The 116961-nt window shown below is 41.1% G+C and overlaps 1 protein-coding gene across 2 annotated transcripts; it reads left to right on the top strand.

Moving 5' to 3' along the window:
- Positions 1–56737: 56737 nt before the first annotated feature.
- On the top strand, positions 56738–113679 carry Ipcef1 (interaction protein for cytohesin exchange factors 1). Of its 2 annotated transcripts, none has more exons than XM_035440417.1 (8): positions 56738–56896; positions 73194–73267; positions 74630–74701; positions 78303–78361; positions 79655–79743; positions 88832–89204; positions 105407–105600; positions 112705–113679. In XM_035440417.1, exons 1-8 carry the CDS (start codon positions 56738–56740, stop codon positions 112906–112908), a joined length of 1224 nt encoding a protein of 407 aa, XP_035296308.1. In that variant the 3' UTR covers positions 112909–113679. The 2 variants fall into 2 exon arrangements, with proteins under 2 accessions (XP_035296308.1, XP_035296307.1); XM_035440416.1 differs by having other exon boundaries at positions 79655–79755.
- Positions 113680–116961: the final 3282 nt, after the last annotated feature.

Below are 116961 nucleotides of genomic sequence, written 5' to 3'. Positions count from 1 at the left end.
TCTGTGGCTTTGGAGGCTGTCCTGGAACTAGCTCGCTCTTGTAGACCAGGCTGGTCTCAAACTCACAGAGATCCACCTGCCGCTGCCTCCCGAGTGCTGGGATTAAAGGCGTGCGCCGTCACTGCCCGGCCAAACCAGACCCTCTGAGTGGGTGACAGTTATGTGGCTTGATCTGTTGTGGGGTGGGGAAGCTGGAGTGGCACCAGGACCTACCCCAGGTGTATGAACTGGCTTTTTTTGGAGCCCATTCCCTGTGGTGTGATGCCTTGCTCAGCCTTGATACATGGGGGAGGGGCTTGGTCCTGCCTCAACTTGGTATGCCAGACTTTGTTGGCTCTCCAAGGAAGGTCTTCCCCTTCTGAGGAGTGGATGGGGGGAGGGGAGGGTGGAAATGAAGGCAGGAGAAGGGGAGGGAGGGGGAACTGGGGCTGGTATGTAAAATGAAAAATACATTTTTTTAAATAATAGAAAAAAAAAGAAAAGGAGAAAGATGAATGCTGGTGCTCAGGTGTCTAGAACTCTACCCCATGGAATAGTACCACCCACTTCTAGGGTGGGTCTTTCTACCTGGATTTACCTAATCTACATAATTGCTCAGGACACACTCAGGTTTGTCTTTGGTATTCTAGGTCCTGTCAAGTTGAGAACCACTGTCAACTATCACAACCCATAACTTTTTTTCTGTATAAATAAAGGCAATATTAGTTTGCTTAGTGTTGTTTCTTCCTTTCTCCTCCCTCCTTCCCTCCCTCCCTCTGTCTCCTTCCTTTTCCTTTTCCCTGCTTTGTTGGGGGAGTCTGAACCCAGGATGTTGTGTATGCTAGGCAAGTGCTCTACTATGAGCTACATTGCCCCAACCCTTATTGACATATTTTATGTACTTTAGTTTTACTTTTGCGCTGGCCATGTCTCCAGAACAATTCTGAATGGAGGAGTTCAGTGGTCAGGCTGCATACCCGGGTATTGTGGCTGATTCTGTGGGTGAATGGTCAGTCTTGTGCCATTCGGTATGAAGTGGATGGAGGTTTAGTGATGTCATTTGTCAGGTTGTAGGGAGTTTCCCAGTTCATGATTTTCTCTGAGCCCATTACATTTTTTAAAAATCACAAATGAGTATTGAGCTTTATCAAATGCATCTTTTAAATCTACTGATCCTAAGATTGTTTTCTTTCTTTTTTCATCATTGGTTAAAATTGTGCTGATTGGTTTTTCTATAAGTTAAACCTGCATTCTGGAATATATTATCTTTTAAACATATCACAGGATTTTAGTTGATGATATTATAAGAAAAGTTTTGTGTTAGCATCTATTAGGATTATTTTCTCATAATTTCTCTCCTGGTTTTGGTAACAGGGTCTCCTATTAACTTGACAGCACTCAGAGTTATCCCAGGAGTCTCATTTAGGGACTGCCTTAACCATCCTTATTAGCCTGTGAGCAACTCTAGGGGACATGCTAATTGCTGTAAGAGGCCCAGCCCGCAGTGGGTGGTCCCATCCTTAGACAGGCATCCTGGACTGTGTAAGGAATCTAGCTGAGCAGACGCTAAGGAGCAAACTAGTAAGTAAGCAGCATTCCTTCCTGGTTTCTGCACCAAACTTCTGCCCTGCTTGAGCTTCTGCTGAACATCACTTGCATATCCACGAGACTGCACCGGGTTCTTTCCTAATATCTATTTTTACATGAGCCTTTAAAGTTGATCCAAACACTTCCATGTAGACTTTCCCAACGGCAAGTTGTGAGGGTTACACTCAGGTCTGTAGCAGGAGACGGGACCGGATATCAGAGTGGGCTCCTCCTCCAACCTAAAGGAAAGCACGGAGACTGCAGGGGCCCTCCCCAGTCTTCAAGAATGTCTCTCAGTTGGAGGAGACCAGGCAGCTCAAAGCCAGACTGGGTCACTGGAGCCTGAGGTGATGGGTGGCCACGGCAGGTGAGAGATACTCCAAGTTGCTTTTTTTTTTTTTTTCTTTTGGTTTTTCAAGACAGGGTTTCTCTAAGGCTTTGGAGGCTGTCCTGGAACTAGCTCTTGTAGACCAGGCTAGTCTTGAACTCACAGAGATCCGCCTGCCTCTGCCTCCTGAGTGCTGGGATTAAAGGCATGCACCACCACAGCTCGACTTCCAAGTTGCTTTTGATCACAGTGTTTATCACAGCAGAAGAAAGCTAACTATAGGACACAGGGTTGTGCTAGCCCCATAAGAATTTCTTCTTCCCTCACTGGAACACAGAACCTAACTCATGAGGTATTTTAGGAGTCAGTTGAACAGAACATAGAATTAATTTCCCTGTATATTTCTGAGGGTACTTTGGGAAGAAGCTGTATGAGTATATATTCTTAAATTATTATGTATTATACTTAAGGTTATCTGTATATGTTTCAAAGTATTAACATTTTATCATTTTTATTTGTGTTAGCATGATATGCAAGTATTATGTTAAATAAAATACTATATTCAGGCATTTCTAAACTGTGGTAACACAATCTTTTCATCATGGATATGACATACTTAATTAGAAGGTAATATATTTGACTTGGTGGTAATATAAAACAATTTAATGGACTTTCCCCATAATTATGGGTATATACATGAATGTAAAAATTCCATCTGAAATATCAAGTATATTGTATGAATATATTGTTATTTTAAAACTTTCATTTCTTCAAATTGATGGTCTATGTTTGGGGAACTTACAGTAGTCACCTTCTAGCACATTATGGTAACCCCTCATGTACCTTCCCTTTCTCAGCCTGGTATTTATGGATACAATATATGTTTTTGATTATGTGATTAGGGGAGTCATTTGAATTCTTATAGAAAAACAATACTTAAAATAGAAGTTTACTTGAAGACTGACGTGAGCACGAGGCATGACATGCCACCCATCCTGATTTCTGTAAAACAAAGCGTTGTTCTGGGGGCTCCTGGAGCGATGGCTCAGCTGGTGAAGTGCTTGCTTGCTTCATAAGCATGTAGATCTGAGTTCAATCATCCATGTCAAAAGCTAGACTGGGGCTGAGTGGTGGTGGCAGCGCACACCTTTAATCCCAGCACTGGGGAGGCAGAGGCAGGTGGATCTCTGTGAGTTCAAGGCCAGCCTGGTCTTCAAAGAGAGTTCCAGGATAGGCTCCAAAGCCACAGAGAAACCCCGTCTCAAAAAACAAAACAAAACAAAAGAAATGCTAGACTCAGTGGTGTGTACATGCATGCTTATGCTTATGGGCTTTGCAAGTATTCTATTAAATACTCAGGGCTGGAGAGGCAAAGACAGGGGACTTCCTGGAGCTTGCTGGCCAGCAGCCTAGCTAATCAGTGAATCATAGGTCCTGGTAAGACTGTCTCAGAAAACAAGATGGGTGCCTCTTGAGGAATGGTGGAGGCTAAGGTCTAGTCTCTACAAGCATGCCCAAACACACCTCCATTTGAAAATACAGAGATTCCCAACTCTGGAGGTGAAAAGTAGAAAGGGAACATCTTGTTTGAAGCTAAACTCTAAAACTCAAATGTGAGACTATTAATTTGAAACCATTTCTTTATTTATCTAATTACATTTTAATCATCTCACAATTTCTTTTCTCACCTAATGAAGGGTATAATTCTTGTCCAAGAGTAGAGGCACCAAAAGGAGAGGGACTGTCCCATCCCAGCTAGAGGCAAGGGTGCTTACTTTTTCTAAAGGGAGGTTATTATCCTTAGCATTTGGCTAAGTCTACCTAAAGCAGGAGTTGGGACTTTGGACATGTTGGGAGTCTATATTCTGGCGTTTCTAAGCTATGATAGCTTAGTCCTTTCACTTAACATGAGACAATTGGAAGACAGTGTGTTTGCCTTCTTCAAGTTGGTGGTCTTTGTTTGGGGAATTTATGGTAATCACCTACTGGCACACTATTGCAATTCCTCATGAACCTCCCCTTTCTTGGTCTTGGAAAGTAAATTTGAAGGTCTTAAAGCTGGAGTAGTTTCCTCATGAAGCTTGATCAATGGGAAAGTTGAAGTAGTAACTAAAGAGGCTTTAGTGGGGAGGACTTTTTAACTGTGTGGTGATATATCATTTATGACTTAATAAAGGTTGCCTGAAGATCAGAAAAGCAAAGCAGTCGGCCACTAGCTCTTACCTCTATCTTAGGTTTAAAGGGTTGTCCTGTCCTCATCGTGGCTGGAGAGTAAATCTCTGAGATTGACTTTGCTTCTTTCTTATATACCTCTTCCTGTCTAGCCATATCACTCCTGTCTGAGACAAACTTCCCAAATGGCAGTGACCTCGAAAGAGATTCCCAAAGACTCAGCTGTTTCTAAGAGAAAAGATCAGTGACCCTCAGTTGGGTCTGACCCAATAGTTAATAACCTGTGTGTCTTTAGCTATACTACTCTGCAAATCAAGATGTTCTAGAATTGTAGAAACAATAATAGAGCCTTAGAGCATATGGCATAGGACACATCCAGGAGCTGAAGAATCTTTGCTGAGTTCAAAGAAGACATAAGGAGCATTTGTTCACCTTTATTTATAAGCCATGACTTGACAATTAAGGTTAAAATGAAAAAACAAAACAAAACAAAAAAACAAAACAAAAATGGTACATGAATTGAACGGAGTTTGTTTAACTTGGGTTAAATTTATTTCATCTAATTATGCTTACAAAAAGACACAAGGCAGAGAACAGACAATACATCCCTATTCCAAGTAATTAGGGTTGGGATAGCTCCCAAATGCAGTGGAGGGGTTGGTGAAGGGAAGAGGGGCAGGCAAATAAGGACAGCCTCTGGCTCCCTGTGATAAAAACATGAGATGTTTCAAGGCGAAACATGAGGAAGGATGGACTGACAGGAAGGTTGGAGTAAGGGGTAATTTCTCCATTGGTCAAGCTCCTGTTGCCTTTCAGACACTGGGTTAGAGAATGCATTGTGAGCTCTGTTACCAAAGAGCAGGAGAACAGACATAGTCCTTACTCTGCAGATATACCCACATTCATGACATTGATAAAGTCTATTACTGAGGGGCTCCAGGTGGCTGCAAGGATGTACGATGTAGTCAGACTTTAGCACCAAGCTCGGGTGAAGCTGCCCTCAAGAGGTGAAGAGGCACTAGGTACATAATAAATATTAGTTTTTCTTTATTTTTATTAATTACATCATTTAGAGGAGACTTTTTTCTTCCTCTTCCGTGACACAAGAAGACCCTTCATATAAGATGACTAGGAGCTTTATAAGGAGTTCCTTTTTTTCTCCCCTTTGGTTTTCTCTGTGTAGCTCTAGCTGTTCTGGAACTCCCACTGTAGACCAGGCTGGCTTTGAACTCACAGAGATCGCCTCTGTCTATTGAGTGCTGGGATTAAAGACATGCACCACCACTGTTTGTGTTAGTATTCAGGCTTCTGTTCTGGCCTGTCCTTGTGGATCTGACAGGATACGCCCTCAGTTGCAGCCACTAAGAGCACCACCTGTGCCTATTCACTATGTTCCCTTTTAAAAGGGCCCTGCCCGCCTCCCATCCTTTTCTCTCTCTCTTTTTCTCCCTTTCTCTGTCTGTTCCCCCTCTCCCTCTCTCCCTCTCTTTCTTCTCTCTCTCCCTCTCTTTCTTCTCTCTCTCCTCTCTTTCTTCTCTCTCTTCTCTCTCTCCCCTCTTTCCTTTCTCTTCTCTCCTGCTGTTCCTGTCTCTGGAGGCCAGTCTTCCCCCCTTCCCTTTCCCCTTTTTATGATCCCTTTCCCTAAAAAAAAAAAAACCAAAACCAAAACCAAAAAAACTCTCTGCTTGAACCCTGTTGTATGGCATCTTTCTCTCGAGTGCTGCTTTTCTTAAATTACAACAGCCTGGCTCCTTTTCCATTTTTTTTTTTTTTTTTAGCAAATGAACACACTTAAATTTTAAAGATGAGAACTATGTCCACAGAAGGCCACATAACCAATTTTAATAGGGTGTCTCTTTGTAGCTCAATCATCCATATGAAAGCATTCACAGAAGTAAACTAGACAACACATTAGGCCATTTATATACTAATCCCCTATGAACAAAAGGTATGGGAAGGTACCTTCTCTTGCTGTCTCTAACAGGGCTGCAGTGTTTATGAATTCTCTGTAGCTTCCACCTGCAAACTGCTGACCAGCTCATCCCGGTGTTCAGATGAAATTTGTCCCAAAGACAGAAAGGCACAGAGTTTTATTAGTTCATATAACTTTTTGAATGAAACAGCAAATAATACCTGGTCTTAAGTCTCCATTAAACCCTTTTCTTAATCAACTCTAAGACAAACAACAAAGAAAAACAAAGGCAGACTTTGCTGAAGGCCTAGCATATTCTTTCAGACATCTGAAGTGGGGACGAAGCACACATGGTCCTTTGTTCTCCATGGCATTTCTGCCAGTGGAGGGGGAAAGAAGGTTGGCTTTTGGATAAGTTTGTAAATACAAATGTGGATTAAGTAGTAAACATTTAAAATTGAGCCTCTGTTAAAGTATCTTGGGAAGGATTTAAGCAAGTCCATTTTACTCTTCTGGTCCTTGTCCTTTCTAATTTCTTCCCACAGCCCACTACTTTCCCCTGACACGCTTCCCCCATAAGATATGCCAGACAAATATTTGCACGTATGAATGACAGTCTGCAAGTGCCTCTTGTCTTTTCAGTGGTGGAACCCTTGTGGGAAGTATGTATTTGCTTGCTTGTTGCTATTTGTTAATGAGTAGTGGAGAATGCTGTCTGGGAAGGTAACACATATGCATTATCTCACAGTGTCTCAACAAGAAAACATGCTCTCACTCTAAAGAGAATCCGTGTTGGTGTGCTCTAAGTCAAGTAAAGTGATTGTGGTCCGAGAAGACAGATTCAGGTCACCCAGGATGACATATTCATAATGGCAGACATAAATCAATGCATTTAACAAACGCCTTGGTGTGGATGGAACTTTCTATCCAGCCCTGTCCTGCTGGTTTTCAGCCCAAATAAACATCAGAGGCTTATATTAGTTGTAAACTGTTTTGCTTGGTGGTGGTGGTGGTGCACGCCTTTAATCTCAGCACTTGGGAGGCAGAAGCACGTGGATCTCTGTTCAAGGCCAGCCTGGTCTACAGAGCGAGTTCCAGGACAGGCTCCAAAAGCAATACAGAGAAACCCTGTCTCGAAAAAACCCAAAATATTATATATCAACTGTTTGGCCTATTGCTCAGGCTTCTTATTGGCTAGTTCTCTCTTAATTATTAACCCATTTCTATTAATCTATGTATCTCCATGTGGTTTTGACTTACTGGAGAATGCCCTGTGTCCTACCTTCCCAGTAGCTACATGGTGACTCACCCTCCACATTCTTCTTCCCAGCATTCTCCTAGTCTAGTAGCCCCACCTATATTTTCTGCCTGGCTACATCCTGCCTGTCCATTGGTTGAAATAGCTTTATTCATCAACCAATAAGAGAAGTATATATTCACAGCATACAGATGGACATCCCCCATCAGGTGGGTTACAGTAGAGCGGGGGGGGGGGTGCCGGGGGAGGGGTCTTCAATAGTTTTCAGGTGATATCTGGTGAAAGCCTTAGCTTTTGGGTTGTCAGGAGTTAACATATTCCAAAGGTTTTACCCAACGGTAGGAAGGATGTTAGGTTGGATACAAATGTTAATACAAATATCAATAGCTATTAACACTTTTTGGCTCAAGATCATTTTGGCTAAGGTATACAATATTACAGCTGTATAAGGTCATAGAACGAAGTTTGAATCAGCCAATCAGCAGGCAGAATATTCAATGTAAGTTGAACCTAGGTTTTGGGGCTGTCAGTTCATAGCACAGAACTTAGCACTTCGAAGAAAAACAGCTTCACGTAGTCAGATGTGCTTTCTAGTCTGTTTTTGATGAGAGTTTTCAGCAAGGAGTGTGGTACAGGCTTCAGAGGGGGTGGGGTGCATCGAGAGACTTGTCTCACATAAGAGAGATCTGCATTAGAAGCAAACCCCGACAGTGCAGTGTTTGTGACTATCCTTGTAATTTGATGAAAGAAAATCATGTTGCTTGGTTGAGGGAGGACATGAAAGTAAAGATGCAGAAGTAGACTGGCTCTGAAGCCCTGCAATGAGCTGCATTGTGTCCCCTCAAACCCACGGCTAGTACCTTGGAATGTGACTGTATTTAGAGACTCGTTTTCAAATGTAGGGTAGTGTGGGCCTTGACCCAAACCTGCCAGACCTTAGGGCCTAACCTACAGATTTGGCGAAATATATTTGTATTGGCTAAACTATTAAGTCTTCAGTATTCTACTATGACAGGCTTCACATGCCAATACAGCCTTCCGTGTGAAACAGTACACACAGAGGAGGGACGGGGCATAAATGAGATTTTTTAAAAAAGATTTATTTATTTATTTATCATGTATACAGTGCTTGCCAGAAGAGGGCACCAGATCACATTACAGATGTGTTTGCTGGGAATTGAACTCAGAACCTCTGGAAGAACAGTAAGTGCTCTTAATCCCTGAGCCATCTCTCCAGCCCCCATAGATGAGATTTTATATAATGTATGTTAATATATGTAGGAGGGGGAATTGAGATACAGGAAAGGAGATTTTCAGAGTTAAGCCCAATTTTGAGAATGGAGTCTGGCATTGATTTTGAGAAAGGAAAATGGCTCATCTGCTTGACTTTCAGAATTTTATCATGGGTTCATTACCACGGAGAACACGAATACACATGGAAGCATTTGCAGCCATCTCACTGGCCCTATTTTTAGTTCCCTTTAAGGTAAATGATGGGTAAAAGGGACAGTAAATGAGCCACCTCAGTGTCCTTTCTCCTAATGTTATGTCATCAAAACTGGAGTGAGTTAGTAGAAAAAAGAAACTCTCAGTGCCAGGAACACCAAACACATCTACCTGTGACCATGTGACAGCATGAGATGCGTGATCAGGCTGCTTTCAGGCTCTGAACAGGAATTAGATTTGCTAGTGCTGCTGAATTGCTAATCCACAATGACTCAGAGACAATGATAACAGTCTTGAAGGTGGTCCAGGCATTTGGGTGCTGTAGAGTAATAAATAGGCAAAGGAAAGATAAACAAAATTAAGTGTCTGCTAAGGATCTAATGCCAATTGGGTAAACTCATGGAAATTATGAAGTCTTTAGAAATACCCTGTTTCATATTGTATATATTAATGTGTTGTATTATATTGATTAATTTGACTGTATAGATGGAGAAGCTGAGATTGTGAGTGACAGTTGTCCCAAAGTCCCTCAGATAGCTGGAGGCAAGGTCCACAGTATCCACAGTCCATATTTCGTGGTTACAACCGAATGAGACAGATAGAGTACAGACAAAAGAGGAAGTGGGAAGTGTGGTTTTGTCTCTTCTTGAAAATGACAGCATGACCCATATTTCTGATGGCAATATATAATGGTTGTAGACTGGAGGTCGTCTGTGAACACTTTAGTTACTGGATTCAGGAGGTCTTAACTCAGTAGAGGTTTTCCTTCAGCCAAAACCTGGGATAAACTGAAGTCAGTGGCTAGACACAGGTGTGCCTGGATGATTTGCACAGAGAACCAAATGTCATGGAGTCTCATTTATTGGAACATTATCTTTGTTACACATGCACACACCTAGCACACAGCAAAGAACCAGCAATTCAGCAAAACTGAGGACACACAAATAGATGTATAAACAACAGTGCTTACAAACCATGTTTATTCTGTTCAATGTACCCTGAAGCCCTTGCTTGGAACTTGTTATTATGCTTGTCTCATTTGCATATTGATGGGAGCGTAAAAGGAAGTCTTCAGTGGGATTGCTGAAATCAGTGAACAGTGAAAGGAAAGGATTAGAAAAAAAGGAAGGGAAAAGAAAAGAAGAATGATTTCAGAGATCTCAATATTAATTTTGATCAGGGTCAAAGATCCCTGGTATTACTCTTTTTATTATTTATTTACTTATTTTATTTATTTATTATGTATACAGTGTTCTGCCCAGTCCAGAAGAGGGCATCAGGTTGCATTACAGATGGTTGTGAGCTACCATGTGGTTGCTGGGAATTGAACTCAGGACCTCTGGAAGAGCAGCCAGTGCTCTTAACCTCTGAGCCATTTCTCCAGCCTCCTAGGTATTACTCTTATAATATGTTCAAGCAAGTAAGTGGAGTTTTTATTGTTGAAACACAGTTAAGTATAAAAATAATTTCAGTCTGATTATCCTACTATGTAGAAGGTAAATAGTATAACAACTTCCATTGTTCAGCACTAACATGAAAATGTCATTGCTCACAGTGATTGGAGCCCAGCTGTCTAGCAGCCTCAGTGGTGTGTACTCAGAGAGTCTCCAACAGCCTGGTGCATTGTTATTTAGCTATGAACCCATTTCACAACCACAGCTCTACTGGTATAGGGCAGGCAGTTTGGGATGAAGAAGAGAGAAAAGCTGACTTCTCCAGACATCATCCATGCTCCAAGCCAGGGGAGAGAGTTTGGGAGAAATTATTTTCTCTAGATCTTAGCATTGTATCTGAAAATTAATTACAATCCAAGACCGAGAGACTTAAGTAAGATCTTTCTGGTGAGTCAATCCCTTTGGAGTCTCTACCTGCATTTTTCTTTTACCACTGGTGACAATCAGTTCTTACTTCTTTTTCTAATCTCAGATGAGATATTCTTAGAGAAGGTGGGCCCAGACCACACCCTCACTGGATGGTCTCATTATGCATACACCGCCTTTCTAACTGTTCACCAACACATGCACAAAGCATACAGTCTCTGGACCCTGTCCAAGCAGAGACCATTGTAATAGCATCTAAAAAAAATACTATTCCAGTGTGTGCAGGTAACACACTAACAGCCTTTTGTTTCAGTTCCTGGTATTTCTGCCCCATGCCAATTGTTCGAAAATGTCAGAATGCCTGATGAAAATGCAGAAGCAGCCTGACACACGGAGGAGAAAAGAACAGAAAGGGACGTAGATAACTTGCAAAACACAAAAAGGGCTTTTGAATGGTGTCTTCTCAGGGACATTTTGAGTGTTAACCAAATAGGATTGCTTTTCTTTGAAGAACAGAAATAATGAACAAAGTTTTGCAGAGCCCTTCCATGGCTTTTCAGAAGCTGCAAATGAAAATTTAAGCCATAGAAGTTGAATTGCCTATGTGCTGGACATAACCTTCTATTATCAAAGGGACCAGCACACTGCTGCAGCTACTACATTCTGTTTTATTTAAGGGGCCCTCAGTGATTTGTAAGCAGGAGAGGCTGCCATCCCCTAGTCAGTCAGGTACAGATTTCATCTGTTATGATGCCATTTACATGACTTCATGTGTCAGAACCTAACTTCTTTTATGCTCTTTACAATTTGAAGCCTCTTCAGAATAATGTTTTTCAATGCATTAGGCAAAACACAAAATTATTTCAAGGAAAACAGATTCTGAAATATAATGATCAAAATATAAAAGAACTCATGGAAGAGTAGTATATGTGACGGTCAGTGCCACTTGTCAACTCGACACAACCTAGACTCACCCGGGGAGAGTCTCAATGAGGGATTGTATAGATAAATTCGACACACTGGTGTGTCTGTGGCAGATTGACTTGATAGCCTCAATAGATATGGTAAGACCCAGCCTAAAAGTGGGTGGCACCATCCCCTTGTTTTGGACTATATACAAGTAGAGCTAGTTGAGTGCCAAGCATGAACACATTTGTTTCTCTCCACTGTTGTCGTGGATATGACATGACTAGTTGTTTTACGTTCCTGCTGCTGTGGGTTCCCTGCAGTGATTATCAGTAACTTGGAATTGTGAGCGTAAACAAATCCCATCTTCCCTGAGTTACTTTTTGCCAGGTGTTTTATATCAGAGCAACAGAAATGGAATCAGAAACATATGCTTATTTATTAACATATCTGGTAGCATAATCTAGTAACAAGCTTAATATCTTAAGATAGCTGCAGATAACCAAAGTGGGGATGGAGGTTCCAGGAATTGCAGTGGGAAATAAATACGTATTACAATGCATGGCTTGTGACTGATATATCCAAGTGAAGATGTTAAATTTCTGTTAGAGATAAGCAAGTGACAATTGAAGATATATTCATTCAAATGTACAGATTTCCTGAATTCTGTTCATAGGCACTTTGGGAATACCCAGGAACCCAATATTAAGGACCTCTGGAGTATAATTATGTATGCAAGCTTATGAGTGTGGTTGATGTAATGTTTACATATAACCCTAAATGTAATTATGCATATTTGTTTATGCATTTTTGGAATCAGCTCTCTCCTTCCACATTCATACAGGCTTTAGGGATTGATCTTAGTTCGTCAGGTTTCACAAAAATCAAATTTATCAGCTGAGCCATCTCAACTGTCCTTATTTATATTATTGCTTATAACCTGGCTTGCTTATGAAAGGGCTTGAGACATTTTCTGTAAATGCATAAAGTCAATATAATAAAATTACAAGCAAGCAGAGAAAAAGAAATCCAGAGTAATAGAAAAACTAAGAGGCATCCTGGAATGAAATTAATATGTGAAATAATATTGTACTAAAATGGGATGGAATTCTGATTCTAGCTGGGCACGGTGGTGCACACCTTTAATCTCAGAACTTGGGAACTCAAAGCAGGAGGATCAGGGGTTCGAGGTCACTCTTGTCTACATAGGGAGTTAGAGGCCAGCCTGACCTATCTCAGCACTAAATCTTTCCTTCCTCCATTTTTAAAATTCTGATTTCTAAGACTTTAATGTCAAAGGTAAGGAATAATTAGCTATAGACTCATGATCACATCAAGTAAGAAAATGCTTGTTTCACAGTTGAAAACTAGAGGGAACTTTAGTCCATGTGTCTCAGTCAGCTTGGGCTGAAATATCAAAACACCATAGAGAACGCTTTGGGTGGTATGTCTACCTCTCACTGTGAGGCTGAGGAAGAGGAACCAGCAAAGTTGGGTTCTGGTGAGGGTTCTCTTCCAGGCTTGTGAATATCTTTCTTGCTATGTTGTCACGTGCATTTGGGGGACCCAGTCTGGTTCACAATGCTACTCTGCACAATGAAATTCAGTGCTTTATTGAGCTCACTATCATGGGGCTTCTTATGATTTCTCAGTACCAAGCATAGATGTATTTCTGTGGGCCATGACAGGAATGGGCATTATGATGTCTTTTGGGACTTTAAGACACTTATTTGCTTACTTTTTTTAGTGTCACCCACCTGGAAACACTTAACTCTTGAAATACATATTAGCGACTCTTATTTGCTATAGATTAATATGAGCCCACAATGAGAACCCCGAATATGTACTACATTGGATTCTGCACAGGGCTACAGTACTCCACAGGGCCAGGGTCTAGGATACAGAGCAATAATATACCTTTAAACATATTTCATGACTGAGCATTTGTGTTGAGAACCGTTGGTTGGATTTAACATTCCTGGCAAGGACTGGAATGTGGCTAATTCTACACTGCAGATTAAACACTCCAAAAGTCTGGAGAACAGGAAACTCGCAGGCACATTTAACAAAACACCTCACTCACGTTGCAGGGTTGAAGGAGTGCCTGGATCATGTAGTCTCTTATGCTGGAGACTCTCACACTCCTTGGAGTACAGCTCAGGTTTCTGGTTGCTGCTCCTGTCTGGCCCCAGGAGATGATCCCCTCCATGTAGACATCACAGCTACTTTTGTGATTTCCTGCATCCTCATCAGTTCTTATAGTCCATGTTGACGAAGGCAAGGCCCAGACTGAGGGAGGAACAACATGTTACTTACTATGCTGCAGAGGGGTTTCCAAGTTTGTAGACAGCAGGGGTATATACTCTTCTAGAAAGATCCCAATCTCAATTGCAGGGATGTGGTCTTACCATAGGTCCCCAATAGAACAAATGTCTCAAGAATGTAGTGCATGTAAAAGCACTACTTGGAACTCTTTGGGACCCGTGGCTGCTCATCGGTGAACTGCATAAGTCCTTAGGCATGTACTGCTATGATGTAAATGTCGTTTTCATGTTTGTCGTGTCAGTGTTAGGAGGTGGACCTTTAGAAGGTGGGTGAGTCATGAAGGTCTACCCTCATGAATGTGTTAATGCTGTTCTGTGGGATGGATTTGATGTCCCAGATATGGGATTATGAGTCTGGCTTCATTATTCCTGTCCTGAGTTTTCCTTCACGATTTTCTGTCATGTGATGACAAAAATCTCATGTTATGACAAAAATCTCATGCCACTTCTGATCCTTTCCAGCTTCCAAAGCCATGAGCCAGACAAACTTCTATCATTAAAAAATTTCCCAATCTGTGGTATTTTGTTACAGTGTCAGCAAACAGACTGAGGAGCTTGAATGATTCACACTTGGCACAGTGATTTTTAGCCTGGAAGATTGATATAGCTGAAATAATGCTAGCTTCAATTATAAACCATTCAACACAGTGGACTGTTTTAATCTGTAATTGATAGACGTTTTTGTGCCAGCCCAAAGACAATTAAGTGTAAAATATATGCTTCAGTAAGTGGCTGAGTTAACTTGCTTCATTTGTCGGTTATGAGCCAGTTATGTGTGGAGCAGAGTCTAATATAGATGATGGCTTTGGACTTGAGGTGGATGGTCTCTGCTTTTCCTTCATGGTCATTAAAGCAATTCCTTGCTCATAACAATAAAAACAATTTTATCCAAATAGCCAACTGCAGCCTCTCATCCATAGTATGTTCTTGCTAAAAAAGGAACGTTTATTGATTGTCTGAGAGAAGAATAAGTTATTAAAGAGTGTGAAAGGACTGTCTCTTCAAAGCCCATGGAAAATGTAAGATTTCTCTCTCTCTCTCTTTCTTTCTCTCTCTCTCTCTCTTTCTCTCTCTCTCTTTCACACACAGAGTAGTACACACATGTATATATGCTGACATATATATATATATATATATATATATATATATATATATATATATAGTTTTTGTGTTTCAGACAAGATCTCACTGTGTTGCATCACCTGGCCTTGGCCTCACTCATATTCTGGGCTTCTCTCCAACACAGCAATCCTGGTATTACAGGCACGAACTACCATTCTTGACTGTGCTTATATTTCTTAGGGGGTATATTTTGTTTGCTTAGTAAAGGAGAGCATATTTCTCAGTGACTAAGTTTGCATGTGTGTGTGTGTGTGTGTGTGTTTCTGAAGATCAAAAATTGGACCTTACAAATACATGCAAGGCAAACATTCTTCCACTGAGCTACAGTCCAGACTTAATGTTTATATTTGAATTAGTTGATGAATATTTCTTGAGGCTTAGCGTAGTATTTTAACTAGTAATACTTTATGTTTAACTTCATCTTTCTGCTTTGGACTTTGTCGTGAACAATACTTGTTCTTTCCTTGGAAGGAACACAGCACCGCCCATGGCTCTGTTACTTACGTTCCTTGCTGCTGTGATAAAAATGCCCGACAAAAGCAAGGAAGGAAAGGTTGAGTTGGGCTCCTGGTTTGTGGGTCCAGTCCACCATGGCGAGGAAGGCACAGCGACAGGAACCTGAGGCAGCTGGTTGTATTGTGCCCACAGCCAGGAAACGGAGAAGTAAGTGTGCCTTTTTATGGGGCCTGGGATCTCAGCCTGTGAAGGGCGCTGTCCACACAGTGTGGGTCTACTCTCTTTAGGTGAGCCTGTGTGGAGACATCCTCACAGATGCCCTGTGACATTTGTTTCCAACTGAGTCTAAATCAACCTGCCAGTCACAATTATCAATTATGGGTGAAATGCCCTCCACCCTGCAGTAGGGGTTTGGAAAGCCAACGGATGCTAATGAGTCTACATTGGCAGTAGTTGTCTAAAACACTGAGAGATGGGTCTCTGTGTTTAAAATAATGAGGCAACTGATGAATCTGGCAGACTATAGAGGCACATCATTTGATTTTTGAAAAAATCAAGTAGAATGCTCAGTTTTCAAGAGATGAAACAACCCAGACTGCTTTGTCTGAGCATACTCCACAGTCTAAGGGGCAGCCATAAGTGTGGAGATGCCCACTGCTTGTTGGTTGTTTTGGCAGCTCAGCTGTCTTCAGCTTCATCACCTGCTATGCTGGGGCAGGTGAACAACTTAAAAACCATTCATGGAGGATTGGTGGTGGCTTTAGGAGGCTGACCACTGACAACAGCATTTTGAGGTGGGATGATCCCTTGAGTTGTCTGCAGTGGCATGTCGTATCTCCAACTGATTCTATCCATGCACATACATGTAATGCTGGTATTCGTAAGCTTCCTAGTTTTCTTTCTCTGTTGGATGAATCGGACATGGACAGTTCTTTCTTCATGAAAAAGAAGGTTGCTTTCATTTTCTGTTGCCTTATTTGGATGTGAGCCATTTTAAGCGGGGCACAGTCTGCGCCGTCTATGAATAAATGAAGACACCCCCTAATTTGTGATTATAGAAAGCCACTCTACTGACTCCTGAGCTGCCTGCAAAGTTAAAGTTAAGCTTCCAGCTTCAAGCCATTTGAAAATGTTAAGATGTGCTTTATAAATCGACTGTAAAAGGAATCTTTTTTGGGACAATTTAGGAAACTGTTAGGTCAAAGCGTGTGGATGGGGAAGCTCTTTATAACAGGCAGCAGTGTGTTCTCAACACTTTCATCTGAGATGAACATTTAGTAGTCTTTAAAACTGAGTTGGAAGGCCAGGTGCTTTGATGCATGGTTGCCATCCCAGTTCTCAGGAGGCAGGAGGATTACGAATTGGAGGGCAGCCTTGGCTACTGAATTCATTCAAGGCCAACCTAGGCTACTGAGTAAGACTCTGTCTCTAAAGAAGCGCTCCCCACTCCAAAAGTAAAAATTGAGTCATAGGATCACAAATCATGTATTTTCTTACTAACAGTGATTTCTAGTTCAATCTCTGCCCTCTGGCATTTATGAAGCTCTTTCCTGAAAGAATATGGGACTGTTCGTTAATGGCATTCTTTTATTTATTTTTTAATTTTAATTAGAAAATTATTTTACATGTCAATTCCAGATCCCTCTCCCTTCCCTCCTCCCCTGCTCCCCCAACTAACACCCTACCTATCCCATACCCTTTCTGCTCCCCAGGGAGGGTGAGGCCTTCCATAAGGGGGGTCTTCAAAGTCGGTCATATTCTTTGGGATAGGGCCTAGGCCAAGCCCCTTGTGTCTAGGCTCAGGGAGTATCCCTCCATGTGGGATGAGCTCCCAAAGTCCATTCCTATGCTAGGGATAAGTACTGATCCACTACAAAAGGCTCCGTAGACTTCCAAGGTCTTCTTACTGACACCCACATTCAGGGAGTCTGGCTCAGTCCCATGCTGATTTCCCAGCTATCAGTCTGGGGACCAAGAGCTCTCCCTTGTTCAGGTCACCTGTTTCTGTTGGTCTCACCAGCCTGGTATGGACCTCTTTGCTCATCAGTCCTCCTTCTCTGCAACTGGATTTCAGTTCAGTTCAAGGTTTAGCTGTGGGTGTCTGCTTCTACTTCCACCAGCTGCTGGATGAAGGCTATACTATGGCATATGAATTAGTCATCAATCCATTATCAGGAGAGGGCATTTAAGGTAGCCTCTCCTCTGTTGCTTAGATTGGTGTCATCTTTGTAGCTCTCCAGACATTTCCCTAGTGCCTGATTTCTCTGTAAACATATAATGTCTCCCTCTATTATATTATCTCTTATCTTGCTCTCTTCTGTTCTTCCCCCAACTCAACCTCCCTGCCCCATTATGTCTTCCTCACCCCTCCTCTTCTTTCCTTCTCATTCTCCTAGTCCCCCCCCCCAATGCTCCCAATTAGCTCAGGAGATCTTGTCCCTTTCCCCTTCTCCAGGGGACCATGTATGTCTCTCTTAGGGTCCTCCTTGTTTCCTAGCTTCTCTGGCAGTGTGGATTGTAGGCTGGTAATCCTTTACTCTATGTCTAAAATCCACATATGAGTTTGTACGTATCATGTTTGTCTTTTTTGTGATTGGGTTATCTCGCTCTGAATGGTTTCTTCTAGTTCCATCCATTTTCCTGCAAATTTCAAGATTCCATTGTTTTTTCTGCTGAGTAGTATTTCATTGTGTAAATGTGCCACATTTTCTCTATCCATTCTTCTCTTGAGGGGCATCTAGGCTGCTTCCAGTTTCTGGCTATTACAAATAGTGCTGCTAGCTCAGTCTTAATTATCATAAATCTATATATTTTATAAGAATTATCTTATCGAGGATGTCTTCAGCTGGCGTCCTCTTCCTGGGCTCACGTGGTGGCTCCAAAGCAGGAGGAAGAGCAAGAGAAAAAAGGATGACTTCCTGTTTGTCCCTACTTATAGATGAGTCTGCCTGCTATGTCACTTCCTGCCTGTATCACAAGACTTCTTTTTACTACATTTCCCAGAATCCTCCTCAACTCTTAGTCCTGCCTATCTTGATTTACTATTGGTCAACAGTACTTTATTTATCAACCAATAAGACAAACACATACACAGAAGGACCTCCCCCATCAACAAGCACCTGCAGAGTCAGGGCAAATGGTTAAAGACAAATCCAATAGCACTTGCCTGGTGTGCAACAATTATCATGTGTTTGTATGAATTCTGTGCCTAAGTCCATACCCTGCAATGAGTGGTAAACCAGGAGCTTGCTCCATGAAGGATGAAACATTTAAAAATGTCATGGGGTTGGGACAATGGAAAGAGTAGAAAACAGAATCACTATAGAATATACTCTTAAGAGCCCATCAGACACAATCCCACCCTCTCTTTCATGCTTGATCTAGGGCTTTCTTGGCTTTTTCACATTCCTTCCCAGAGCCACCAAGCTATTGCTAATGCTTTTCACATAGATGGCCTCAAGTGCCACACAAACTTAGGTCAGGATAACTGGAGAAATATTTTTTCCTGGATGTTTGAACATGGTACCCAAGAATCTCTACTCTGGGAGACCCTAGAGATAAGGATGTTCAAATACATGAGAGGGAGCTAAAGACCAGAGGTGCCATACTGTGCAGTGTCTTGTTTGTAGTTCCCCTGTCCTCTTCATGCTTTCATCACTCAGTAACCCCTCTCGCATGTTCCTTCCTTCCATGGCCTGTTGGCTGGTCAGTCTCACAATAATTCACTGAGCTTGAAACCTCAGAGTGCCCCTTTCCTTCATCTTAGTCTCAGTTAGGACTTCTATTGCTTCGGTGAAACACCATGACCAAGAAGAAAGCTGGGGAGGAAAGGATTATTAAGCTACATGTCAGCATTGCTGTTCATCACTGAAGGAAGTCAGGACAGGAACTCAAATAGGGCAGGGTCTTGGGATGCAGGAGCTGATGCAGAGGCCATGTAACGGGTGCAGCTTACTGGCTTCCCTTGGCTCGCTTAATCCACCTTCTTATGGATTCCAGGACCAACAGCTCAGGGAAGGCACCACCCACCATGGGCTGGGCCCTCCCCCATTGGGCCCTAATTGAGAAAATGCCTAACGGTTGGATCTCATGGAGGCATTTTCTCAGCTGAGGCTCCTTCCTCTGATGACTAATTTGTGTCAATTGACATACAAAACCAGCCAGTATGATCTTCCTTGCCTGTCTTTCCTTCCTCCCATATTTTACTTTATCCTTATGCAGTATATATTTAGTAAATATATACTGAAAAGTTACTGCGTCTTAAGGTTGGTGGTGTCTTCGTATAATGAATGTTTAGAAATCTACAATTCTGAGTGGTGGCAAGGAAGAAAATCTCTCTTGACTTACCAAGCTACGGTGAGATCAAGCAATCACTAAGTGAGGTTGCCTCTTGTCTGACACAGAAGATTGGTGAATGCTGGACCATTTTAGAAAATTCAGCGACTCAGAGGCATGGCCAGTTATGGGGGTCTGGGACCTGGGAAAAAGTGTGAAATGTTTCTGCCCCTGTAGTTTAGGCATGCTCACATGTGACTGATGAAATAAAGACCTTTAAGGAAGCTGGTGTTGGAGCCAAAGCCAAAGGAGCCTGGTCAAAGTCAAAGTGAGCAAGAAGTCTGGCAGCCTGGGAAGAGGCAGGGGCTCCTGGTGTAGCTCATATTCTCTGATGCTTTCTTCTCACTCAACTAGAGACAAAGTAAAGTATGAGGCACTGTGCAAAGTTGTCCAAATAATCATCAGAAAGTGTGTGTGTGTGTGTGTGTGTGTGTGTGTGTGTGTGCATGTGAGTGCACGTGCTTATGTATGTATGTATGTGTGTGTATGTGTGTGAGGCGGGTTGGGGACCATGTGGGTAAAATCATTCCCGAGCAGTATAGAGTGGCAGTTGATTCAGCATTTGGCACACACACACATAAGTTATTTGACAAACAGAACAAACACTTGGCTATTATTTTTGTTTTCACTGATATTCTTATTAGATTCCTTTTGTCTAGATGTGTGTTCATGTGTGTGCATGAACATATGTGTGGGGGCCAGAGGTCAAACTTGGGTATCTTCCACCTTGTTTTTTGAGATAGGGTATATCACTGTCCTTGAATTTATAAGTAGTCTAGGCTAGAAGGCCAGAGATCTCCAGAGCTCTAACAAACTCTGCCTCCTGGATCTGGAATTACAAGCACACATCACTAAGCCTGGCCTTGTTCCCTGCTGTGGGTTCCAGGCATCAAATTCTCAGCCTCATGCTTGCTTGCAAAGCATGTACTTTACCAACTGAACCATCTCCCTGCCCTACGGTTTTTCCTATTTATTTTCTACTTAATTTCAATTTGATTTTATATGAGACAATAAAATGAATTTGTTCCCATTTTGTGTTTAGAAGGAAAATCTGATTTTCAAGAATCATTTGGAAAAGGTTAAATGAAACCTGCAGGGGTTTAAACTTGAGCAAAGTTTTAAAGGTAATTGTATCTTAAAGTTGAATTTTTATGGAACAAAAAATTTGGGCATGGATATAATTTTTTTTGATTTAGGAAGGTTATGAGAATAACTGGTACCCCCTGAGGAAGTTAATATATTATTGAAAGTAGTAATTTTAACAGTTTTAGACTCATGTTCAAAGATAAAAATTGAACTAATTTTCAAGAGACGTCAGTCTTCATTTCTTAGCAAATCACAGTGATTAAATTAACTGCAGGCAGCCACTCTTTTTATTTGAAGATAATATGAGTATGTTGGGGGCTGGAGCAGAAAGAAGAATGATGTATATCCTAGCAATGGCTTCAACAGTTGAAGAATCTTCCATCTCTCTCTTTTTTTTCCATCTATCTCTTTTGAAGCAACTTATATATTCAAGACATAACTCCCTACTGCAGCTTCCTTTACTGCATTCAGCTTAAAATCCAATTCAAATGAAGGGCTAGAATATTCTTCTTAGAACTGGGACAAAGAATTTTTTCTTTTAATGGAGTGCATAATATGCCAATTCTAAAGAAAATACTGTTGTATGCAAAGAACTCTGAATATTGAAAAGACAGTTCAGTTCCTGCCTGGGATGTATTTCAGGCCCTGACTTCTCTATGAAATTGGACACTGGACAAGGACAGTAATGTCACACTCATTTATCAGCCCATTTGAGCTACTCTTTTCCCTTTGAAATGAGCTATTGAAATTGCCGAGTGTTAAGGAAATTGCACATGGATGGGAGACTAAATGATCCTTGTCTGTCGTGTCAGCAGAGGCTTCCTGGAGATGAAGCAGTTTCCATCAGCGAAATAGAGCACCTTCTTTTCTTCAAGATCTTTCCAACCTCAGAATGCCGTAGACAGTATGTCTGTGTCTCATCCCACCCAGCTAGCAATCTTAGTCTCTCCTTCCCAGACTGGGTGGGATTACCTTAAATTTTAGTGCCACTGGAAGCTTTGTTTAGCTCTGAGGTGGCCAGGCCACTAGACATGCAGGATGGGAGCCTGCTGGTGTTCTGCCTGGCTGTACTGTCTGACCGTGACTCAAGTTACATGCATGCGTTTTCAAACTTTTCCTGCCTTGATCCTAAACTAAACAGAGGGATCCTAAGGTTCAAAGTAAAAGGAGGAGCAGTAAAATGATCTGGTTTAGTATGCAAAGAAGCTCTTGTAAAAACTCTGATATTTATCCTGAAATGCTGTTTGGGGAAGAAGGAGGAAGTGACATACATACACTCTTTCCCAGGAACAAGTGGGGATGTGAGCTCTTATGTGAATCACCCGAAAAGAAAGAATGTGAAGAAAAGCTGATTACCAATCATTTGATGTAATTAATATGCATCTTAGATCCGCACTCATTGACTTTGATGTTGTTTCTAGTTAAACCATGATAATTTTAAAAAGCAGTTTGAAAGTGTTTAGCTAAAGCATGGTGTCACACTGCTCTGTAATTTAACACGATGAAACAAGAGCTGAGATGCACAGTGTTTGTACCATGGAAAGAGGAGAAAAAATGATTTCAGTTCATTTTACGTGAAAATAGAAGGTGTCTTGCTTTAGGGTGATAGGTATGCCATGTCTGTTTAAATTTTGGCCCCAGAAGCAGTTTTACTGCTTATATGAATGTGCATAGATTTCCATTTTCAAAAGGAAAAGATCATTTAAAAAATACCCACCTCAGTGGAATAGCAATGCAAATTAAGCACATTCATCCATGTCAGAAGGATTTTATTAATTAAAAACTGACACTAAGTTTATTTTATAGGAGGCAATTATTTAATGTAACTGGTACTGAAGTAAAATATTTGTACAATCTATTGTTTAATTTTTTATATTATATATATATATATATATATATATATATATATATGTGTGTGTGTGTGTGTGTGTGTGTGTGTGTGTGTGTGTATAGTAAGCATCCTAACCCATGAGTCAAAAATGTTCAACCCAAGTCTAACTGTGAGGAAACAATTAGATGAACCCAACAGGAGAGATGCAACAACCCAAACCAGAGACACTGTAAATACTTCATATTACAGTTGATTCTACAGTAGCCATGCTTTCTACACCCAAGGATTCAACCAATTTCAGACCATTGATTAGAAAAAAAATTGCACCTGCATAGGATGAGGAACTTGCTTTTTTTTTTTTTTTTCTACACAGAGTAGTAGGAAGCATTCATACTGCATTAGCTATATAGTATCAGGGGTCTAAAGCACAATGGAGGGTGTTATATGCTTCATTCTATGTAAGACATTGGAGCATCCTTGACTGTGGTATCCACAGGCTTCTGGAAATAGCCCCCCGACATATATTAAAGATACACCATGCACAAAGCAGTGACCCTTGAATGAAACCTGGGTTTAAAATGAAATGCAATAACTTCTCTAGACCGGAATGGACATTGTTAAGACAGTTAGGGGATTTGAATTGCTCAGGTTTTTAGAAAGAATAATATATATTTCAAACAAATATGTAGTTTAGACAGTGAGTGGATTATTATTACTAATTTCAAACATGTTGCCACTGGCAAAATTCCAGGAAAATGGATGGAAGTTCTAAGTTGATGAACACATTTTTCTTTTCTTTTCTTTTCTAAATGTGTATGAGTGTTTTGTCTTTCGGATATGTAAGTACACTGTGTGTGTCTGGTACCCTTGGAGTAGTACCTGATAAAATTTGAGACCAGAAAAAGACATTGGGTTCTCTGGAATTAGAGCTACAGACAGTTGTGAGCTACCATGTGTGTGCTGGGAACTGAACCTGGGTCCTCTGCAAGGACAACAAGTGCTCTTAATTGCTGAGTCATCTCTTTAGCCCCATGTACACATTTTCAAAGCAAGTAAAAACATGCGTGGGTATGCATGCAAAGGGTTAGAACATGCTTTTCAGTGTAGCACGGAACATTCATTTTCAGGGACCAGTGATTTCCCCACAGACTCATGTCTTCATTTTAAGGAGATGAAACTATATAGTTCTGTGGGAGAGGCCCCTGGAAGTTCCATATTGACCAACTTTTTTGTTGCCTGTTCTTAGGTTGATATGCAGGATTCTGATTTCCTAACAGGTAACTGAAATTCTAATGCCATCCTTTATTTTTTATTTTATTTTATTTTTTTTTTTGCTTTCTTGTATAGATCGTCGGCAGCAGATCTGGACTGAGACACTTCCTAACATTTTGATATGTAAGTGACAACTCTCTGAATTGACAGTTCTTTGAGTGACATTTATAACCTGAAAATCCCATCCTTCCCTCTGTTATTCTAATTTGTGAGCCAAATCAGAGTAAACTAAATATGCTTGTCCCCAGGCTAACATTATGAAAAGGAAAGATAATAGTATTTGTAAATTACCAACTTCATTTAACTTTAATTTCCCCTGAAAATGGATTCTGGGTGGTGGTTATTTTACAAGGATAGAATTGTTTATTTATTTATGGGTTAATCTCTTTTTATTTTCCCCTCCGTCTGAGAAAAGCTTACTGTAGCACCATGGGATCATATCATGGGAAGATTCTATGTTGTAAACAACCATGGGTTTAGATGTTCTACAAATGGGTATTTATTATTATAAGTTTATTAATAATCAAGATGAAATGAATTATAATACAAAAGCATAACAGCCTTAAGACATTCCTATATTTAAAATTCAACTCTAATGACCTATCCAAGATTCTGTGATTATAGGTATAAATTTTTTTTTTTTTTTGCTATTCCTTTGAATGTCATACAACTCCTTATTGGTTTGGTTACTTTTTAAAAAGATGAACTGTAATTCTAAGCTTGCAGGTGAATGTGAGGGACATACTACTTTCAGAGTTATCTATCAAATGCACCTCCTTTGGTGACTCTGGACAAAGCTAAAGCTGTGGCAATTGCTCAGAATGTGTGAGTCTATTCATGTAATGCTTTTTTCTCTGAGCCAGGAAGTGATACTATTCATGAGTCTCTCTAGTATGAAGTGTCTACGATTTCCAATGATTTGGCTACTATCCTCGAGGCATTGTTACACATGATCTTTTTAAAAGAGAAAGCACCATTCCCTTCTTATTCTGTAGTAGCTAAAGCCTGTGGCACAAGATGTCCAACTCAATGATGTGAAAGTTTTGGTGTGTAGCTCAGGTGTTCAGATGTCTTCAAATGTGTATATACTTATTGTTTTGACAAGTGTATAAGAGGCATTTAAAAACATTTATTTTATATGTATAAGAGTATATGAATGTTTGATTGGGTGTCATGTACATGCAGGTGACTGTGGAGACCAGAAGAGGGTCTCAGATCCCTAGGAACTGAAGTTACAAGTTGTATGTTGCCTAATGTGGGTACCAGGAAACAAACATAGGTCCTCTGCAAGAGCACTAAGTGTTCTTTTACAAACATGAATGCCTTTGTATTTGGGGCATAAATATTCAGAATTGAGACTTCATCCTGATGGATTTCTCCTGTGATGAATAGGAAATGATCTTCTTCATCTCTTTTGACTGATTTTAGTTTAAAGTCCAATGTATTGGATATTAGGATTGCTACCCCCCCCCACTTGTTTCTTGGGTCCATTTGATTGGAAGATCTTTCCCCAACCTTTAGTTCTTAGGTACCGTCCGTCTTTGAAATTAAGATGAGTTTCTTGTATGTAGCAGAAGGAAGGATTGTGTCTTCTTATCCATTCTGCTAATCTGTGTTTTTTTTATAGGGGAGTTGAGACCATTAATGTTGATGGATATTAATGACCATTGATTATTGTTCATTCTTGTTTGTTTTTGATTTGGTGATGGTGGTGAGATTATGTGTGGGATTCTGTCCCTTTTTCCTTTTGGCTGTTGGTAAGTTGGGATTATCTATTGCCTATGTTTTTCTGGTTGTAGTTAACTTCCCTAGGTTGGAGTTTTCCTTCCAATACTTTCTGTAGGGCGGGATTGGTGGATATGTATTGTTTGAATCTGGTTTTATCATGGAATATCTTGTTTTCTCCATCTATAATGATTGAAAGCTTTGCTGAATATAGTAGTCTGGGCTGGCATCCATGGTCTCTTAGTGTAGGTAGAATATCTATCCAGGACCTTTTGGCTTTCAGAGTTTTCATGGAAAAGTCAGGTGTGATTCTGATAGGTTTGCCTTTATAGGTTACCTGACCTTTTCCCTTTGCTGCTCTTAATATTTTCTCTTTGTTGTGTATGTTTGGTGTTTCGATTATTATGTAGCGAGGTGACCTTTTTTTATTTTTGGTCCAGTCTATTTGGTGTTCTGTAGGCTTCTTGTATTTTCACTGGCATGTCTTTCTTTAGGTTGGTAAAGTTTTCTTCTATGATTTTGTTGAATATGTTTTCTGCGCCTTTGAGTTGGATTTCTTCATCTTCTTCTATACCTATTATTCTTACGTTTGGTCTTTTCATGGTATCCCATATTTCCTGATATTTTGTGGTAGGGATTTGTTGGACTTAAGATTTTCTTTGGTTGATCAATCTATTTCTGCTAGTGTGTCTTCAACTCCTGAGATTCTCTCTTCCATCTCTTGTATTCTGTTGGTTATGCTTACATCTGTAGTTCCTGATCATTTACCCAGCTTTTCTATTTCCAGCATTCCCTCAGATTGTGCTTTCTTTATTGTCTCTATTTCAGTTTTTAGGTCTTGAACTGTTTCCTTGAGAGATTTGTTGATATCTTGTATTTTTTGGTTAGTTTTTTCTTCCATTTCTTTAAGGGATTTTCTCATGTCCTCTTTGAGATCCTCTATCATTTTCCTGAAGATGCTTTTAATGTCATTCTCTTCTGGTTCATCTGCATTGTGATGTTCAGGTCTTACTGGTATATGATTCCTAGTCTCCGGTGGTGTCATATTGGGTTTTCTGTTGTTGGATGTGCTTTTACCTTGTCCTCTTCTCATCCTTTCTTCTAGTGAGTGTAACAAGAGTTTCTTGTTCTCCTGGTGGGTGTGGGACCAAGGTTCTCTTCTGGTAGATGCAAACAGATCCAATACTCTGATGTTGGTCCTCTTCTCGTGGATGGAGGTGTCACTGTTACCCGGGTGTCGGCAGTGTTCTGGCATGCCGTGTCCTGCCGGGCCGGCAGTTGGAGGCAGAGCTGTCACCGGGCCTCGGTGTGTCTGATCCTGCCGCTGAACTCGGGCCGGCACGCAGGTTGCTTGTGTCAGATGACTCTGAGCAATGATGACAAACAGGAACCGGAAACAGCTCCTGGCCTACCAACACTAAGTGTTCTTAACTATTGAGCCACCCCTTTAGTCCCATAAGCATTATTTTTTATGAGACACTTAATATGATTTAGATTTTGCCTTCTTTGGTAAAGAATGCTTTATTATAAAATTAGATGCTGTATCAAGTAATTTAAATGATACTTTTTGTATTTATACTTTCACTGATGGCTTACAAAATTGGTTTCCTAAGGCACTGATGAAAACAAGCAATGTAACCATCTTCAAAGGTTAAGTATTTTTTTTTCCTAGTAAAATCTTTAGGCGAGAGACCTCTCCATCATGAAAAACATCTAGTTAGAGGCTGACTCATCAGGGAAAGGAATGTTTCGAGGGAAGCCTTCACTGATCGGTAGCTGGATTAGACGGGTTCTAACATCTTTTGGTATATAAAATCTTGTGTTGATGGAAAGCAACAACTGGCTCTCCCATTAATGACCAAACCAGTTTTTGGTCATTTAATTTAATTTGTAAAAGTATTGTCAAAACATTTTCATTGGAGAACAATCAGATATATTACAAGGCCGAACAGAAGGCTCCAGATGCTGATGGCTAGGATTGAAGCTTGTCTCAGACATAGTATTAGTTGTTCTGTCTTGGCCTTGGCACTTAACCTTTATTATTATTGTTGTGGGGGAGGAGAACATGCCAAGACAAGTATAGGGAGGCCAGACAACTTCTTTCCTTTTTAATGGGGAGGGGTGTAGTGACTCTTAAGTCTGGGACAGGTATTGATGAGTTAGTATGAGCACAGTATTTAGAACATTGCCTGGTACAACCAGAGTGCTTAGACTGCTAATGGTGATGGTTCCTGTATCAGCGGTGGGATGAGTGTCTCTTACAGGCTGTAATACCTCTGGGACTCCTGTTTATGAAAAAGAGGTCTGAATGATTTTGTTTAACCAACTGTTTCCAAGAGAAACAGTCTTGAGGCAGCTGCTAAGCCTATGAAAGGTTCTTTGGCCATTGCAGAAGTATTTTAGCAATTTTCGTCCTTATGGTGGTCATTGAGCAGTGGTGAAGGACACTTGCTGCCATAGGCTTGGTTCCCAGTCTAAGCACGTGTAGTTCATGCTCAGTTCTCACTCACATGTGTCTAAGTTTCTCAGCCCATGCTTAGTGTGAGTCCTTCCCAGGCTTCTTAGTCATAAAATGCCTGTCTAATTATTTTGACATGTTCCTGCTGGGCAGTGAATATTGTGAGTTTTGTGAGAATGTGATTGTGAACACAGGGTTATGGTTTCCTTACTCTTGTCTTTTTTGTTGTGTCTATCAGTGCTGTGTTCTAAGACCTACTTAATTTGATTTATGTTACCAAGTGATTCAGGGCGCCAATGAAAATTTTCCAGAACTTAACGTGTGGGGCCAAGTCTCATTCCAAGGTTTCTGATCTATTTTAAAATAAACTTTTTTGTTAAAATATTGTGTGCTAATGGAGAGGAGTAGATGACCACATATGTTTTGTTTCCTGAAGGTGCCTTTTTTTTTTTTGCACAAAATATGACATTATGAACAGGAATGAGGACAGCTGGGTTATAAGGCAAGAACTGGCAAGCTGAAGACATAGAAACTATTACTCAAAAAACAGAATCCACAAGCTGTTTTGGTTATCTAGAGGACAGATTAACATTTGAGTGGTTAATTTCTTTTTCTAGTGAGCAGAATTTTTCCTTCCTATATTTCCGTTCAAAAATATGAAAATAGCTTTCTAAGGGGCAGAATTCAGTACCAAGAATGATGAGGTGTTAGTTGGAAATCTCAAATCTTTTGAAGTTATTTCTACAAGTGAACGGAGATTTATTTATTTATTTATTTTCTGTGAAAAAGTTCTGTACTACTTTGTAAATAGTGAGAAATTGGGTGAGGGAGGGTAAAGGTCTCCAAGTCCAAAATGTTTCTTCTTGTCTAACATTATTCCATTATTAGTAAGCTTGCCACCCTCTGTGGAGACATCAGCATTGTTCCTAACAAAATCACAAAAAGGGAACTAACTGTCTTGGGTGTCAGTTTACACAGGGAAAATGTAAACAGATCTTGAAGAGATCTCGGGTTTTTTGTTAATAATTTAAAGCCACAGGAGGTCTTGAGGGACTATTGAGATTAACCACTAGATATCAGAAGCTCAATACAGCAAATCTTTACTTCTTATCTACACCGAATGGATAAGAAATCCATGCGGTGTGCTGATTGCTGAGGAAGGGAGGGGTTGTAACGTTGGAGTCCAACAAGGATCTGGGCTGATGGAAACTCTGCCATCTTGTGGCACCATCTTGTTAGTAAGTGACCTCAAGGGTTTGCCACAGTGGAGGAAGACAGTATGGAGCATGGTAGCCTTCTTGAAATTGTGACTGACACACATCACGTCTGCCTAGACTGTTGACTGTTGTTACTCATGCTGTCTTTACTAACACTTTCCTAGGAAACTTAGGGAGGAAAGAGAGAACTAGGTAGAGGCTTCGGGAGTCATTTATTCTTTGATGACATTTACTGTAAAATTTTTGCACCTATATGCAGTAACTTTCTTTCCCAAATCCTTCACACCTATCAGTTCTCATGCTTTCCTAAGTAGTTGAGCTATTTGAATATTTTAATAATAATTTCACATTAAATGTTTGTTTATTTTTTATTATTTATGTGTGTACGGGTGTGAGTTTGCGTGAGTCTATGTGCACCACATGCATGCAGGGGCCAGGGGAGGGTAGAAGAGAGAAGCAGATTATCTGGAGGTAAAGTTGCAGGCAGTTGTAAACCCATGCTCTCTGCAAGAGCAACCCGTACCAACCCTCAATTTCACGTTTTAAACTTACCGACTTCAAGAGGAACAGATTCAAAATAAAGGTTACCGAGAGGGGCAATTTTTGTTTACTTCCACGAAATGTAAAAGAGGCTTTGCCTGTTGTGCCTATCATCGCATCCTGAAGCCCCAAACACTGAGCTTGGCACATGGTTCATCATATTTGACGAATGAATGAATGAGGAACGAGTTCCACCTGAAGCCCTATCCTTGTTCTCGTGCCAGATAGGTGGGCTTATGGTCCACAGCACTTCAGAGATGGAAAGAGGCGCGTCTTGAAGTAAACGGAGACGGTCTCAGTGAAAACTCAGTGTCCAAAACCAAGGTGCTTCTGATGAGCATTAGGAGCTGGAGGTTTGGGCAGGGGTGGCACACGCCTTTAGTTTCAGCGCTCTGGAGGCGGAGGCAGGTGGATCTCTGTGAGTTCGAGGCCAGCCTGGTCTACAGAGTGAGTTCCAGGATAGGGTCTAAAGCTACACAGAGAAACCCTGTGTCAAAAAACAAAACAAAACAAACAAACAAAAGAGATGGAGGTTTGGGTTGAGCAGGTTTGGGGTTGGGAATGGAAGAAGGCTGAGGCTCTGAAACCAGACTGCTTTTCCTGTTTGCTTCATTCTGAGTTTTAAATTCATGCAGTTGTCTTCATATGCTATGATAATTTTAAAATCCCCGGATTCCATTCATATATATTCAATTAGAATTTTGACTTTTACTGACCAGTACATGAAAAACAATAAATGATTTGAAATACACACACACAGACACACACACACACACACACACATATTTCAGGATAGATTCTCAGATGGTAGACTGGTAGGCAATGTGTCTATACTAGGTTAAACAACACATCTATTATTTGGTTTATCTTTACTTTTAATTCACATCCGAATGCACTTTTTGAAATTAATGATTCTAAGTTGAATAACTGACAGATTATAAATTACAACTGGAAGGCTTTTTGTTTATATTTGGTTTTCCCCTCATAAGTCTTGCTAGAGTTCTATTTCATTACATTTTTTTTCAGATCAACAGCCTTTATTTATTTATTTTTTAATTTAATTAATTTATTTATTTTGGTTTTTCAAGACAGGGTTTCTCTGCGGCTTTGGAGGCTCTCCTGGAACTAGCTCTTGTAGACCAGGCTGGTCTCAAACTCACAGAGATCTGCCTGCCTCTGCCTCCTGAGTGCTGGGATTAAAGGCGTGAGCCACCACCTCCCGGCACAACAGCCTTTATTATTATTAATTTTCTCCATAGCTTTTTTCATTGATTTCTGCCTTGATCATACTCTTTTCTTCCTTCCTTCCTTCCTTCCTTCCTTTCTTTCTTTCTTTCTTTCTTTCTTTCTTTCTTTCTTTCTTTCTTTTTTTTGCCTGCTTGACAGTTAACCTCAGATATCTCTGTGGTTAATTTGTCTGGGTAGCTGGAGCTGGGAGGTTGACTTACTAAGATCATGTTTGTAGTTCTGTACCTGGAGCCTGAGATCCCTGGGCAGAAATTCTTCCCTGTCAGGTATTTCAACTGCCTAGATCTATACCCGAAGCTTGGGTCTGTCGGCAGGGCATTTTTAGAATATGTGGACCTTGAAATGAAGTTCAGCTTTCATTAGAGACATGGTCTCTTTCAGGTGTAAAATTTTAGGAATGGTAACATGGGGTGTAGCTTTGTGGTATGTTAGAACCTGAGAATTGTGCACACAAGAAAAGGGAAGAAGGCGATGAGAAAGGGAGAAGGAAAGAAAAAAAAAGCAAGAAAAAATAGGTCTTATGAGCCTAAAGGAAGTCCCCAGAGCTAAGCTGGGTGCAGTGGCCTTTGACTGAAGTCTCAAATATTGGGGAAGCTGACTCAGGAGAATTCCTTGAGGCTATGAGTTCCAGACCAGCCTGAACAACATACAGAGACTTTCAAATGTATAAGTAAGATAAAAAAAATAATCCCATGAGTTTGAACCCATAAGATCCCATAAATGGCAATTAATTTGAGGTTAGAGGAAATTAAGGAGGACAAGGACAAAGAGTGAGTTGTAAGTTAAAGGCTGGGGGCAGGCACAGTGAGAAAGTGATGGTTAGTGAGTGGTGGAGCGAAGGCAGTGGGTGGGACCACAGGAAGCTGCAGGGACCACAGGAAGCCAGGTGGAAAAATAAAACCAGCTTTGGCTTTACCGAATTTTAAACCAGAATACACCAACTCAGAGACAAATGGAAAATCTCACACACAAAGTCTGTGAAAACAAAGGTCAGCACACTCACGCATACAGGAAAGGGAGGGGAGGGTAGGTGTCCATTTGTCCTCTGCTCTACGCTGCCTGCGTTGCAATGTCTGTCTGTATTACTGAGACTTGATTTAGCAAGGTGGTCAAATTCAGAAGATAAAAGAACAGACCCTTTCTTCAGAAATAAAACGCACTTCTGCAAAGTTTTAGTTTTTCTGGTGTATGGTTCTAGCAGTTTGGAAGGTACTGCCTTGAACTCAAATGCACGTGAACTCACAGATTTCAAAGGGAGCGTCCCAACAATACATTTTGCACTTAACAATTGTTCCCACTAGGTGTCTCTTTTCATACATGTTCTGACTGCAGCGAGAACTGTATGGCTCCTGAAGGCTTATGTGGACTGTATTTTTTTTTTTTTTAATCTGAAATTTGGATGATGTGAGGAAAGTCTTTAGTTTATTGGAATAGTTCATCCAGAAGAACAAAGAGCGCTCTTAACTCTTGTTTTAGGGCCTAGGAGACACTAGCACATACTTGGCAGGTCCCTGCGCTGGCAATGTTGACAGAGCAGGAGAATGAAAATGTTAGACTTCATAGCTCCGGTTAGGATTTCAGCCCCACTCTTCTTAAATGAAGTCCCTGAAAGGATATATGATGCCATATAATCCATGTTTGGCTCTCTAGGATCTCCTAGTTTATGTTCTCCTGACAAAATCCCCCATTCCACCCTGTGACAACTTATCTGTGATCCCACATATAGCCCTCTGGATATCTGCATGATAACTGTGGGTCGTGTTGGGTACCTTATCAATAAATCACCTGCCCACCTTTACATATTCCAAATCTGAGGTAAGGCCTACATAAATCCACACATATTTATTAGCTTCCTGCTATTTGTCTGGGCAGGCTCCTTGTTGAAGTCACCCATCTGGAAGACTGACTTAAGATTTACTGCTCTCAGAGAACTCAAGTTTGCAGGCAAGAAGCAGCAAAGGCAGAGAACACTGAAGGAAACATCACAGCTGATGACTGAGGGCTTTGGGCCAGGAGTCGGAAGACCTGAGTGTGAATTCTGGCTTTCTAACCTGTTAACTGGGAAAACAGTTTAGTGTGCCTGTCAGTAAGGCCATGTGTCTTCATGCCCACAAGTGTATGGGATGATGCAGTACAGGTTTGCTGTGAAGTCTGGGTAACGATTGTTAGAGCACTGTTGTATGTCATCCTAAGGGCCTCCCAGACAAGTGGCCCCATTCTTGACAAAGGCAGTCCATCCCCTGACCATGCATAGGCATAGATCTGCATGGGCGCCCCCTATCCCACTAACAGGCTTTGGACAGTGTGTTTGCAAAGCCACAGAGCTCACTCATTAAGGTGAGAAAAGAATCAGACAAAAGAGGAATTTTTGTTCCAACTCCAGAGCAATGTGTGCAAGATACTGGTACATTTCATGTTAGTTTTTCTTCAGTTGCAGATGCCCTAGCTACACAGGGCATATCTATTCACTGTGGCGAAAGACTGTGGAGTCAAAAAGGCTGAACTAAAGTGATTGGCTTTCTCAGAGCATGCACACACTGCTCAGATTTTACCAAAAGAGAAAAACAAACTCTCTTCTATGGAGAGAAAATATGGTGATTACTTCTGTGGAGAAGTTGGGGAGGGGATGTAAAGAGATACAAAGAGAAGGGGTACTAAATGACTTGCTTGGCCACCTTACAGTCCGGCATCTGTTCTTGTCTCCAAGGCTTCAGTGGATGGGAGTCTGTCATGAGCCTAAGAACTGGTCACTTGTCTGTGGACTACCAATGCCTTCTGTGGGCTTTGAACTCTATTTCTTATGTAATGAGGAATATAGGCCAAGTATAAACCTTCGAAGACACTTGTTGAGTTCCCTCCCCTTCATATTGTGCTTAGGTACACAGTGAGTTTGGATCTTGGAGTGCCAAGTTCTGAGTCCCTTGGATTTGGAGCCAGAATAAGAGAGAGAATGAAGCTACTTACAGGTTGTGTGCATTGGTGAACAAGGGCTCCTAGTCGGGTATTGTTGTGTGTACTCTAGTGTTTATGTGCATGTGCTCTAGGACTGGAATATACATAAACTTTTGAGGGATTCTGTCCATGTGAGTAATTGTAGAATTGAATCCTTATGTGCATCAAGGTACCAGTTGACCCCTCAAGTGAAGGGAGTGATTACATTTAAGCTCTGGGGACTAGAAGACGCTTCTTCTAAGGTACAAACTGTGGGCAATACCCTGTTGCTCCAGCCTAAGGGTGTGCTGTGGGGATAGACTTTAATCTTTGGGTTTTGAGTTCCAAAAGCCCAAAGACGAGCAAAGAACTCCTGTAGATAAAGAACTCAGAGGAGCCTCATGCCTCTCGGAAGAGCATGGCCAAGAGTCATAGGTGCTTGGTAGGCCCTTCCAGGGTCCGATGGAGGAGTATTATTGGGGTTCTCTTGTAGCTACTTTGTTGTTACTCTGGTGATATGGTCTTCAGGGAGCAAGGTTTGACACTGAGTGCAAGAAGGGTTTCTTGTCACTCATGTGTGCTTGAGCCTTGATTGTCAAGGCTCACCAAGCTTGTGACAACACGTGGGGAAGGCAGGAAAGAGCCTGTCAATCTCCGAGATGATGTATTCCAGGGTTTTAATGGTGTTGAAAATAAAGTAATTTTAAGCATCACAGTTTTCCCCGTTTTATAAAAAAGCTTGTGATTCTTATAGCCATCTGTCAGTTCCTCACCACAGTGGAGAGAACAGAAAAGATACTCTGCAAACTGAGTGGAGAAAAGAAAACCAAAAAGGAGAATTTCCCGAAGTAAGAAGAGTGGGTTGAAATCAGAGTGATAGAACTGAAATTAAGAGCCAAAAGAGGGAAGTAATCTGTATAAACCCACTTTCTTTTCTATCAATTTCCCACAGAAATAATCCCCATACAAGTTGCACACTCATGTCGCCATTCATCTCAATGGCAGATCACTCTGCATTTCCTTTCTTCACACTTGCTCTGCTGTGACAGGAGAAATTTCACATTAATTGCTAAGACAAATGGATTATTTCATGTCCCATGCTTTTGCACAGGAGCACAGATGAGTGTCCTCTTTGCTTTCTATGGTGCCACTGGGATGGGCCACCAGCATCACATGCCTGCCGAGCAAATGTTCCCGGTGTCAGTCAAGGGGGAGTGTTCTCTGCTCTCTGTACTGCTTAGTTTTTATCCTGGGTCTTAGGCCCTGAGAAGGGTGGCTCACACCCTGTTTCCTCTGGTTCCAAGGTTAACAAGCATTCCCAGTTTACCCATATTCCTGGTCTCTCTATAAGTCTGCCTATCTCTCTTCTGATGCCTCATCAAATGATAACACTGTGATTTCAGAGGGAAAATGACTTATGAGTTACTCTGTGCTTTCAGAAGTATTAGTTTGGCATTCTGGTGTTTTTGCTTAAGGCTCAGGAAATGGAGAATGAACCTATCCCACATTGTATTTAAGTTGGAAAATGATTTCTAAGTCATGGTTATGTTCTTTTTACAATATATTTATTATTATTATTGTTATTGTGTATATATGTATGTGTGTGTATGTGTGTGCATATGATCTGTCTGTATATGTATATGAGTGTATATGTACCTGTGTGCACATGTGTGCATGTGTATATGTTTGTGTATGTGTGTGCTCTCGTGTGCGCATGCCCGAGCGTTTGCATGCGTGTGAGTGTGGGCACTTGAGTACAACAACAACTGTGTGGAGATCAGAGAACAGCTATTAGGTGTCTATTCTCTCTTCCTACTGTGGGATCTAATGGTTGAACTGTCACCAGGTTCATGCAGCAAATGTTATTTTTTACCTGTTGAGTCATGACACCAGCCTTAGTCTCCTCTTTAAGACATTATTTTAAAGTTTTTTTTTAAAAGATTTTATTTATTTATTATGTATACAGTCTTCTGCCTGCACGCCAGCAGAGGGTACCAAATCTCATTCAAGGTGGTTGTGAGCCACCATGTGGTTGCCGGGAATTGAACTCAGGACCTCTGGAAGAGCAACAGTGCTCTTAACTGCTGAGCTGTCTCTCCGGCCCCTCTTTAAGACACTTTAAAATGCTGGGCCTTTACACATTAAACTTCATCATCCTAAAGAGTTTCCTGTCCAGAGGGTACTAATCAGACAACTGTTGCTAGGTCTCATGAGCCTTCAAATCCATGAAATGAAACTTTTATTCTTAGTTCTTAAAACATATTGAATATACCATCCTTCTTTATTAATTGTTTGCTGCACACTCATATTCTTGATCTGTCTTCTGGTTTCAAAATGATGTGGGACCGGAGTGGACATTTCCAACTCAAGTTACCCAACAGTTTCTAAGGCAGCTAGACTGCACTTGGTATATGAGGGATGTTAGTGCTTAAAACAGAATGGGATGATTTTTCATCTGCACATGTAAGTAAAGCCTCTTCAAGCATAACTTCAGGATTCATTGACATTGAACTATGCTACTCTCCAGGGGCAGACCTGTCAGCAATGCAATGTGTTTCATGTCACAAACTTTAAAAAAATGCATATGTCATCATTGGTTTGTCTATGCCATGTGTTGTTGGGTCTGTGATGAAGTTCTCTGATGAAGATTACTGTCATTGGTAGAGCTGAGTAAAGTGTACTCTTGAGATCAGAAACAAGGCTCCCAAAAACGCTGAGGGGAGATCCAGCCAGGGGTTTCAATCAGCCTTGGAGTGTGAGAGCAGTTCCATCTGATGAGAACACCTGTCTAAACCTGCTAAGTGTGTACTCATCCATTTGGAAGAGTAGTTTTGTATAACAAACCTATTCCTAGATAATTGCTCCCATTCGCCGAAATTGCTCCCACCTACTGAGTAGTCACACTGCCTGAGTGATTGCATAAGCTGTTTCATTTTGTTTTTACAAACCTCTCATGAGCTGGTTGTTATTATTTCTGTTTAACTGCTGAAGTATCCTCTAATCAGATGAATTAAGTGATTTTTTCACAAGTTTGTATATTTAGCAAGTGATGGAGTTGAGATTCAGACACAAATCTGTTTCTAATCCACATGCTTTAGTGTAATAGTTTACGATTTAGGTATAGTTTTGTTTTTGTACCTTAAAATAACCTGGAAGCCCTGTGGATACCCTGACACCCCAAAATTGTCACACAAGGTTTGTATCATATATATATGAAAATGTGGTTTTTAGAACACTATAATCTCCATAAATGTTTATATATAATAGATGCCACAAAGATTTGATGAGTTCCATCTTTAAAAAATATCTTCAGGACTTATAAATTTTATTTTTTATTTTCTCCTGAAACCCAAATTTTTATTCTTTTTCTTCCTGAACTTTTATCTTAATACATAATGTATTTAGGCTTTGTCATCTGTTGATAATTCTCACATCTGTGCTATAGCATAAAAGTTTAAATAAATAAAAATTAATCAAAATTTTTGGTGGAATAATTATACAAATTAATTTTGAGGGAGCTTTTGATTGTTCAAATTATATTATGGCATATGATATGACATTTTATTAATATTAGTATTTCATAAATAATTTAGCAAACAACATGAACATATTACATACCTGCTCAATAGGCATAAGTACATGGGTAAATATCTTTATTTTGGCATATGATATGACATTTTATTAATATTAGTATTTCACAAATAATTTAGCAAACAACATGAACATATTACATACTTGCTCAATAGGCATAAGTACATGGGTAAATATCTTTGTTCAGTGCATGCTACTGAATGACAGATTCGGCTTGTCCTCTTTAACTGCAGAACACAACCATGAATGAAGGTTGCTTATTCCTAGGACAAAAGGATTCAAAAGTAATCATAATCTTATTGTTGGTCTTTATATATGTGAAAATTTAAAAAGATTTTCACATGAATAAAATGCACTGGGCACTTAAAAATATTGCATTAGCATATATTAATTCTATAATAATCAATTCCATTATGACATTTTCATACATGTACGTGGTTGATCACATTCACCCCATTTCCCTCTCTGTCTCCATCCCACTCTGACTGCACCTCTTCTTCTTGGCTGGCTCCACTTCTATTTCTTTGTTTGAAACTGGTGAACCAATGAGTTTAATTAGGGCTATTTCCAGGTACACAGAGGAGAGTTAGTTACAGGAGGATAGGCAACCTGCCAGTGTCTACACTGCTGAGAAAATCTCCCAGCAACCATTACCTGCTTATAGCTCTTCATGGAGGTGGGTGGAGCCTCTCTCTAGATATCGGTAAATGGCCATAAAACTTCAAGGAGGAGCTTGACCTTGCGAGCTCCTCCCCTCTCCATGCCGGCTTGTTGACCGGCCCAATCTTGTGGCTTCTGTCTGTCTCATGCCAGGAATCATAGCTATGGGAGCTCTGTCTCTAGAAAGCAGTTTTCTACAGCATTCTCCCCCTTCCTGGAGTGCTCACATTCTTTAAGCCTTCTCTTACATATGTCCTATTTATCACTTTTGAAATGTTGCCAGCCATACGCTGAATACCATATGATGATTGGTCACGATTACTTTTAATGGTCGGCAGACAGCTCAAGTAGACTGATTTTTGTTGAAAGAAAATAATTAAGAATATTTTAAAAATATCTATTCTTTTTAAGTGATGTGTTTGTATGGGTTTGTATGCACACGAGTTGAGGGTTCTGCAGGGGCCAGAAAAGAGTGCCAGGTCCCTTGGAATTGGAGTTACAGATGATTGTGAACTGACTGACATGGCTGCTGGGAACTGAAGTCAGAGGAAACAGTCTGAGATAGTAGAAAGTGCTTTTAATCCCTGAGAGACAGCTCTCTGTACTTAATAATAATAATAATAATAATAATAATAACAACAACAATAATAATAATAATAATCAGAAGTGTCTTATGACATTTTTATTAGGGTCTTAATCATTTAAAAAAATCTGATAATGCAAAAACTATTCATCAAGGCATACCAAATAAATTGCATATCTTCCTTCACTCTTTTATTGGTGGGTCCCTTGCCTAACTTGATATTTTCAGATGGATGGGGGAATAGTCATTAAATAATTATTTCCCACATAATTTTGCTATCATTTTTTCATAAACCATTTTGTGAAGAGTAATATTCTCACCGAAACCTTGGAACTACACTGTCATATTACCAGTATATGTCTGCCCATGCTCCCTTTACTGTGGTTGGGAAGCTTGTTCTCACTGTCAATTAGGAAACACACTGACTCCAGTCTTCCCATTTCTTCCTAATTAAGGCTGAATGTTTTTCATGGAAGAGAAACATGAGTTGAGTTTAGCTTATTTTCGCTATTCTCCAAATTACCTTTGAATCACTTTTGTGAAATTTTAGGTTTTAAAGGCTGTATATTCATTTTGTGTGTATGAGTGTTTACCTACATATAAGTATGTGTACCACATGTGTGCCTGGTGCCCATGCAGACCAGAAGAGGGCACTTGCTCCCCCAGAACTGGAGTTACAGACAGTTGTGAGTCATCATGTCAGTGTTAGGAATTGAACATGGGTTCTCTGCAAGAGTTGCCATTGCTCTTGATTTCTGAGTAATCTCTCCAGGCCCTACAGTTTAGGTTTTGCCTGTGTACTTAAAGAAATAGAGCTCTTGAGCTCCGGGATCATTCACCAAATTCTCACAGATGGATAGCTTAACAAAGGGAATATTCATCCCCACTGACCTTGTTGCCCACTCCACCCATGCCAATCAATGACTTATTTCTCCCATTCACTCTTCAACCAGAGACAGTATGGCAGCAGTACTGTTTCATGCCCATGTACTACAGATTGGAAATAAATTTCTGACCAGTCATTCATTATGGCAGTGGTCCATGAAACAAAAATGAGAACCCACAGGTTTCTTTATGGAAACTCATAATGAAATGATACTATTGTTGGTATATTTGACTCATTTATTCAACAAATATTTATTGAAACACACAGAGGATAAGGATTGGGGATGTATCAAAAGATATGTGAATGAGACTTGACACAGGTAGTCATTGTAATGGGGTGTCATATAATAAAGAAACAACTGCAGAGTTAATTACTAACTACAATGATGAAAACCTCATGAATCAAAGCACAGATTCCTGGATAGCATCTCTACTTTAGATTCTAAAGGGATTGACTTTATCAAGAACTTGGCTGAGAGGTATTTGGTGAGGGGGAGGAAAAAGTAGATGGTATAAACCACCTTGTGAAAGATCAAGTGTGCACAGAAGTCCTGTGATCAGGACAAATATGTTTAAGGAATTTTATTTTTTAAAAAGGCAAGTGATTCAGAGAGATGGAGGAAGAGAGACATGGAAACCATCCAAGAAAATGGCAGAGAAGAATCCTGAGCAAAGAGTATTCAGCTCCCTTGTAAAAGATTTTCAGAATTTTGGTGTTTATCTCAAGATCACTGTGGAGACTTAAGAAAATCAATGATTGGTCACATGGTCTCTTTTCTTAAGTCCTCGGGCCAGGCCCTCTGCTAGAATGGTCTTGCTGCATCAAGGAGAAAGAGTCAGTGTGTTGGGAAGGGTGGGGAAATGATGCTCAGGCATATCCTCAGAGAGGTGGGTTGAGAGGAGTAGAAGTATGCAGAAGCAATACATTCTTCATTATCTAAGGCAGTTCTAATGCTGTGCCTCCCATCAAACCCAGCATTGAGAGGAAGCAGGAGGAGGGAGATATCATCCTTGTCTTCCATGCCCTCCCATCATTTCCAGGCTTGTTTTGTTTCTAGAAATCTGGTTGAAGAACAAACTCAGAATTCTAGTAGAACAATGTCTTCTGAGGGTGTGGCTTTGAACACTGGGAAGCATGGCACAAAGAAGACAGGGTCTTGGCCATTGAATAGGCTCTTTGTCACCTCAGGGTGTAGGAATACCCACAGAATGATGGTCTAACACCTGTGGGGAATGTGGAGTGGCGAAGGTAGAACTTGTGGCAGGGCTCAGTGATGCAATTTTGTAATCCCAGGTACTCAGGAGGCTGAAGCAGGAGGATCAAGGCTAGCATGGAATATAGAGTGAGTTTTAGGACAACCTAGTAACTTAGCAAAATCCTGTGTATTAGGGGAGGGGGAAAGGGAAGGAAGCTGGTGGGAGATTGACTTTGAATGAATACGAAGTCTAGATTCAAATTAAGACACAACTTTTCTCATTAGTTGCCTGACTTTCCTCATCTAAGAAGGGAGTAGCAATAGTATTTTTAAAATAAGGAACTCTGATAATTATGTGGCCTGGCATAGAAAAATTTCCAGTGAGTTTGATACATAGCACATAATTAAGAAACACAAGAAAGCAGGTTGCTGTATTATGATAAGGAAGAGACCAATTAGCTTTCAGGATAAATAAGAACAGCTTTCAAAGGTTTGCATTGTATATTATTAGACTGTTTACATGGTTGACAATGAATACATTCTTCCTTAAGTGATGAATATATTTTACAATATAAGAATTGAGATTTTATTATATGTTAGGTCATGCCTTCAGCCTTATGAAGATGGCCTCAAATCAGCTACTTACTCAAGATTTCATACAGTCAGCAAGTTGCCAAACTACATTTATTTCTATTGTAGCCTAGTCCAAAATATCCATTCTTAACGTCTACGTTATTTCCTCTTTACCTAAAAGTGCTGCTAACTTCAAACTATCTTTAGCTTATGATGCATTTTCTCAATCAATGCATGCTAAAAACACATTGCTTTAGTCAATAAAATATTCATAGGAGTCTCCCTCAACACTATTATTTTACACATAAAACCTTATTATAGAAAGTAAACGAAGGCGGTAAAAATAAATGATTGGCTATTCCAGTTCTCATGGATAATCGCAGGAGGCATATTTTTTCTGGGAATATATTCAGACTTATTTTCTCTCAATATATTAATGGTTGGGTGGCTCTGTACCCCTGAGTTGGTGGAAAATGCTAACTTGGTAGATCAGAGTTTTGAATAAAGATCTATCTATTAACAAACAAATGAACAGCAAGGTATAATGGCATACTTACCTATAATAATGGAACATTTGCATATATAACAATATATTTGCATATACAATAGCACATTCACACACATATATGAATATTTGCACAAACATACCCAAATGAAACCTGTCACCTTGTTAACAACACATTAAAGAATTAAAGATACAAATAGCAAAAAAAAAGTGGTGTCAGTCTTCAAATTTGGGGGACCTGTGTGGAAAGAGATCAAGTTAGTGGTAATGGATCTGAGTCAGTGACACTGGGGGTTAAGAGTGATCTGCTTTCAAATGTTTCATCGGCTTCTGGGACTTCAGAGCTCATGTCCCCTTTATTTTCATTTGTGTTTCTTAAAATCACAGAGTGTCTTGTTTTTCAGGTAATCCACTACAAAGCAGAAACACACAGAGACACACACAGACACACACGCACACGCACACACACACACACACACACACACACACACACACACACACACACACAGAGAGAGAGAGAGAGAGAGAGAGAGAGAGAGAGAGAGACAGAGACAGACACAGAGACAGAGACAGAGACAGAGACAGAGACAGAGGCTTCTCTTGGTATCATAGCTGGGACTTTCTGAGGTGACTGGTTGCATTTATGAGATTTGATTGCAGCAGTGGTCAAATAATCCCACGTTGCCCACATGTCCATATTGTTCTTCACTTTCCTGTCTCAAAAGTCCCCAAGACCCCACAGGTGGCAAGGTGTATAAGTCATATGTGTCCTGTTCGTTACCTTGAAAATACTGACAATGTTTAGATAAAACTGGTTTGTTTTATGAGTTGAATTTTAAGACATTTATTTACTGAAGTAATTAATGAATTGTCCTTACTGTGAAGTTATTCCATCATAATGTCAATACCTTCTCCCTCTACATAAAGAGGGATATGTTTTCATGAGCCACATAAGCCTACACTTAACTGGAACTATTTTCCTTTTCCAGAGTTTGTTTCTGGCAGCCTGACTTCCATTATGGCTACTGAAGGCAATGTAAGTACCTGTATGGGTTCCCCTTAGAACACCCAGGCTTTAGATATTTCCAGTTTGATGAGATTCCTTTGATGATGTGGGGCCTGGAGATTGGTGATTATTCTTGGTGGCAACTGCCTTTAGCTGCAGAGTCATCCTTACAGCCCTCAAAGTTCTAGAAAATTGTAAAAATGCCTGTATTTATAGGCATATGTATATATGTTATGTGAACAGAGAAATGCTCTTCCCGCTGCCTGCCAACCCAGTTGTAGAACTCTCAGCTACCTCTCCAGCACCATGTCTGCCTGCTGCCATGCTTCCTGCCATGATGATAATGGACTAAACCTCTGAACTGTAAACTTAAATATCTTTCTTTATAAGAGTTGCCATGGTCATGGCGTCTCTAACAAGCAAACCCTAATTAAGACAGATAAATTGATGTTCACATCTTTAGAACATAATTCCCAGGGATTAGAAGAAAATGGCTGATGGGATTACCAGAAGTCTGTTGTGTCATCTGTGTGACCTATGACCATCATCACTGTGGCATCTGACCCACTTTCCTTGGTCCTGGGCACGAATAAATTATGTTCTTGAGTGGAGACTGGCGATTTATGGAATTTCTCATTCCTGGAGCCACCCTGCACTGCAGCCTCCCTCAGCCCAGCTCCCTCTGTGGCTCTATTTTCCTCTGTTTTCTCTCACTGCCATAGGCACTGGGCAGGTCTATCAACATTGCTCTCCCAGCAGCTCTTTGGCTTTTACCCTCCTCTATTTTTCCATTCAGAAAATTAGTTCAATTTTCTGCTGCCGTTCATCCCCTAAGTCAGATGTGGCCGAGGAGACTTATTTTTGTCGCACTCATTTCACAAGGCTTATCTGATACATTTGACCTAATCACATCCTGGGTTACACTTCATTTCCCCTAAACTAATGTTTGCTGAGCTTCAGGAGATGAACGCTCTGCCTGGGGCAGGAGTGAGAAGGTGAGAGGCTCACCATCCCACAGAGTAAAAATGATAGGTGCTCCTAGCCAGACGAGTATGATAAATAGTGCCTGCAACTTAAAACTAGATTTAAGTATTTGAAGTTTTGTTATGTGTAAGATTATTCATTTTGGCCTAGCTGGGTTGTTTGTAACCTGACAGTATTTCCTTTTCTCTTCTAAAGAAAAGGGTGGAGTTTTTAAAGCTAATGCTGGGGTTACAACCTGAAATAATGAACTCACCAAGTTCTAAGACTTCCCTCTTGGTGTCACCCCTTCTGTAGAGTGACACTTGCCGTTCCCTCTTCTCTTCAGGCTTTCCCCTGGGCACCTCTTTCTCCCAGTCCACCAGCCACCTAAATACTAGAGTGGGTTTCCTATTCTTCCCCAACATAATCTGTTTTATTGATTCTTTGGGAGTTTCACATAATGCACTCACAGCACACTCACTTGCTAGTCTTCCCAGGTTAACCCTCCCCTGCTTGTGACCTTCCCCAAAGAAAAGCAGGAGAAAAGAAAAATAAATAAAAAATACCAAGTCCAATGTGTTGCCCATATACTCACTGGAGCATGGTCAAACTCTCAGTAGCCAGCCTCTTAATGAAAACTGAGTTCTTCCACATCCCTACCCCCTCCTCCCCACAAGCCATCAACTATACAGAGCTACACTTCAGGAGCCCATCACAGTTTTAAAGAGTTCTCTTCAATGGCTTCCTAGCTAAACTGTTTTTCTGGGGGTGGGGATAGGATAGGGGTATTGGTTATCACCTGAGTCCATGTTGATATCAGGGGCCTGCACTTCTGACAAGGACCTCGATGGTGTCCATGATTCTTGCTGTGGCCAGGGGCTGCATTGATGTCTTTGGTTTGTACTGCCCCCAGAGAACATGCTGAGGTCCATGGCCTATGCTGATACTGGAGGCCATGTGGATGTCTGTGGTCCGTGTGTCACCAGAAACCACGGGAAGTCCATCACCCATGCTGCTGCTGACTGTAAAGGGCAAGGAAGCTTGTTTTGCTCTTGTATCAAAGATTCCAGACTCACAGTAGACAATGAGAGAGAAAGAGTGTATTCTCTTAAATGCAGTTCTCATGGTGAAACCTATTAGCTTACATTAACTTAATGGCTACCCATTGGACTTCTACAAATCTGTTTAAAACACAATTTACAAAGCCCCGTGTGACATGGCTTTGCCACTCAGGGTGGTTGTCTGTCACTCTATGTTGATACTTACTAGATCAGCCATGCCTACACTGTTGTATCACATCCTTTTAGACTTGGGTCTTTCTTTTTTAAGCATTTGATGCAATCAACTCATAGGCTGTCTTCCTTGACTGCACACTTCTGGTGAACTCTCCTCCTTCCTCTGTGATTCGGTTGCACCATCATTATCCTTGATCTATTGCACTCTCTCTGTTCCTTTCCATCTCTTGTCTCTCTGCCCCCTCTCTGTGTGAGTGTATGAGTATGTATGAGTGTGAGTTTGTGAGTGTGTGTGAGTATGTGTGAGTGTGTGAATGTATATGTGTGTGAGTATATGAGTGACTGTGTGTGTGTGTGTGTGTGTGTGTGTGTGTGTGTGTGTGTGTGTGTGTGTGTGTGTGCATGCCTGTGGATGCCAGAGGCCAAGATCAGGTGTCTTCCTCAATTGTACTACCCCTTACTTTTTGAGACAGGGTCTCTCATTGGAAACTTCTGATTTGACTACAGTGGCAAGCAAGCCCCAGAAGACCTCCCTTGCTTATGATTACAGATGTGTGTCACCATGTCTGACTTTTTTTCTTGGATTTTGGGGATCAAACTCAGGTCTCCATGCTTGTGTAGTGAGAACTTTACCAGCTGAGTTATTTTTTTAGCCTCAAACTATCTCTCTTCCATGTTTGCCTGGAAGCTGTCTCAGAGCATGTTTGGCAATGAGTCCTTGGCAATGAATAATTTTCTAATAAGTAATTATTGAATAACCAAGGACCACAGTTTATACATAGTTGTCTAAGAAAAATAATTAAGGATATGGGTTATTGCTTCTTGGGAGATGTTTAACATGACTAAGAATCCAGATATGTATTCTTTGGCTTCCATACAATATCAATCAACCAATCAATCAATACATTAATCTATCATATATTGTTCTTTAAGATTTAATTAGAAATGCTCTGGTTTTGGATAATTTTAGTGGAAATTTTTTAGGTAAAAATGGAGAGCAGTTGCAGTTAGATATATCAGGTTCATAAGCAATGGGGCTGGCCCAGTGCCTTCACTGCTGTTCACTGCTGTTTTACCTAAGACTCCAAAAACAGTCTTGTTTTTGGAGATGCTTCTTATTGAGAAAAAACACTAAAATTAACTCAGTTTAAAGCTGTATGACTGTGTTTTCTAAAGAATTATTTTAAATACCATTCCTTCACAGGATAGTGCCAGAAGATGAAATGTCAGGTAAAAGGTTTCTCCGGAAACAATGTCTACTCAAGCAAGTCATGCCTCCTTTGTTTCCATGACCATTTATGTCTGGCACTCTACTTGTGTCCCTTTGTTTCAGAGGTCATTATGTCTGGCACTGTGGTTGTGTTCCCTGACACTGTCTGGACTGAGCTGTGGGGTGAGTGGGGTGCTCAGCTCTTGTGCTACTTCCTGTGTTGGTTTCACAAAAGGCTCTATATTGACCCACTCCTCATAAAGCAGTTATTGCTGAGTTTTTATGTCATTATGGCAGTCAGTATCTTAGACTGCTGTCTTTAAGAAACCTATGTGACCCATCCTTTCCCTGGGCTTTGATGTGAGTGAGCCCCAGGGATGTGGTAGTAGTTATGGTGAAGTAAGGAGTTCAGTTTCACATGTCAGATCACATGAAAGGATGTGAAACCAGATTGGCAGTTTTTTTTTTTTTTTTTTTTTTTTTTTGTAGGTGACATCAGCATGATCCCACACTGAAGTGACGGAGCCAGTGCTGCTCCGTATGAGTCTGACACACAGATCAGGCCCTGGAGACTAGGTCACACATCTACTCCCACAGAGCCTCAATTAGGAAGGCTCCATGGGCTGCTAGAGATAGGTTAATGGGTAGGGTGGGAGGTGCTTTCTAATTACCATTGGAAAACATTTGGCACCTGTCACAGGAGATTGTCTTGGGTTCCAGATTCTCAGAACTTAAATGGGCACAGTTGAGACATGCTGAAAAAGGCACTGTAATTTTTGATTTTGGTGAAAATAGTGTTAGGTAAAACTAGAGGTGTGCTTAGCACAAGTCTATTGTACTTTCAAGGAAAAATTGAGGTCACTGTCTAGGCAGGCTGGGGTTTACTGCCAGTTAATCTCAGGGGAGTTTTTATTATATAAATGTACCAATTTTAGAGCAATATATGCACTGGGGTAACTTTTAGATTGCCTAGCATCATCAATTTTCTTTTCCAGTGTAAATATTGTGCAGTCCGGAGTAATCCAGCAGCAGGAGGCTTTCCTGATGCTTGTCAACTCACCCTGTGACAGGAACATGGGGATGCATCCTACAACCATCATAGGAAGCAAAAATAGATACAAGAATCGGCATTTTGATTACTTTGTGTCAGACGCAATATGTCTGAGTGTAATATGTCTACAAGAGTATTGGTTTTGTCTTGAAGTCTTGGCCAGAGGCTCAGCCTGACTGCCAAGAGCCAATTATGAGCTGAAGTATTTTTAGTAGGGCCATCCTGGAATGTTACTCAGGCTGTCCAAGGTCTCCACTGTATGTGGTGAGATTGGGTACAATGTACTGCTAGTTTCAGAGAGAATACAATGAAAATTTGACAAAGGCAGCAGTAGTGGAACTTAACAGACTAAACAAACACTGGAAGGCAACCTGGCCAGAGCAGTGATGGAGCATATGTGTAGGATGTGGCAAGGCCACAGAAACGACTCACAATTCTGGGTTGAACTTTGGGTGGGCAGTGTTACTATAACACATGCATCACTTTGAGCCACACAGAGCGATAAACATTTTAACCTTTATACCCATGTCTGAGGCATCAGTAGCACATGCTAACAAGATTGGAGACTGAGGCAAAATAGCACACAGTTGAGCAAAAGGCTTGGTCTGACCCACTAATTATAAGTGATGTCTGTGCTAAGCACAGTGTCAAGGTTCCTCATTGGTGAGAGAGGGCAGAACAGGACACGCCTTGAAGGACCTTGGGAGATCACTTAGAGCAGTCATTCCAACAAATAAAGAACACTGAGAGAAGTTAAGGTCCATACAAGAGCTAATTAACTGCCTTCCAAAGCCAGAGAAGTCTTCATGTCGAAGTGACACTTGACAGGGTCTCAAAGGATTGATTATCTTAACCAGGGGACACACAGGGGAAGGAAAGGCATTGGCAGACTTGACCTGTTAAAGTGCCTGAGACTTCTGCAGGATAGAGGAAAAATGAAGGTTTTAGGAGGGAAAGCAGGTATTTGATGGTATGACCAGAAGAGACACTAGGTTGACATTTCAATTGTAACTTTAAGATAGATTACTGTAAATGAAATATGTGGTTTCCATCCAAGTATGTGTCTGTGAGTTCACATTTAGCAACATTCTAGTCTTCTTCAATGGCAGACAAAGAGAAACAGAAAGACAAGAAGCTATGGTTAGAGTCAAAAGCTTGAGAAACAGCTCTGAACATCAAACCTGGAAGGTCCTTACTGAAGCCAAGGACCTGATGGATATCTGGTTGGTGATCTGAAAAGTGTTTGGATTCTGTGGTAGGTTCAGTAAATGTGGGGGAAATGAGGTTCACTCACTGGTGACAATGGCAATCAGAGGCTCCCTGTGTATGAATAGGGCATGGGTAGAAAAAGAGAACACATCTTGGCCATCTTAGGGAGGAATGAAATACAGGCAGGCTCCAAACCAGGAATTAAAGAGGATTGTCAACTGATGAGTAGCTGGATATGCAGGATTTCAAGTGATTGTAGGGCTAGCTTTCATTAAGGAGAGGTGATCTGAAATCACCAGAGAGGAAGGAGAGAGATGAGGACAGGAAGGAGGAGAAGGGGGAGAGGAGTTTTATAAACATATTTTTTCAAGTGGCCAGTATGTGTGTCTCCTCTCTCTGTCACATTCATATGCAGAAGTCCCAATCCAATTCAAGACGGGATGCTGTTAAGTGATGTGTTGAAAGGTCACAGGTCATGAGGATGGTACCCTCATGAATGGTGTTGTGCCCTTACCTGAAGAAGATTAATTTCTTATTGGCCATGTGAGGAAAATTAAGATCATAGCTGTCTGCAAGTCAAAGGAGGTCATCACCATTGTTAGCAACTTGACCTTACCTATCCCAGCTTCTAGAACCAAAATTATATTTTGTTTTATTTTTTAACTCACCCAGTCTGTGGTTTTCTGTTATAGCAGTCCATATCAACTAAGAAAAATGTCAAAACATTAAAAATAATACCAAGAAATATAGGATAAACAATAAAAAAAGGGAACACCATTTTTAATCAGGAATTCTTTTCTCTCTTTCCTTCTTTCTTTCTTTTTTATTTTTGAGACAGGGTTTCTCTGTGTAGCCCTGGCTGTCCTGGAACTCACTCCATAGACTAGGTTGGCCAGATGTGCCTGCCTCTGCCTCCCAAGTGCTGGGATTAAAGGCAGGCACCACCACCACTCAGTGAGTTAAGAGTTTTAACCTCTAAAGAAAAAAGATCAAGGATGAAGACCTAAGAATCGTTTTAAAAAATATTTTGGTGTATTTAAAAACCTTAATTCAAATGGAAAAGTATAAATGGATCTTGAAATTATTTAGTAATATTAGAAAAGAAGATATAATTCTTGAATTAGAAAGATCATTATATGAGATGAAATCAATATTGAACTCTCTCTCTCTCTCTCTCTCTCTCTCTCTCTCTCTCTCTCTCTCTCTCTCTCTCTGTCTACTTGTGTGCATGTGAGCACAACCTTGTGGGTTATGTTTGTGTGTGCATGTGGAAGTCAACCTGGAGTGTTAGTCCTTAGGAGCTGTCCAGGGTCTCCCACTGGCCTGTAGCTCACTAAGTAGGCCTGCCTCATTATCAACAAGTCTCAGATATCTTTCTGCTTCCCTCTCCACACAACTGAGATTATAGGAACATGCTACCATGCCAGAGTTTCATGTGGGTGGTGGCAATCAAGCTGAGGGCACTATGTTTACGAAGTAAGCATTTCATAACCCGAGTTCTCTCCTCAGCCAAACATCACAGGATTGCTACCAAACCTGACAACTGGAGTTTCTCCCCAGAATCCACATGGTGGAGGAGAAAACAGACATCTGCAAGTTGTCCTCATTTATACACACACACACACACACACACACACACACACACACACACACAAATAAATGTACATAACAAAAAGCTTAAAAATTGTATGCTTCATGAGGGATTGTAAATGGACTCTCTGAAAGCAATTTGAAAATAACTAAATATTAGATGACATACATATCCTATTACCATGTAATTCCAGTTCAGATTAACACCAAACCCAGAGTAACATGCATATATACATACAATGTATATGCACTCATTTAGACAGAGTTGCTAATTGCCAATTTATAGCTAACAGCAAAACTGTAAAAGCATTAAAGCTCATTATTAAACAACTGGATAAAGAAATCATAGAATATCTATTCATTGTCACACTGAAAATGAGCCATAGCTACATGCATCAATATGGAAAAAAACACCAAAAAGAGGTAAGGGGAAACATCCACATTAGGGCTATTGTTTAAATAGGACTTACGGTTATTAAGATGTATGTGGGAATGAAAGCATGCCCGTGTTCGAGTAAGATGGAGCAACTGAGAGGGAAGTGGATGAGGGAAGAGACTTGGTGAGATTGCAGTATTTATATTTAATTTTCTTAAAAATGTCAAAAATAAGAAAAGGAGGAAGAATAATATCACATTCAATAATTCAGGATAAGGTGCAGCTGAAGCACTTCCCACTGACCTGTCAGTTTGCTGTCAAGAGTGCATCATTCAATGGGCACAATAGTTTAAGCAGAAAGCTTGGTTTGAGGGGAAGCACATGGCTTTATCCATCCCAGCCTTGAGCCTGCCTGGTACTGCCATGTCTTCTTTTTCCAGTAGTCATCAACACTGTGCATACTACCTTAGATCCCACCTATCCCAGAAACTGCTGCAATTTGTCTCGTGGCTCCAAAGACTGTGTAGCCAAGATTTCTGTGATGGCCTAAATCTGAAGTGTCCCACACAGACTTGTGCACTTGAACACATGGTCCCCAGCGGGTCACAGTTAGGTGAAGTTGTAGAATCCTTGAGATGTAAGACCTACCCACTCTAAGCAGGCCACTGGGGTGAACCTTGAGAGTGATAGCCAGCTTCCTGTCCTGGACCTTTGTTTCCTGGCCTGAAGAGACAGTCGCAAGCTCCTCCAGCCCAAGGCCTACCTGCTGCACTATAAGTTCTCTACCATGATGTATTTCCTGAAACTGTGTGAGCCCAAACAACCCCTCCCCCTTAAGTCAGAATGATGAGAAAAATAATGATACAGAAAGTCTCTAATAAACTTTTCTCTTTAAAGCACCAGAATTTGGTGGCTTGGACCAACTTTTCTCTGGAGTCTCTTCCTTACTCTTCTCCTGAGTTTGACCATGGGTATTCCTGTTCACTTTTCCTCAGGGGGCCTTTTGTTTTAAAATAAATTTTTATTTAAATTAAAAGCAATTCCAGTTCCCTCTCTCTCTCCCTCCCATCCTCCCATACCTCCCACAAACAAACCCCCCATCCCATCTCCAATCCACTCCCCAGGGAGGGTGAGGCCTCCCATGAGGGATCATCAAAGTCTGACCCATCATTTGGGTCAAACTCCCACTGCCCATCTCTATTATTCACTACCAGAGAATTTTCATTTCATATTTGGGTATTGCATAATGTTTAAGTGGTTAATGTTCAGAAAAAGTTAAGCCAAGTTTTAATTGTATTATCACAGGTAAGTTTTTACTAATCAAATGCCTTGCAATTCCTTTTTAAAAATTGAGTTTAGTTTTCCAACAATATAGAGAGAAACTTGTGGAATTGTCAAGTATTTGTGGGGAACCCCAAACTCTTTGCCACTTAGTAATGACAGTGTATATTGTCAGGCATGTGAGGAATATACCACAAAAAGTGACAGATGCTGCAAACCAGTGTTCCCAGAAATGAAGAACCATTTGTCCAAGTTGATGGTTAGCTTTAATTGTCAACTTAATACAATCTAGAATTATCTGGGAAGAGAATCTCAATCAGGGGTTGAGCTTTGGGCTGGCCTGGAGCATGTATGTGGGGGATCACCTTAAGTTAATTGATGTGGAAAGACCCAGCCCACCGTGGGTGGCACCATTCCCTAGACAGGGGTCCCTGAACTGTGTGATGTGCACAGGGATGCAAGTGAGTGTGTCTGCATTTCTTTCTTTCTACTATTGACTGTGGATGTGATGTGACCAAACTGCTTCAAGTTCCTTCAACCGTGACTCCCTCCAGAGTGATGACTTAAACTCAAATTACAGGTTAAAATAAACCCCTTCCCCCGAAGTTGCTTTTTTGCCATGGTGTTTTACCACAGCAACAGAAATGAAACTAATCAACATATCACTGTAATTTTTGCTAAAGACCAGGATCACGGAAAATGCATCTGTGCAGGCATGTACCTGTGCATAGATGTGCATGTGGAGGTCAAAGGTCAACCTCAGGTGTTATTCCTCAGGAACAATATATCTTATATTTCGAGTCATTCACTGGCCTGAAACTTGCTGAGTAGTCTAGTCTGGCTGACTAGCAGGTTCCAGGGATCTGCCAGTTTCTGCCTCCCTAATACTGACATTATAAACACACCGCCATAGCTGGCTCTTTAACATGATTTCTAGGTCCTCATGCTTGTACAGCAAGCACTTCGTTGGCAGAGCTATTGTCTCAGCTCTCAAATGAAACATCTGAGCCATCTTTCCAAGGCCAGAGGAAAAGTATGCTTTTCTCCAATTAAAAACTACATATGTGTTTTCAATGAGACTTGCCCCCAAATTTTAGATCTAGCTTAGGGAAAATTTAGATTTTTAGAATAAGTTGTCACTTTTCTCTATAACATCTAGACAGGAAAAAAATAAGTTGGGAGGAATAGCTTATTTAACTCTAAATGTCAGGGACGGTTGGAATCGTCTACAAAACGCTCAGGCGGCTGTTAATGTTTTCACCTACCCAGTGAGAAAGCCACATGAAGGTCTTGAAACTGACTAGTTCATGGGTTCCACTTCCTGTTGTGAGGAGGAAAATGTGTCTTAGACTCAGTAAAGTTCTCAGAGGTTGTTTTCATGACTTCTTGTAGAGCAGTTGGGGTTTCAGATGCACATCTACCAAGTGAAACTGAAACCCTTGCTAATTTGCTATTTCTCTAATGTGCAGCCTGCCTCTGGTCAGGGGAAAACACTGAATGCTAGTAAGCTGGCTTTGTGGGAGGACTATCAGCAGGCTTGAGTCACAAGGAGCTTGCTTGGAGGAATGGAACACTTTGCCTGGGTGGGGTGGGGGGCTGTATTGACCGGATGTGGACTCCTAACTTTAAACCCAGGCTAGGTGCAAGAATCCAGGTGTAGATCTAGGGCTGATATTAGGAGTGAAGACACAGTTTGACTTGGGGATTTCCCTGGAAGCCTCTGTAGGCTTGATGGTGGAGCTGAAGAGATAACAGAGCCCCTGGGAGCCAACCACCAATGACTGCAGAGACTGAGTTCGCTCTTCTGTGGCTGAGGAGCCAAGGAATGAAAGTCACCTCTGTACTTCCCTCCCAGGACTCTATAGCTGTTCCCTAGGCATTGCCTCCCATTTCCTTGTTCTTATTTAGAGCTTCTGGTGTTTTTTGAAGTAATGTAGTTTCATCTTGTTTACCTGGGGCTCCAGCCTTCTAGGAAAAAACCTCTGCTTTCTCCTCTCCCCTGTTCTCAGTTACTGCATTTCCTCCTCGGAATCCCAGATTTCCCAAGCCTTAATGACTATCAAAACTTTACTCTCTTGGTCTTTAGCCCCAGCTCTCAATTGGACTGTAATAACCAGTAGGTACTAACTGGGTTTACTGGTCTCAGGATATTGGCATAATAAGAAACAAACAAAGCCCAGAGACTAAGGAGTGGTGGGAATTTTAGACCAAGAAGTTGGCAGTGTGGGAAATATTAGGGAGAGGGAGAGGAGATGAGCCCCTTAACAGGGTCGTATGTTTAGATTTAACTAGCATGCCATGATGGACATATGTTGAGTTTGCTTAAGCATTATCCTCGGAGAGATCAGCGATCCAAGAGAAGAAATGATGTTCACAAAATAAAAAGCCAGGTCATGATTTCATTGGTTTCATGTCCCTGAAGAAACACAATTTGACCTTAACTCCATCATCCCTGCTGAGGGTAACACAAGTCATGCTTACTGTAAAATGATGAGTTTCATTTATTAAGTGTTGCTTATCTTTGCATATCTCCATGATGCATTCACAGAAACATGATTTTTAGTTATCAGAATATTTTTGCAAATAAATCTTGACAGCTCTCTTTGAGACTTATGGGATTAGAATTCACACACACACACACACACACACACACACACACACACACACACTTATGTGTGTGTCATATATATCCATGTGTGTGTCTATTCTGCCCTTAGTCATGTGATAATCCCCCGTCTCAGCCTCCTGATTATTTCTTGTATATATCTTGATTTTACAAATGAGGAAATAGGCTTAGAGTGAGTTTCTCCTTGTTAATTCTGGGCCCATGGCTTTAAAAATTCTATCCTAATTCTACTGTAGATCATATTCCCTTGCCAAACATACAGCAGAGTCACACACACCATTCATCAGTAGTTGGAGATGTGGACTACCAGCTAGATTCATCTAGAATACCCCGAAGTTCATGAGATTACCTTCCATACCAACTTTTAGAGCCACTTTTAACTGCGTGTTTACATGTTAAAGTCTCTGCTTACTAACAATAAATGAAAATGATCTAAGCCCAAAAAATTTCATCTTAGATGCTGTTAAAGAAAAATGGATTTTTTTAAAGCTAAAGTTCTCTGTAATATTTGCACAGAGAAAGAGGGGAGAGAGAGAGAGAGAGAGAGAGAGAGAGAGAGAGAGAGAGAGAGAGAGAGAGAGAGAGCTTTGCAAGCATAATTTTTTCTTTGGGTTTTCCAGTTTTGTTTGGAATCTGGTTTTACATGACTTGATGATAATGTGTTGTGGAAAATGTATATTTTATATAAATTGTCATGTCTGATTTGAATATTTGAATATTTATCATCTATAAAGCATGTGAGAAATATTCAGAGATAAAGATAGAAAAAGATATGTAAATTTGGCTGAGAATAAGAAATTCCCAATCAGGAGGCTTTAGAGTCCCTGAGGTCATACAAGAAGGATAAGGAATTTCTTTCCCAAGGGTATTTAATGCCTGTGGTTTAGGTGGTTAATGCCCTGCATATTAGGAAGACCACAAAGTTAGTCTGTTGTGAACATTTAACAGCTTGAGATGGAAACAATTATTCTCGGGGTTTATTTAAATACTCAATATTGTTTAGAAATCAAGAGAGAAAAGAGATGTTGTTTCTTCTCTTACAAAAATGTGTAGGTAAAGTATTTCATGATTTTCTAAAACTTCATCAAGCACTGTGCCCTCAATAACCCAAGTAGTAGCGAGAGTTGCTTGTGGGAGGAAACAGGAAGCCCTACAGATAAATGCCCTGTTACCTTTTTCCAGGTTCAGCTCGATGTATATCGATTCTAATTAGCACATTTTGTGCCTCAGCTCGTAGCTCCCCTTGAGCTCTGCTTGGAGAGTCTTTCTTTCTTTCTTTTTTTTTAGAATCCACCCTGCTCATAAACACTGCCGCCCCCTCCCTCCTTCTCCTTTACAAATGTTACAACACAATCAGAAATTGCCTCTTTTCTTTCCTTCCTGCATTTCCAGCAGGTTCCCTTGCGTCAGAAGCCGAGGAAGAAAACTCAAGGTAATTAGATCCCTTTTGTTCCTTTATCCCTTTCTTGTGCCTGTGAGTGTGATTTCTTTTCTTCCTTTCTCCTTGATGCCTTCTTGAAGAGGGGATCGGATTCTTGTCTGTCTGAATTTAATATCAGGAGATGGATGTCAGATTAATTTTGGGGGATTGCTTTTGGACTGATTTTAAGAAAGAATGACATGCTGTTCACTTGGACTAGTCCCTCTGCTTTGTCCACAGAGCATGGAGAAGCTGCCGCTGAGTTAGGAAGTCCCTGGGGTCCTAGGTGGGCTTTAACCCTTCGGTGTCTGTTGCATAACTGCCGCTGTTCCTGTGGGCAGGATCCGTGTGTCTGCTTCAATGTGTCTGCTAGTCCCGAGAGTTGAACGTGTTCAACTTACTCTTTGACTAAGGTTTTCAGATCTATGCTTGCATATAAGTCTCACTGCCTCTTTGCCTGGGTTTTCTAGGCACCGAATGAATGTTTAAAAATAGAACAGATACATAGAATTCCTTTCTTTCTTTCTTTCTTTCTTTCTTTCTTTCTTTCTTTCTTTCTTTCTTTCTTTCTTTCTTTCTCCCTTCCTCCCTCCCCCTCTCTCTCCCTTCCTCTCTCTCTCCCTTCCTCTCTCTCTCTCTCTCTCTCTCTCTCTCTCTCTCTCTCTCTCCCCTTTCTTCCTTTTTCTTTTCCTTTTAACAGTTACTTTGCATGACTGAAAACATCCAACCTTTGCTGTGCAAACAACTAAAAGTTGCCTTTTATTTTGCCACCCGAGTTGGGTCACACTTAACCTGTTCGTATAACCATTGCAGGTTTTTTCAGCATGAGTCGGAGGAGGATATCATGTAAAGATCTGGGCCACGCTGACTGCCAGGGTTGGCTGTACAAGAAAAAGGAAAAGGGAACTTTCCTAAGCAACAAATGGAAAAAGTTCTGGGTGGTGCTGAAGGGGTCATCGCTGTACTGGTACAGCAATCAAATGGTGAGTGGTCCCTCCTCCTCCTGCCCCAGCCTTTACCCAAGAGTGGCTTCTAGAGCTCAGAGCAGGCAATCTCTGTGGGGAAGTTGATCCTGATCTCTGGGAGTTGGAGCAGAGCAAATCAGCAGATTTGATAGAGGACTCATTTCTGCTCCAGGAACTATGTAGGTTAGTGAGCTGTGCTGCTCCGAGGAGAGACCATCTGGCTTTACTATTCTGATTAGAGAGGAAGGAAAAGGGGCTCCAATTACATCCTTGCTTAAGGAGGGAGCTGCTGGGGTTCTACTGATGTTATTGTTCCGTGAGATCCTCATAGTACCACGATCTGTCAGGATATCATTTGCTGTGCGAATTTTACCTTGCTAAGATCCTATTAAAAAGGGACTCAGCATTACTCTCTTCTAAGGGAACAAATCTATCAGTTCAGAGACACAATATCCATCTCTTCTCCCACCGTCTTCTTTCCTCCTGATCTTTGCAGGTATGGGCTGGTTTGGGATTGCTAATCCCTATGCCAGTCTTGCGTAGAGACTGGTGACATTGTTCCACGTTGACATTAGATATGCATTGTGAGGACAATTCTCACTCACGGAGATAGTTGCTGAGTTTGTCCTTTGATAGCCATGTGGTACTGTGGTCAGCTTCATGGATTGACTATTGAAAAAGAGCTGGAAATAAAGTTCTTGCATTGTCTTTGTGGCTGGAGATATTTTGAGAGGGACATTGGTGTTGTTGAAAGTACTCTGTAGAGCTTTGTAGGTAGATGTTCTGTCACTGACTCCACTGCAGGTTTAGGGTCCCTTTTCGAGGGAAGGAAATCTGATAGAGAAGGTTTGTTTAATTACTTAAGGGAATAGTGCTAAATTAAGCCAACCTGGGACTAGGTAGTCTTTCAAACAAACACAGCTTCCTTCTTAAGGGGAATTAAGGTTGATATAAGTACTTAGTGTTTTCTGTTATTTTATTTTAAATTACTGAATTATACTTATTCATTCAGTGTGTGTGTGAGTGTGTGTGTGTGTGTGTGTGTGTGTGTGTGTGTGTGTGTGTGTGTGTACAGGTATCACCAGTTATGGGTGGAAGTCCGAGGACAACTTACAAGAGGGATTTGTCTCTTTTTTTTCCCCATCGTGTGGGTCCCTGGGTTCTAACTCAAGTTGTCACCTATGGCAACAAGTGCTTTCACCTCCTGAGTCATCTCTCCAGACTCTGTTTCCTAGTATTTAGGCTATGGCATTTTAGTAGTTATCACAAGAAATTGCCACCTACATCTTTCTTATGATGAGCTGATCTGAGTTACCCTATAAACAGCCTTGAGGACTTTCTTGAGCCTCTGGGATAGACTGTGTTGTTGGAACATGATGTATCTACAGGATGTAACAGGCTCAGGATTAAGTGGTCAGTTCATCTCATCATTGTCCCTGTCTTGGTAGAATGTGAAAGAAGTCCTTCCTGGAGTCACACAATTGCCACCACTTGGCTCATTTGGCTTCTCCAGCTACTTTTAGGCATAGGAGCTTCCTAATTTTTGGCATCGGGAATCTCACTCTTCTGCATGGAGCAGCCACGTTGGCTTGGACTAAAAAGAGGAAAAGATGGAGTCTTAGATGCCTGTAAGCTCCCCATCCCTGTGTCCTTTTATCAGATGCGGAAAGTAAGCTTAAGGATGCGGATCATGTATTTCAGCACCATTACATTAACAGCATCAGTTTGAGAATAAACTTAGTTGGCCAGGGAAGTAGAGGGTTATTAATGGTGTACCAAAGGAAGGATCTTTCATAGAGGACTTCTCATGTTCTTTTGCTTTCTCTTTCCCAGCCTCATTCCTGACATCTTAATTGTATATTTGTTGTGGGTAGACCTCAATGAAGATGTAATTAGCAGTCATATTCCTGCTATCTGTGTTAATACCAACTGCAAAGTAACAGTCAAACACGCCCTCACAGAAAAATATGCACTTACTGTCTCCACTAGAAGGATTTAGATTTAATTAGCTAAGGCACGTAAGAGTTGACTAATTTCTTCTCCTTCTCCATTCCTTATTCTTCTTGGAGGGCCATCCCTGTTCTCTGTGATTTTGGGTATAGCATGGGCTAGACTTAGCCCATGGAACATCTGCCATATGCCAAGGAATGTTCTAGGTACTCTGCACACAGGCTCTTTCCTATTCTTCAAGAAAAACCTCTAGCTGGTTATGTTGGCATAGGCTTATAGTCTTAGCCACTCAAGAGGCTGAGGCAGGGTGATTGCAGGTTCAAAGCCAACCTGGGCTATAGAATAAGTTCAACCACAGTCCTGTTAATTTAGCGAATCACTGTCTCAAAATGAAAAAAGGAATATAAAAAGTCTGAGGATATAGCTGGCTGGTAGCATGCTTGCCTAGCATGCATGATGTTCAGGGTTCAATCTATGGAAGGAGACAGAGACAGAGACAGAGACAGAGACAGAGACAGAGAGCCTGAGACCTCTGAGGCATGCTTTAAAAGTTGGTAAACTGCTGAAGTCATACATGAAGGAAGTGAACAAAAAGTTCTTCATGTCCAGGCCCCTTTGAGTCCTAAGTTCATACTGATTATGACATGCCACCTTGAATCTCCCTGGGGACCAGATAAATGATGTCATCGTGATACCCTGTTTCTGGAAGGAGACTGAGAGACCATCTCTAGAAGTGACAATTTCTGCTGTGAATGTACAAGCTATCCTATTAGACTGTGGCTCATCCCTGTTGCTGTCAATATTGCCTAAGGACTTTGCCATCCTCTCCTATTTGCTTGTCTGTTGTTGGTACCCAGCAATCAGTGAATGGCTCACCTCCTTTGTGCTCACATTGCTTCTCCCAACACCACTACTCAGGCTTCCTTAGGAAAGATCATCCGCTATTTTCTCACATAGCATTTCATTGGCTTAGAATGTGTCAGAGCACCTGTAGCTTCACACCACGATATATAAGCCTCAAAAATCTCAGCTAGTGAAAAACCTGGAATTAGTCACCATGCTCTCAGTTTCTTGTGCTCTTAGGATAAAACTCAAACTCACTCCCTGGCTTGTGTACCATCTTAGCTGGTATTCTTTCTCCTTTATACTCCCCAACTTAACCCAACCTAAGCCTTAGTGATAAAACTTTTGATTCCTATTGATATGTACCAGCTCTTTGTATACCTTTGTCTATATAGTTTCCCTTCTCAGAAAGACTTGTCTCTGTTCCTGGAAGCCCTGCCCAGTTACAACAAGCCTTCTCCTCTTCTTAAGAGTCACATCTGAACTTGATAGCACACTATCTATGTGAACTTACCATGTGGACTCTTCTGAGATAAACTTAGCTACTCTGTCTTCTTCCTTTTACATTATTTTATGATAGTTTGATTGTCACACACATCCTTCTTTCTGAATGTGTGTCAGACTCCTGTCTTTCATAATTGGTCATTATGTCTACATAGCAAGATCATGGGTTTATATCTTTAGTACCTTAGTATCTAGAGTTTAATAAGTACTTTGTTAATATTTGTTGATTTCTCAGCCACATGGGAATGAGGAATCATTGGTTCTTGCTTTGCTGAGAGGATTCCAAGAAATGAGATCTTATTCAAGTATTTCTCTTGACAGGAAATAATCTCCCATTAATGGGATTTCCACTTCTACGCTTAAAAAAATACAATTTAATTTGGGGTTTACTTGAAAGGATCCCCATAGTATAATATATCCCCCATAGTTGTTCCTATCCTCGGTTAACACCTTCTTTGAAGCTTTAGGAGTAGAAGATGGGGTAAGGGTGAGCATCAGAGTCAGAGGTCTAATGTAAACAAAGGCAGGATAGATAGCATAGGTGAAGGGAACCAACATAGTACTGTAGACATTATGTCTAATTTTCATATGACCTCTCGACATCGATTTTATTAGTCCTGATTTTCAAGTGAGTTTACCAAAAGCCAAGAGCTGAAGGGACAGGTTCAGAACCTCTGAAGAGGTAAATGGCAGAGCTGGAATTAACCTTGAAATATTCCAATACCAGAGCCGGGCTCTTCTGTAATCTGTGTGACTCCTCCATTGACAGGTGACCTTGGCCCAGTAAATAGGGAATTCAGACACACTGTTCACAAATAGGCAGGACTACCAGACAGGTGGGGGCTAAGGAAGATTCTCAGATTGGTAGGAAATGGGCATGTGATAATACGAACATAGTAGCAATCAACCGAGAAGGAGCATATCGCTGGAAACCTGGTTAGGAGCGGGTCAGGAAATGCAAACATTGAGATGTGGCTCCTAGCAGTGAGAGCAGGAACACACCACACCCATGAAAAGGAGCAGCATGTAGAGAATATGGGACATAATAGTTGAGGCTAAAACGAGACTGATCTTCAAGTCTTAGTGCTTGGGAAAATAACACAAAAATTGAGAGTTTGTGGGCAAAATGTAGAATTTTGTATCAGTTCATTGTCAGCTATATATTTGGTTTATTTTTGTATTAGCCATGTTTTGTCTAAAATTACTAGAGACTTGAGGGGGTTTTCTGTATAAATCAATTGATATTGATGTCATTTGTGTTGCTGCAGCAACAGTTCAGGAAAACTGTCCGGCTGCTGGGTAAACCACCTGACCCAGTTTCATGGAAATTTCTGGCCAACCCCTGCTTTCTGCAGGGCAGTGTCTGGCTGAACACACACCTTGCAGAGTTCTCAGTCCTTTGAGACTCCCACTTATCTGTGCAAAAGTGGCTGTTTCCCCCATTGTCAACACAGTTGCACGGCAATGCACTGTGGTAACTGTGTCACATGTGAACAAAACGTGACTCTCAGAGGAGCTTAAATGTGGAAGGTGCTTTTCTTAGAAGCAGAGAATCTTTTCTATTCAAGCTTTAATCACTTGGTAGAACAGAATTGACCCTTCCAGAAAACCTTACTTGAAAGCCAGAATTTCTCTGTTTATAAGAGAACTGTCTTGCATGTTTTGGCAAATATGGAGAACCTTTCTTTCAGGTAAAGAGTGTTTAGCTTCTCACTGGAAAGAAGGCATCTTCCTGGCCTTCAGTCCTCTATCTTTCATGAGTAATTGGCTCTAAGCATAAAGGCTGGGAAAATGTTTTTTTTTTTTTTTTCATTGACACACTCTTGTGTGGCTTATTTTTTTAAAAAAATATTTTATTTGTTATTGTGTACATGCATGCGAATGCATGGTGTGTGTGTGTGTGTGTGTGTGTGTGTGTGTGTGTGTGTGTGTGTGTGTGTGTGTGTGTATGTTTAGCCTGGGGCATGTGGAAGTTAGAGGACAGCTGTGAGGAATTGGTTCTCTCCTACTTTCTTATAGGGTTCAGGGTTTGAACTCAAGTAGCCAGGATTTTGTGCCAAGCACCTTTACTGGCTGAGCCATCTTCTTGGCCCATTTGTGTAATTTAAACTGTCTCTTTAAACTTTGAAAGTAAAAGATACACAGCAGACACCAATATTTTGGTGGGAAATTACTTAATTTTACATTGCTTCTCTACGACTCAGATAAATTTTTCTCACATCTTCACTGACAAGGTTTCATTACAATGAGATTTATAGGTGTCTCATTTACCAGAACTTGTATTTATTGTCTTAGCTGAAAGTCCATTTCTGAGTGCATCTCAAAAAAAACTTGAGTGTTTTGAAGCATTTCTACCATGAAGAAAAGTATGTTAGTGACATGAAACTGGTGGGCTTCATGCCAGCTTAGAATTTGTGTTAGAGATGAGAAGAGGTAATGTTGACAGTGTGTAAAAGTGACATAGGACATGCTAGTGACCAGCTGACCTCACCATGATGATTCCTTTATTTAATGTCTATCCATGGGTTTTTAAAGGAGAGTGCTTTTTACCAAATCAAGCTAACAGATGGAAAATCAAAACACATGCTCACCTAGTTAAAGGAGTGATATATATATTTAATATATAATTTATTTATATATCATGTATTATACATATTTATAAATATTAATGTACATTAATATATGCATCAGATTTATCAACAGGGAGATTATTGAAGTAATTTTATGTGCATCCATTTTTCTATTAGTAAACTGACCAAGAACACTATCTTTACTTTGAGCTAATTGAGAGTTTTGACTACAGATAAAAAGCATCATAAAGACAAGAAAGGAACACATATAAAGAACAATAATTTCGTGCATGCTTTAGCAGAAATATACCTGCTCGGGGATTGTGGCTTTAGGATGCAGGATTTTGCTAAGGAATTTTGGGTGGTGACTGCCTCCTATCCTGAAAAGATACCTACTGATTCACATGAAGGCTAATTCTAAGCTACACGACAGGTGGGTGGAATTGAGGGTCTTAGGTGTTCTCCCACAGGGTGGTACCTTCTCTGGAGGAGGAGGTCAGGTGATCTGAGGTTGGAGGGGAGATTGATGTGGGCTTAAGTATGCTTCCTAGATGGCAGGAGAAGTGACCTGTGGACGCTGAACTTGTGCTCTGATCTGAGGATTCTTTAGAAGTCTTTCCTTGAAGATTTATCACCCTCTGTCAGGAGCCCCTTTAAGGGACAGAGGCAGCTGATACCACAGGCAGCCTGGTGGTTAAGCTCATTTGTCACTGGGCTCTGCGTTTAATCTTCTATACAGTATATTTCAGAAGGAAGCTATGCAAGCATAAAAGATCCTAAGATTGAATATCTTTAAGGGGTCAGAATTTAAGAGACAATATTTGAAGCAGCGTCAAGGACGAAAGAAAATGGTATGCTGAGGAAGAAAGATGGCCCTGGGCTCAAAGGCCCATCGTCACACTCTCGTTGGGGTTCAGCTTCTTTCTCTGCTACAGAGAAGCACAGACAGGAATCTGGACCCCGGGAAAGAGATAGTGAGGTAGTGTCCATCGTCAGACCACAATCCTCTTCATTGCCACACTTTGAATCTTAGCCAACTTCCATTCTCTGCAGAAGAATAATGACTTTGGAATAGTGGCTGCGAATCTGAAAAGTTATTGTTTTAAAACATTGACTATATATGTTTACATACATACATACACATACACATAAAGGTTTCTTGAGCGATTTAAAGGGTGCATTTCAGTGGCATTAAATAATGACATTATTGTGCAGCTGTCCCCAGCCTTCATCTCCTGAACTCTTTTCATCTTGCCAAATTGAAACTCTCCCTGACCCCACTACCTTCTCTGCTGGTCCCTTGCAACTCTTAAAGATTTTCTGTGAGTGTGAATTTGACTGCTGCATGTCTACCAAGTAAGTATGGTCACATTATATTTATTCATTTTGTGGCTGGCTTGTTTCACAATGCACAATATCTATCTTCAAGTTTCAGTTTCCTTCCTTCTTAAGGGCATCCTAGTGTATCCTTATGTTGCATTTGGTCGTCCATCTGTGTCCACTGATGAACACTCATGCTATTCTTACCTTTTATCTGTTGTCAAATGTTCCTAGTATAATGAACTGCAAACGTGTCTTTGAGGGTCTGCTTTGAATTCTCATGGATACATATGCAGAAGTGAAATTACAGGATTACAGGGTAATGATATTTTTAGTTTTTGCAGGAATGGTTTTCTGTAGTAAATGCTCTCTTCCTTTCCTCCTCATAGTGCACAGGGCTTGCAGCTTTCTAGAACTCTCTCAGGATTAGATTACTGGTTTATTTTTGGTACTCACTATCTTAATGAGCTCGAGGTGATAAACATCTCATTGTGGTTAGGGTTCCATTTCCTTAATGCCCAGTGACTATGAGCATCTTTCCCTTGCACTTATTGTCCATTTGTGTATTGTCTTAAAAAATGCTTATTCCTTTTTCTTTTTTGAAAGCAGAGCTGTTGTTTCTGTTGCTTGGCCTTCAATAGTATCTTAATGACATTCACGAAATTCAGGCAAACAGCCCAGGGAGATTGGAAAGCTTGAAGATTTAATATACATTGTGTGATGGCAGGTTGTGTGCTGTCTCATAGCCGTGACATCTCAAGGATTACCATTTATTGTTATTACTTATTCTTTATTGCTCCTAAATCTCTAGTATCGACACACACATCATTTAAATCTCATGTGATGTTCCTTTTGACTCCTGTGAGTCTTTTCAATGTGAACATGAATTCATTTAAATTTTATTTTTATGTAAACTGATTAATTATTTGAGAACTGCATATATGCAAAAATATATATTGTTTATATCTGTTCTCACTCCTCCTCCTAAATCCTTTCATCCCCCATGCTCCCTTTCCTAACTTTGTCTTAAATATATACATGTATATATATTAATATATCTGTATCTCCCAAGTCTAATTTGTGTTAGCCACAGACTCATGGGTTTGTGGCTCACCTATCAGAGGCCACACCCTTAAAGAAAACAGATTCTCCCTCCCCTAGTAGGTGTCAATTATCAATAATTTCTCAGCTAGGAGTGAGATCTTGCCCAAGCTGCAATACTCACTGGGTGGCTCTCCTGAGGGTAACTATCTCATTATTCTTGCTTTAACTATGGATGGCACATTGAATTTATTAGCTATCAATATATAGTATTTATTCTATAATAATGAAAGTCAATCCAATTTTTCAAAAACTTCCCTTTTATCTTTATTTCTTAACTTTGGTTGGGCTACGCTGGTGAAGAAGCTGTCTTTCATTGATGAAAAGGAAAGGCCTCCCTCATGTTAGAGGCTTCTCAGGGAGCAAGTGAGGCTGGCCAGTGGTAGCTCATGCAAGGGCATATATGCTGAGACTTTTTTCATGACAGAGAACAGTTGCTGATCTTTTAAATGATGAAGGTTCTCTCTTGACTGTTTTTGGAAATAAGGTTTCTGAAATGAGTCCCTTTGTAAGAGCAACATGCTTTCATTTATTATATGACTCCATGGGGAGAGAAAGTGTGAATCTGAGTGGCCAGGAAAGCTGGACTAGACATGTGGTAAGACACCAGCTACCTCATGGTCCCCTCTCTAGGAGGATCTACTGTGGTAGTGAGGTGGCCCTATCCTTTGGTTTTTCTTAGGAGGTGATAATGCAGAGGGATTGTAAGGATATTTGTGTTGTCACAATTGGTCACTATGAGTAGGCAAGTTGGCTTAGGTTTCTCAGAAGCAGACCCCAAGAAGAGAATTTGTCTGTACTTTTTTATTTGAGAAGGACTGCAGGAAATGCAGTTGTTTTCAGGTTTGTGTGGTGGACTGGATCCAGGACTCCCGTGGATACTAAGGACCTTGAATTCTCAGGTTCAAAACTGTGTAGCATTTGAATGCAATCTGTACACACCCTCCTTTATTCCTTAAATTATCTCTACATTACTCATAATACCCAATACAACATGAATATTAAGCCAATTATTGATACTGTATTGTTTTGAGAACAATGGCATGAACATTTTGTGTTTACTTGGTATAGACACTTTTGTGCATATTTATCATTGGTGATCTGTTCAATGTGTGCATGTAGTCCTTACAAACCTAGAGCTACAACTAGCTTGGAAAGGCAATGACAAATGAGAGAAGGCAGAGAGTAGCCAAGTATAGATGCAGGTAACCCAAGCTTAGTCAGCCTGGGAAATTCAGTACTTTTGAAAAACCCACAATTCAGAGTTTGCATGCCAAGGGTCAATGGCTGGGTTATTTATACACCAAGTCCTCTCAATCAGGAGTCAGGAGCCCATTCATGGCTTTGACTTGTGAATCTCTCTGCAAGTCAGAAGAATGGAATCATGGCCCAGAAGACCTTTCCAGCAAAGAGATACAATGCTGTCAGTAGGAAATCTGGCTAGGGCTCCCTGAGTCATCAGCGGCATGAATTGCCCATTATCTGCCTACCCCAGAGCTGCTGATTCTCTCTCTTATGGGACCTCAGCATCCCAGAACCATTGTGGTTTTCTGGTACCACCTCTGCCCACATTTAGAATCACAATACATTGAGAACTCTGGATTCTTAAGAATTTGTGGCTTTTATTTATTATCCAAAGGCATCTACTACCAATTGTTTTCTGTATAAAATACATATTTCTAGGCACCTGTAAAATAAAGTCCTCTAGGGATCAAAATCTAATTATATTTATAGGATAATATCATATAAACCCAAACACAATAATATTTTTAATAAAATACACCCCAAATAATGCACAAAAAGATTAGCAAGCTGGCAACCATAATTATGCTCCCAGTAATTTAATTTTTTCCTCACAGCCATTGGTCTGATGCAAAAACAACAAGGGAAAACTGAGGTAGACACAGCTGCTCCAGGTATCAGAGAAGGAGATGGGAGTCAAGAAGCTTGTTTGATGTCAGCTTTCTCCTTCTGAGCTATCCCTTTTCCTTTTCTTATGAATGAATGATGATAATCTCCTAGCATTCTATGGCCTGGACCATCTGACGGTATCATGTACATGCACGTTGATTCTATCTGGCTCGAAGACACTGGTTATGCCTGTTGTTTTACCGGGAAACATTTCTTTCAGGGAGCTCACATGGCCTGCCTAAGATCAGCCTGTGAGTGACCTATTCCAGTCAGGCTTCTTTCTCTTGTGCCAGGTGTTAAACTGGAGTCTTCTATTCTTTCCTTTAGCTCTCTTTGGAGGGCAGAGGAAGATCGTCCATCTCATGTTAGAATGACTCATTGTGGGCCCTGTTCTGTGTTCTGGAAATGTGTGAATACTCTACAATTTCCTCATGGGACAACAGCATCAGTTGGGTGTTGTGGGATAAAAGGTCACCTGCCTCATGAGTTCTGATACTGAGAATAGGACTAATTTTCTCTAAAAGGTAGAGAATGGTACCTTCTTATGCTGAGTGCTCAGCCAATGCTAGCTCTTAGTTGTTTCTATCAAGCACATTCCTGAGGTATTTCAGCCACACTCACTTTGAGACCTGCTTCTTAGATCTAGAAGAACAAGGAGGAAGGGGAGGGAAGGAAGGATGAAGTGGAAGGAGGTAGAAAGAAGGAAGACCAAGCCAAACACACATTCCTTGCATCCTGTCATGCTTTTTGTTCCGCAGGGGTGGTTGGTACTGTTTCCTACTTTCCTCTGGAGTCTATGCAGGCACAGGCACTCCTGCCCAACCCTCTGCATCTACATCCTCAATAGAGAGGCACATTTGTTACGGTTGACAAATCTACCATGACACATCATCACATTTGTGACAGTTGACAATTCTACCATGACAAGTCATTAGATAGATGGCCACGGATGCCATAGTTTATATTAGTGTTCCTTCTCGATGTTGAACATATTTTGGATTAAAAATATGTCCTTCATTATAAAAATGTAAAGTATTTTCACTGATCCCCCACCCTGACAAAGCTTCTGTGGTCTTAAATTTAAATACCAGGATTTGCTGACCTATTCCAGGTATATTTTAAACTGTGGCAAACTTTATGTAAAATATTTATGTGTTGGATCCCTGCAATCCAAACTTGAATGTGTGGTTAAACTTTAACCCAAACAACATGGGCTCAGTGTTGTGTGAAAGTTCTAGCCAGTCACATTCAGTCCCAGTGGATCCTCAGGGACCTTGGATTGCACCTTCTGAGTTTCAGATAACCATGTGAACTTAGATTTCCCCTTTTGAGTTTCACGGTAACCATGTAAGAGGGCTTTTATTCACATTATGTAGACCCCAAACTTGTGCTGCCATCTCATGTTTTCAGCTTATTTGAGGCATGTTTATTTTATCATAGAACCTACTCCATTCACATCCACTCATGGATGTAATCATGATAACAAACTGATTCTAGATCTATTGTTTAGGACCAGAGTGACTCTTTGTGTCCATTTACCATTAATCCTACATCCCACCCCAACCCTTTGCTTCAGTTTCTACTTTCATGAACTACATAAAAATGAAGACATAGAGTACCGTATTATCTTTTGTCCTGTCAATCAGTGTGATGCTCTCAAGGCTTATGTACAGCTTAGCATGAGTGGTTCCTTTCTAATGTTGATCGTGTTCTATCACGATAGCATGAGTACATTATGCTGTTTAGTTACCTACTGATGGACATTCAGGTTGTTTCCTGCTTTGGAATACTATGACTAATGTGCCTATAAATATTTGTGTGGAACTCTTTTCATGGGCATGAGTTTTCATTTTTGGGGGGAGGTGGGTAGGTACCCAGGAGTGGAATTACTGGGTTGTGCAGTAATTATATGCTTGTGATTTTTAGAAAATGCTGAAGTATTTTCCAAAGCAGTTTCCACATTTCATTTTAATGTTTTCTTTATTGCCAAAGGGGGGGGGATATCATGTTCCATCACTCAGTCATTCATAGCCCTTGTATAGGTTTTCCACATGTAATGGACAATTGCCTTATAAATAAAGAATATATAAATGAAATAATCACTTCCTTCAAGATACTCTCATCTGTAGGAGAACCAGGCAAACAACCTGGTCACAACACCCTGAGAGGTCTGTGAAGGAAGCCAACTCCCAGTTCTGAAGACAAACATGAGGGAACCTGTCCCAGACTTGTGGGAACAGGTCCCACCCATTATGACTCTTGGAAAGTCACACAAGAGGGTCAGGTGGTGGAGTTTAGTATCATCAGAGATAAGCAGGCATTCGTCCCTGCTCACACTCCCCAGTTCCATTGTGGTGCTCAGCCTCACACAATTATACAGCCACAATAGGTAATCCCCATTTTCATGTTGAACTTTTTGTCTCTTCTCTCAAGAGATGAGGTCTCTGCCTTGCTCACTACTATATCCTCACACATGTGACACAGTGAGGAGGCCCTGAAGATATCCTTTGACTAGATGAATGTATGGAAAGTTTCACTTTTTTAGTGAAAGAGAAGAGAGAGTCTAAGGGAGAGATGAACACAGATGATTGACACTGGAGGCTGGATCAGCAGCTTTGCCCAAGTCCTTGATGTTTGAACTCCACCAGTTTTGACATAGTAAGACTTTGGTTCTACCTAATGGTTCTGCTGGAGGGTGGGGGTGGGTGGGTACAGAGCCAGAGGTGCCAGGGGAAGTAGATGGGCTGACTTAAAAGGAAGTTTGGTGTGTAGTCACAGAATACCTTATGACAGATGGCCCAATGCTATGTGCTGCTTCGCTTAAGACTGATGAGTTTGAACAGTGGCTGGAGGACAATGCATTTAAAGATCACGTTAGGGTTCTGGGGAAATTAGCAGGTCCCACTATATGACTGTGAGGTGAGTTTTTTGAAAGTTAGGAATCGTTAAAGGGAAGGATACCATTCAAGTCAGTTTTTTTTAAAAAAATGGATCAGGCAGGAACAGATCTGAAAGGGTAGGAGGAGGAGAAGGAGGAGGAAAAGAAGAATGCTGTCATTCCATGAGTAGTTACCCATTGTGATTGCACTGCTGAGGCATTTTTTTTTTTCAGGTTAAATAAGCAAGGGACATTTTTGACACAGCTTCTGTGACATTGAACACTGCTCAGATGTCTTCAAAATAGTGACAAGGAGCTGCTGTGTATGAGAAGGATGGTTCCTGAAGAAACTTTGTGCAATGGCCCCGCTCAAGTTTCTTTGGATCTCTATTTGAAAGAAGCTCAACCTTTTCAGTTATGCAGAAAGGGAAACGAAGATACATAATTTATCTTTCATTAGTTTAAAAAAATTGCATTGTTTATTGGGGTCAGAGGGCAATTTCCAGGAGTCTGTTCTTTCCTTACACTACATTTTTGATCCTGGGGTTAGAATTCAGTTTGTGAGCCTTGGTGGCAAACACCTATACCTGCTGAGCCAGCTTGCCAAATCCATTAATTTATTTCTAATGAATGCAAACATTAGTAAAAGCAATACTTTTGTTTATGGGTGGTGGTGGTGGTGGTGGTGGTGGTGGTGTGTGTGTGTGTGTGTGTGTGTGTATGTGTGTGAGTACATGTTTATGGAGGCTAGAGGTCTATTTAGGGCATCTTTCTCAATTGTTCTCCTCCTTACTTTTTCATACAGGAGTTCCCTAATCTGGTTAGACAGACTGGCCTGCAAGGCCCAGGGACCCTCCTGTCTCTGCTTCTCTAGTGCCTGGATTATAGGTTATAGTCACCATGCCCAGCTCTTTCCATGGGTTCTTGGGGTTGAATCTAAATCTGTATGCTTTTGTGGTAAACACTTTTTACCAGCTGAGCCATCTTCTCATCCCTGTTGTTTTATTTTCCATTGATTTTTATGTTATTTCCACATGAAATTAGCGTGTGGTATGGCCTAGAGGCATATGTAATGACATGAATTGGGTGTCTAGTTTTGCTCCACAAGAACATAGTTTTCTTTGTTTTAATTTTTTCAGTTTGTTTTTGGCTGAGTAGAGGATGGGGACATTGGAGAAGTTGAAATTGTGGAATTAATTAGTTCTTAGCCATAAAGCGCTTTCTGCTGAGGTACTTAGGCTTCATCGAAAAGAGCAAGTGGGAATCACGCAGGGTTTTAATTAGAGGAGAGACATGAAGCATGTTCACAATGTAGAGATCTGCTGTGGTGGTTATATTTGGATTCTATATTGGGTTAAAGGAGAGAATTAGAAAGAGCGGGACTGGCTTTGGAGATCTTTGCTGCAATATAACAGAAAGCTGACGGTAATGGACAAGACGTGACATAATAGAAATAGATGAATGAACCATCTGTGGAGGATGCAACCATAGCACAACTTTGTGTTTACCTGCATGAATTTTGGGAAGGATTGTCTTGGTTCATCTTCTATAACAAAATACTGAAGGCTGGGGAGCTCGTAAAGAAGAAGTATGCTTATTTAGTTCCTAATTCTGAAACCTGCTTGGCTTCCAGCAAGGACCACATACAGCTTGTATGATGGAGAAACAGGAGGCATAGTGGTTGTGCACAAAGGGATCCTAGCATGTGAGGTGCTTTCTTACAACAACCTATTCTCTCAGCAGGGAAACCAGTCTCCAGAAAATAAGAATTCACTCTCATGAGAAAGACTTTGGTTCCCAGCCACTTGTTTAACATAGTCACTCATTTGTTCATCATGTGTTTGTGGTGTGTGTGCAGTCTCATGTGTGTGCATGGAGATCACAAGGAGCATCTCAGTTGTCCTACTCCATCACTCTCCCCCTTATTCTTTTGAGCCAGGGTCTCTCACAGAACCTAGAGCTAGGCTGACTGCCAGATAGCCCCAGAGAACCTTCTGTCTTTGTCTCCTAGAGCACTAGTGTTATAGGTATGCATGACACTATGCTTAGCATTTCATGTGGGTGTTTGAGATTTGAAATTATGTTGTCATGTTTGTACAGCAGATGTTTTTTATCTGTTAAGTCATCTCTCTAGACATGACTTATTTAGCTTTTACTTCATTTTTTTTTTAAATCTTGTTATTTGAGAATGTTATATATTTTGGTCATATTTACCCCTTACTCCCTCTCTATCTCCTGTAATATACATCCTGTATCTCCCCACCCCCAACAAACTTCCTGTTCTCTTTTACTTATTTTAATAACTCAGTTTTTGCAGTTCGTATGCTCAGGGTATAAGACCATTCCATGAGGGGTAGTTAACCTATGAGGGGCCACATCCTTAGAGAAGACTGACTGTCACTCCCTGAGAAGCTATGATAAAATATTTCCCAGTTAGGGATGGGGACTCACAAGGCCATCTCTTCTCCCTGCTAGAATGCTGACTGGCTTGATCTTATGCAGGTCTTGTGTGGGCAGCCACAGCTCTGAGTTCGTGAGTGAAATGGCTTTGTCATGTCTGTTAAGTGCTGTGTTTATCCAGGCTCCCTCAAGTCCTAACAACCAGCAATGTGTATCTGTGTGTTTGCCAACCTCACCGTCTGGGCTCTGTCCACCATCTCAAGGCTGCTGCTGAGGTTTCGCCTCCTGTGCTTGTGGCTCGCCACACTGTGGCGGGGAAACGATGCTGAGCAGGCCTCTGGGCTCAGCAGGAAGTAGGCCGTAGATAGGTTAACTTTGTGGGTTTCATGAGGACAGAAGGGGAGCGGGGGCAAGCACAGAACCGGCTGTATATTGACCATCCCTAAGCTGTATCATGTCATTTCTTTTTTATTATTTTTTATTTATGGAGATAGGGTTTTTCTGTATAGCCCTGGCTCTCCTGGAACTTGCTCTATAGACCAGGCTGGCCCAGAACTCACAGAGATCTGACTGCCTCTGCCTCCTGAGTGCTGGTACTAAAGGCATGCACAACCACTAAAGGCTTGGCTCTCATGTTACTGCTTTGAAAAGTTTCCGTTGGTGTCTTTTCAGAATACTCACTTCTTCCATAAACAGTGCACCCAAGTTCATGGCTAGTTAATGCTGCTTCACAGAGATTCTACTTCATTTCACTTACACTCTGTCTAGTTCATGCTGTCAGTATGTGGAAGTCCATCATCAGAGTATTTTTACTTTGTGTGCTCTGTGTTTGTTTCAGGCAGAGAAAGCTGACGGATTTGTCAACCTGCCAGATTTCACAGTGGAAAGAGCCTCTGAATGCAAGAAAAAACAGTGAGTCTTCTCTTTTTCCTGCCCGTCAAAGTCCTGGGCCAGGATTGTAGCCATTTTCAATGTTCACCTAGTAATGTGTTGATTTGGAAGTGGATGAAGGTATAATTCAAATGTTTGAGAATTTTGAACATTATGAGTTGGCACTGTAAAAATATGCTCATAGAAAATGTACATAGAAATGTTAACCTCTTATTTTCTGGCATGTCAACCAGGGGTGGTGGTGGATGGGTTTTAACTACTTCATCCCCTGCGCCCAACACACACAAAAGCAAGGGAATCAATGTCAAGGTTTTGATCTTGTAAAGAACAAATAGCAAGAATAGCAAAGTGGGGGTCACCAGACAGAGTTGTAGACCCTATAGCAAGACCAGGTCATCTTAGTTCACGCTATTATTAGTACCAGCCTTGTCATTCAGTTTTCTGATGCACTTGGGTTGGGATTGCATCGTGTTGTAGAATAAGTGTGAGCAGTGATGGGGTTGAAGTAGGCTCAAGCTCATGGTTCTTGTTTTGCTAAGAAGAAGAGAACCTGGTGGGTCTAGGAACAGCCAAGAGCTCTCTAGAGAGCTGGGTAGTCACTCTAATCACATGGTCATTTCGTACCATGACTTACTATTATGTCTTCTTTCATCCTTCTCTTATCCTTTCTTCAGTGTTTTCTCCTTTATTACTGGAAAGGAACATTTCTTCACTGATAAGAAATGAATTATTTTCTTGGGAAGCAGTGTTAGCTTTTATTCTTTGCTATACTGGTATAATATCTGTGTCTTGTTTTGCATTGCTTGTGTTGATGCTTGTGGTTTTTGACTGGTTATTAAACAAAACAACAACTCTGTGCTATTCTTTGGAACTTCTGGTGTGATTGGTGAGTGGAAACATTTTGCTTGCTGTCACCGATGGGCCATAGATTTCCTTTAACTAAAGTAATTTGTACTTTTCCTTTACCAATACAGAGCCCCTTATCTCTATGGCTTCTGAAGAGTCATGTGGTATGGAAGTTGCATAACTGATTATTTTCAGATAGCTAAAACTTTACTGTATATTTGGTTGAATTTAAATAATACCTTGCTTGAATGAATTGAATACTGTTCAGTGGAAATTCAGGGACTCTCAACTTGAATGTATTGTCTCTACACCTTTAGATAGTTAGCAGGTGAAAAAGATATGTGCACGTGCACACACACACACACACACACACACACACACACACACACACACACACACACAAATGGAAACTACTGAGTGCTAAGATGCAGTGCTGACATGATAAATTGACTCTCACTTCACTAAGTGAAATAGGGACTAGATAATAGGTATTTAATATAATTACTTTAAAAACACTAACACTTTTCTCCTTTCTAGTGCATTCAAGATCAACCACCCACAGATCAAAGCCTTCTACTTTGCAGCAGAGAATTTGCAGGAAATGAATGTGTAAGTAGAGGAGACTGGTGTATCCAGTCCCTAAAAGAATCAACTTACTTCGGACAGGCATCAGAATTTTAAAGCCAACGATCATGTCAGTTATTGTCCTATTTATTTTTGTTATTTAAGTTTGTTCTGTTAATTCCCCTAGCAACTATAAAACCATCTTGCTTTCTCCTCCAGCATGTGTAGTCATTTGGGGACATACACTTATCTAAATGGCTGTTTCAGGGAGTAGTTGTAAGATTCTTCCTAAGGAGCCACAGAGAGGAGAGAGTAGACAGAAGGTGATATGGTGTGGAGCATTTGCATCACCAGGAGAAGGACCCAAAGGAGTTGTGGAGCCAGTCTCCCAGCTTTCCACATCCCCAGGCTGTCTCTGCAGCTTCTAGCATGTGCTGTGTAATTATCACAAAGGCTCATGGACTTATCACCCGTTTCTCCAAGTATCACCTGAACATTGACTTCCGGTGCATCCGACTTTTAAAAATACCCTAGCTCTGTTTTCGGCTTTCTCTGTTAAGTCAATGCACTCAATTCCCACTGCCCTCCTGGTTTAGATGAAGATGCATTGCATCCGCTGTAATTTGAATGATGTGGTCTATGAGGTGCTGCCTTGAGGCAGCGGAGGACATCCTCTAACTTAAAAAGGCTGTTATCGAGCTGGGCGGTGGTGGCTCACGCCTTTAATCCCAACACTCGGGAGGCAGAGGCAGGCAGCTCTCTGTGAGTTCGAAACCAGCCTAGTCTACAAGAGCTAGTTCCAGGACAGCCTCGAAAGCCACAGAGAAACCCTGCCTTGAAAAAAAACCAAAAAACAAAAAAAAAAAAAAAAAAAAAAGACTTATTGATATCTACAAGACCATCATATAATAATTTAATGTTTATGGAACATCTATAATATACCCCATCACCAAGGGGGTATACTCCCCCACTCCCACAATTCCTCCCTTCATAGAGTTTATACTGAAACACTGCTGTCTATTGTACATGAGAATTTCATTGCTTGTCTTCCATTCATGATCCATCTTTGCCTTATTGTTTCAGAAAATGAAATAAAATAGATGCTATCTTCCATCATACACCTCCAACCCCCTTCAGGTCACGTCTTCTACAGTGCTGTCTAGCTAGGAGCCTTCTTTTTTGTTATGTCCACTTAGCTTACCCTCACCTCATCTCTTCAGATGAGGACAAATCGCTCATAGGAAGTTGGGAAACAATGGGTTGGATAACAGAGAAGGAATTGATAACAGTGTCTTGGAAACATATCTTTGATAAAGAAAGTATCTGTTTCTACACTCTCTATGATTGAAGCTTTCATCCTTCCCTTGCCTTTCTCAAGTGTCTGAGGGGGAAAAAAAGAACAGACACATCAAGAAAGGGAAAATATTCTTCAAATGCCATCACTCATCTCTGATGGCACTGGTGACTCAGTCCAGCAGATTTGCAGTCCCATGTTCCTCAAGTGTCCAGAAGAGGGTAGTGCTCCCAACTAAAGTGTCCCGCGCCCGCTCTGTATTCCTCGCCAGCAAGAAATACACGCAGGACACTCGGATCCTTCTGCAGACAAGCTTTAATGCATTAGACTGAGCAGAGACTGAGCAGAGACTGAGCAGAGACATTGAACCAAGAAAACCATCCCTATATAAAAGGCTGACCAGCCGCCTGGGACGTATTACCCTATGAATGGCTTTAGCTCCTCAGGCTAAAATGAGCCACGGGATAGGCAGAGATCAAAGGAATGGAGATTACCCAGCGCCTGTGAAGTAATTCACACCTTGGTGTCTTCAGGCAGCATTATAATGCAGGAACCGGCTTCCTACACTAAAGGTACTTACAACCTAGAGGTGGTGACTGCCAGTCTGCAGCTGAGTCACTCCTGAAGTTCACAGGGCCGCCTCTGGCCAGTAGTGGCAGGGAGACAGGGCTGCCCACCATCCCACCCTGATAGCTTCTCTAACAGCACCTGGGCATCATGTATCTTTAGCTTTATCTCCATTATCATCTTTCCCACCCATCTTGTGGCTGATCCTTTGAAAACAGTTTACATCTTCTCGACGAGGGCTGAGTGAAAGAAATGGTCCCAGAGAAAGAGTTCTTCTGAGTGCATTGTTACCTAGCGAGTGCCTCCTACACAGAACAATCCATTTTCAATCAAGAGGAGGTCAGACTCTTATGAGATTATTGGAATCTATTGCACTTCAGGCACTCTAAGCCACACATCAAGGTTATTTAGCTCCCTGTCCCTGGCTGCCACCAGCTCAGCCTTTGTTTCTATCTTCACACTTTATAGACTTTCTTTCCATTTGCTGTTCCTATTTAATGGCAGGTCTTGTATGAGTTCTAGCTATAGATACCTTTTCCATTGTTGGCTAGTAACTCAACACCTGTCACCACAATCAAGGTTAAACTTTATTGCCAGTCTGTGCTGTGAAGAGCATTAACTGACTTGAAATTCTGTATCCTTTTCAAACTCACAAACAAGCTATAAATTGAAATCTGAATTTTGGGTGGCCTGGACTCTGATTTTGAATCTCTCTAGTTGTCTTTATATTTTAAAGGATAATTTTAATCATAGTCCTTAAATTGCTCGCTTTGAGACTCATGGCTACATGACCCATTTGCCTGTGCCTGGACACATGATGATTTCTTATATCTGTAATATCATTGCCCTAGTTTCATTTCTGCTTCTGTCATAAAATGTCCTGACAAAAAGCAACTTAAGGAAGAAAGTGTTTATTATACTTACAATTCTAGGTTCCAGTCTATTGTTGTTGGGAAGTCAAAGCATGAACTTCAAGCATCCTATCCACAGTTAAGTGCAGAGACAGCAAGTGCCTGGATCCTTGCTGGCTTGCTCTCTTTTGCTTAGCTCGCTTTCCTCATTCTTACACAGTTCAGGATCCCAGCCAAGGGAGTGTTACTTCCCACAGCGGGCTGGGTCTTCCTATATCAGTAGCAATCAGGACAGTGCCCAGAGACATGCCCATGGACCAACCTGATGTAGGCAATGCCTTCACTGAGATGCTCTGCTCTGGTGATTCTAAGCTGTGCCAACCTCACAAAGCTAATGGTCACAAACATTCCTGAGCTTTCTTATTCTTAAGACAATTCTTCCAAGAGCCAACAAGGGAGAACCTCTCTGGACTACCAAGTTTGTCCTTTCTCCTACAAGATTATGCAGATGATACCTAGAGATTTCTTTATCAGTGGTTCCTGGAAGTTCCTTTTTCTCTTGATGGAGCCTGTTGAAACTAGTTAATAATGAATCTAGGAATGACTTGGGGGGGGGACCCATGGGGAGGGAAGGGGAGTCTTTTCAGTTGTCAGTCATTCAACTCTTTGGATACCTATATATTTTTTTCTTGGGGGGGGGGTGACATTTTTCTCAAGCAGAGAAGTCCATTTAATAGAAATCTCTCATACTTAATGAAATGACATACATTTAAATGACCCTCAATTTCCAGATGTAGGAGTAAGTTATTATGAGTAATGGAAGAGTCAGTTTTAAGCAAAGATGTGGGCTTGCTGCCTGTCTCAGGTGGTATTCACAGGAAGAATGAGGGGCCCAGCTGTTTGGTCAAACACTTATTTCCCATTTGAATCTTAGGTGGTTAAACAAACTTGGATTTGCAGTCATCCACCAGGAGTCCACTACAAAGGATGAAGGTATGTTCTGTTTTACATTTCTGAAAATTTAGCAAGTGTATTAGGATAGAATGAGTCAGGATGAAGAAAGAGACAGTTCCGGTTCTATGTATAGGCTGACCCTGGGGAAACATAGTTTGACATTTGAAATGATCTGAAAGGTACAGACAGCCATCTTCTTCACACAGACTCACCATGGAGCTGAGCCTCCCTGCCAACTCGAAGAGATTTCACACTTCACCCACACTTGAGCAGCTGCAGGCTTCTCTGATACTCAGACAATTGCCAATGCAAATGTTTTAGTGCCCTCCTTACAGAGCTCTTACTCACGGACCTGAATGTGTCATGATCCAGTCAGATCGCTTGCATCCCACCATTTCCTCTGACAGGTTAACCTTTCTGCCAGGTGTGTGTTGACATTAATTACCTCGAAATTGTTCTTGCAATGCAAAGATCGGGCTGGAGACACACCATGTTCAGGCCTCACAAGTCTACATCCTCATAATATTATTAGCCTTTAGTGTGGGGAATAGAGATGCTGCAGGTGCCAGGGTCACTGACACGTACTGGTGCTGAAACACAGATCTCGGAGCAGTCAGATATCATAAGGAGAAAGTTATGTGTTTGATTATGAAATCTTAAGTTTAGAAATGGAAAAATGGCCAATGTGAACCAATAAGGGAATTCATTACAATGTTGTGGAGCTAACATCTAACTACCATGTTAGTCCTCTTTCCCATGAGGTAAGCATCCATTGGTTATCAACTGGGGAACAGAGACCTGCGTAGAAGGATTTATCCTGGTGTTTAAGATCTTTTTTGAGATGTTGCCTCTATACCCCTAAAGCTTCCTCTTACAGGATCATCCTCGGGGATCTCCATTTTTTGTGTCTCGGCCTATTTGTTCAGTCTTGTCCTTCTCTTGCTGTTTTGGGGTACCAACCATGGCTGAGTTATCAGTCAGACTCAGCTCCCATCTATACCACTGATGGTGTTATAATGACTCACACATTTTAAAGGAATTCTTTTATTATTTTTTTCTGAGTCACAGTAGCCCCCATCTTTCATACTAGATGCTCTCTGACAATAGAAACTGCCATGGGGGTGGGACACTCGTTTCTCCCATTTTTGAGTTTCTTTTCATTAGGTCATGCCATAGATTTCTTGCTTTCTATTTTTCTTTCCTTTTTGGATGCTTCCTCTTTGAATTAGACTGAGATCGTAATAGACAGATGGAGAAAAACCTTTGCTCATACATTATGGAATAAGTGATGAGAGCCTTGAAACCTGAAGCACTTTTTTCTTCTGATTACAGAATGTTACAGTGAGAGTGAGCAGGAAGATCCTGAAACAGCCTCGGAGACGCCACCCCCTCCATGTGCTTCCGCAACTTCCTCTCCTGTGGTACGAGTAGATGTGAGTGTAATCTGTTGGTCACTAATCCAATGTGTGGATGTCACTTCTGGTTATACATAGACTACCTCGGCCAGTAAATTTTTACAATGGACCAAGTTAAGGTGCCTTCCAGAGAGCAAGTGAAATTCTAGGGGTGCTGACTTAGGGTGCTGATGTAGAGCCTTCTCCTTAGCAACCCACAGGAATGACAATCTTGCTGTATTTGTTCATCACCCACAGATGGACTGGATCACAGTCAGAGGATGTATGGAGATGCAAAGGTCTTTTGAGTGGCAGCCCACCCCCTGCAGAGGCTGATTTTGCAGTGTGTTATGCCCTACTTATTTTCTGAAGGGATGTCAGGTGCCTTGCCTCGGTGACTGTGATCCAACAATGCAAAAATGAATTTAAAAGTGATATGAAAGATAGAGCACAAAAAGAGAAACAGTTAGAGACAGCAACTAGGGGGTCATCTCATTAAGAATGCATATGGACCCGTGTGGTGTGTTCCCAAAGGAGGGTCCAAGTTGTATCCTAAGCTTTGGAAGTTCAGGTCTTCATGGATGCCAATACTTTGGAGAATTACTTCCTGTTTGGATATATGGTCCCTAGCAAGGGGCACACTGGGGTCTCTGAGGATATAATTTTTAAAAATTAATTAATTAACAGGTAATTATTATTATTTTGTGTATGTCTTTGAAACTCATGACCTCCTGCATGCTAACACATGCTTTATATCTGACCCACACTAACAGCCAGATTTACAGCTTCTATGTTTCTCAAGTTCCAGGTGCTTTAAATACATGATCATTTAATGTTCACACAACCTAGAGAAACAGTAGTATTTTATTTGGCCTTTACAGATCACATGAGGCCAAACCCCTTTCTATGGCTAGAGACATTTGTATTTCCTCCTCATGTTTTCTGCCTCCCCTTCCTATTCCTCTTGCTTGTTCTTGATTGATGGGGTCTCCCAGTTTGCCCCTCTCTATATTTGAAATAACATGTATTTGTCATACATACTTGTCAGCTATAAGTAAGCCATTCTTACTTATTATTTTTTTAAATGCTTTCATGGTTTCTTCTTACAAATGGCTGTTTGTGAGTTTAATAGCTCAGATTTACCCATCCTTTTCTTTTTATTGAACTTAGTGTCTTTTTCCCCCCCCTGTTTTTGAAAATTTCTCCCTCTCCCAAGACCGTGAGGAGGTTGATCTTACTGTCTTCATTTCCTGACAGTGAAATCTTTTTGGAATTGTACCATGATACTTGTCCCATTCACAGACCTGAAGTCCAGCATTCCATGTTTGAACTTAAAGAAATGTAGGGACTCTTCTAAGAGCTAAAAGTTAGATTAGCAAACTTGGATGATTCTCTATTTTTTCCAAGTCATTAGTCAAATGTTGTTTGTTTGCTTTTTAAGGCATGGTCTCATTTGGCCCAAGCTGGCCTTTCACTTGCTATATAGCCAAGGATGATTTTGCACCTGAATGAAGATTTCTTATCTTCATTCACCACCCCCACATTTCGATACTGCAATTATAAACGTATACCACCACACTTGGTTTTTATGTAGTGCTGGGGATATAACCCAGGACAAATACACTACCAACTGAGCTGCCTACCCTTAAATGCTGCTTCTTAAATTGAAAGTCATCTGGTGGTGGAAATGCACGCCTTTAATCCCATCACTTGACAGGCAGAGGCCGGAGGATCTCTGTGAGTTTGAGGCCAGTCTGGTCGACAAAGCTAGTTCCAGGTCCGATAGGGCTGCATAGAGAAACCCTGTCTTGAAAAACAAAAAAATAAACAAGCAAAACATTGCAAGTTTGCCACTTTTAACAGATCTTCTCTGTTATCTTGTTAAGTAATACAAGATAAAATAGTCAGGTAAATGTCAGGTAGTGTTTTGCCAACTTAATATAAGCTACTGTTATCTGAGAAGAGTATCTGACAATTACGAAAATACATACATCACATAGCCTGGAGGCAATTCTGTGGGGCAGTTTGTTGATTTATGATTGATGTGGGAGGGTCCAGCCCACTGTGGGTGGCGCCATCCCTAGGCAGGTAGTCCAGGTGGTATAATAAAGCAAGCTGAGAAAGCCACTGAGAGCAAGTGGGTAAGCAGTGTTCCTTGGTGGCTTCTGTTTCAGTTTCTGCTTCTGGGTTCCTGCCTTGAGTATCTGACTTGGCTTCCACTGATGATGGACTGTGACCCCTAAGCCAAGCAAACCACCCCCAAGTTGGTTTTGGTCATGGCGTTTATTGCAGCAACAAAAACCAAATGTTGAATAGTTAGATTTTTTTCTCTTAGTTGTAGAGTATGTTCCTTCTGCTCACATATTTCTCAGGCAGATTTTGTTTTTGTTTTCTCTTGTTTCTGAAAAAAAAACAACCCAGACATTTAAGACACTTGGTTAAAATAACATTAGGCTTACTATTTAAACAGATGAAGTGAAGGAAAAAGAATCTTTTATGGTAACTTTAATCTGGGCATGAATCAAGTTATTGTTTCACTCAATATGATATAGGCTTGCCATGAATCAGATATACAAGCTCTAGTGATAAAACAATTTTTATCCAAGTTTTTTTTTTTTTTCAGTTGGGCAATGACTTTACTTCTTGAAGCAGAACCCAATAAAGTAAAATAACATTGTTCTGGAAAGTTGTCCTTGTCTCAAAAACTTTCAAGGATTGGAATAGGCAATTCAGTGTCTATCCTTGCTTAAATCTAGAGAGTTGAGGCAATCTTCATTTCCAGTGCCCTAGAATTCTGCTTCGAGTGGGCTGAATGACAAGGGGCTGAACTCCTCGAGGGAACGTAGTGCACTGTAGGATCTGGAGTGAGTGAAGACAAGTTTCCAATTCCATCCTTTCAAACTGAAAAGGCCTCATGGGAATGACAGCGGGAGGACATCCACTTTTCCCTTTGTGTGTCTCTGTGTGGGGTATGCACATGTGTATGCTATGGCCAAGTCCAGGTTTCATTCTTCAGGAGCCAACCAAAGGTTCTTCATGGGAACCTAGGACTCTCTGGTACCCTAAGGTGGCTAGCCAGGAAGCTTCAGAGGATCCCCCAGTGCTGCTGTGACATGCCTTTGGCTGCCACTGTGCCCTGCATTCTATATGGGGGCTCAGTTTCTGAATTCAGATCCTGGAGTTTGAATGGCAATTGCATTGTTCATCGAACCATCTCAGCAGCCCCAACATAACCCAATTCTTAAAGAAATGATGGTTTTGTTTTCTGAGGCTTATTAAAAAGGTTTAAAAATAGATGGCGGTTCTGTACATTTCATTTTGAAAGATAATTTGTAGACCTCATTGTTCGGATTTCTTTAACTTCTCAAAGAGTATAAAAGGAACCAACTTCTCAAGTCTCCAAATGTTCCGAGTTACTAAGCATCTTAAGAGCTACTAATAGCACTAAAGTTTTCACCACACATTTTTTCAAGTTTAATTTTAAAGGCATGGTCTGATAACCTGGTCTGTTAGGCCGACTTACTTAAATTGTGAACCCTCTTCTCAGTACTTGGGATCCATTGGTGAATGGTTTATGTTCTTTGTGGGATGAAACTTCCTGTTCAAATAATTAGATGCAGATGACCATCCTAGGTGGAGGATCTAGTGTTGCAGAAGTACAGAAGGATGGATGAGGAGACCGGGGGGACAGGGCTAGAGAGCGGGTGGTGGCAGCTGATAGGCATGGATGGTCAAAGTGGTCTCACTCAGCTTAGATCTGAGCACAGGTCTGTAGAGATACTTTGAGTCAGCTGGGTGACCCATTGAGAAGGAGTTTCACACCAGAGAAAACAGAGTCAAAGTCTCATTGGTGAGAAGTTATGCCAAGATGTCACTGGAGCAGGAGCACATGAGTCTGAATGAGACTGATAGGATGTAAAGTCAGGATAACGGTAATGGAAGCCATCCTACATGGGGCTTGTGGGCCAGTTAAGGTTTTTGATGCTCTGTTCTGAGTGATTCAGGGAACACTTGGGAGGTAGAAGCAGAAGGATTGTGAAGTCAGTTTTGAACTTAAAAGGAGACCCAGGCTGGCATATGGAAGAAATGTAGTGCACCAGGGAGAAGCACATTTTCACAGAAGGCAGGGAAGTGTGCATTGTTCTGTGGTGTGAGGCGTTGGTGGGCTTTCCTGGACAGCACTCAGGCTGTTGAGGAAGTGAGGTGACCGGGACTTGAATGCACTTGGAATGTAGACACCGAGAGTTGGATCAGATATGAAAAGGGGATAAATATTTATAGTCCCAGCTTCAGGCAGCTCAGCTAATAATTCAGATTATTTTAACAGAATGGTCCAGTCCTCACACTTCCATGATTCTGAAGAATAATTCCTTTTTGTTCCTCAGGATGTTAAAACAAGCCATCTAAAGCAAACCAAAGCAGCAGGAAGTAAAAATAAACTCTGAAAAGAGGCACACTGGCCAGGGATAGAGGAGGAAGTCGAAAGCTGAACAAACAAGGGTAGGATAATTTTAGAAATACAGATTTCATTTTAACAGGCTATGTCTTCAATAGCTATCTACCAAATGTCATTCATCCAGTCAATATCCACTGTACTAAATGGTACAAATGTTTGCAAGTGGGTAATTGTAGGAAGGCTTACCAGCAAATATAGTATAATTCCAACCCTAGAAAATATATATATATATATATATATATATATATATATGTGTGTGTGTGTGTTCATAGGCTTTATGTTTGGGAATTGAGCTGATTTTCAAACTTTGCTATAACTTGGTGTTATGTATTTTTGACTCTTACTTTAACAGTTCCTTTCCACAGCCTGCTAGCATGGCGGCTGTCCCACCACCCCTTCCTGCCTTCTGCTTCCACTGGCCAACTCCAACTCTCTCATTAGCTCCTGACTGAGTGATTGCAATGACAGGCTCTTTCTCTCCCTGCTTCTAATCTATCTTTTCCTTAAAAGGACCCTCAAAAGGTGCTTTTTAACATCACTGATTTGCCTAGAACTCACCATTCATACCAGGTTGGCCTTGAACTCCCAGACCTCTGACTACCTCTGCTTCTAAGGTTAAAGACATGCAGCACCACACCTGGCCCTACTGTGTTTGGCCTTTTACTCAAGGTCACTGAGATTTCACATTTGTTGCCACATTCTTGTCACTAATCTCTCCTTTGTCATTGGCTGAGGAAAATGCCTGTGTTGCCCTGAGTCTTTGAAGCTTGCCTTCTGCATCTGCAGGGAGAAAGTCTGAGCACTTAGGAAGCTTTGGTTCCTATGCCACCCCAATTCCACATTCATAGAATCTTTAAGTCTGCTTCAAGCAGCCCTTCCCTGCCTTCCAAACCATGACAAATTTGCCTTTTTATATTTTTTCTTTCTATTAATCCTTTTAGTTGGCATTCATAGTAATGGATTTCATTGCAGTGTTTTTCATACATGTATATCATTCTGCTTTGTTCTTATTCTAAATTCTCTCTGTGTTTCTCGAACACTTTTTTAAAAAATGCTTTTTCATGCTGTTATTATAATTGACCTTGTACTTAGGGCTTTATGTGTCTCTGTTATTTATATAATTACCACATTCATTTAAACATGTCTACAATTTTATGTGTATGTATGTGTGCTCGAACTATATATGCACAGCACATTCATGAAGGCCAAGTGGGTGCTGGGAACCAAACCTGGACCCTCTGTAAGAGTAATAAAAACTCTTAATTTCTGAGCCATCTCTCTAGACCTCTGATTACCAAATTATTAAAGTCAGAGGCTATGCTCAATATATTTTTTGTTTATTAGTGATGTTAATAAGTGTGTGTGTGTGTGTGTGTGTGTGTGTGTGTGCTTACTCTCACAGAGACATAAATAGATAAGTGTAATAAGAAAAGGCTACAGTCATTAATATGATTTCAGTTTCCTGAAACATCCAGAAATGAATTAAATCAGATGTTGTCAACAATTCCCTCATTAGAGGAAGCCATGTTGCTTGAGATTATAATGCTCCGTGGGTCTATCTTCTCTCGTAATGCTTCTCTATCCTGAAGTTACCAATTCTATCCAGGAAGTTGATGGAGCTCTGAGGAAGCTCCTCAATAAGAAACCAAACTACTGTGTTGAGATTTTCTTCACAGAGCTAGTCCTCCGAGCCATTCTTTCCCGGCAGTAATTTGTCAACTATGTGTTGGGCACAGATGCAAGAAAAAAAATGGAAGTGTAAAAATGACTAAAAACAGTCTGTTCTCAAGTAGCTCACCAAAAAAGACTTAGCAGTCAATCAGCACTAGCAATAAAAGTTGTCAGATAAAATGGTATTCATCTGGTATGGTAGAAGAAGGCATCAGGTATCGTGACTTCACACCCTGGTGCTATTGAGGAGACTTCTTACAGAACCAGGCATGTGAACTGGCTCTGGAGGAGAGATGCTTTAGTCAAACAGAGATGGGGAGGAGAGAAGGGGCCTATGCCCTGCTGCCTTCATTTCCTTTGCTGTTTTGTGAGTATATGATATACATAGTTCACAGAAGACTAGGATGCTATGCCCAGTGTTGCCTACCGGTAGCTAGAGAATCTTAGAAATCACAAGCCTTGTTTTGGCACTATGTTGCTTACAAAAAATAGTCACAGATGTGAGTCTTTTGAAATGTGCTCATGTCCAATGTGTTCCATATCACTTGCTTTCTGGTTCATGACCTCTAACATCTAACACACAGTATTTCCCTTCTCATTTTGTTTTCCATCTTCCCTAATTCTTTTCATTTTTTCTTTGCTGTTTCATTATTCACTCCTGTTTTCTTTTTATTTTAAAATAAAATCTAGGGCAGGGGAGATGGCTCTGTTGGTAGAGGGCTTGGTTTTCAAGCATGAGGGCCTGAGTCTGATTCTCAGAATCTATTTAAGAATCCTGGTGTGTCGATGAGCTTCTTCTCTCTAACAAAGGGAAGCTGATCAAATGGAAGGCGAGATTGACCAAAATAGTTCACAATAGGAAAATGTGCCAGGACTGGAGCAACATGTGCGTTTTATGTTAACAGTTATTTTGTAGATCCATCTTATGGGCAAAATATCCCTGCGTTTATTTGGATAGTATGGGGCCTGTATGTTCCTCTCCTGGAGAAGTAGGACTTACAGATCTTGGATCTCTTTGTTAATTGGTCTAGGTGACTTACGGTACCCAGCAGTCAAGCTATTTCACATTTGGCCAAATGAAACATTTTCATGCCTGAGGTCATTTTGTATCCTGTGACATGAAATTTCTTATCTTATATCTAGGCATTTTAGTGTCATGTTAATATCCAAAGTAGGTTTATTTCTGGACTGAAGAGATGGATCAATGATTAACATGTTTGCTGCAAAAGCATGAAGACATGAGTATAGATCCCAGATGATGAATAAATGCTGGGTCGCTGTGGTGGCTTGCTTGTAATTCCAGCTTTAGAAGGTGGAGACTAGCCACATCCGTGAGCTTGGTGATTGATGGAGAGACCCTGTATCAATGATTAAGGTAGAAAAGTGATTAAAGACAATTCCCAACATCATCCTCAGGTTTCCAGGAATACATGTGGAAACACATATTACATGAATGCACAACACATACATATGAAAATGGGGCACAGTAGATGTACAGAGAATTTGGCAGTCTATATCCACTGAACACCCAAGACAATACATATTAGTTAATAGCAGTTTTCTCATTAAAATCTCAGAGCACAGAGCCTTTACAATTCACAGTAATGTACTGAGTTTGAACATAGGCAAGCATTCTGACTTGGTTGCCATGTTTCTGAGACTTTGAAGAGGATCCAAATGTTTTCTTCAGTTTTATACTTTTAATAATCTCCATCATGGCACTTTGCTAATAGGATTGTCCAGTAGGATGATGACATGAAACTGAACCATCAACTCCCTTCTCCGTCTTATGCCATGGGAGATATAGGGTAACCCAGAGAACAATGAGTCTAGATATTTGGATTTTATTGATGAATAATGTTAAAAATGGAAGAAGCTGCCAGATCTTTTACCTGGTATGGATGGTTTGCATTAAAAAAGTAAACTCGCTTGAAACAACTGCTTAGTATTACCATTTGCCCAAATTCTCAAACTATTGTAACATTAAAATGGAACTCATAGAAAATCTTAGCATAAATGGTGTCTGTGTCAAGAGAATGTCCTTATTGGTGACGTGACCTTGGCCTTGGTACTATGTCAGTGGATCGATGAAATGTCCTTCAGGGTGGTCATTTACCCTTGGAGAGCATGCTAGGAAGCTGAAGTATAGGATGCTGAAGCCTGTCACCATCAGTGGGGAAGCCTTGGCTTCTCTCTCATGAATTCAGAGGCTATAAATATGTTCTTGTCTCACTTAGTGGAACTATATTAAAAACTGTAAGTGGTTGGGCCTGGCAAGACAGTGCCGTAGGTAAGGATGCTTGCTGTTAAGCCTGATGATCTGAGTTCAATGCAAGGAACCCACATGGTGGAAAGAGAATGGATTCCTCTGACCTCTAACACATGCTGTGGTATCTGGACTTCCTCCTCCCAGTCACAAAGTAGTAACATGAAAATTTGTAATTGAAACTTTTTATGTGATTTATGTTTGGCAATTTTTAATCTAGATAGTTATGGATGGATATTTGATTATGTGCTAAGGAATAGGTAAATGTTACTCAATGGTCTCGCACCTGCTAGGAAGTAGTCTTCTACTGGGCCACACCCCAAACCTCCGCTTTCTTTCTATTAGTTACTTTCCTCAGCTGTTTTTGCTCATTTCATTGTGAATGACAAGTTATCATTGTACCCACAAGCATTATAAAAAATGTTCTAAGAGAGTCTTTAAGTTGTTGGAGAGGCTTGAAATTTTGAGTCAATTTTTTTGATACAGAGATTTTTCAGATCTTATATGGTGAACTGAAAATTACACCAATCAGTTCTAGAGACTGGTCCCTGGGGGCTGCCATACATTAATAAGTATCATAGGTTGGTCCTTTGACTTTTTTATTCCTGGTCACTTTTTCAAATAATTCTGGGAGAATTTTAGTAAAAACAAAATGAAGAGAATGGTAATTTAATCATAATGTCTCTCCTCCTCTTCCTCCTGATTTCATTTGTGGAAAATAGGCTGCACGGCGGGCGTCATCTTCTTCACCTAAACTGAGAGACTCATCGTGCTCTTTCTCCTCCCTGGAAAATGCAGTAAAGGCTCCCAGCCCATTTTCTTCCTCGGGATCTAAAGAAAGACAGTCCTGGAACAACCTAGTTAACAATGCGCCTGTTGCTGAAGATGTGGGGCATCCTCTGGCATTTACTGTTCAGGTCCATACACCTGCATGCTCAGAGGCAAGCAATTGGCAGGCCCCAGAAAATAGCTCTGTCACCTCAGAAAGTGGATTTTTGAACTCTTTATCTAGTGACGACACTTCTTCACTGAGCAACAATCAAGACCATCTGACAGTCCCAGACAGAGCTTCTGGATCAAAGATGGTGGACAGAGGTAATGTAGGAAACTGCTTACTCTTCTTTAGATGGTGAATATTTGTGGGAGTGTTATAGAGCTCTGATATAAATTTGTAACTCAAATGTGTAAACCCATAAATGGCAGTTTGATAATTAGTCACATGGGGCTTAGCTTCTAGCTCCTTTTGTAGTTTGCCTGTGGTAGATCCTTTTGCCCGGCCACTAGTTATTACCTGTTGTGAATGTCAATAATCTAAAGCTTCAGACCAGTGGTTCTCAACCTTCCAAATTTTGCCATCCTTCAGTACAATTCCTCATGTTGTGGTGACTCCCAACCATAATTTTTTTCAGTGCTGCTTCACAACTGTAATTTTGTTGCTATTATGAATCATATTGTAATTATCTGTGTTTTCTAATGGTCTTAGGCAACCCCTGTGAAAGGGTCCTTTGACTTACAGAGGGGTCATGATCCACAGGTTGAGAACCACTGCTTTAGACTATGAGACAGGTAGGCATGTGATTGTAATGTAAATATCTCCATCAAGTTGAGAATGAATCATCCCCCTTTTTTGGTTCCGTAGTCTATGCTCTGGGGTTTTGTGGTAAGTAAGCCCCAGGGATTGGTGAGATGGATTTGTATTGCTTGGATGTTATCAAATGGGTTTAGAGCAGCCATTGTAGAGGGCCAATCAGTGGTCTCCTAAGTTCTCTTTGTGATTAATGAAAGGCAACAACTTCGAATGCAGTTTGGAGGGCAGCAGACTTACTATAGAAAAGGCAACAACTTAGATTTCTGGAAAACAGTTTGCTCTTAACCAAGGAAACGATTGTGTATAGGAATCAGTAATGTGTCTTTACATATTCTGTGGTAATCGTCATATTTGATTTAGGACAGACTTGGTTCTATTATTGTTCATTCATGACAAGTCTTTTCTGATTGTGCTTCACTCATTCTGCTGTTATAAACAAGGTTATCTGATATGTCAGTGAGCCACTGGAGAATGGTGGATTTGCACTGTAAGTTTTCAGTGTGCTGCTGAAAGTGGGCTTGCTAAATTCCTGCACTAGCTTGCAGGAGTCGCCCAATACATAAATGATGACTCTTTCTCCTCTACCCCAATCAGGGAGGCTGTCCTTAAGTTCTCAAGTTTCAGGGCTACAGAGGTGGTTGGCTAGTTTAGAACACTTGCTGTTCTTTTGTAGGACCTGGGTTCGGTTCCTCACACCCACATTGGGGGACTCACAATCACTTGTATCTCCAGGCAGGGCAATCTTCTATCCTACACACACACATACACACACACACACACACACACACACACACACACACACACACACACACAGAAAGAGAGAGAGGCATACACATATATATGTGAATAGATAATAATGTCAATCCTTTAAGAAAGTATCATTTTTTCAGTTTTACTCTATTAATTTAATTTTCCAAAGAGAATAATTTAGGTCAGGGGTCACAGCCATAGGCCAGGGTGCAAGTGTGTGTGTATGCATGTTATTTTAATGTATGTGAATTTGAACAGCCACACTAGTAACTCATTCTCGAAATCACCCAAATTGTCATTGCTGCCTTTGGCTTTCTCTGAGGATGCTTGGAAATATTATTTTATATTGATACCTCCAATGTGGGCCAACTACTGACTTTTCAGTAGAAAACCTTCACTAAAGAGTGAAGTTATTGGCAAGGTGAACGACTTCTAGAGGTGGTTGAGTAAGTAGGATGTGCAAGAGACAGAAAGCATCACCACTGAGGTAGAGGGCAGAGATGAGAATTGTTCTAAGAGGGAGGGAAGGAGTGTGCTCCATCTGGCAACAAATATACAATGGGATGTTGTGCAAACAAAATATTGGTCTTAATTATATCTCCTTCCACTTATGCAATTGAGGTCAGTGGTATAATTAAATTGGAGGTATAAACGTGAGTTAAGAAACTTGTTTTTTTGAAGCTATGAGCTGTTCAAAGTAAACTAGGTAGCTTGTACCTGTGTGTCCGAATCAATGGAGGTGTTTATCATTTGAAGATGGGCGTTTTCATTGAGAGTAGAGTGTGTGTTGCGTATTGATAGTATTTTTGTTCTTGTGAGGACACAAAGAATTTTCAAGTGTTGATCTTAAGTGACCTTCAGCCTGGTGCTTACAAGATGCAGATATGGTCTTGCACACATCCAAGAATATATGGGCAGCACAAGTTAGATTGAAGGTTTTTGTTTGCTTGTTTCTAAAGGACACAAAATTGGGAGGGTAGGGATGAGGACATAGAACTTGGAAGAACTGTGGAAGAGGAAGTAAATAGGATCAAAACACTGTGCAAAAGTCTCATAAAATAAATAAACAAATGAAAATAAATGTAAAAAAAAGAAGATACAGATGTTAAGAATGGGAGAACCAAACAAACTATTGTTCCCCTTTAAGAACTTATGTAATCATTCCATTAGAAGGAGAAGGAAAAGAGGGGTTGACAAGATGGCTCAGTGGGTAAGAAGCTTGTAATATAAGCCTGACAACTCAGTTTTGAGCCCTGGACAAACATAAAAGTGGAAGAAAAAAAACTGACTCCAAAAAGCTGTCCTTTGAATCTGCACATATATTGTGGCACACATGTGCACACCCCACCTCATGCAATGCAATGCAATAATAATAATAAATAAATTTAAAAAGATGTAGAAATAACAGCCTCCTCTGTGACAACGAAGACTTCCAAAGCATCAGAGATACTAAAATTCCATTTGCATTCTTTCCCAAGAGATAACCATGCAGATTGAGTTTCCCTTTAGGATTAATAGACAGAGTCATGGGAAGATGCATGTGTTTCTCATCCTTGTCTAAGTGCCATCCTGGAAATTCATGTGCTGAGGAACCCAGCTGGGAGCCAACAGCTCTTTTAATATAAAAATAAAGAGACCTGGTAGTAATCACACAGAATGACCAACAAAATCTAGGTGATTTTTCAAATAGCTTGATGGAAAGGTATTTCTCCTGGTAGAGAGGGGGAGAAAATGAAGGTATTTTCCCCTCACTGGTTTGTTGGCAGTTCTCATATGTTAGAGAATTCTTGCTGCTGATTTCCTCCTGCTGTTGGGGATTTGGTTTCATTCCCAGAAGAGCTGAACCACATCGAGTCATCTCCATGGAAACCACAGCCTAATCTTCCCTTGTGTTTGCTGTGACTTGCTGTTGAGTAATCAAATTGGGTGTTGCACATGTATATGTTTGCCTGTTGGAAAAGAAGGTAGATTTTTTGTGTGACTTCTAAAATTTATTGTTTTGACTTTCCAATGTGGGGATGAACCTCTGAAATTTCAGTGTCCAAAATACTATGCTAAGGATTTTAGATTAGACTTGAAGTTTCAGTGTCATCCACAAAACGAGTTAAAATTTCAGAAGATTAAGATCTAGTCTCATGACACGTTTTCTGGGGAAAGAGAATTTTATCCTTGAAAAGAATCTTAAAGGTTAATAGCTGAGTTCTGAAAAAAGCAGACAGCATGTATTATAGCCTTTCTTTTATTTAGACAATGGAAGAAATATTTTGCAGTTGGTATGCAATTAAAATTGTGGTTGCTAGAATTTTATTCTGAATTCAAATATCCTTTTAGACCCTTCTCCCTGTCTTGTAAGCCATTAGAGAAAGGGGAGTGGATGTTAATGACATCACCTTGCCTTTCTCCCCAGCAACTTTCAGATTGCTGCAACTCTAGAGATTCTCTCAATAAGCCTTTCAACACAGCAGAGCTGCAATAGAGGTGGAGGGGTTAATGGTGTGCTCACCTCATCTCTGTTTTACTATGGCATTTTCTGACATTGCTGTGAAGTAGAAGACTCACAAGCAGATTAAAAAGAAACTACGTCTAATACAGAACTCAACTCAATTCAGCATTTCTGTTACTATTATGAAGATGGTTCTAACATGTGCTCATGTTCTTTGTGCTAACACAACTTTAAAATCTAAAGATGAGTGTGCTAAAGCATCTTCACGTCTAATGGGGTGGGTGGGAGGCTAAGACATGATTAACAAAAGAGAGCAAGGCAGAAGAGTGTCCCAAAGGAGATACACAGGGATTTACAAAAGCAGGTACAGAGAGCACAGTCCCATGTAAGGGAGCCCTGTGGGAGGTAGGAGGGAAATTGGGACAATACTGAATGATGACTAGGCATCAACAGATAATGCATGACCATTTGTAACTGATGTAGCATATGAACCTGTGATGTCAGAGAGTTCCTTTAGTCTGAGATCACAGGCTACCCTAGGATAAAGGGAGGCAGGAACTAAGGGGTTTGTGGTACTCAGGGTAAAGTTAGAAACTGGAAACAAAGGAGAGATGGAGGATTCTGTGCCCTGCCTCATCTCAGCCTGGCATTGTTCACTTAGAATTTAATTTAGTTCATAGAGTGTTTCCCAGTGATATTATTTTGTAGTAGGATGAGAAATGATCTTCAAGTGGTGATAAATATTTACTAATAGGAACATATTGTATATGTGACAGTTGGCTGTCATGGCTTGGATCTCAGGCATGGATGAATGACTCACGGTGTCTTTCATGGCTCCCAGTTAAGTGTCAAAGATCTCTCTTAATTACCATAAAATAAACTGATTAGGTTGTCTGCAAATCAGTCATACCTCATAACTATGTCATTTGTGGTACTTAGATCTTTATCACCTTTTTATTCCTTCTTAGTTTTATACGTCTTTCCGAGGCTAAGGAAGTAGGAGTGGGAGGCTGTGGATTCTCACTGGAGCAGGAGATCTGAAGCTGGTGACAGTGAAGTCTAGATTCCAGAAGTAGGAAAGTGGGGAGGCAGCTGGTAAGAAGTGATGAGGTTAGAGGTCGTAGCTAAAGGTGGAGGGTGGGTGTGTCCAGGGGAACGCACATATGTACGGTGCAGGAGGATGCCTGTGTTGAGAAGGGAGTGTTAAGGGGGAAGGCTTTTATGTAAACACCTTCATGAATTGAAAAAGTGCTTTAAAAGAACTCTTTTCTGTGTCCCAGCTATACCAGATACACCCCTGCTCATGGCTGTGACTCCTTCTCAGAACACCAAATTTATTCCCCTGAAAAGAGAAGCCTCTAATGGGCATCATGTTGGCAATCTCTCTTAGGGCTCTTCTACCAGGATTGTGGTTTATCAACTATTGTTGAGTATTTTCTTTTTCTTTCTGTTTTCTTTTTCTATGCATAGAGTTTAGAAGAACACACGGAAAGGAAAGTTAGGGGACAGTTTGCTGCTTGATATTAGAGTCATTTCTGAATTCACCGTTGGGCTATCAATTATGCATAAGTTCTTACTGTTTCATCATCACAGGGTCTAGTGGAATGAGTGGCTTTGGGAATTACCACAATGGTCTCCAGTCATTTCCATTTTTTTTCTTATAACTTCCTTCTGTGTATGGATACATGTTTGGTTTTCTAGTTCTTTTCATGTCTCTCTGCACATTTATATATTTAGTGTTTCTATATTGAGGATGATTTGATATGGTGAAAAGCATCATATACATGGAATAACATCACACACACACACACACACACATGCACACGCACACGCACACGCACACGCACAGTAGCCACCATCTTCACTTTCCTCTCCACTGTTACTGAAATTTCTTTCTTTCTAGAACTCCATTGTCTTAAAACACCATGAGAAGTCTTATCTACTGGTGAGCACATTTTTCCCAGCTTTGGGCTGCTGCATAAAATGCTGGTGGAAGCATACATTTCAAATTCATAGGCTTAGCTTTTAGAGCAATGTTAGACATGTACAGAAACTCAGCAGTGAGCACCCTATCTGTACCTTCCTTTTCCCTGCCCCTACAGTCTTCTGTTGTTTAACTTTTCAAATGAGTGTGGTTCACTTCTTACAACCAAGACCAAATATTGAGATAATCCTTCTGAGTGCCCCTCACTCCATCTCAAATTCATGGCTTCTTCAATTATTATTGTTGTATATATATATATAATATATATATATATATATATATATATATGTACATGTTTATATTCAACCCACTGAATCCCTGGAGAAAATGGATTCTTTTCATCTTAGCAGCTATTAACAGTCTGCCCCTAGGGGTAGGGCCTTATGACATCTGTGTTGGCAAGTCAATTGGTGTCATTTGTGCAAGTCTTGTTTAGGCAGCCATGTTGTTGGGATTTCGTGGGTGCAGCTCCCTCGCCTATGTAAAAGACACTGTCTAACAGCAGACATCTTGGTTCTCTCATGCTTACAATCTTTCTGTCTCTCTTTCTGGAATGTGCTCTGGGGGTTGCATTATAGATGTTATCAACTGGGACTGTGCACCCCGCAGAAATACAGATATATTCTTATGGACTGAAGCCTATAGCAGATAGGTCACTCTTTGCTGTACATCTTTGTGCATTTGATGATATGTAATGTCATGAATACCCATGACAGTCTCTCAGAGGTCCACCATGTTTGGCATCTTCTATATTTCTTATCTGCTTACTCCTCTCCAAGCATCAGACAACTGCTGTTGTTTTTAGTTTTACTGAGATTAACGTAAAACTAGGCTTTTGTGAAACTCACTAGGTGGTCCAGCTGGCCTCAAATTTGCGTAAATCCTCTTGCTTCAGCCTCCAAGTATGCTGCTATTACTGGCATGTGCCATGATTCCTGGCCAATCATTTTTATTATTTCTTTGGGGTTATCTTTGCTGATGTCCACATGGTTACAGCCACAGAGATGTAACCTTTTCAGATGGACATTTTCCCATCTGGTGTAGGAATTATTAAACTATTCCCATGTCTTTCCATGGCTTGATGTGTTCTTCTTCTTCTTTTTTTTTTTTGTTTTGTTTTGTTTTCAAGACAGGGTTTCTTTTGTGTAACAGTCTGGCTGTCCTGGAACTCAAAGAGATCAGCCTGCCTCTGCCTCCAGAATGCTGGGATTAAAGATATGCACCACCACCACCCAACTGTCTTTTTCTTAAACAATTACTGAGCAATATTCCATTGTGTGGATTGATCTCATTTTATCTGTTTAATTATGAATGACATCAGAGCTGCTTCTGTGTCTCTAAAATGAGAGTCAAGGCTTCAGGTTAACACCTGTGTGCAGCTGTGTATAGTTACACATTGCCAGCTCTTTTGGGTTAACACCAAGGTGTGCCATTGCTGAGTTGTATAATAAGGACTTTGTAGGAAGTGATAGGCTGCTGTTTTCCAGGACACTGATGTTTTCCATTCCCACAAGCAATGTATTAGAGTTCCCTATGCTTCTCAGGCTCAGTAGTATTTACTGTTGTCTGGTATCATGGATAAAAGTCTCCAGCTTGTGACAATATTGTCAGGTGTAGAACCTTTGAGATGAGGGCAGCTAGTGGGAGGAAACTGCTTGCTAGGGACCTATAGCAATTTAAAGGGTTAATACCATTTTTACAACTTAAATGAGAAACTCCTTCCAGCACTGATTTTTGTGTGCTAGTGGTGTTTGCATGTGCTCTTATTGCTCTCTCTCTCTCTCTCTCTCTCTCTCTCTCTCTCTCTCTCTGTGTGTGTGTGTGTGTGTGTGTGTGTGTGTGTGTGTGTGTGTGAAGATGCATGTGTGCACAAGCATGAGGAAGCCAAAGGTTGATAGTGAGTCTCTCCTTTGACTCAGAGCCCTTTCTTGAGCTTGGATCTCTGCTTGGCTAGGCTGCCTCTGACCAAGATCTTCAGAGATTACCCCTCTCTTCACCCCATGCTGGGGTTACAGATGCTTGTCTTGTCCTACTAAGCCAGCTTTTTGTGTGGCTTCTGTCAATCTACACCCAGGCCCTCATACTTGCTCACCAGGCATCTTACCAACTGAGTCAACTTCCCAGTCACCTATACTGATTCTATGAGGCTATTGTTTCCTGCTGTGTAAATGGTTTGAAGTCACTTCTCTGTGCTCTGTCAACAAGACACAATCCTGCCTGGCTTTATCTACATGTGTAATCCCATCCCCCCTCAATATCTTCTATTTTAAACACAATCTTTCTCCCAGATGTTCTCATAAGTCCTCAGTGACATCTTTTATTATCAGTCTGTTTCTTCCATCTATAGGCATCCATCTATTCAATGGTCTATTGTTTTTCTGCCCTGTCTCAGACTATTCTTTTCATTTTTATTGAAATCTTAATATCTAGGAAAATATTTTTTACCCTGTTCTTTTTCAAGGGTGTTTGGTATGTCATTGATCATTTTAATGTCCAGATACTTTTTATACTATTGTATCCTTAGAATCAACCTGGAGGAAGTATGAGTTATTATGATTTAAATTTTTTCAATTCACGAAATTATTCTTTTAACCTTTTAAAGTTTATCTTCTTTTACATCTTGTAATAACATTTTATGATTTCTACTCTTCTCTACAGAAGCCATGAATCTATTTTGTTAATTTCTACAAGTTATATTTTAAATGCTACTTTAAGTCCCATTTTTATTTTGCTTGTGACAATCTATCACTGGGATAAATAAATGGTTCCCCTTGCTCATGTGTTGCCCTGCTCATGACTGACCCCAGAGCCTTCCATATGCTAACCATGTGGTCTGTCACTGCACCACACACTCATTCATGATTGCATAAGTGCATTTAAAATGAAGCATGTTTGTAAAAATTTCAACTTTTTTCTTTATTCTCTTATTTATATTTATGTCTCTATAAAAATAAATATATATAGCTCACATATATTCATATTTGATTATATTAATCAATCATATTTTATTTTTAATTAATATATTTATAATTCATTGCAATAATACATGAATACAAATGCATATTTATTTATGTCTCTGCAAATGATGAAAGTTTTGTTCTTTTATCTCCAGACAGCATATGTCTTATTTAATTGTCATGTTTTGGGAAGGCTGTACATCCCATGTGGCTATAAATGGTATAATGGACATTTTTGTGGTGTGGTTGATATCATCGGCAATGTTTCTCCATCACCACAAACTTAGAGAGGGACATTTTATTTTCACTTTCTCTTTATGAATGAAGAAAGCAGAATTTAAGGTGATAGGGTAAACTGCTTCAAACAGTAAGTATTAAAGGTGGGACTACCCCAGGAAATGTAGTTCTGTTTCAGTCTTGCTCTGAGTTCTGGGGTTCCCTCCAGCAGGGCTCAGACTGCATAGGGCCCCCAGGATCTTTAGAAGAAATGAAAGGTCAAATGTTACAGGCTAAGCCAGGAGAGGCATTACTGTGTCTAGTTCGGCAGACTAAGGACCGGGAAGAGGTGTAATATACAGTAATATACACCTCTTGATGTTGTGTGTTTGTCAAAAGCATCTGAGATATTTTAGATTAAAACACAAAGACAGTCTGTGACATTGTCCATTTCATGTCCATATTTATTGACACGTTACATGTTGTACCACACAAACAAGCGGGATCTTAAAACCACATGACTCTACTCTGAACAGGCATTCGGTGTCTGGGGTTGAGTTGTGGCACCTGGGGCCTACTGCAATCCAAACCTTAACCCCTGGACATGAAAATGCAAAGTGACTGTTGGAATTATTCTCAAACATTTGAAAGTGGTATACATCTTCCTGTGTGTGAGTAGTGAAATAAACACTGAAGCTTGAATCATCAGTGTCATCATCTGTCCCAGGGCTGCACCTGTGGGGCGGCCTGTGCCACCACACCCAGCTTACATGATCTCTCCTTCCCCAGCAGTGGGCTGGCAAGCTGGTACCCCATAGCTCTCCATTTTACATGATTTCCTAGGATTGATCTCAGGTCCTTATGCTTGTAAGGCGAGCTCTTAGCTCACTGAGCCATCCGTTTAGCATTCTCATTCTCATTTCTAATCACTCATACCTTTATTGTATGCTGTGCACGCAACTCTCCTGATGCAGAATGGAAGTGCTTCCTTATCCTATCTATCTGCCGAGTTCAGACGGAGTGGTCCTACATTTTTGGCCATCCTATGTATTTCCTATCCTTTAAGCAGGAAATGTGGGCACCTCAGCATCCAAAGCTCTGAGTAGGCCATTTTCTTTTGCAGGAGGAATAGCAAAAGCAGGGGTCTGAATATTCAGCTAGGTACTGTTCCACTATCTGCAGATTGTCTGACTCAAAAGTCTCCTTTGAGCTTTATGCGATTGAACTGCTCTGTCCAGACTGTATTCACAGTATATCATAATATAGAGAATGATAACCTTGGGCCTAAAACCCATGTTTGTACCACACCGTGTTTATAGGATGTCACAGCATAGAGAATGATAGCTTTTGATTTATAACCTACATTTGTCTCCTTGTGCCTGTGGTCAAGCTCTGTGATCTTTCAATAGGTTGAAATTCTCTCCTTGATGTCAGTGCTGATGAGGCTGCCTCACAGGGCTGTGGGAAGATCCTGGGGAATGTTGGTAGAACCCTTAATGCAGTGTCTGTCCCAGAAGGAAAACATGGTGTGTGGTAGCTGCTCCACATGCACAGTGGCAGAGACTGGAGACTTGTCCCTCAGTGTTACGCTCTGCTGACATGTGCTTGCTCAGAAACACTTTTATGTTCAAATTAGTTGTTCAGAGTTGTTCTTTGAGTAATTGAATTCTGCCATTAATTCAAGCCTTGCTATGTTGTAGGACTGTCAAATTACCACATAAAGAATGGCCATAAACGCCTTTTAATCTGTAGGCATCAGGTGCTATATGTTAAATATCATTTTCAGGATATGCAGTATGTACAGATCACCATCCTCTTGTTTGCTTTGTTGGTGACAGGTGTCTTCTTCTGTGGCTTTTTTTTATTGTTGTTGAACACTAGAACATTGTATGTGGAACTTACAGTGCTTTTTTTCCCCTCCCCAGTACTTTGCAAACTCATTACATTTGAAGGTTAGAATGATCTCCCTTGGAACATTACTTGGACTTTTCAACTCCCTGAAAAGGTTTCTTTTTCAAACCCTGGCATGAAATCTGGTGTATGAATTTCTCTCCTATCTTCTGAAGCCAGCTTTTATGTTCTAAATAGAAAATAAACAGCCTCATTCTAGAAAGCAGAAGCAAGACCAAAAATAAGACAGTGGGGGAGGCAGAGTTGAAAATGCAGCATTTCAAGGGATAATCTGCATACAGTGTTCTCGACAGGCAAATTCTGGGCCTCTAGGAGCTGTCCTGTCCTGCCAGGAGCAGACAATAGGATGGCTTGTAGGAGGAGGATGAGGAGGAGGGAGCCACACATTCGTTTTGCACAGTCTCAGGAAGGAGAGAACTTGTAAGCATTAGTTAAAACATTGGTATATCTTCAGTCTTGCTATAAAGGACCTGGATTATAGTTACTGTATATTTTTTAGATATAGTCATTTCAATATATATATATATATATATATATATATATGTATATTGTTTTGCATGCATGTATGTGTGTATGTATGTGTGTGTACCATGTGTGCCTGGTGCTTTCGAGGTCAGAAGATTTCCTGGGTGGAATCTGATGGAACTGGAGTTACAGATGGCTGTAAGTCACCATGTGGGTGCTAGAAATTGAACCTAGGTCCTCTCTAACAGCAACAAGTGCTCTTAAGCACTGAGCCAATTCTCCAGTCCCAAGGACCCGGGAGCTATGCATACCATCCATTTCTGACTCTAACAGACTCAAATCTAGAGAAGGTCTTTGACACATCCTGAGTTAGTGTAGCTGACATGGAGGGTCATCAACAGTTATTTCAAGTTCTTTTCTCTTCACCCTTTGGCGTGAGGTGCTTTCGGGCACTGGTTTCAGGTGTACTTCATTTGAGCAAAGCTGGGTTACTTTCCTTTTCTCTTTGATTAGCATATCGCCCAGAGACAGCCATGGCAGCTTTGTGGACTAGTCTCAAATTTCTGGTTGTCGTTCAAGTCCCTCTCCCCTCCAATGAATCCAGGCTGGCAAGATTTTGCCAGTAGGTGGTCCAATTTTGCTACTCAAAGTATAGTCAATGAACCCAAGAGCTTGCCAAAAATCTAGAAGATCTAGAAGGGCTGGGGAAATAACTGTGCAAATACAAAGTCGTAGATTTGATCCCTATTGCCCATGTGAAAATCCATTTGTAGTGGATTGTTTGTTGTCCCAGGGCTGAAGAGGTAGAGAGAGATGTCCTGGGACTCACCAGCCACCCCAGGCTACTACTCCATGAGTCTCAGATCTGTTTGAAAGACTTTGAATCCAAACCAAAATGGATTTGGTCTGAGGAATGACAACCAAGATTGACATCTGGCCTCTATATGCAGACATGTAAATGTGCGTGGGCACCAGTATATACAGGAGCACACACTTGTGCATGTGCACACACACATGTATGCACACATACATGCACACTTATACATACACACATGTATTCTTGTATACGCAGGTGCACATATGTATATACTTATACACACACACACAGGCACACACACACACACACACACACACACACACCACATACACACACACACACACACACACACACACACACACACACACACACACACACACACATTTTAAAGTATTAGTGCCATCCCTGATGGCTGAAACAGAACCTAAATTTTCCTAAGCTTCCCAGGAGACTGTTTCTCTGTTCAAATTTGTGAAGAATGGTCTAGAAACACATGGACCCACACAGGATGGGGCTTTTATTTTTAGTACCCACTACTAATTGGCAGTTGGGGAAAAAATAACCATTTGCTTTTCAAAACTGTTTACTTTCTTCATCTATATGATAATGCCTTCAACCTTGACAAAGTACTAGTGAGTTTAGAGTCAACAGGCCATAAGGTGCCCATGTGTCAATGGGAATAGAAGTCCTCCTGTCCCACATGGGAAGAGTACGATACACACTCGAGAGGAGACACTTCACTGTCAGACAAAATCCATTTGTTTTGTCTTGGGAGATAAGGGAGGTAGAAATAACTCACTTGGCTTTCATTTCCATTGGGAGAGAGATGAGGGATCTTTCCTGCCAACCCTTTCTTCTTTATCTTCACAATCTGGTAAGACAAGAAAGATAAATTGGTGCTCTCTACAATGAAATTATAATTCAGAAAAGAATTATGTGTGCACAGAAAGGGATGCTACATTTATTTCACTACGAGACTAAACTAGAGGGGCTAGAGGCATGGCTCAGTGGTTCAGAGTACCACTTGTTGCTGTTGCAGAGGACCTGGGTTAGGTTTCCAGCATTTACATGGGGGCTCACAACTGTCTACAACTCCAGAGAGGATCTGATGCCCTCTGACCTCTGCTGGCACCAGGCATGTATGCACATGGTGTAATATACAGACATGCAGACAAAACACTCTTACCCATAAAATAAAATAAATAGATATTAATAAGTAAGAAGATGCTAAAATCCTAATCCAGAGAGGCTTAATTGTAAAAGCCTGAGCTCACACAGCAATCAATCAGGTCACCATATAGCAGTGCCCGGAGGGGGTGACACAGCAGCACTACAGCAGATACCCCAATTCAGAAGAACTCATCTCTCCTCTACTTCATGGTCAGGGGCAAGCTGTATTACCACACTTGGGTAGCTTTGGGTTCCCCTTTATCCTATTTCCATTATCACCTGTGTCTGTTATTACTACATGTTCATTTTATGGTCCCACAATGACCTAAACACTAGCCACTAACCAGTAAAAATGATACAAATCCCCTGTCCAGGTTGTGGACTTGATTGAGTCACAGACTTGTCTCCCAGGTGTCTGGTAACACACTGTACCTCTCCTAGAATAGGACACACTGGAAAGCCAATGAAGTCTTTTCTGTACTCCCAACGGTACTGTCTGCTCTTTTATTTTCTATCAGTGTGTGAATCACTTCAGAATTGCATTATTAGAGGTCTGACATTCATCTTTCAGGTTCTGGTTTCTGCTGAGGAAGAAGAAGCAGATTGCTGATTTGTTTTTGTTTTCTAGGTGGTCTTTAACTGGACATACCCACTCCTTATGGATCTTGTTTCTGGATGGGTTGAGCAGAAAGTGGTTATCTTTCAGACATTACAGATGACTTCCAGAAAACCATGTACTAACTTTTACCCACATATACACACATACATGCACATGTACACACACAAGCTAATTAATACCTTCATAACTAACAATTCAAAGTCTAAACTAGGGAAAGAAGTGTGTGTGTGTGTGTGTGTGTGTGTGTGTGTGTGTGTGTGTGTGTGTGGTGTGTGTGGTGTGTATGTGTCAGGGGCGGGTCATGGTATTTTTAACAAACATGTTTTATGCAAATATGTTAAAAGATAATAAAAAGAATCTGAAAAAGAAATGCTATTCATTTTTTCTTTTTTAAATTTGGAGAACACACTCTGTGCCTTGTCATCCCTAACCTCTAAGGTTATTTTTATCTTTACTGATTTAATATCAGTTGAACCAGATGACTTATCTTACTACAATTTCACCCTGGCATAATTATGCACATGATGTATTAGTGGAAAACAGATTGTGTTTTTACCTCTGTCTTTGGTATGTACTGCTTGGTGAGTACAAGGCAATCCAATGAAACAATTCTTTATGTAGGTTTTTCATACATTTGCTTGTTCCTTTAAGTGTGCTCTGCAGATGTTGTTTATGAAATAAATACAGCTAGGGGTTTTTAGGCATAGTACTGCCTTCTTGGCTGTGAAAAAGAGGACATAACAGGTCATGTGTCCTTATGTTTGTGACAAGTTCCCAACCCTAATGCTTCCTTACAAGGTGTAGGTCTCTGCCTTTGTTTCTGTGAAATACGATATTTCACACAGCCCAGGCTGATCTTGAGTTTGATATTTTCTTGTCTCTACCTCTCAACTGCCAGGATCGCAGTGTCTGGCTCCATTTATTGTCGTTGTTTTTAAAGACCTTATACTGTCTCTAGATTATCTCTAGTACTATGGGGTTGTTCTGTGGGCACATCACCTGCTATCATGATACCTTTTAAGAGCCTACTTCCTTTTTTTACCACTATAGTGACATACTTCACATAGCCTCAGATTTATAGTTCTGTGGATTGTAGTTGCTCACAGACCTGTGCAGCTATCATCACATCATGGCTAGAGAACGTTCAGCCCCACAAAAACAAAGCCCTACCCACCACAGGCATTCCTCATTCCTGTCTGAGTCCTCGTCATCCCAGGTAGCCGGCCTCTGGCTCCATGAGTTTGCTTGTTCTGGATATTTCATATGACAGAATCTGTGACCTTTGTGACTGATTTTTGTTTTGTTAGAATTATGATTCCAGGTTTCATCCATGTTGTAACTTGGTGGATGATTTAGCACTTCATTAAGTTGTTGGCTAGTGCTCCAGTGTGTGCATACCACTTTCTCTTCATCCACTCATCCACTGATAAAAACTTATGTTCATTCCCATCATCCACTCATCCATTGATTAAAAACTTATGTCCATTCTCTTCATCCACTCATCCATTGATAAAAACTTTTATGTTCTTCTCCTTTTCCCTCCTGGACAATGCTGTTATGAGTAGCTATGTAGGAAGGCTCTCTGACCCCCCCAAATGTTCTAGGACCTAGTCTTTGTGGTCCCTACTATCCTACCCCAGTCATGTGCCTATCCCTTAGTAGTCTGCAGGGGTTCATTGCTCTCTAGGCTCTGGTGGGCTGAGGCCAGATAGGTGGAGTTAAAAGGGGGAAGATAGTGTATGGCAGGGTGAGAAATACTGTCTTCTACAACCAGGAAACAGGCAGGCTTCTTTCTTCCTCAGAAAACACTGGGAGACATCAGGGCAGTAAGTAGGACTTTATGGCAAACATTAGCTTGCAGGGCTTGCCTATAAGGTAACTTCTCTTCTTCACAGGTTCAGGAACATAGAGGAATTTTGCACCTTGATGAATTATCTCTGAAGCTCTCAGTATCTAACTCTGAGGATGTGCAGATACGATACTCATCTCAGAGTTGATGTCGAAAGGATTTAATACTTAAGGAGGTGTTGAAATGAGATGCGTGTGATTTGTGTGTGAAGAGATGATGAATTTTAAGGGGCTAGAAGTAGATTGAATTGTGTCCCACAAAAATTTGTAGCATTAAAATCCTACACTGTACCCCCAAAGTCTCCAAGCAATAGGTCAGCATGTGGCCTTACTAGAATAGGTTACAATCATACGTCGTTAAATGGTTCATGGTCTCCTGAGTAGCAAAGTAGAGTGATATGAGTGGCCTTCACTTCTGGAGACCAGAAGTCAGGGATGAAGGTGTGGACAGGAATGCTGTAAGTCTGTGATGTCTGATGTTCACTCTTTGGTTTTAACTGGGTTTGTGGATACTGTTCTTTTTAAACAGAAGAAATAAAAGTGTCTGAAGATGATGAGATGGAGAAACTCTACAAATCATTGGAGCAAGCTAGTCTGTCTCCTCTCGGGGACAGGCGACCTTCAACCAAGAAGGAATTGAGAAAGTCTTTTGTGAAGCGTTGCAAAAACCCATCCATCAATGAGAAGCTTCATAAGATCAGAACCTTGAATAGCACATTAAAGGTAAATCGGTCTCAGTCTGTGCTACCTGGGGGGTAGGGGGGGCAGTCTCAGACTGTGCTACCTGAGTGGGGGAGTGGGGTGGGGGGTGAGGGAACTGGGGGTGTGGGGTGGGAAGACAGTCTCAGACTGTGCTACCTGGGGAGTGGGGAGGGGAGGCAGTCTCAGACTGTGCTGCCTAGAGGCTGGAAGCGGGCAAAGAAAAGCTGGCTCAGGGAGATTCATGGCTCTCTCAGAGTGCTTGTGTGGGAGGAGGATAGAGCAGAGAAAGTACCATCTTCATAGTGGGATGACTATGATCTTTTGAAAGCACTGGGTCACTCACAGCAGCATCTGTACATAACAGGCTTCAAGTTTACATTCAGTCTGATTCAAAGTTTGAATTCCCAAATCCCAGATGGCAAGGGCTGTGTGTGATTTGGTTTGGTAATTTTGTGTCTAGCACAATACTTGGCTCTAAAGGTTTTTATTGTTAGAGGATTTCATATGTACGTGAAGTATATTTTGATCAAAACCCACCCCTATTCCCTCCCCATGCCTCTCCCACCACCACTCTTCCCACTCAACTTTGTGTGCTTTTTTAATATCTTGTTTTAAAACCCACCAAGTGTACTTAGTGCTGCCTGTATGTGCATGGGGTAGGACCATCAACTAGAGCATGGGTAGTTGCCCAGGGCCATATCCCTGAAGTAAACTTACTCTCCCTCCTGCTGCCTCAGCAATCAATCTTTTCATCTAGGGGTGGAATGCAGGAGCCCCTTCTAGGTCATGATGGGGTTTGGCCTGGGCCTGATCTTGTTCAGGTCTTATGCATAGAGTCCAGTCACTGTTGGTTTATGTGTTCATGTTCAGAAAGTACTATTCCTTTGCAGACACACACCATCACTGGCTCTTATGAGCTTTTGCTGATTAGCAGCAGATAGCAACCTTTGGCAAAAATAAACAGTAATAGAAATAAGGGTTTCACCTGACTCATTCAACGGTATCATCCCTGTGTGTTATTAAATCAGGAGAATATGTTCTCTCTCTCTCTCTCTCTCTCTCTCTCTCTCTCTCTCTCTCTCTCTCTCTCTGTCAGGGTTCCTTAGTGTAGCCCTGGCTGTCCAGGTATTCACTGTGTAGACCAGGCTGGCCTTGAACTCAGAGATCCACCTGCCTCTGCCTCCTGAGTGCTGGCATTAAAGTCAGGAGCTGCTACTACTTGGCCAGGAGGCTGTTTTCAAATTGTCAGCTGTAGTCACTGTAGCTGAGAAGCATGGTGAGAGCCAGGCAATGGAAGGCACACATTCTGTGGCAATAAACCAACAGATGTTGTCACGTGGGAATAGAGGACAGTGTGCAGGATGCACTGGGGCTATTTTCAGAGCTTCCCCTAATGAAGGATTCCTCACAACAGGGGCATCTTAATTTTACATTTAGACTACAATACCAGCAGGCAGAGGGCAGGGCGCTCTGTGGTCATCTTAAATTAGCAGAAGATCCATAGGCTCTGAAAAGCCTCACTGGGAGCCTGCGATTTAATTCTGAAGTGTGCATTGTCCTTTCATGTTAAAACCCCCAAGTCCTTTTCCAGGAAGAAATGTCACCAATCATGAGCACAATACTGAGACAGCTGAGAGGGTATTGGTAGTCAGACATCCCAGGTAGTCAAGAGAAAAACCAGGCACCACAAAACTGCAACAGCAAGGCTGGAAAGGACAGGGAAAAGAATGGTTCAGTTCTACAAAGAATCTCCAGGTTCAGAGAAATTCTCTAATAGTTAATGATGAAAAGACATCACTAGCACTCATTTTGTGGTGTGTTCAGAGCTGATTAATGTGTTGGGTTATTCAGTGTAATATGCCAGAGAAGGTTGAGACTTTACCATCTTGCAGAATGAATGACTTCATTATTGGAGAGCTATTTCCTGAATATTACAGTGTACCAGGCACCATCCTAGGTCATCGTGACCATGGAGTGGGATGCTCAGGACAATGGAGACAGGAAAATGGATAGTTAAAATGCAGCACAATAAGTGCAATAGTGGGTGCAAGCTTTGAGGGCCTTAATAGCCCAGAGGATAGAAGCAACTGAGTGTCTATGTTTAGCTGACAGCTGGTCCATGAGTAAAGAGTTAGACTATGGGGAAGATGAAGGAAAAGCCCTCAGGGAGGTAGAACATCTATTGGAGGATGATCTGTTTTGTTTCAGGTTGGGAGTAGCATGAAGTAGAAGCCAATGGAATTATGGGTAGCTCAGGATGTTATGGAGAAGACTGAGACTCCAGATTCCATAGAACAACAGATTCTAGACCTGACAACACCCTGTGTGCTCTGACAAAAGGATCAAAGGCATTTGCCGGCCTCTCTGGTTTCCTGTGAATTCTTGTTCTTCATAGTTAAGTCATGTAATGAATGACCCTGTGACTTCTTTTCTCCAAGTAGGTCTCACCATTAACTAATTATCATGAAGCTTGGGAACTTCAAGTAAGAAACATTTCCATTAGAATTTCTGTAGGTTTTTTTGGTCTGGGCATGGCTTGAACATGAGATTCTTCCATTAGCTCTTGTGTTAGTGTGTGACCAAGGTGTCATCCAGCCTGTTCATTTCTCCACTGCTTCTCAGTCTGCATGTTGGCATTGACAGCATTTAGTATCTTGTAGTTTGTGGCTCTGGGCATGCAGGCTCTGTCTGATGAGTGGAGGCTGATCTCAGGTTCTTGTCAAGTAGACTATGTGAAGCAGCTCACACTGAGGAGCTGACTTAGCCCAGCAAGTAAGAAGATAGTGATAGTGAGTGATCAAAGTGAGTGATAACCCAGTTCCCACAGCTAAGCCACTCTGTTGGACAGAAGCAGAGAATCAGGTCAGCCAATAATCCAGAAGAGGATTCCATGGGCAGATGAATCTCAGGAGGTAGGGAATGGTCGGGGTCATCTCAAGGGTCATCTCATACCCAATCTGTTGCTCTCTGCTGTGTAGAAAGCATTCCTTTCCATGGTTCACTTAGGCCTCAGAGAAGTACAGTGCTGGAGGCCCCTGACCTGTAGCTCATGTTATGTTGCCTAGTGATCCTCAACAGGCAACAAGCCCCTGTCATGTGTAAAGTGGCTGTGTTGAAAAATATCAACAAGGGCTAGGTATATAGCTCTATAGTTGAGTGTTTGCATAACATGTACAAGCTTTGAGTTCAACCCCATAGTACTGCAAAACAAACAAAAATAACAACAACAAAATACTACAACGCCCTAGAACAAGAAACAAAAATAAACAGTAATTTATTGACTGAATTATTGTGTGTATGTGTAGCCATGAGCAAAGCTATCATAATTATTTCTTAGCTATTGAAAAAGGACACAAGTGGAGCTTATAAAGTGGGCACAGGGCAAGGGTATTTTCTTGACTTTGGAGTTGGTTATGAAGGAGTTGGTTCATTTTGAGATAATTTCTCATGCACAAACCTTTCTGTTTGTGCAATTTTCTTCACACATGCTGCACTGAGATGAAATGTTTATTTAGAAATACTTTTGACATGTAAAACAATCTTATTTCTAATTCGAATAAGAATATTATTAAAAAATACTTGAAGTCTAGAGTATGGACACCTAAAGGTGTCAAGTAGGAAAATGACCTCAGGTTTACACCTGTTGTATTTGACATGACAATTAGCTGTTTAACCAGAGCTAATGTAGTTTAGGGAAGATATAAACGTGGGGTCATAAAGTTTCAGGGGTATAGAAGTAGAAGAGATTCAGGAGGCCACCAAGAGTGTGACACTCAGAGAACATAGGCACAGACAAAGACAGGCACTCTTGAACAGTCCGGTGTCAAGAGTTCGGCTAATGAGGAACCAGTAAAGTGACTGTCAAGGGACAAGGAAAGTCAAGAGTGTCTTAGAGCAGCAACCAGGTAGACATGTTCAAGGTTTGACAATGACCAGAAGTTTTAGGTATGTTGATGAATATGAAGAAGAATAATTAGCCATTGGATGAGCTAACATGGAGGTTTGGTGGAGTGGTGGGATGAAAGCCTGGTAGACCAGAAGTAAGACTATGAAGGAATGGTCACTGAGGACAAGAGAGAGAGTGGAACCTGAGCTAGACAGAGGTGCCGTCAGAGAGAACTTTCAAGCTAGAAGAAATAACATGGCACATGAGTGTCAGTGAGAATGCCCCAGTGGAGATGGGAGACTGATGAATCAGAGTGTCCTGATCATGAGAGCAGAAGCCACGATGCTGGAGTGGAGAGGGTAGCCTATGCTCAGAGCACAGACCTTTATCTGCACAAACAGGAAGGAAGGTAGTGTGTGTTCTTGCTGGTGTGGGTAGTGGGTACGAGAAGCTTGAGAGTGCTTTTCAGGTTGCTTTCATTTCTTCCAAAAATGCAGAACAAAGTTATCAGCAATGAGTGATGATGAGGAGGAGGTTTGAAATATAATGAGAAGGGCTTTCTTCTTTTCTGATTTTTGTGTATGCACACACACACACACACACACACACACACACACACACACACACACATATGCTTGTGTGTCTGAGTGTGGGCATGTGTGTACAACAGTACCTATGTAGAGGTCAGAGAACCTGTTTGAAACAGGTCTCTGCTCATTTTTGTCTCTCCTAGCTGGCCTGCTGGCTTCCAGGGACTCTCCTGCCTCTGTTTCCCAACTCACTCTAGAAACACTGGTATTTTGGTTACATGCTCCCATGTCTGGCTCTATAAGGGTCTCAGGGTCCAAGCTTAGGTTTTTATCCTTCTGTGGCTGGTATGTACTTCCTTACATGCTGAGCCTTCTTCCAACCTGAGGGAGCTTTAAATAGTCATTTGGAGAGGTGGAGAGAGAAAGAGGCAGAGTGTGATTGCTAGATGACTCTTGGTGACTCCTTTCAACCCTTCTCTCCTTGGAGATTAGGAATAGAGGTAGGGAGGACAGCTTTATTGTCATTAACACATATTAATTAATATCCCACGATTCTGTACTATGAGATATTCTTCACATCCACACTACGTATTCACCATGGACATCCATCTTTCTACTCTTGTTTCCTGGTTGCCCCTCCCTCCTAACACCTTTCCCAAACCTTAGCAATTGCTCTTTTACTTTCATGTTAATTTCTTAAAGAATTTTACATATGAGGGAGAACATGGGATACTTGTGTCTCTTTTTCTTTTTCTTTTTTTGTTCGAGACAGGGTTTCTCTGTGTAGCTTTGGAGCCTATCCTGGCACTCGCTCTGGAGACCAGGCTGGCCTCAAATTCACAGAGATTGCTTGCCTCTGCCTCCTGAGTGCTGGGATTAAAGGTGTGTGCCACCAACGCCCCGCAACTTGTGTTTATTTGCTTTGTTTTCATTTAGCCCAATGCCTTCTAGTTCTATGCCTCAAACAACAGTATTCCATTCTTCATAATGGCTGTATATAAAACCTGTAGTCAGGTTTTAAACAAGTATTATGAGAATGTGCATTGTGTGTCAGTCATTCTCTCAGTCTAGGGGGAGCAGTGGCCTTTTAGACAAACCTGTCAGTCCTCATGAGCTTTCAGTTCAGATGGGGGAGACAAAAGTGTGAGCCCCTGACATTTAGGATGAGAATGATGATTGATGGTCTTGAACTTGAGATGAGAGCAGTGAGTGAGTATGACTGTGAGTGACATATGAGCTGTGCATATGCTTCCATGGGGGTGGTAGAGATGGGTACACTGGGAAATAGGTACTCACTGTCCATGGTAAATAGGTTCTTACTGTCCACATGGCACTTGGCATTGTGTTATGAGCCAAGAATTTAATGAGGGAGAAAATGTATTTTGTCATCTTTTTTAGTCTTGGTTAATTAATTTACCTGTGTGTGTGTGTGTGTGTGTGTGTGTGTGTGTGTGTGTGTGTGTGTGTGTGTGGTGCATGCATGTGAGTCACTCATGCATGCACATGTGGAAGCCAGAAGAAGTGACATGTCTTTCTCTATTAGTTTCCACTTTTTGACTCTCAGGCAGGTCCATTCATTGAATGAGAAGGGGCCTTTCTGAGAGGTTGACTGTACCAGGAGCCCTGCAGATTCACCTGTCTCTGTCCCCACAGCAATGCTGAGGTTACAGGCACATGCAACTATCCTGGCCTTTTATGTGGGTGCTGCTGGTTCAAACTCAGATTGTCTTAGTTGGGGTGACTATTGCTGTGATAAAACACCATGACCAAAAGCAACTTGGGAAGGAAAGGGTTTATTTGGCTTACACTTCCACATCCCTGTTCATCACCAAGGAAGTTAGGACAGGAGCTCAAACAGGGCAGGAACCTGGAGGCAGGAGCTGATGCAGAGGCCATGGAGGGGTACTGCTTACTGGCTTGCTCAGCCTGTTTTCTTATAGAACCCAGGTGTGGCTCCACCCTCAATGGACTAGACCCTCCCACATTAGTCACTAATTAAGAAAATGCCCTAAGAATTTGCCTAAGTCTGATCTTCTGGAAACAAGTTATCAATTGAGGCTTCCTTCTTTTCTTATAACTTTAGTGAAGCCGAGGAAGCAGCACTGATAGGCTATTTTATACTGGCACACACATTGTTCTGGTGGAAAGTTAGGTATCTCATCTTTGAATAAAAAGGGAAACCATACTTTTCATATATAAATATGTGTGTTAATAGAATATGACAGTAAAAATCATTTAAAAATCTACAAAATTTAAAAAGATATATTTTGTTACCTTATGCCTCAGGTAAAGTACTATGTTCCAGTTTTACTTAGTGAAGTTTGGATGGTCAGAGAAGCACCCGTGTGTACAACTAACTAAGCTTCAGGGCATGCCAGCACCCAGTGACACACACTAACATGGAGTCACCCTACTGTGTGGGGTAATAGATGGGTCAAGGGGCCAGCACAGAAAACAGACTGTCTGGTTCTTTCACTAACCTGGGGAGTGAATATATACAGCTTCTTGGTGGCTTCCACATGTGAAGAGATATTGTGCCAGACCTCAGGCATGTTGAGAGATTAGAATATTAATTTGCAAAACCACTTCGGTAGTGTTGTGGTGGATGGGTCTGTGAGTCTGTGAAAGGGCTGAGGAAGTTGACTCACCAAAGTTCAGATGCTCATGTTCTCACTGATGCCCCTTCCTTCCTGTTTTCTTCTCGGCCAGTGCAAAGAACATGATCTGGCCATGATCAACCAACTGCTGGATGATCCTAAGCTGACAGCCAGGAAGTACAGAGAGTGGAAGGTCATGAACACACTGCTGATCCAGGACATCTATCATCAGCAGCAGGTACCTCAGGACCCTGAAGTTGCCTCCCAGGAACTCAAGAACCCCAGCTCTTCTGACTGTGTTGAGAATTCTCTTTGAGCAGAAACCAGGACTGCTCTCTTCCTTGTGACAGTGCCGTCCAAACCCAGTTCCTGAGGCATCATCCCTCCCTGCTAAGGACAAAGCCAGGGAGAAGCCAGTTCTGATGCAGTGGAGTCCCGGCTTCCGTGTGTTGTGTTCATCAATATTGGAGTTGTGGAGTTCATCTGAGCAGGCCTATCTTCTGTGCTCCCACTAGGAGCTGGAAGGAATGCTAGGCTCTAGGTGAGATGTCTAAGGGGTAACCCCTCCTTTGCTTTCAAGAGAATTACATTCTACCACAGACAGAAGGCCTGATTTTTACCAGGGATAATAATTCATAGGAACATTCCGTTTTGCAAAAGAAACATGTAGAATCCCTTTTGGTGGGCTGCAGAACTCTATAAAACATTTCAAGTGGAAGCATTTCTCTCGCAGTAGTTTTTGGAGCTGAACATGTGTTAGCAATTGTGGAACACAAGGCTCTTCTTGTCTTTGGTACAGAGAGCAGTGCCTTTTCAACTTGTTGAGCACTTATTTGAAGAGTCTACCCTAGTGGGATAGAGAGTGGGGAGTCCAGGGAAAAGGCATGCTTTCTGTTCCACTCAGAGGACATCTTCTTATGTGCATGCTTTGCCTAGGGTGGGGAATCTGATTAAGGTGGCCCTGCCTCACAATGTCTAGGAGACAGACTATGCATGACAGTTGGAGACCTTTGTCCTCCACCCCAGCTTCTCTGAATAGTGGTAGGAGATAGTAATCCCCACTGCAAGGGATGGCATACTGTGTTCATCCTTGACTGTGGTGCCTAACCCAGTATGAATTTATATCCAGTTTACTTGGGATCCAAATTCTTAAGGTTATTTCTGAATTGTTCTGAACTTAGAAAAGAACCTAGACGAACAAAACAGTTAGGATTGTTTTATTTTTGTATGTTTATGTGTCAAATAGTATGAGATGTGAATAGCTATGTTTCTTATTTAAATGTATTTATAGAAGTGCAAATTATAGTGTTTTGAAAGACAGTGTTCTATTATGTGTTGTTCAATATATATATATATATATATACATATATTCTAGAAGCATATCATTTTTGCTTGAGAAAAATAGGCATACTAATGACTTACTGAAGTTGTGCTGCACTATAGTATGTGAGGAATGCTCAGGAAATCTCATGGGAAAAATTACGGGAGCATGTATTGATAATTATTCATTTTCTGAATGCCTTCCTTCTATTCCTGCTGCCCCTCCTGCTCCACCACTCTTAAATTTCAATGCTTGTTATACATAATTTTCTTACCTTGAACCTTAGGCTAGCTTTTCTACTCATGAAATTTAAAGTTTATGACATTTATGCCATAAATTGTAAACCCAAAGAAACACATCTCATGAACTCTTGGGCCAAACAAAATATAAACAATATAATTCCCAAATAATATTAATAGAAATTAAGATGTGTTGTTAAAGAGAGCTCATAGAAAAACAATATATTAGTCACAATGACCTCTTCTCATCATAAAAATAACCATTATTTGAGTCCAGTCCCTTTTCTGGGATATAAATAAATAAATAGATCACAAAAAATAACCCAAATTCACTAAGAACCCATTTGGCTCTCACCTGCCCTTTGCAAATTGTTGACATACATATTTGTATCATAGCACCAAATGTGGCTTGACAAATTCAAATAGAAGTAGCCACCTGATCTATATCTACAAAGTAAATGTAAAGTATCATTTCATATTTCCCTGTACTTTACCAAGACTTTTTGTATACTGAAATGAAAAAATAATACTTGCCTCAAGAAAGGAAAAGTTAACCAAGAAGCAAGAGGAACTAGAAGATTCACTGAGTTGAGAGACAAAGTCTCAAGTTGAACCAGGAAAGGACACGCTGGCTCCTCCTTCTGGATAGCACTCAGTTCTAGAGGCTGATGCCTCAACCTCAGGACATCACTGTTGTTAGAAGGGTGATGCTCCAGGACCCAAAGCACAAGGAAACATCAAAGGAAGGTGAATTAGCAATGGAACAAATCTTAGCCTGGGAAAAATCTTCATCCACTTCTTTATTTGCAACATCAAACTACACATTTCCATTACCCTCCTACCCCATGCCACCCCTGCCCCAACTTTTTTTAGTCAGGCCTTATTGCTATATTTAAATGTTTTACTTTGGCTTCTCATTAACATGTGTTTAACTGACCTTTGAATGTAAATTTCTTCAGTAACATTCAGATCTAATGGCAAAATTAGTCCATGAAATTCCTTGACCAATCTGTAGGGTGGTTTTTCAAAGTAACTTCAAGAAAGCCAGAGGAGAAATTTCTGCTTTGATAGAGCCAACCTGCAGAATGTTTCTGAGTTGGTCTCAGTTGTGTCCTGGCCCCCTGGACATGAATGAGCCACTCCCTGTTTCCAATTTTGTAAATAAATACTTTTTCACTCTGTGCTAGGTTCAGTTAGGATGTAGGGGTTTGGTGGCCCTGTGAATCCTCAGCAGTGGTGAGGTGAGGCGGGTGAGGCTGGAGGGAAGTGACCAGATGGCCCCCAGGGCAGGAGAAACCATGATGATCTTTCTCTTGGCTTCAAGTCTCTTCTCTGGTCCAAGATCTGGGACAAGTAGCTCTCCTCCAGCTAATTGCTGGGGAATGGGTTATAGATAGTTAATAGGACCCTGTGGGAGACTGCTGACCTGTCTGTACCAGAACTATGGCTGCTCAGGACACCATCAGTGGACCTTTGAGTAGTCTTTCCAAACCTGTGACACTGGCTAAGGGTTGGGTTTCTCTAGGAGGAGGACTTTTCTTTATTCTTGTCTGAAGGCGAGAGCCTGGTGGGAGAGCCTCCCTGGTTTTGAGGTTTCTAACACACACGGATCCCACATTCTTCCAGTGTTTGGAGGATGTCTTGTTTAGAATAGTTCTTAGTTTTGCCTGTAGCTTTAGTCTGAGACTACAGAGTCCCAGAAAGATCCTGCAGCAAACAATTGCTAGGATTCCAGAACCGAGAAAGAGGTCAGATCTAGAGTCAGATTTCAGTGTGAACCCATGCCTTACATTTACACAGCACTTTGTAGTTTGCGAATTGTATGTTCCAGACTCCTTCCCCCGGTGTCCACTGCCCCATAGGCTAATCAGGATGATTGTCAACTGTGAGTGTAGTGGAATACCTGGCTCAAAGCCTCAAGTGGGAGAGCCAAATGAGTTTGAACTTCAGCTCTGTCAGCCCTCTCTGTTGAGAAAATAATTTCTGGGCCCAGCCTGTTGGCAACAAGAGGTCTGATGGGCTTCTGTGTCTATCATACCAGGCTGGGCACACTTGACTGCCATAGATGGCTTTTGCTGAATCCCCAAGAGTTCTGCTGGGAGCACCTCCTCCCTAATAGTCCTGTCACCTCTGGGTTGTCCAAGCACTGGGGCTTGACCTGATTGTTGCTGCCTCATTTATTCCCGTCTGTAAAAGACACTAGTTGTTCCTATTGTGAGAATGTCAGGGCTGAGGAAAGCAGCATCTTTAAAGAGATGGAAAGTATTTATTTCGTTAATTGTTTTTTCCTTTTGAGCTCTGTTATGTCAGATATGAGAGAGTTAGTGGTTAGGAGTGAGTCCCCTTGTTCTCAGTTCTTAATTTCATCTCATGTGATTATAATGATGTTTATTTCCTCAGGGAGACTTCAGGTCATATTGTCATAGAGATGAAACAAATTAAAAGGAAAATATTTTTGAGTCTTCTGAGGAGAGGCGCTCTACCAGAGAAAGCCATATTTAATTTTATGGACACAGACTTCTTTGTAAAAAAGAAAAACAGTATTTTAATATAGCAATACAAATAATTTAGGTACAGAGAGAGGGTGACTGTCCAAATGTCACATTATATTGAGGAGCTGCTGTGTCCAGATGCAGTTTTAGAATGTATTTCTATTTCCAGCTAACAGAATGGGCTGTATGAAGGAGATTTCCAATTTATTTCCCCTCAAACCCTTTTGTATACTCACTCACAAGAGAAATTGAGTCCTAGATATAGGGGGTGACTGCCTCTCTAAGGTTTTGTCAGACATAATAGTAAAAACTCCTCA

Source organism: Cricetulus griseus, chromosome 2 (assembly GCF_003668045.3).
Source record: "Cricetulus griseus strain 17A/GY chromosome 2, alternate assembly CriGri-PICRH-1.0, whole genome shotgun sequence".
Classification (NCBI taxonomy): Eukaryota; Metazoa; Chordata; class Mammalia; order Rodentia; family Cricetidae; genus Cricetulus; species Cricetulus griseus.
The sequence above is the reverse complement of the archived record's forward strand: the minus strand, read 5'-3'. Positions and strand labels throughout refer to the sequence as shown.

What these genes read in the sequence shown, in the direction of transcription:
- Ipcef1 (XM_035440416.1), top strand. Translation starts at nt 56,738, where the DNA reads ATGAGTCGGAGGAGGATATCATGTAAAGATCTGGGCCACGCTGACTGC. An exon ending in ACTGGTACAGCAATCAAATG is followed by an intron (nt 56,897 to 73,193) that starts GTGAGTGGTCCC and finishes TGTTTGTTTCAG; the next exon opens with GCAGAGAAAGCTGACGGATT. An exon ending in AATTTGCAGGAAATGAATGT is followed by an intron (nt 74,702 to 78,302) that starts GTAAGTAGAGGA and finishes TTTGAATCTTAG; the next exon opens with GTGGTTAAACAAACTTGGAT.